At 36.1% G+C, this 103,626-nt stretch overlaps 2 protein-coding genes and 1 pseudogene across 4 annotated transcripts; 1 reads left to right on the top strand and 2 right to left on the bottom strand.

Moving 5' to 3' along the window:
* Nucleotides 1-6,112: 6,112 nt before the first annotated feature.
* Nucleotides 6,113-87,911, bottom strand: BDP1 (B double prime 1, subunit of RNA polymerase III transcription initiation factor IIIB). Of its 3 annotated transcripts, none has more exons than XM_063085919.1 (37): nucleotides 87,620-87,911; nucleotides 85,128-85,404; nucleotides 83,126-83,235; nucleotides 82,083-82,142; nucleotides 78,750-78,875; nucleotides 74,796-74,929; nucleotides 73,491-73,585; nucleotides 65,366-65,420; nucleotides 62,814-62,957; nucleotides 60,088-60,369; nucleotides 58,395-58,542; nucleotides 53,786-53,941; nucleotides 51,048-51,207; nucleotides 49,005-49,096; nucleotides 48,069-48,264; nucleotides 47,165-47,298; nucleotides 41,117-42,485; nucleotides 40,236-40,420; nucleotides 39,567-39,792; nucleotides 38,251-38,429; nucleotides 34,685-34,886; nucleotides 34,220-34,413; nucleotides 32,787-33,174; nucleotides 29,242-29,367; nucleotides 27,708-27,744; nucleotides 27,130-27,222; nucleotides 25,849-26,074; nucleotides 25,221-25,378; nucleotides 22,580-22,730; nucleotides 22,190-22,370; nucleotides 20,480-20,543; nucleotides 19,938-20,127; nucleotides 18,949-19,153; nucleotides 15,323-15,362; nucleotides 11,814-12,081; nucleotides 10,716-10,962; nucleotides 6,113-6,956 (listed from the first exon to the last, which is right to left on the bottom strand). In XM_063085919.1, exons 1-37 carry the CDS (start codon nucleotides 87,829-87,831, stop codon nucleotides 6,825-6,827), a joined length of 7,242 nt encoding a protein of 2,413 aa, XP_062941989.1. In that variant the 5' UTR covers nucleotides 87,832-87,911; the 3' UTR covers nucleotides 6,113-6,824. The 3 variants fall into 3 exon arrangements, with proteins under 3 accessions (XP_062941989.1, XP_062941990.1, XP_062941991.1); XM_063085920.1 differs by having other exon boundaries at nucleotides 39,567-39,789; XM_063085921.1 differs by lacking the exon at nucleotides 29,242-29,367.
* Nucleotides 87,912-92,487: 4,576 nt separating this feature from the next.
* On the top strand, nucleotides 92,488-96,281 carry SERF1A (small EDRK-rich factor 1A). Its single transcript, XM_063087674.1, has 3 exons — nucleotides 92,488-92,661; nucleotides 93,429-93,537; nucleotides 95,984-96,281. Exons 1-3 carry the CDS (start codon nucleotides 92,655-92,657, stop codon nucleotides 96,054-96,056), a joined length of 189 nt encoding a protein of 62 aa, XP_062943744.1. The 5' UTR covers nucleotides 92,488-92,654; the 3' UTR covers nucleotides 96,057-96,281.
* Nucleotides 96,282-99,518: 3,237 nt separating this feature from the next.
* Nucleotides 99,519-100,527, bottom strand: LOC134370506 (lactosylceramide 4-alpha-galactosyltransferase-like; annotated as a pseudogene).
* Between the last annotated feature and the right edge of the window lie 3,099 nt (nucleotides 100,528-103,626).

Raw genomic sequence — 103,626 nt, 5'->3', positions numbered from 1 at the left:
AGAGAGCGAACTTCTCACATACTCTTAAAGCCCTCAGAACCATGTCCATGACAACCATTATTAATCCATTCGCTATGGCATGGTCCTATAATCTAATCGCCTCTTCAAGGCTCTATGTTTCAATTACCATAATAAGATTTCCCACCCTCAACAGGGATGATGTTTTGCGGGGGAGAGTCAACCCGAGGCAGGTGATTTGTTATGCAAACATCACAGAGTGTGCTTCCACAAACCTAGGTGGAATAGCCTACTCCATGCATAGGCTATGTGGTACGGTCATTAAAATCTTACAGGACCACAGTCATATATGCGGGCCATTGTTGACTGAAGTGTTACGTGGCCCATGACTGTACTTAAGATCTTTGTATTTTACTGAATGTTAAATTATGCCTTAAAAACATTAACAGAAATGTTGACTAAAAATTATAAACTAAGTCAAAGCATGGTGGTTTTACCCACCAATTTTGTGATTACTCACATTCTGTACTTGATTCTGTAATTTTGTTAGTCAGAAGCATCAAGCCTCTCTTGGCCTCTCTACTGATTTTATGACTAACAAATTCACTTCTAAAAAGCAATGAGGAGCTGAATTTTTTTCCAATGGATGTCAAAATTGAAAAAATAACCCCCCCCCAAAAAAAGTAAAATAAAACAACAAAAAAGAAGAGGAGGGAGGAAGACAGAGAGAAAGAAAGGAAGAAAGAAATGGAACACAGCAGAAAAAACCTAGAGAACCAGTAAAGGAGGTTCAAAATCTAGTTAACAGGAATTCCAGATATGAAAACAGTGAAAATGGAAGGGAGGAAATCTCAGAGCAATAATACAAGAACATTTCCCAGAAGGGAAGGAAATGAGTTTCCATATTGAAAAAACCCATGAAGCTCCCAAAAGTATGAATGTGGGGATGGGAAAGAGGGGAAGGCTTACACCAAGGCTCATTATAGTACAAAATACCAGGGTCAAAAAATACGCAAATAGCAGGTGACATACAAAGGATAGAAATCAGAATGGCTCCAAACTTCTAAACACTGAAAACTGGAAGTCAATGGAGCATGCCTTCAAACTAAGTGAAAATTATTTTCAAATTATTCAAGAATCCTATTCATAGCCCAAGTGAGAAAGTAGAATAAACCTTCAGACGTATGCAGTCTTGAGTAATTTTATCACCTATGCACCTTCTTGTAGTAAATGAGTGGAAGATGTGCTTCTCCAAAACAAGATAAATAAAAAAGACAATGGCATGGACTCTAGACAGGGACTCTACACCAGGAAAAGGGGTAAAAGTTTCACAGGACAATGGCAAGTGCCAGGCTGACAGCTGTACAGCACATAAAGACGTATGAAGCCACTAGTCTAGATTAAAGCAGGAAGCATGAGCTCCAGGAAGTTTTCCAAGAAAAAAAGAATGGAACATTTCATCTGTGACCTTAACAAAAATTATAAGCAGAGGTATTTTACAGGCTTGCTGGAGATGTGAAAAGTTAAGTCACAGGTTAAAAAACAAATCCTAAAGCAAATGAAAAAGTGAGGCAATTACTAACTCCAAGAAAAATAAAAAGTTGTACCAGGAAGGAAATGTCAGCATGGTACATTATATGGTGCAGGAGTGAATAATCACAATTAACACAATGAAAATACTGAATATAGATTAACCCCAAATTGTGACTAACATATTGGAAGAACACAGGAGGGAAGCAAGGACAGGGAGAGTTGTAAGAAAGCTAAAATTCTTATGAACCATAATAAAAAAATTAATAATGTCTAATATTTACGAGATAACAGAATACTCATATTTAGAAATATGGAATATGAGAAGAAACAGGTTTTTGTTTGAAATGTTTTAGAACTGCTTGACTTTTAAAGCCATGTAAAATACTTTATTTTTAAAAACATGACACAATGCACAAAGGTAAGCACAGTGCCCAGCGTAATATTTGGTAGCTTGTTATTTTGAAAAATGACAGATTTTTAAAAATCTAGGCAGAGGGAAATAAGGGTGTATAAAGTCACAGTGAGTTTAATACAAACAAAGTGTGATATGAAATATTCTACCTTGCTACAAGTTGGCCCCAAATTTGGTTTTGCATTGTAAAAGAAAAGAACACAAGGATTCACACAGCCCATACAATAAAAAAACAGACCACCTGAACAGAAGCACAATTGTTCCAGCACTGAGGCAAAAGAAACATCTTATAGGTTCTCATAAGTAGAATATTGGATTAATACAGCAAATAAAATCTGATTCATTATAGTAAAACTAACAATTTCTTTATTTCTGTACTATTTCACAATGAACCTAAACATGAACAAATAAAACAGTGTAGCCCATATATGCAGGTCTTTGATGGTTTGATGAAATCCAAGACAAAAATTTTGTCTATCTGGAGAAATGGCTAGAATATCTATCCTTTAGGAAAGTTTCCACAGGTATTTCTCTCAGCTAAATTTTTTGGCCAACTGAGATTTTGCCAATCCACTTCAGAAGTCCAGGTCTATATTATATCCAGGACTGGGCTGGCTGGTTAGCTCAGTTGGTTAGAGTGTGGTGCTGATAAGACCAAGGTCCAGGGTTCAGTCCTCATACAGACCAGCCACTATTAAAAAAAAAAAAAAAAAAAAGTGCTAAGAAAAAAAAGAGATTGGGTTCTTATGTCTAAAAACTCTTTATAATAAGGGATAAATAAGTTAAAAAGTAAGCAACTCTTCACATGTCTCAACTATGGGGAAAAAAAATTTTTTTTAAATAGTTGTAGGGTTTATTTTTTTTTGCGGCTGGCTAGTATTGGAATCCAAACCTTTTACGTTTGTGTCTTAACACCATGCTCTAACCAACTGAGCTAACCAGCCAGCCCGAGAAAGTCTATTTCTCGGGCTGGCAAGATCAAAAAAATCCTTCATAAGCAAGCATATAAGAATAAAGATTAAGGATTTGGTTTCCTGTGATATCTTGGATCGAGATCTGAAGCAATGAAGATCTTTGTTGCATTAGAAGGGATCCTCATGCTTTTTGTGATGATTCATCATCTTGATGATTTGTCTGTAACCTGTACTGAATTCTTGCTCCAGGTCCAATTTGGAAGCGCACCTTATGTGGATGACCTGATACCCCAGATTTATCAGTTGTATTTAGGAACTGGCTATCCTATAAACAGTGCTGCCTAGTTTCTTTGAGTTCATTTATACTCTTACTTCGTGTGGCATCAGGAAATATGAGCACTCATGGCGCATTCTCATTGAAAGTTCGATTACATATGAACCAGTGTTTTTAAATATCAGAGGTTATACCCCAGCAGCATGCACTATTTAAAGAAAGTTTCCATTCAACTTTGAGCCGAGAGAGAGAGAGAGAGAGAGAATCAGAATAGTGCATCTAAGGAAACATCCCAAGGGCCAGTGGAAAAGAAAAACTCAACATCATCTCAAGTGGAAAATTTGGGGCCCCATAAAGAAGTGTAATTTGGGAACAGAGTAATTTGTCCCTTGTTGGATCATAACATCTTTAACCTTGGTCTTAAATGAAGAAATTTAGCTATAAACTCGTGGTTAAGGCAATCTTACTAACCTTGGTACTCTGACTACCTGAGGATTGCACTACCTCTTAGAAGTTGGATTAATGTGTATGTATGCTATCTTTTGCCTTTCTAATAATGCCTTTTTAAAATGAATTAGCTAGCTCTGCTGTACATGTTCATGAACTCTTTGGGTGAGGAAACAGAAGTTTCTCCAGACTTTTAAATTTGTAATAAAGGCAATTTTTAAAACTAAAGTTTTGAACATCTGGGAAGAAAAAAAGAATAAAGATTAATTCTTCCAGTTATGCTATATTTTTATGGAAGGAAGAAAGTATACAGTTGAGAAACAGTAACTAATTCTGGCTAAATGAACATAAATATCTTTAGTTGTTTGAAAAGGACACAACAGAAGTAGTATAAAATAACTTTTATTTACATAATTTATATCTATAGAACATAACTGTTTTCTTTAGAACAAGAAAATTTACAAATGACAAATATTGCTTTTTTTTGTCAAAGACTTCTTCAAGCAAGATTGCATACATGGTCACTCCTATTTCAAACAATATGGTGGTAAACAGTAGATATCAATACTTTTATCTGTGCCTCAATCATTTACCAACAATTAGGCTTTTAAACCATAATATTGATCACTTGCTAAGACGTAAGTGTTCAGGAGGAAAAGTCAGGAAATGAATAATCATATCTCCTTTAAGATTTATAAAATAAATTATTTGCAACACCTTTACATGAATCAGACAACAAAGGTCTTTCCACTTTGTAAGGTAAACACACTGATTGTTTCTCTTTTTCCAAGACTAATTTTAAGAATATAATATTAGGATAACTTAGCTGACTTGATTCTTTAATACAATGAATGCCCCTGTGTTCTCTATACAGTAAGAAATTACATCTTTCATAAAACTTATTTATTGTAGATGAACAAGAGATAGATGTTAACAAAGTTAAAAAATAAATATTACACAGGGATAAATAATACTTCAGTCATGGCAATCTAACACCCAAACTGATTACACTGAGAAAGAAACCTTTTCAGAATATGAGATTTTAAAACTTTTACAAAAGCAGTATTAAAATAGCAATGTCATTTACTACCATGATTATGCCTTATCATATTAAATCAATAAATGCATACTTAACAGATTTCCATTCAGATTTATACATCCTCTCCTGTGACAAAATTAAAACTGTAAATTTCTCTATAAGGCAATGAATAAGAAGTGCTCTAATAGCAACCATTTCAATAAATTAGCATTACTGTTATAATTGCTGAGCCATACCTTCTTTTACTAAGGAACTTGAAAATTGGCCACCACTGTTTCAATATACAAACACAATTGTCTAGAATTAAAATATCTTCCCAATTGAAATACTGATCATTTCATAATGGAATCATCAATTTTAACTTTTAGGCATAACTCATAACTTCAATGACAAATAACTCATACACACACACACAGCCACAGCACCTTCAGATAAGAAAATTACTCTCTAATGTAGGGGTCAAACTAAAAGGCCAATCTAGCCACAGCTCTTCATTCAAGTACTGTCTGTGGTTGCTTCTGCAATGAAATGGCAGAGTTGAGTAGCTGCCACAGAGACCATCTGGCCTGCAAGCCCAAAAACATTTTGCAGAAAAAGCTTCCAACTCCTGAACTAATGTATTATTACCCCAAGAGGTTTTTCAAATAAAATCAGAATAAATCTGCTCTTTGAAAAGTTTAATTTGAACCACTAAAGATTTGATTGGAGGGCTGGCCGGTTAGGTCCGTTGGTGAAGGCATTGTGTTATAACACCAAGGTCAAGGGTTCTGATCCCCTTTCTGGCCAGCTGGAAAAAAAAAAAAAAAAAAAAAAATTTCTTGGGTAGATAATAGAATTACATATATCATCAAATCTCAAAATTAAAAACAACTCTTAAATTCATACTGCTGATAATCAGGCTTTATAAAGTTTTATTATCTTAGTTTCTGTTTTTAACATCAAAATTATGTTCTGTGCTTAAAGGTCTAAGTATGCCTTGAGCAGAATTTAATGGGAATAAACTATCAAGAAATTGGTTAGGCCAGAAATGATGGTAGGAAAAAAAGGAAAAAAAATTGTTTTTTTAAAAACAAAATATGTGTGTTTGCGTGCGTATGTGTAAAGGAGATTGAGATTTTTATGAAAATTTGCCTCATAAATGAAGTTAAAGAGTTTTTTTTTCCCCTCCATGACAATCCTGAGATTACCCAAGAAATAAGAACACCAGGGGCCGGCCCATGGCTCATTTGAGAGAGTGTGGTGCTGATAACACCAAGGCCAAGGGTTTGGATCTCTATATAGGGATGGTCAGTTAGCTCACTTGGGAGAGCGTGGTGCTGACAATGCCAAGTCAAGGGTTAAGATCCCCTTACCAGTCATCTTTAAAAAAAAAAAAAAACACCAAAAAATTCACATTACAAAGTCAATATCCTAAACTATAAGGAAAAAAATGTATTCAAAACATATACACTATCCAAACATCTTTAGTTATATCATTTAAAATATCTTTAAAATTAAAGAGGAAAAGGAGACAAACACAGATTTGTTAATGCCTTCTTTACCCACAATATGAGGGGTGAAATTAATTAAAACTGAACACCCTTTTAAATAAAAAATTTAAAAATAAATAAGCTCTTTGATGTGTCATCTTTATAAATATTAAGTTTAAATACTAGCTCTTCAATTGGGACTAATGTTACATCACCATGAATTAGAAAACTATATTATTTTTTGGTCAGCCAAACAGCTGATAATAGAAAAATTTTCAACATTTACCATACTAAAGTGGAGTTTGTCAATTCACTTTCATATTCTTAGAGGCAACTGAAAAGGCCTTCATCATCCCCCCCCAAAAAAACAAACACAAAAACCTCCATAAAAGAAGTTTGCTAAATGTTAAATACAATCAATCTGCGAATATGTCGGCACTGTGATTTATACAGAGACATTTATCCACAACAGTTCCAAATGTCCATGTGTGCTCAGCACAGGAACAATCAAAAAAGTAAACAAGAGTTGCCATTTCTGTCTGAGAAAGCAGTCTTAATTGCTCAGTATTTCCAAAATGCTGCATCAATCAGAATGAAAGGAACCTCAGTAATGTTTTCCACTGATTATAAAAGCTTCAAATCAAGCTCATTAAATATTTAAAATCAACCTAAAGAAAAATAGACAGTGATGTTTTTTCCTAAATACTGCTTTGTTCATATAACTGACTCTGGAAATCCCAGGCTTAAAAAAAAAAGAGGGAAAAAACAAAAGAATGTTTTATTCTGTTTCATCCACTTCTATGAAGATGTCACTGAAGAAATATTCAGAGACTGTGGCTGGCTCCTCTTCAGGTGCCCGGTTTTGGCCACTTTTACATCTTTCTTTCAGTAAGGGCCGATCACAAGAAACCTAAAAAAGGTAATAAAATAAAAATGCAATACAACATTTATATATTGCTGGTGGTAGTCTAAATTGATATAATCTGTTTGAAAAGTAATATGGCAATAAATATTGAGTTTTAAATATGTTTATACTCACTGACCCAATAGTTTCATTTCTATGCTGTTATATTAAGGAAATAATCCTAAACATTATAGTAAGAGTTTTATGTATAAGATAACCTCTGTAGCATTAGTTATAATAAAATTGGAAGCAACTAAATATACAACACTAAACATGAATAGGTAAATTATAGTGTACCCATGAGCCATGACTTTACCCTAATTTCCATGAAAAAAAAATTAATAATACAGAAAAATATACCATTGTTAAATTTGTAACAAAATCTTTGAATTACTGGCATAAGAATAGACACACAGGACTGGAAGATTAGCTCAGCTGGTTAGAGCATGGTGCTGATAATACCAAGGTCCAGGGTTCTATCCTTGTACCAACCAGTCACAAAAAAAAAAAAAAAGCAAAAAAACATAAGAATAGACAGAGCCATGAAACAAAACAGCACCCAAAGGAAACATCACAAATCAGACACCTTATCAAAAAATAAGATAGCATGGTATTGGCACAGGAACAGACATACATATCAATGAAACAGACAACTATTAATAATCCCAAAATATATGGAAATTTAGTACCTAATATAGATATTATTTTTTAAAAAATGAGAAAAGTTGGATTATTCAGTAAATAATACTGGACAACTATATATGAGCATCTCAGGAGAAAAAAAGTCAGACCTATATATATCACCAAAGTAAATTCCAGATGGATCAAAAGATTTAAATGTAAAAGCGTTAAAAAAACAAACAAAAAAATCTACTATAAAATTCCACAGGAGGGCCGGCCCATGGCTCACTTGGGAGAGTGTGGTGCTGACAACACCAAGTCAACGGTTAAGATCCCCTTACCGGTCATCTTTCAAAAAAAAAAAACCCATGGGAAACACTTTTATAATCCTGGATTGGTGAGGGAAGGAGGTTACCTGTTTTAATGACTTGAAAGCTAGAAGCCATTATAGAAAAGATTGATAAATTCATCTGTACAAAAATAAAAAATGTCTGCATGGCAAAAAACTACCATACGTAAAACCAAATCAAAGGAAAAATGATATACAAAGGGAAAAAAAATTTGCAACATATCAAAAAGGGCTTTTTTCCTTAATATAATAAGAACTTCTACAAATAGTATGAAAAAGACCAGCAACCTAATTTTTTAAAGAAGTCCAATGATATGAACAGATTTTTCACAGAAATAAAACACAAATGACTAAAACACACAAAGAGATGCTCAACCTCACTCAATAAGAATATGCGCTCATTAAATCTAGAAAGAATGTCAAAAGTGAAAAGAACTGATAACAGACTAGTGTGAGAAAAAAGGACCTCCCATACACTGCTGCTAAGAGTAGAAACTAATATAGTCTAATATAATACCTATTGAGGGTAATCAGGCAGTACCTATCAAAAGAATAATGATTCATTTTTATTTCTTTCTTTTATTTTGGCAGCTGATTAGTAAGGAGATCCAAGCCCATGACCTTGGTGTTACCAGCACCATGCTCTAACCAAGTGAGTTAACCATCCACTCCATTGACCAGCAATTCTTTTTCTACGAATTAAACCCATGGATAAACATGAAAAATGACCCATTTACAAATTAACTATTACCACATTGCTTAAAATAAGCAAATAATCAGGAACAACCTAAATGCCTACCAGTGTGAGACCAGCTTCACTCTATGGTACAACCAAATAATGGAATACTATGTGGTCATTAAAAACAATAAGGATACTATTGGGTACTTATCCCTGAAAAATGAAAACTTACATTGACACAAAGACCTGTATATAAATGTTCACAGCAGCTTTACTCATAATAGCCAAAACCTGAAAACTACATAAAATTATCTGGATGAATCTCCAGAAAACTATGTTAAGTGAAAAAAGCCAATCCCAAATGCATGATTCTGTTCACATAACTATATATAAAATTCCTTTTATATAACATTCTATTATTATTATTTAAAGCTTATTATTATAAAAATGTTTAAACAGACATTAGAACAGATACAACAATGTAACTCCACATGCACCCACCACCCAGCTTTCACAATACATAACATTCTCAAAATGACAAATGTCATGATGAACAGGTTGACAGAAGTTAATAAGGAAGTCCAGATAGGAGAGAAGTGTGTGTGTCTACAAAAGAGCAACACAAAGGATCCTTGTAGTGACAGAACTTTTCAGCATCTTGACTAAAGCAATGTTAATATCCTGGGTTGTGACACTGTAACATGGTTTTGCAAGATGTTACCATTGAGGGGGAAGTGATTAAAGGGTAGATGGGATTTCTTACAACTGCATGTGAATCTACAATTATCTCAAAATAAAAAGTTAAGTAGCTGGCTGGTTAGTTCAATTGGTTAGAGCATGGTGCTGATAACACCAAGGCTCAGGGTTTGATCTTTGTGCTGGCCGGCCACCAAACAAACAAAAAAAGTTAAATCAAGAGAGAGAAAGAACGAGGAAGCTCTTTAATATCATATACCTGTGGGAAGGGGAAACTGGGAGGCTAAAGGACAGATGTGGGAAACTTTTCACTGTAAATCTTTTTTTTTTTGTAGATTATGAATTGTGAAACACAAAATATCATTCAAAAAAACAAAGCAGCAATTTGAGAATAAAATTTAATTTAGACTCTTGCGCCTTATACTATACATCAAAGTCAATAACCATGAATAGACTTAAAATTTAAAAACTGATTACTGAAAATTTTATACCTCTGGAGAAAAACTTCCTAATAAGAAGCTATAAATCAGCTAAAGATAGAAACAAAAAAAGAAAAAACCACAAATGAGATGAGAATTCTAGCAAATATGTGGAAAAAACCCAAGTCACGAGTAACTAAAGAAATGCAAATTAAACCAATGAAATGACAATTTCACCCTCTTCCATTATATTAAACAGAAAAAAAAGAATTTATTTTGAAGTGTTAATATCTAATGCTGGCAAGGATGTGATTAAACTGGCACTCCTACACTGCTGGTATTTAAAACAACCATTCTACAAAATAACCTGGCAATGATAATCAAAACAAAATTTTACTCTCAGACAATAATTCTAGGAAATAATATGAAAATTTAAAAAAAAGCTAAAGATGTTTAATAAAAGTACCCCTTTCAAAGCTTCATGCCATCCAATAGATGGTCACTGGTCTTCTTTTGAGATCTTAAATCACCCCAATATCCTTCCAAAGTCTTTAATACAAGTTCTCAGATTTTTTTCCAACCCAGTACTTGCCATTGAACAGCTTCAGGATAGAAATGAAACATGCAAACAAATTCTAGTTTTACAATTTCTTGAATTCTTGAGGGTACCAGGACATTTCTCCTAAGACAAATAAAATAGAAGCACTGCTTCGTTTTGCTTTCACAAGTCAGAAGGGTCTTCAGGTTAAAGGAATGGCAATTAAGTGTCCATGTATTACTAGTACAAGGGCTGTGTACTAAACTAGCTGTAACTTCCTAATTCAACACCTTATCTTCTTCCAGTATGGAGGGAGGGGTATGAGGGGGAAGAGATGGATGGGAGTTGCTCTGAAATAATTTCTGACATCCAAATGAAAATAACAATTACCATATTTTCTCTAGTTGAGTCTGATATCCAACCCATTTTATACAAACAAAAGAATACAGTAGTTATCACGTACCTGAGTTGCTGAACTGCCAATATTCTCAGACTGAGTATTAGTAACACCACTTGGAGAAGGAACATCAGAGGACTCTTGACTTTTTTTCTGGCTTTTACTGAGTCTATTAGATCTTTTCAAATTTTGTCTAGATACAGGTATAAGAGGTTTTAGGCGCTTCTTACTATGGACCTGAGTAGGTTCATCAGACTCCAAACTATTCTTTGAACATATTAAAGACAAAAATCCCAGGGGTCTTCTGCCAGGCCTAGAAATGCAAACGTAAAGATATTCAAGAATATCCAGGAAGACACATTCTTAATATACTAACTTTTCTGTTAATGCTAAAATGGCCCCCTCTGTAAGTATTGATACTACTATGCCATGACACATATTTGCGACAAAGGTTTAAGGCTTACTCTAGAGCAGTGCTTCTCAAACTTAAAAGTGCATACAAGAAATAATAAATGCATGTGGTGATGGGTACACTAAATACCCTGACTGGATCATTATACAACATATATGTATTGAAGCATCAAATTTTAGCCCATAAATATGTACAATTACAAGGTGTCTATTAACATTCTTTTTTTTAAAGAGCATATAAATCACCTGGGGATCTTATTAAAATATTTTAGGCTGGCCAGTTAGCTCAGCTGGTTAGAGCGCAATTTTATAACACCAAAGCTCAAGGGTTTGGATGATTATTCAAGATTTCAATACAACAACTTCCAGAGGTACCTCTGATGTCAGCCCTATGTCTCCTACAATCTGTATGTGCATTAGTAACTACTGTATGGTAGAATATGAAATGATCAAAACAATAGCCATTGACAATCTGAAAAAATAAGTATGCAATAATATATTCTTAAGATTTTCTATCTAAAATGTGAAAGTTTCAGCATTTGAAGTTAAACTCTCGTATGCATTTATCTGGAACATTACTTTATATACTTTGCTGAAACTTCCTCCCTTTACATAAATGATGAAGGGATGTGTTTATTATACACCATTCTTAGTACTGGATTTAATCTTTATATATATCTGTTCTATAGAGGTTACATTTATCACAGAGAGAGAAAGAGACAGAGACATTTATTAAAGATTTTCTCATGATACCTGGATAGTGGGGTTTTTGAAGATGATGTTCTGCTATCCATTTGTTCAGATTTAGAAGCAGCATCACTTCTTTCTTCCTTATCAGACACAACCATCTCATCCTGAGGTAACTGAGGCATATTCTTTTCTATACATGTATTTATTACTTTATCAAGAGATCTAGATCCTATACTCTGAAAACCTGGTTCAAGTTGTTGTTTTTGAGGTTCTGGAGTTGTATGTGTGCTTCCTGAGGTAGGGAAAATACTTTGTTCCTTGTAAGACTCCCCTTCAAAAAAAGAGAGCAAATGGTAAGCACAGATACTGAAATTAACACACTGAATTAAGTCACAATATTTGAAGGAAAAAAACCATGGTATTCTATAATAAACCTATCCTAATAAGAGTAAGCTAAATTATAGTTAGTGGAGTTACTTGGACTATTAAATATTAAGAACATTATAACTGGTTGAAAGCTATGGTAACAGCTTCTGCACTCAGACATAAAATAGTCATATCAATATATTTTCTAGAAAATCTTTTTCTATAAATATTTCTTGAACTATCAGAATAAAAGGGTGGTCATTTTCTAAAAATCTAAGGCTTGTTAAAATGTAGAAGCTGGGCCAACCCAAAATATAGGTGTTAACTCCTGGATATGTGTGGTCTCATGGCAGAGCAAAACCCACAAACTCTCAAACACTAAAGTTTAGCTAAAGAGTACTCTTTCCCTAACTAAATAGTAGAAAAAGCCAAAGTAGCAATTAATTAGGACAAAAAGTAGCATTAGGACAAAATAATAAGACATTTATTGTTAAATAAAAAACATTTTCCCTGAGGATAGCTGGTTTTAAGGCCGTGTTCCCAATGAGAGCATTTAGCTTCCATGAAGGCTGAATAAAGTTGGTAGTATACCTACTAGAAAAAAACCCATTAAAGATGGTATATAACATATTCACTAATACTTCAATGTGCTGTGATTTGTTTAATGCTTTTTTTGGAGAGGAGATGGATGGGAGAAATCTTAGGATATTTCTAGAGACTGGAGACTGTAACCATATACAGTTTCACAGCGTTGGGACAACTGAGATTAAGTCTATGCCCTGTTATTAACATTATAAGTGTTTTAAAAAACCAGAACCATCATAGGTTATCAAATCCTTCCATCCTGTATTTCTAATTCTGTAAGATGCTATCAACAACTTTTTTTAAGTTTTTTTTTAAAATTTTATTTTGTCAATATACAATGTGGTTGATTATCGTGCCCCATTACTGAAACCTCCCTCCATCCCCCCTATCCCCCCTCCCTCCCAACAACCTATCTGTTCGCTTGTCATATCAACTTCAAGGAATTGTAATTGTTGTGTCTTCTTCCCTCACCCCCCCCCCAGTTTATTTGTGTATATATTTATTTTAGCTCCCACAAATAAATGAGAACATGTGATATTTTTCTTTCTGTGCCTGACTCGTTTCACTTAATATAATTCTCTCAAGGTCCATCCGTGTTGTTGCAAATGGCAGTATTTCATTCTTTTTTATATCTGAGTGTATTCCATTGTGTAGATGTACCACATTTTCCGTATCCACTCATCTGATGATGGACATTTGGGCTGGTTCCAACTCTTAGCTATTGTAAAGAGTGCTGCGATGAACAATGGGGAACAGGTATACCTTCGACTTGATGATTTCCATTCCTCTGGGTATATTCCCAGCAGTGGGATAGCTGGGTCATATGGAAGATCTATCTGCAATTGTTTGAGGAACCTCCATACCATTTTCCATAGAAGCTGCACCATTTTGCAGTCCCACCAACAATGTATGAGAGTTCCTTTTTCTCCGAAACCTCGCCAGCATTTGTCATTCACAGTCTTTTGGATATTAGCCATCCTAACTGGGGTGAGATGGTATCTCAGTGTGGTTTTGATTTGCATTTCCCGGATACTGAGTGATGTTGAGCATTTTTTCATGTGTCTGTTGGCCATTCGTATATCTTCCTTTGAGAAATGCCATTTAGCTCTTTTGCCCATTTTTTAATTGGGTTACTTGTTTTTTTGTTGTTAAGTTGTTTGAGTTCCTTGTATATTCTGGATATTAATCCTTTGTCAGATGTATATCTTGCAAATATTTTCTCCCACTCTGTTGGTGGTCTTTTAATTCTGTTAATTGTTTCTTTTGCTCGGCCGAAGCTTTTTAGTTTGATATAATCCCATTTATTTATTTTTCCTTTGGTTGCCCATGCTTTTGGGGTCGTATTCATGAAGTCTGTGCCCAGTCCTACTTCCTGAAGTGTTTCTCCTATGTTTTCTTTAAGAAGTTTTATTGTTTCAGGGTGTATATTTAATTCTTTAATCCACTTTGAGTTGATTTATGGTGAGAGGTATGGGTCTAGTTTCATTCTCCTGCATATGGATATCTAGTTATCCCAGCACCATTTGCTGAAGAGGCAGTCTCTTCCCCCGTGTATAGGCTTGATGCCTTTGTCAAAGATCAGATGGCTGTAGGTGTGTGGGGTGATTTCTGGATTCTCTATTCTATTCCATTGATTGGTGTGTCTGTTTTTATGCCAGTACCATGCTGTTTTGGTTATTATAGCTGTGTAGAATAATTTAAAGTCAGGTAATGTTATGCCTCCAGCTTTATTTTTTTTGCTCAGAATTGCTTTGGCTATGCATGGTCTTTTGTTATTCCATATAAATGTCCGGATAGTTTTTTCCACTTCTGAAAAAAATGTCATTGGAATTTTGATGGGGATTGCATTGAATCTGTATATCTTTTTTAAGTTCTTGAGCAGCATTATCATAGTTAAGCAACGGCTGTAGATGTGACTGACAAGCCTATATCACAGCAAAGTTTACAAGAAAAACAGAATAATATAAAAGAAATGAAAACAAAGAGGTGTGCAAAATACAGAATAAATGTGACTGGCTGCCTTAGTTCTTTCTTTTTTTTTTTTTTTTTCTTTTGGGCTGCTGGCTGGTACAGGGATTTGAACCTTTGACCTTGGTGTTGTTAACACTGCACTTTAACCAACTGAGCTAACCAGCCACCCCTGGCTGCCTTAGTTCTGAGGAAAATAGACCCTAAATGGTTTAATAGCCCACAGAAATTTGAAATTCCTATATAAATATAAGACTCCAAGATCTCTGGAGCCTCTATAGGTGGCTTAAGCCTGAAAAGATCTCTAGTACTAAACTAATTCTCAGGGTAAAGTTAAGGACCTATTTTTTTTTTTTTTTAAACTGCCTTTATACTCAGCTTTCTAAATCCTGAACTGTAGCCGTTGAGCTTTTACAGAAAATCCTTGTAGCTGTATGATTCCCTATTGATTACAGAATGAAGGCGCTTATTTTGGCTTAGCAAAGTGCCAATACCAAGGCCTTACAAGGGAAGACAAACACTAATAATGTAAGTATTACTCTTACAGAAAACTGAGAAAGACTCTGCTTCACTCTCATATTTGAAGAAGACACATCAAAAATAATAAAGTGTACTTAGCAAAATGCAATCATATTAAAATTTATTTCACTCACCTGTTTCCTCAAAAACATCTGTTAATTCCTCTGAACACACCTGTTGAAAAAAAAAAATTTAGAAATCTGTTTATCAAGTAAAATGAAAATTAATTATATTTTCTTCCTTTCTTTTTTCTTTAAGAAACCACGTATCTCCCAGAAAGCTCTAGAGTCAGACAGGAAAGGTATCCAATAATATTCATTTTTCTTAACATCATAAAACATAACTATCACAATCCAAAAGCCAGCATCCCACATAATAAACACTAGAAGTATTCCCATTAAAATAAGGAATCAGAAAAAGAGCCGGCCAGTTAGCTCATTTGGTTAGAGGGTGCTACTGATAACACCAAGATCTAGGATTTGATCCCTGTGCCGGCCAGCAAAAAACAAAAAAAGATATGTACTATTGGGACTACTTTCTAACCTTGTTCTTGAGTTATATTAGCCAATATAATTAAAAAGAAAAATCAGAACTATAAACAGAAGAGAAAAATTAGAATTACATTTGCATATATGATATTGTGTTTATCTACAAAATCCAAGAGAATCAACTGAAAAATTACTGCACACAATGAGGGAATTCAGTAAGCTCTCTAAGTAGAAAGCAACTCAATAAAATTTTATCATCAAAAAGATATAATTCTTAGGGATAACCTAGTAAGAAATATATAAAATCTATATGAAGAAGAGCTTAAAATAAACTTGAAAGACACAAAATAAGACTTAAACAAATGAAAGGGTATACCATATTTTGGGGCAGGAAGATTCAATATCATAATCATGGTTTCAATTTTCCCTAAGTTAATCCATCAAGTTAATATGATTCTCCACCACTGCCTCGTGGAGCCAGGGACTGGACCCCCTCTCCCCAACAACCAGGCACACCACCAGTGTCTCAGGGCCTGCCCAGGGATCTGAGGCATGAAGCCGGACACCGGACACCCCCCCCCCCACCCAACCAGGCACAACGCCAGTGCCTCAGGGCCTGCCCAGGGACCTGAGGCATGGAGCTGGGTACCAGACCCCCCCACACAACCAGGCACACCACCAGCACCAAGGAGCATGCCAAAAACATCACCTCCATGTGGGTGGCCCACAACAGCCACCACAATAACCACAGCTGCCATGAAAATGGCTACACACCACAGCCACCTCACAGATGATCTACCAGCCACTGGAGTGCACTGACACAAGGAGAGTCACCAGAGGAGACCAAAGAAAAGAAGAAAATGTCTCTCTCCACAAAGCCCATTCCAGAGTGACAGAAGAAGCATCTGCTCTGCGATAGTATTGGGGGACCTGAACACACCTTTCAACATTGGACAGACCATCTAGGCAACAAACCAATAGAGTAACCATGACTGTTTCAGAGGGAGAGAAGAAATCTAGGGTTATCAGAGTGGGAAGGAGGGAGGGAGAGGGGAATAGGGAGATTGAACAAGGGGCATAAAGAATAAGAATAATATTTGATTTGTAACAATATGTATACTAGTAATATTGATTTGATCAACATATGTCAACACTGAACCCCCAAAATATGTATAACTGATTATGATTCAATAAAAATTAAAATATATATATGATTCTAATATGAATACAATAAAATTCTTTTTTAAAAATCTAAACTAGTTAATTCTAAAATCCATATAAATTTGAGAACATATAAGCGATGAAGAAAAACCTGAAAAAAGAAAAAATTATATGGGGTTAGAGGAGATAATATCCCTAATAAGATACTAAAGCACACTATAAAGCTAAATTAAAACAGTGTCACACTGGCCACAGAACAAATAGGTGAATCAACATAAAAGAAAAGAAAGTTCAGGAATACATCCAAACACATATGGAGATGTAATATCTGACAAAAGTAGAATTTCGCATCAGTGGAAAAAAGATGAATTTTCAATAAATGGTGAAAGATATCTGGGGAAAATTAAGTTGGCCCTATTCCTTATACCAAAGTAAATTCTAGACAAATCAATAATATTAAACTAGAAAATTTATTTTAAATCTCAAGGAAGGACTTTCAATGTATAACATAATCCTGAGAAGCCATATACAAAAAGACTGATACATCTGGATTACAGAAAACTAAAAACTGTCTGTATGCCTATCTGAATGCAGTGTGTGCACTCTAGAATTTTGTACAAGCAATTTTATTAAGATGCTAAAAATGTTTAGAAAACAAAAATACAAGTAAACCTAAAAGACATCACACTTTTCTTACATATTCACACCACTGTACATCTATCATTTTTTAAATGGCATATTTTAATTTGTTGACCTAGTTCTGTATTCAGTAATGTACATATCTTTTTTCCATGTCATTAAACATACTTCAAAATAAAGCAATGCCTGCATGGAATGCTGATAAATTATTGAAACTGGGTGACTGGTAAGTGGGGGTACATTATACTAATCTGCCTATCTTTTTATATGTTTGAAAATTTTCATATTAAAAAGTTAATTTAAAAAAATCTGCATAAGAAAACCACAAAAAGCACAGTCAAAAGACAACAAACTGGGAAAAAATATTTGCAGCTTATTATCACAGATATATGTATAACAGGGAGTTCTCTAGCTCTATAAGAAAAAGATCAACAGCCCAACTGAAAAATGGGTGAAGAAAAAAAGGAGTCATTTCACAGAAAAGGAAATAAAAAAAAAATTTTTTTTTTTTTTTTGGTCATGGCTGACTGGTACAGTGATCAAACCCTGGACCGTGGTGTTACCAGCACTGTGCTCTGAGCTAACCAGCCAGCCCCAAAAGGCTCTTAAGCATATGAAAAGATATCCAATCTCACCCATAATAAGAGAAATTAAAACTATTCTGGGATACCATTTTTTTACCTACCAAATATATGAGAGTACACTGCCTCTGAGTCTGCTATCTGCAAGTTGGTCCTCAACTTTCCCTTTGAGAATACAGATTCTAAATTGGCTTTTCCACAGTATAGTTACACAAGCAAGAGGGTAATAGGAAAACTACAACACAGTGGCTAGTAATTGAATCTGCATAATCTGGTCAGACTTCTCTGAGGCAGTGATGACTAAGCTAAAGAAGTTTTTATGCTTTGCAAAGGAATGTTTCATACAGAAGGGACAGCAAATAAAATGCCCTGGGATATGACGGATCTGAAAGATGGCCAATGTGATTAGAAAACAATGCAGAGACTAGCACAAAATGAGAAATGAGACAGAAATGGGACAGACCATATAGGGCCTTAGAGGCTCTGGTTTTATTCCTAAGAGCAATAGGAAGCTATAAGCATTATGATGATGATATCACTACTGGTATTTTACCCAGCAGGAAACTCATTCAGAAAGATGAAAGATCTTGCCCAAGGTCACACAGCTATCAGGTGGTACAGGCAAGATTCAGACCTGTATGATGCTTTTAGCCTTATTTTTAGCCACTGTCATAGAGCTGGCTGTGACAGAGCTGACTAACATCCATCAGTTTTCAGCAAGAACTAGTTGAGAGTGATAATACAAAACTGGTTTTACCTGGATTATTTATGATGAAAAGTATCAGAACTATCTTTATATACATATCTAAAAGTTGAAGGAGTCTAAAAGAAAAAATAGAAACAGATTTGCTGCAATATGGCCATCTTACTTGTTTAATAATTCTATCTTACCTTGGAGGTATACTCTTGACAATCATCTCTTGAATTGAGTGAACTTTTTTTGGCAGGAGGAACATGGTCACGTTCATCAAGCCTACAATGAAATCTCTTCCTAGATATAATATCCAAATCAGCAGGAGGCTTTTCAGAATCATCTCTTCCAGAATTAGATAAACACATGGCATCCTGGCCAACTGAAGCTACTGGTAAACTCATACTGCACAGAAAATGAATACATATTAAATCAGTGAATTAGAAGTTACTTAATGAAATTGAAGCTGAGCTATTCCAATGAAAATTCTAGTGAAATAAAAAAAACTCCAAATTCATATACATGGCCACAGTCATAAAAATGCTAGTTTTGAGCTCCATTCATACTTAAAGGCTCACTACTTAAATTACATAATAGTGAGTTAAATCTGAGGTATTTTCCTTGTCTGTAAAGCTAAACTTTCAATCTAAAATGTCCGTTCCTAACATAAAAGGCTTCAATTTCTAATGCTACTTGACAAACAATTAAGTGTCTAACCAATGGCAGTTAAAATACAACTTAATATTTCTACAATAAAGAATTAAAATATGAGTATCAAGAATATATAAAAATGTTAGCTTTCTGTACTATTTTTTGCAACTTTCTTTGAATGTATATTTCAGAGTTGTGTGTGTGTGTGTGTGTGTGTGTGTGTGTGTGTGTGTGTGATATAACAAAGTAACTACACTTTTAACAGGTGTCACTTTATGATCCAGACTGCTAAATTTTTTGGCTTTCAAAATAACTTAAAACAAGTTTCATACAAAAGAATTATATTACACATTTAGATGGCATCTTTACCAGATATAAAAATCAACCACATTACATTTCTTCTCTAAGTTACCACATAATTACTAAATAAGATCTCCACAACAATTACAAATTATGTTGGTAAATAGCTTGTTGAATCAACTGTATTCAATTCATAAAGCACCTTTCCTCCTAGCAAAAAGTATAGCTCATTCATTACCTCATGTCATCCTCCCTTTCTTCAGTATTCACTGATTTGATCAATATGGGTGCTGGCAGTAAAGCGTTTGGCATTAACTGTGTGGCAGCATCAGTAAATCCTTCTACCGCACAGGTTGGGATTTCCACCAGAGTTAAAATGAATGCTTGTTCATCCTCTCCATCTTGATGTACATTAGCAACTAGATTCACTACCAAAGTTCAAAAGTTAGTAACGAAAAGCTGAACCATGAAATAATAGAAAATCATTAATTTATTTCATTTCTAAAAAGACAGTCTCATGACAACTCATCACCAAGACAAAGAAACTAAACTAAACCAAAAAAAAAAAGTAATTTCATAAGGGTAAAGATAATATATTATGAAGATTTTAATTCTGAATAACAAAACTAATAAACAAAATATTATTTTACTTATTTATTTTTTTAATTCAAGGTCACCATAGACTAAAAAAAACTTGTGCTGTGTTTTTCCATAGTTAAATGAGGGGTTAACATCATACCAACAGGTTCTACGACACTTCACTGAAGCAGATTATCATACCTGTTAGGTCTTGAGTATTGATTACATTCTCTTGTTGGACTTCTGAAATACTAGTTGGTGTACACTGCCATAAAAAATTAAAATGAAAGAATAAGGTTGGCCAGATCTTAGTTTTAAAAAAAATTTCTTTACAATTTGATATAGCGAAGAGACATTTCAAAACTCAATGACTTATGTAACCATATGCAATTTTTCAAGTGTTTTGAAACTTTTAGCTGTGCCAATAAACTTTTGATTCATTCAAATAAACATAAATACAAAGAATCCTGACTAAATTTTTACATATGTGTATTCTATGAAATGATTTTTGAAGTGACAGGATGAGACTCAAACCCCTCACCCTTCTCTCTATTCCCATCTCACCAGCCACTGTACTTTTAGTAGGTGACACATGAATGGAAGCAAGCTACTCTCCTTGCCTCTAGCACAGTTCCCTCCAACCTGTTTTTCACAAAACTGCAAACATCGCTTTTTTCTCCAATGCAATCCTGATAATTCTCTACTGCTTAAAATCTTAAAACTTTCATTTTGCCATGCTCTAACCAACTGAGCTAACCTGCCAGCCTTAAAACTTTCATTTTGCAACCAACAATATCAATAATTAATTCGGGTAAGAATCATCAATGGATACTAAAACTATTGGGTGATAGGTTGCTGGGTCTCACTTGACAAATTACTTACTAAAACAAAGGGGAAAAGATGCCATTATAATGGAGAATTCTGGCAGGCACCATTCTAGCCAAGTGCAGTTAGCATCACCAATAATGGGACAAATTGACATTGTATGTCCCTGCTATGATGTAAAATAGTATGGTAATACTGAGTTTAGCAATAAGATAATTTTCTGTAAGAGAATGTCCTTTTTCTTATTAAATACAAGATGGGGTACTTAGGGGTGAAGGTTCATATCTGCAACTTACTTTCAGATGGCTCTGTTTTTAAACGTATCCATCTACAGAGATGGACAGCAAGACAGAGAGAGAGAAAATAAATGAAGCAACATGTTAACAATTCAATGAATCCAAGTAAAAGAACAATTAAATGAATCCAAGTAAAGGATATGAGAGAGTTCTTTGTAAGACTTGTAAGTTTTCTCTAAGTTTGAAATTACTTCAAAATTAAGAATAAGGCTTAAAAAGTTGGGGGGCTGGGCTGACTGGTTAGCTCACTTGGTTAGAGCACAGTGTTACAACACCAAGGTCAAGGGTTCAGATCCCTGTACAGGCCAGCCGCAAAATAAATAAATAAATACATACATAAATAAAAAGATGGGGGGGGGGGATCTCATAACTTTAGATGTGGCCAAACTCCTTAGCAAATCTTAAAAATTGTTTTATTATATGTCTGCAGGCTATCTTTATATAACTTCATCTCTAACCACTTTCTTCAGTTATATTCCACTCACAATGTACTTATAGTCCCTGAACATGTCATGAACAGTCTTGCAAAAGTAAAACTATAGGGAAAGAAAATGAATCAGTGGTTTTCAGAGGCTGGGGGTAGGGTCAGAGAAGGTGACTACAAAAGGGCACCAGGGAATTTTGGGGTGATATAACCATTCATGTATTGGTTACATGACTATATATAGTGGTAAAAACTTACATAATACTAAAAAGGATCAAGTTTATTGTAAGTAATTTATATTTTACTTTTTTTTTTAATGGGGAACAAACACCTTGTTATCCCTTGTTATATTTTACATTCTGTTACCTCTGGCACACGAAGTGTAAGCACACTGTCTCTTTTAGAGTCCGCTGTTAGGGGCTCTTCAACAGAACTCTCACTGAGACCCCTACCCAAACCAAATGAGGGGGATCCTGTTTCAGAGGGAACAATTGGAGCAACTGACAATATCTGAACTTCTTGAGATCCCTCTTCTTGATTTTCATTTCTGAAAGACAGTTTTAGTATGTTATTTGAAATCAGGCAAGTAGCCATAGAATTATTTTTGAGTTAGGTGCATCAAAGATCATCTAATTCAGTGGTTTTCAAACTATTAAAATACATTTAACACAAAATAACTTTTTCCAATCAAATTCTTACAGCTACAGCTTATGGTTACTGCTGAAACAGAATCCCAGAATCTCTTCCCACTTTTACCTTTCAGTTAGGTTTGCTTCTTGCGAAATACTGGTCCCTTTGATATCATGTACACATGCCAATTTGTTCTGATCCTTACTGTCTGCTGTTGTAACTGGTCCAAGGTTTTTATCTTCTAATTCTGTTGCTTTGGAAGCAATTTTTTCAATTTCTTAAATAAAAAACACATTTAAGATACAGTTCAAAATAGTACAGCTAAAAACTTCATATTAGAAACATTCCTTCCCTCTTAAAAGACAGATGACTACATAGTGACTCTTCCAAATTTCTCTTAAAAACCAAAAATCAAGTTTATTCACACGGCACAAGGGTGGTCCTGGCCAGTGAGATTTCTGAACAGTTAAACAGATGATTAAGGAATCCTATACAGCATATATTTCACTCCTAGCTGCAAAAGCAATTTTATCTCCAATCTATGGTAAACAGCACTATAATTAGAAATCCATATACAAAAGAGGTTTTGGGTGGGTATACATGATGTCTGGCTGGAGCTACAAAGAATAACGTCACAAAGGGAAAGAAAAAGACTTCTATAGAAAAGAGGTAATTTGAGCCTACACACTGAGAAAGCTTCTGGATACTGTTCAAGCCAGCATTAATAATGAATTAACTAACTGCATATGCACAGTGTACCACAGGCTTTGCTGGCTGAAAAGAAATCCCAGAAATCAGGAACCCCACAACAGGGATAAGAAGATCTGGATAGTTAGCATTATCTAAGTTCAATATAATCTAATCTAAAAGCTGCTTGCACTGTTTTTCCTACACTTACTATCACCCTATGGGATTGAGCCTTTTGGCAAGGAAGGGAAGTAGAAAAAAGGTGAGACTAAGGAGTCAACATAAACATCACAACATAGTAGGCCTATTTAAAAAATTAAAAAGAGTGCCATGTGATCATATGGAAAATTTTTTTTTTACTATATCAAGCTTTAAAAACATATGGTACTACTATATAAAGAACTCTTAAAACGTAATAATAAAAAGACAAATAAACCAATTTTAAAAATAAGCACAGATCTGAACAGATATTTCTCTAAAGAAGATACACAAAATAGCACATGAAAAGATACTGAACATCATTAACCATCAGGGAAATGCAAATCAAAACCACAATGAAATACCACTTCACATTAAGACAGCTATAATCGAAAAGAAAAATAACAAAAAGTGTCCGGGAGGATGTTAAGAAACTGACATGTAAACTCACAGATTGCTGGTAAAAATATAGAAATGATGCTACCCACTCTTGAAAACAGTTTGGCAGATCCTCAAAAAGTTAAGCACAGAATTACCATATGACCCAGCAATTCTACTTGTAGGTATAAGTCCAAGAGAAATGAAAACTATGTCCACACAAAAAGATATACATGAATGATCTTAGCAGCATTACAGCCAAAGGTAAAACACTCCAAGTGCCCACCAACAGACGAATGGATAAGCAAATGGAGTATATCCTATACAGTGGAATACTATTTAGCAATAAAAATAAATGAAGTATTTGATACATGCTACAATACAGATGAACCTTGAGAACATTATGTAAAGTGAAAGAAATCAGACTCAAAAGACTATGTATTATGTGATTCCATTTATATGAAATATCCAGAATAGGCAGATCTTATAGAGACAAAAAGTAGAATAGTGGTTGCCTAGAGTTGGGGGAAATGGAGAGTGACTGCGAATGGTGGTGGTTATACATTTTTGGGGATATATTAAATACCGCTGAATTGTACACTTTAAATGGGTGAATTGTATGGTGTGCAGGTTATATCTTAATAAAGCTGTTATTTTGAAAAGTGCTGAACAGTATATATGACATAATAGGCATATATTTTTGTTCTTTCTGAAAGGAATACACATGTATATTCATACACACATGTATAGGTAGTGTGTGCATATATGTATGCATTTTTATATATGAATATATGTGGGCGTGTCCACACATCTACACCCTCATTTAGATGCTTATACTGTATGTGTATAAAACATTTCTGGAAGTCTACAATAAAAAACTGCTAACGGCAGTTTACCATGAGAAGTGGGACTAGGGAGCTGGGAACAAAGGAAGAAGGGAGTTTTGATTTCTTTTTAATTTTATGCATTTCACGGCTGGCCTGTTAGCTCAATTGGTTACAGCATGGTGCCGATAACATGGAGGTCGAAGGTTCGGTCCCTGTACTGGCCAGCCGCAAAAAAATAAAATAAAAAAAGAATAATTTCATGCCTTTTGGGCACTTATTTTTTGCCACATGCACTGCATGAATGTATACCTTTCTAAGATACAGTTCCTTGAGTATACACACATGCACTACATATATTCACACACACATACACAAGGGTACTTCAAAAAGTTCATGGAAAAACAGAAGTAAAAGATAATACAAATCTTACCATGAACTTTTGAAGATCCCTCATATATAAAGAAAAAGACTGATGAAGTAAATAGAGCAATATGATACTAATTACTAAAATCAGTTGGTGGATTTAGGATACTTTATAGCTCATTTAACTTTTGGTATGTTTGAAACTTTTTTACAGTAAGTTAAAAAAAATCTAATGACAATATTCCTTTGAAATGCTAACACCATTTCTTGTGTCAAAGTAACTTTGTAACTTGTAAGAGAACCATAAAATTTACCTCCTTTACTTTCTACTTCTTCTTCGGGTACACACAAAATGGGAACTTCTTGATGAACACCAAATCTGTTGGTCCCTAAAGTCTTCTCAAGATTTGGTTTAGGCTTGGCAAATCTACTTCTCATGTTCAAATTATTGGTCACTTTAGAAGTTGCATCCCTAGAAACAGAGAAATGGGAAGAGAAATTTATCAACATATAAGAATTCTGTCTTGCTCTCTCACATTGATACAGTCTAGCACTAACACAGTTAATGTGCCACCTGTCAGGTGCCACATTATCTCCAAGTGTTCATTTCTTAATGCTAAAATTACAATGTAGTGACTTTACTATAGATCTTGAGAAGAGAAGAGAAACTGGACCATATTTGTAAAACAGAGACTATATTTATATAAATCTATTTTATTAAAGCTTCAAAGACATGCAACACATACAGCTACAATTTTGATATGCAAGCCTTTAAACTATAATCAAAATCAGCCAATTCTTATTTTAAAGGGTGAGAAATTAGCACTGCTTACTTTACATTTATACAAGCATTACTCAAAGTTATTAACTAAATTGATGGTAGGCATTAACTAAATTGATGGTAGGCTTAATTATATTTATTAATTGAATACTAAAATAAACCTGGTTGGTGTAGAGTTCTCCTTTACTTTCTCCATTAAACCAATTTCTTCTCTAGTACTTTGTTCCTCCAATACAACCTTGTTTACTTCAACTGATGCAGTCAATGTACTAGTGGCAGGTGAAGAAAGCTCCTGACATTCATGAACAATTTTGTGATTTACGTTATCTGGGCTAAAAGGAACATGGCTTTTATCCTCTGAATGAACATGAGGAAGTACACATATTCCTACCACAGGAAAAAAACAGAAAATTAAAATCGACCCAATATAAATAAATGTCCAAATAAAATAAATACTTCAACATTCAGTAATTGTAAAATTCTGTATTATTATTAAAGTTCTCTTTTTGGCTTCAAATTAAAATTTATAATTTCATATTTCATGCCAGGAATTTCACCTGTTGTTGTGAGCTTAAAAATCCTTACAGACTGAAACACTGAAACATGGTACTATTATAAGTAAAAAAAAAAAAAAAAAAGTCCTCTTGTTACTTTCAGTAATTAGATAACCTCAGACAGATTTCAAGATAGAAATGCCTTCATTTATAATATTTTTAAAACTGAATTTTATGTTCTAGATATTTGTGCCAAGCTCTACTGCAACACTCTGCCATTGAGAAAGGAGCCCTATATGGAACACCAATCAGAGACCTTCCTGATAAATATACAGTTATAAAAAAATCTAACACCTAAAATGAATAGCAGGCCACTCATCACCAGTCAAAAGAACTACCAGGAATACAAGTAGCACAATTATCCATTTAATGAAGTTAAAGATACTGAGATAGTAAAGACCATAGTTTCTCTCTATAAAAATCTGGGTAGACACATCTTTTGGCTCTGTCCAAACTATCAGAACAGTTTAAACTAAATTATCTCAATGACTGCTACTTCCCCTTCATACTGTATTTGTCACCTATTTGTGAAGACCATCCCAAGCGGTAATTCATTTGCTAAAGAAAAAGTGATCAGTGATCAGTGAGCTTAGTTCACCAATGATGTTTATGATGATAAAGGCAGAAGATTCACTAGGTCAACTATTCCATGAATAAAAATCATTCTTGATAAAACAAGTTTACTAATCTCAAAATGGTTGCCACTACACCTAAAGGGGCTACATAAAACAGTGGATGGATCAATACATGCACATTACTTTCTGAAAAAATAACAAAGTGATGACAACTTCAAATGTAAAAGGCTTATTACTCAAACATAGGTATAATTTCTTAAAGGTTAGATTTTAAAAGTTTCTTTTTTTGGTAGGACTTATTGTTCATTCTTACCATCACCCTGTTCAGTACTGATCTCTGACTGCAATACTAGATCTCCCATTGCAAGTAAAGTTATGGCAGCTTCAGTGCTTCCATCATTGGTACCTTATGAGGAAATATACCAACATTAAAACAAAAGAATATGTCTGGATATTTGTTTATTTTAAAAGGATTTTTAATTCAGGTGTTTATCTTCTAGTAATAGGTTTAAATAGCCTCTGTACCACTATTCCCTTATTGGGGTAGTGTTTTGCTCAGGTTATATACTACGAATAAAAAAAAATAAATTGTTGGCTTTTACTCACTGAAAATACCACCCATCCGTTAAATAATACCTTCAAAGAAAATGCTCACAACTGTGTAAACCCAGAAGAAATGTTCAACAAATACTTCTTTACTAAACATTTAACTCTTAACTCACCTTCTAAAGTAGCATTCCAAGATTCCAACTTTCTCACAGATATAACATATTCAGCACCTGAATTTTTTGTTCAACTCTCCAGCAAACTAACTCATTTACTATCACCAATATTAAATCACCATGCTAGTGTTAACCAAAAAGTTTCAGAAGTTTCCTTGTTAACAGTTACCTGGTTCATCTTGGGTATGTTCACCTGTGGTTATTTCCTAAAAGAGGAAAATGTAACATCTTCAGTATTTCCCCAAACACATGTTCTCTTTCTCAAAAAGCGCTACATTTTACAGGACTTTCCATACTTTTAGTTACAATAATGGAAACTGTTCCCCCCCCTTAGTTTAACCCAATTTTTTTAAATGGGCAAAAAGATGTAAATAGACATTTCACCAAAGAAGGTATACAAACGGCCAATGGGCAGATGAAAGATGCTTGACATCATTAGTCATCAGAGAAAAGCAAATTATAATGAGATACCACTTCACACTCACTAGGATAGCTAGATCCAAAAAGTCAAATAACAAGAGCTGACAAGGATGTGGAAAAACAGGGACCCTCATACAGTGCTGGTGGGTAAAATGGTGTAGCTGCTTTGAAAAACAGTTTGGCCATTCCTCAAATGATTAAACACACAGAGTTACCATATGACCCAGCAATTACACTCCCAGGAATGTACCCAAGAGAAATGAAAATATATGTCCACATAAACAACTTGTACATGAACATTTATAGCAGCGTTATTTATAAGAGACAAAAGATGAAAACAACCCATATGTCCAATGAACAAATGAATGAATAAATAAAACGTAGTTTATCTGTATAGAATATTATTTGGCTACGAAAAGTAATGAAGTACTGATACATGCTATAACATGGATGAACACTGAAAACATTATGCTAAATGAAAGAAGCCAGACACAAAAGGCCATATTTTATGATTCCATCCCTATGAAACATCCAGAATAGGCAAATGCGGGCTGGCCGGTTAGTTCAGTTGGTTAAAGCATGGTGTTGAGAACACCAAGGCCAAGGATTCAGATCCCCATACCAGCCAGCCACCAAAAAAAAAAAAAAAAAACCACACTAAAAACCCGCAAAAATCAGAGTAGGCAAATGTACAGAGACAGAAAGTAGATTACTAGGGCTGGGAGGAAATGAGGAGTGACTGATAATGAGTGTGGGGATTCCTTTTTGAGGTGATGAAAATGCTCTAAAATTGACTGTGGTGATATTTGCACAACTCTGCAAATACACTAACAATCACTGAATTGTATACTTTAAATGGGTGAAGTGTATGGTAGGTGAACTGTATTTCAATAAAACTTTTTTAAAAAGTTACAATTCCAAGTCTTCATTGACAAGAACAAGATCAATACCAAATATGGAAGAGCACCAAACAAAATGCAATTAAATATATTTTAAGTAATTTACATTTAGTATGGATTTAATGCAATAGAATTTTAATGTAAAAGTCTGTAAGGATATTATACGCTCTACCCACAAACACACAAAAAAAAATCAATGCTTTCCAAGTCAAATATAAAATCTCTAGAACATTCACTAGTTTTTACTATTTATACTAATAGCTTCCCACATGAGAGAAATTAGCTAAGAACTGTCTGTAAATCTAAAGCTATCAAAATAAACCTCCAGTCTTCTGACAGTAAACAAAGACTAAAAGGCAAAAACATATTAAAGTGGATGCTTACAAATGATGATGCATTCAAATTTTCTTCTTTTCTCATTTCCTGAGTAGTCGTCACATCTGTGTTTGAGAACTGCTGTTCAACAACAGCTATGCATCCTACATCTGGAACATTCACAGTTATTTCAAGCTGTCAAAATAAAGTCTTATTTCATTTTGGCATACTATAAACAGTAAAACAAATCTCATTTTCCACATGAATAAGTAAAACAAAATGCTAAAATTAAGAAATAATCCACATTTATTCACGATTAAATAAGCGAAATGTAGTAATGTAATTTTTAAATGGATTAATAACAACTTGGCAAAAGTAAAATAGTTAAGGTTTTTAAGAGGTTTGTATCTATTGTAACCAATAAGCAAAATTTCTTTCTTTTTTTTTTTTTTGTCGTTTTTTTTGTGACCGGCACACCGGTCAGTCCTATATAGGATCCGAACCCGCGGCAGGAGCGTCGCCGTGCTGCCAGCGCAGCACTCTACCAAGTGCGCCACGGGCTCAGCCCAATAAGCAAAATTTCTAAGGCTAATCTTAGTGCCTGGCTTTTCATTTTACATTCTCCCCACTTTGCCTCTATTTTCCCTAAATGTCTGTCTTTAGTTTGTTAACATTTATGGAGTGCTTCCTAAAAAGTACAGGGCTATGGGTACAGGGATACAAAGTCAAATAAGACAGGTGTGATCCCTTCCCTCAATGACTTCACAATCTGAGAGAAACAGACATGAATCAACTAACTTTACACTGTCATAAATGCTATAATAGAGATGATTTATCATCCTCTACCCCTCACTGCAACTACCCTCTCGCACAACCTCAAAGCCTGCTTGATTCTTAATACCCTAAAATAATGGGTTCACTCATATTTACTCTTCATTTGGCAGTCCAATTAGTCAAAGTGCCCTATAATCTGGAGGCTAAAAAGATATTGATTTATCTCCCAGAATACACACAGTCTGGCTCCTATTCCCTTATTAACAGAAAGATGAGTGTAAAGAGTCCTCTGAGAATCTGTCTTCAAGACATATTTATTATAGTTAATACTGTGTGTTCTGTGTCTGTTTCCTCAGAGGCAAAAATTAGCGAAAAACCTTTGCTAATATACAATAGGCCTGGGATGAATTAAAAAGTTCAAGTGACTTGAAAAGATAAAATACTTTCTAAAAAATTAAGATTGGGTGGGAAAAGGGAATTTTCTAGATCATCGAAAGCTGGTTCTTTAAGCTCCCTACAGTTGATACTTTCTTTTTTAACAGCTTTATTGAGATATAATTCACATATCATACAATTCAGCCATTTAATGGATACAATTCAATATATTTTGGAATATTTACAGATATGTGCAACCATCATCACATTCAATTTTAGAACATTTTCATCACTTCAGAAAGAAACCTCATACCCATTAGCTATCACTCCTTTCACCCCTAATCCTATCTCCCAACCCCAAAGCTTTGGGTAAAGGCAAACTGCTAATGAAAACTATTATCAGAAATTAATTTCTGAAAATCAGGTTCCAGGATGTATGCCATCACTTAGCATAATGTTTTAAAGATTCATCCATGTTGTACCATGTATCAATACTTTATATTCCTTTATGGCTGAATAATATTGTATTTCAATACTTTTTAAAGAAAATTTTTCTAACACATATGTGAATTTACCTCTTTTATAAGCTATAAGGAATAAGACTTAAGATTTTTTCTGTTCAATTATTATGATTAATGGTACTGATATTCTGTATTAATTCAGGGCTACATCTTGGACCTTGATTTTCAAAAATTAATTTCTGTATTAGTTTTCATTAGCTATTTGCCTTTACCCAAAGAAAGAAAAATACAAAATATATAGCTAAAAAAATTCATGTAGTATTAACCAGCTGTCCTTCCACAAAATTAACTTTCCTTTTGCATTTTCTTGGTTTCAACTAAAACACAGATCCACTATTTTTATTTTGAACTTTTAAACAACCTCATTTTGCATCATTTTCAGATAGCTTCACCCACTCTACTAACTCATTTACTTTAAAACACTTAGCATATTATTAACACTGAATAAAATAAAGGTAGACTTTGACTTCCATACATAAATGTGACTTTACAAATTCACACAATCCATTAATTCTTAATGGAGTTACCTTAACATTTAAGGTTTACGTTAACATTACTTGAATTTTGTTTCCTACTGCTTCTTTTATTATCACCACTACTAGCTTAGTTAACTCCTGATTCTGTTTCAAATGACTCAGAAACTACCATGAATGCTTATACAAAACTGATTGAAATATGCTGCTCTATAAGCCTAATGAGTGACTGAAAATTGGGGCAGAACAGAAAACTTTGAAGTTACAAAGTTGGAATGCTAGACAAAGAGGTAAAAGAGTAAGGAAGTTAAATATGTTTCTCCACTTCACATCCATTAGGGTGGATACTTTGAAAACAAAAATAGAAAATAACTATTGGTGAGGATGTAGAGAAATTGGAACCCTTGTATACTGTTGGTGGGAATCTGAAATGATGCAGTCACTATGGAAAACTATATGGTAGTTGCTTAAAAAAATTAAATACAGGATTACTGTAAGATCCAGCAATTCCACTTATGGGTATTTCCCCAAAAGAACTGAAAGCAGGAATTCAAAGAGGTATTTGTATGACCACGTTCACAGCAGCATTATTTGCAATAGCCAAGAGGTGGAAGCAACCCATGTCCACTGATGAATGAATAGATAAACAAAATGTATGTATGTATACATCGTACACAATGAAACATTATTCATCCTGAAAAAGGCAGGACATTCTGATATATGCTACAACAGATGAACCTTGAAAATACTATGCTAAGTGAAATAAGCCGGTCACAAAAAGGACAAATACCATATGATTCCACTTATATGAAGTTCCTAGAGTAGTGAAATTCACAGAGACAAAAAGTAGAATGGTGAGTGCCAAAGTCTGGGGGGCAGGGAGAACAGGGAATTACTGTTTAACAGATACAGAATTTCAGTTTTGTAAGATGAAAAGAGTTCCGTGAATGGATGGTGGTGACGGTAGCACAACAATGTGATGTACTTAATGTTACTGAGCTGTACACATAAAAATGGTTAAGATGGTAAAGTCTATGTTTTGTGTAATTTACAATTTTTTTAAAAAGAAAAAAAAAAAATACGTCCTTTCTATCTTCTCTACCATCCAGAACTCAGCCTGAGACTATGACAAAGAGTAAACAGAAAATACTTTCAAAAATGTTTTAAAAATTAATCAGAAACTAGATTAAGCAGCCTCCAGATACATTTGTAAGCAGATTTCTATTATTATTGCTATACTGATTTCCTTGCTGGGCCCGGGCAATAGGGGCTGAGTCATCACAGGAGGTCACATAAGCCTACTTCTACTGATTCCTTAAGTTATTCGCTAGGCACCAAATTATATTTGGTAGAGGTTATTTAGATAGTAAATTCTTTAAATCCACTATGAAAACAAATAATGATCCACTAAAAGAAAAAGCAGGGGGGAAAAAGTAAGATAAACTGCTAAGGATTCCAAAAAACAAACTACCTCTTCCATTGTTTCCTCAATCTGAGTAGAAACAGGTTCAGGAGATCTGAGACCAATAGGCACAAACACTGGAGCTTTGTTTAGTTCTTCTGGGGGAAGATGATAGCTTTCTTCGTCATAGTCAGGCTCAAAATCTTCAGCATCATCTTCATCTTCTTCCTGGGAAGCCCGAAGAGTCACCAGTATGGCCTTGGAAGCCCTAGGTTCCTTCTTAGAGGTCTTACCCCGAATTCGTTTTGATCCACGCCCTTTGGTGACACTTGGTTTGATCCTTCTATGTATTCTCCTTTCACTATGATCTACCTCACACTCAGAGGCAGAAAAGACAGTTGTTCTTCGATCCAAAACACTTTTAGAGTAATGTGATTCTTTTAACAGTTGTGGACAGCTGGATGTTTAATCAAAATAAAAATATGGTCATACATGCACAAGAATAATTTTAATGTAAACCAAACTTTTAGAGTAAAATCCCAGTTCCAGCCATTACAATGAAAACTCTCACCACCCATTCTTTCAAAATCTTATGCTGTGAAAATAAGAAAGGAATTTACTATTCAGTTTCTCATTCAGAGTTAATTCTTATTATCCACTAATAATTTTTTCATAGTAAATTTTTAATTTTGGGTTGCTTTTTTGGCCATGATATGGAAGTAGAGATGCAAAAACTACAAAACTGAAAATTATTACAAGAAAAAGGGATAAAAGACACAGATCCAATTAATAGAAAATATGGGATCAAAAAATGGTATTAGGATACTTCAAAAAGTTCATGGAAAGATTATCTTTCAAATCTACTTTTCCACCAACTTTTTGAAGTACCCTTGTACTGGTTTATTCTACTGGGTAAACAGATTAGGTTTTTAAAAAGGGAGTGGGGAAGAGAGGCAGGAAATCAATCAGAGAAATTCTGTTTTTCAGAACTTAGGCTCCTTTCCACTTTTTTTTCAAAAACTATGGAGGAAGGGTACCCTTCATTTGTGTTTGTGACCCCATTCAAAACAGTACCCTAATCACTTAGGTAATACACACTACTGTTTGGTCAGGCTTCTGCTCACGTCTAGACTCAACACTCAGAAATTTTAAACGTGGGAAAGAAAAATCTTCCTAAGATGATAAAAAAAAAAAAAAGTTTTAGTAAATAAAAATCAAAAGTGAGAAAGAAACAGATCTGTCAATAAAAAACAACTCCCATTTTTGTTAACAAGCCATCTTTTTGCTCTATCAGTAAGGTAAGGAATGACACCCATAAAGAATAAGTGGGGCTGGCCAGTTGGCTCAGTTGGTTAGAGCCTTGTAACACCAAGGTCAAGGGTTCAGATCCCTGTAACAGCCAGCTGCCAAAAAAAAAAAAAAAAAAAAAAAGAAAGAAAGAAAGAAAAGAATAGGTGACTTATTTCCTATTCTGAAATTATTGTGTTAAATGAATACATTACCTTGTTAGTTTATTGACATATTGCTCTTCAACAACTGAAGACACAGGATTATCTCCTACTGTTTCCTCTCCAACACTTCCCAATGGTCCAGCTTCTTCTAATTGGGCATGTTTTTTGGCAAAACCAGACTCTTGGGAACCTACACAGTCTTTTCTTGATGTAACTTCCAGAGATGTCAGAAGCTCAGCCTTTTCCTTAAATTTAAGGAGAAATAACTAATATCACCATGGACACAATCTCTGTGTTAATTTGGATTGGTAGTTTGGCCTAAACCTCCAAGCTTAAACATACAAACAAGCGACTAGTTTCTAATTTTTATAATACTGGAAAGTCACTCACTTTTCATGAAAATAGTTACAATACCAAAGTCAAAACTGTATTTTACTAATATCTTCCTTCATGATCCTAACAAAATAAAGCTCACTGACACACACAAAAAACCATCCCCCACACTCCCAAACTTACTTTTAGAAGAGACTGGGTGACAGAATCTCCTTGCTGCAGCAAGTTATCTTCTGGCTTGCTTGCTTTGCTCTGAGCTGTTGTGCCTTTTTCTATACCTGGTTCCTTTTTCTCACCATGTGCTCTTCCCAAATTTGGCTCAGTCTTTTGGAATTTCCTTCTTGTCAACTGTGCTGGGCTATGAACATTCGGTTTTTTTTCATGTCTAGATAAAGTACAAATCACGTTGAAGAACAAAAATCAGAATTCCTTGCTGATGTAACAGCTGTTAAATCAAACAATTTTGGATACAAACCAGTTATGTATTCAAAGGATTATATATAAGTTGGCTATAAAACTACACATGTAAAATGAAACCATGCATTACTGATATGAAAGGAAGAACATAAAAGCTTTTATAACTTCCATTTTCTGTATAACCTAGAGAAAAGTCTTAAAGTAATATTAATCTTTTTTTACTTTCATTCATTGATTCTGGTGTGTGTTTTCATGATACTTTAAATAATTTTAAGGGCTGGCCAATTAGCTTAGTTGGTTAGAGCATGGTGTTATAACACCAAGGTCAAGGGTTCGAATCCCTGGGCCAGACAGCCACCAAAAAGAAAAAAAAGAAAATAAAATTACCAAAAAAAGTAATTTTCAGAGAAATAACTAGATATCCAAAAAATATCAGTAGCTGAAGATGGAGTTCGCAATGGCACTTTAAATAAATACCTTCAACTGGCCTCCAAAGTATGAAGAAATATACAATGGTCATAACCACTTCGTCCTTCTAGATCAAGAGCAGGCTTGAGTGCTAGGGACTTTTCTCTCACTACATGCCTGAAAACTCATACAAAAGAGTTTATTGACAGCTAGTGTCATAGGGTTCTCAACATAACCCATTTGTATCTTCCAAATCAGATAAAGACAAGGTTTTAACATTCAATAGAGTAGCCATAGCTCCCAAGGCAGCCCCAATAGCTATGCAAGGATTCCTGGAAAATATTTTAATAACTGGCAAAGATCTGAAGAATTGTGATTCTGCAAAAGTATTTAAGAATAAAATGCATACATAAGCCCAATGTGCTACTGAGGTCAAAAGGGACAACAAAATGTTGGACATTAAGAATAAGTTAATTAAAAAACTATACAGAGATGAAATAGAACTAGAAAAAGTTAGGGAAAAAAGGGAGGGTGAACTATGGATTTCCATGAAGGAAGTATAAAAGTTAGATCTCATTACAAAATACAAAGGCTATACTGGCCAGCTGCCAAAAAGAAAAAAAAAAAGAAAAAGAAAAAAAAAGGCTGAGCATAAAACAATTTGAAACATGAAAAGTTTCAGAAAACACTTTAAGGAAAAACTGTAGGAATCTGTTAGTATGAAAGTCACAAATCCTAATAGCTTAAGTATAAAAACTAAACTGTTAATGTTACTTTGAGTTAAGTCACTTAATCTTTTAGGTCTAGTCAATTACTCATTTGTAATTACACAATTACAAATTACAAATGAGTAATTGACTAAATAGACCTAAAAGATTTAAATGACTTAACTAATCTTAACTAAGATTACTTAAGTAATCTTCACCCTCAGTCTTTACCTCTCATTCATCTACTACTCTTCCTCTTTCACTCTGTTCCACATTGGACTCTCTTTGCTACTCAAGCATGCCAGGCTTGCCTCATCCCCTTGACTTGCTCCTTGACTTCTTTCAGGTCTTCTCTCCAGTGGTATCCCTTCAATGAAGCATTCTCTGGTCACTGCTAATTAAAAACTGAATCTCCAATTATAATATTCCCTACCCCCCACCTGCTTTATTTTTCTCTACTTACTTATTAATTATTTATTCAACTTATTTCTCGTTTATAATCTGTTCCCTCAATTAGTTTCTTTTGGTAGGGGGGTCAGTATCGGGATCCGAAACCATGACCTTGGTGTTAAAAGGCTGTGCTCTAATCAACTGAGCTAACCAGTCAGCCCTGTTCCCCCAATTAGAATACAACTTTCACAATGACAGAATTTTTTTGTTTGTTCATTCTTATATTATCAGCACCTAGAACAATGCCTGGCACACAGAATATACTAAAATGTTTGCAGAATGAATAAATGTATAAAGGTCTTTTCAGTGGCAAGACTCCATAATCTGTAAGACCAAAAAGAGATTAAATTACACATGGAAAATAAATCCATAATTCGTAATGAAGAGAAGCCAAAGATGTAAATAGGTTTATATTTAATGTTTGGGGAAAGTGTTCCCAAGAATCATTGTCAGAGATGAATTACTCCATGGGATCAATCATCAACCTATCCAATACAGCATTTATAATACAAGTGTGCAAACATTTCTAAGCACCAACCACTTCACTTAAAATAAAGAAACAGCTTAGTAAGGAACTTGAAATTAATGTAAAGTAAAAATTTGCCTTAATCTTAAAATGAAAACAATCTGAAAAGGCTTTTGAAGACAAAAAAGAAATCTAAACAATAAAAGCTTCACATTAGAAAGCTGTCTAAATGAAAGCAAACTGTTTAAAGCCATCAAAAATCAACAGCACCACATGTTCAGACAGACAACATAACATGCCTAAATTCTATTTCTCTGGTTTCGCCTAAATAGAGAGGGCAAAAAAAGAATACAATAACATCTCTTCTGCATTCCTCCCCCCCCAAAATCAAGGTCATGCTATATAATTAAAGGGAGCTGGAATATTCAAAGTAAATTTGTAAGCGCTGAAGACATTCTGGAGGAAAATTAACAAATACCTCATTAAAACATGTCCAAGTGACAAAGATATTACAGTAAATTAGATGGACCATGAACTATATCCAAAAAGGAAATGTGCTTATATTAAAGAAACTAAAAAAATCCTTCTTTAATATCAATAATAATAAGCAGATTGCAAGTCATAAAAGTGATAATGCCAACATTTCTTCACCCTACTACCACATTTCATTTAGAAGATATCATTCCTACCATTTGACTCAGATGTAGTTACCTCTAAATATAGCATATATAAGTACTTCATAGCACTTCCTGTTTATAAATTTTAGTCAGTAGTTATAAATTTCTAAGAAGCATGCTCTAAGCCAGGGCGGTATGGGGCCGAGGGCCTCAGCCACGCCCGACAATCACAACCAGCCCAATGACACCACCGATGGATGGTGGTATGGCTGCAGAACAATGCGAATGGACTTAATGCTACTGGACTGTACACTCAAAAATGGTTAAAACGGGGCTGGCCGGTTAGAGCGCAGTGTTATAACACCAAGGTCAAGAGTTATCCAGCCAGCCACCCCCCAAAAAAGGGTTCAAATGGTAAATTTTATTTTATATATATACACACACACACATTTTTTTCAACCGATTTTTTAAAAGGGAGTGAATATATAGCTTATATACACAGAGTTTTAATGCATTGCTTTGTATAGGATGTTAAGCAGCTAACAATGAAGGTAAGCAAGCAAGCATTAAAAGGTGCTGAATTCAATCTGACTTCCTATTTCAGGCAGTCTGCTATATCAATAAAAATATACCAAGTATTCTTATATTCACTTTTAAAATACATTAATTCATATCACTGTTTACCCCAAAGGATCAACTAGGCCATTTTCCTGGGCTTGTGTTGATTGAGACTCCTCTTTAGGTTTACAAGAATGTGAAGGTGAACGGTCCTTTTCAGTCTGAGTACATGGTAATATCACAGCTTCCTCCTCCTTGTGCCCTGATTTGCCTTTTTCTCTTGATGTCATTAGGGAAGCCACATCCTAGAAGGTGGAAAAAAAAATTCATCCAGGGTTGGTACAAGTATAGCGAAATAAGAACTTTCACATACTATTAGTAGAAGATTAAAAATTTAAATTCCCAGCAATTCCACTTCTACGAATTTATCTTATAAAAATACTCAAAGAAGCATCTAGAAATGTATATATAAGGATATTTATTGTAAAAACTTAAGAGCACCCCCACAAGAAGAAAAGCAAACAAAAAATTGGAAATAAGACAAATCTATCAGTAAGAGACTGAATAAATGAATTTTAATTTCTTTATGACGTAATAGTATATAGTATATAGCCATTTAAAAGAAGGTAAATTTCTTTCTACTGATCCAAAAAAGATATTCACAATATTGTGTTACATAGAAAAATCAGAATGCATGTAACGATGCTATTTTTGGAAAACAATAAAAATATCTGTACATTTAATTTTATAAATAATTATCTACACAGAAAAGTCTAGGTGGATATATTCAAAATTGCTCCATGATTCACTTGAGAGAGAAGGATCAGACACTATAAAGGACTCTCACTTTTTAGAATGTGTGTGTACATATACATATTTTCAAATTGAAATGTTTATGATCAAAAAAATAAATTTTAAAAAACCTTTACATGTGTAAAATTCAATTTATGCGTATTCGCATTTCATTTCAAAGTTTTTAATGCTGTATCACACAATTTTAATCTGTTAAGAGACCAATTTAATAAAGTAAATAAAATATCTATCTTCTTTAATTCATATCAAGCTTTTAACTTTTCATTTCACTTTCACAACAGAGTGATATAAAGGACTGTTATTCCTATTTTTCCTATAAAGAAACTGAAATCACTTGGCTGAGGTCACACAGCCAGAACTTGAACCAGAGCCTAGGCCTCCTAAATGCCTTCCTATGATTCACTGGTCCATCATCAGACATCCAGGAATCTTATACAAACTACATGGAACAATGAAGCACATTAAGTAAAGAACAATATCACACACAGCAAAAATAATAATTAAAATTATAAAAATTTATAATTATAAAATAATTAAAATATTTGTGAAATTTTAATTCCATGTGTTTTATTTTAGTAACCATAGTAATTAAAAATAAAAATCACAACTCCATCTTAAGTATTACTCACATGTTGAGAAGGGAGAGTATTATTAGCTTGTTCACTGTTCTGTTGTATCACAATAGTCTCCATTTTATCAGTCTGCAATTTCTCCCCAGGTACATATTTTTCTGCTTCTGTAGTCTCTCTCCTTAGAGTTGCTCTTGTTAAGTTTGGTTTTGGTCTTTTGAATCGACTTCTCACAAAAGGTGCTGATTTAACTTCAAGTGGCTTCTGTTCTTGAAGAGATCTGCTTCTGGAACAAGGATGATCAAGCTTTAGAATGAATTGAAGGGGCAGTGGAACAGAGTCTTGGGACAACCTTACAGATTGACAGTAAACATTTGATTCTGACTCTAACAAGAAAGCAAATCAGATTATCTGGTAGATCCTAAAAAACACTAGTGGTACAATCCAAATATGAGCCTAAGAATTACATCTTTGCACAATGAAAATATAGGTCTGTCAAACTCGTATTGACTTAGGAGTATGTGTTACATACAATTTTGTATGTAATTCTCACAATCAATAGTCAGAATGATCTCAATCCTCTTTCTGTCTTCCCAAAACTATCTTAAAATCTCTAACACTGCCTACACTGTATTTGTTATGCCTCAAAACCTCACTTAGTTTAACATAACCTGCAAATATAATTTTAAATGCTTTTTCTTTAAAAGCACACAGACCTATACTTTATACCTTAAAATAGTAGTTGAGAACTGCTCTGGAACATCTGGAAGTTGCATCCCTTGATCTTCTGTTCTACCAAGTTCAGAAGTCTGTGAAAAAGTCTTCAAATGACTTAAGTGACTTGACACTTCCTTTTCAGAATTTTTTTCTTCTACAGATGTATGCATCACCAACAGTACTTCACTGCTAATATTCTGGAGGAATAGTCACAATAAATCAGCACATACAGAAGATGCCTTAAGCATCTCATACCTTTCAAACAAAAGCCTACTATATTCTAAACAATTTCCTTTTAAAATTTAGAAGTTTGTTAATAAAATAAAATTTAACTTATGAATGTTAAAATCTAAAAATCAGAAAACTCTTCCTTTTATATTGCATATTATGATTTTTCCAAAAACACAAATGCCATTACCTATACAAAAAAAAGTCAGATGTCCTTGAAAATGTTAGAAGAGCATGAACTTCAAGTCACTAGAAACTTTTAACAAAAGGAACTTTTGTAAGTTGAATAAGGTCAAGTGGGACAGAGAATAAAGAGAAAAACAGATACAGATACGTCCAAAAGAAATAATTCTGATGTACGTTCATACTAGCGTTGGTACAAATTTAGTCCAACTTCCTATTCTCTTTTCATTTAAAAGAGTAACTTCAAACTGACATTAGCAATAGTAACGTTTTCCACAATTAGAAAATGTTTAAAGTTATTTTTTAAAAAAGAATATGTAGTTTCTTCAAGGTCCTGAAATAGAAATCGAGGGCTGAAAGACTTTAGACTTTCAGATTTTAAGTGTTGTTGGACTTAAGGGCAAATAATCATAAAATTATTCTGGTAACTTCTCTATGAAAAAAGTATTCAAGAATTTTTTAAAGGACAGGAGTATACGTACTTGTACGTCTAGCGAAGGCGTAGCACTGCAGTCACCGCTACTGCTCCGCATTACATTTGTCTCAGCTTGTCTTAAGGTACCAGTTTCCTCTGGTTCATTTTCCCTTGGAGAAATGTCTGTTTTTCCAGTTTTTTTCAAATCTACCACCATTTCCTCAGTAACAATGATCTCTTCAGATCCTCTCTCCCTCAAGGAAATTTCTTTTTCAGTTTCTTTCAATTCTGCTTCCATTTCCTCAATGGCAGTTATCCTTCCTGAGACCTTCTCCATCAGGGAAACATCTCTTTCACCAGTTTCTTTCAAATCAATCTCCCTTTCCCATATGGCATTGACCTCCACAAGTACCTTTTCCCTTTGGGAAATATCTCCTCCAGTTTCTTCTAAACCTGTCTCCATTTCACTTATAGACTTGGCCTCCTCTGGGCCACTGTCCTGTGGGAATATTTCTCTTCTAGTTTCTACCAAATCTGTGTCTATTTCCTCAATAGTATCAATCACCTCTAGTATCCTCTCCCTTGGGGAAATCTCTCTTCCAGTTCCTTTCAAACCTGTCTCCATTTCACCTATAGACTTGGCCTCCTCTGGGCCACTGTCCTGTGGGGATATTTTTCTTCCAGTTTCTTCCAAATCTGTGTCTATTTCCTCAGTGGCATCAATCACCTCCGGTATCTTCTCCCTTGGGGAAATTTCTCTTCCAGTTGCTTTCAAATCTGTCTCCACTTCACCTATAGACTTGACCTCCTCTGGGGCATTTTCCTGTGGGGATAATTCTCTTCTAGTTTCTTCTAAATTGATGTCTATTTCCTCAGTGGTATCAATCACCTCTGGTATATTCACCCTTGGGGAAATTTCTCTTCCAGTTGCTTTCAAACCTGTCTCCATTTCACCGATAGACTTCACCTCCTTTGGGGCACTTTCCTGTGGGGATATTTCTCTTTTTTCCATTTCTTCCAAATCTGTGTCTATTTCCTCAGTAACATCAATCACTTTAGATACCTTCTCCTCTGGAGAAATCTCTCTTTCAGTTACTTTCAAACCTGTTTCCATTTCCACAGTGATGTCAATCATTTCTGGCATCTTCTCCCAGGGAAAGATGTCTCTTTTTCCCATTTCTTTTAAATCTGACTCTATTTCCTTAATAGTATTAGTCTCCGTGGATACCTTCTCCCTTGGTGAAGGGTCTAGTCTTAAAACTTCTCTCGAACCTGCTTCCATTTCACCAGAGACAAGGATCTCCTCTGGAATCTTTTCCTTTGAGGAAATTTCTCTTCTTCCACTTCCTCTTCCTATATTTGGCTTTAGTTTCTGAAATCGAGTCCTTAGAATTGGGACTTGTTTGAGGATATTTGCTTTACTATTCTCTTGAATGCTATAAAGAAAGACACACAATCAAGCTTTAAACCAGATTGCCATTTGAAGAGATGATGGTTGAAAAATCACTATGAAAACACCAGAAACTCTCAAATTAAAAAAGAAAGAACAAAAGAAAGCCCCAAGAATCTCTGTGTAAAATTTTTAAATTAAGGGAGAGAGGAAAATTCCATTTTTTGAAGTTATGGTGAAATTTTAAAATAAACCTATTTATGTATAGACTTATGTAGAAATATCTGTTAATAAGGTCAATCACATTAGCAGCTAATTGGCCCTGAATAGTCCCTTTTCAATTATCATTCACACCACCGTACACATAAACTGGCTGGGAAAGACTCTCCAGTCCTCTGCATTGGTGCTAAACCAACGTGTTTATGCTATTTCTACCTCTTTGCCCCTACTATGTTTTACCCAGACATACACTGTGCCATACAACAAACAACCATCTCAAATAGCTAGACGGAAGTACAACTTGAATAAGATAAAGCCTTATGACTAAGAACTAGGTCTGTGCTCCTCACTTTTAAAAAGCAATTTAAAATGAGATTTCCTATACAGATATCTCCCTAAGAGCTTGTGATTTCATAATACAAAATGGGAATAAAAGGACAGATTAAATACACAATAATATTTTGCTTAATGTTCTTGGGCATGCAATCACCATTCAAAACAAGCACCTTGTTCTACAGAAAAGCAGCAGCACTCTGCTTTGTGTTTTATCATAATAGATGGCAAAACCAATAACAATGTATAAATGGATGAAGGAGCTCTTACTGACTAGTTAAGAAAGGTCATTAATCTTGGGCAAAAGCTAGATCAAATGAAACACTAGATTTATTCAGCCGTGTCAGGCTGAACGAATGTATAACTACACACTTAGCCTCAAAAAAGATTATTAAAAAGTACGCTATTGCTTCTTTGAACTTCCCTAAGGCCTTAACCTATCTTTCTTCACTGAAACAACTACTTTTTATAATGTAATTTTTGATAACACAAAGCAATTTCTTGGGCAATGAGAACCTTGTTTATATAACTGACATGTTTATACCTATCATTAACTTTAGTAATTGAAAACATCAAATGCAAAATTAATAGCAATTGGTAAAGAAAATTTGATTTGATTAGTCCTGGGTGGATTTCATCCCATTCTTTGATTTATGATACTTTTTGTCTCCATCCAGAAACATCTAGCTTTTACTGAGGTTACTGTGCTAGCAATTTTGGCTTGGGTATTACGGGAAAAGATAAACTATCTTTATAAAGTCACATTTTGAACACTGGCATATTCTTTAAACATATAAATGCTTTAGGCAAAACTTTATTAATAATTTCATTACTTCAATATCAGTTCAGATAATAAGATACAAATACACAATGTTATAATTATATTCTAAGTGCTTAGATTGTTTCTAAGTAATAAAAGGACTTCAATAAGCTTATTTTTAATGGATAAAAATAAACAAATATCATACCTCTTAGAGTTCATGAACAAATAAGTCAACAAATATTTCTAAGCACCTATTACATGCCAGGAAGGCATGTGCTAGGAACTGGAAATACAATGGTGAACCAGACAGACCTTCTCTCAGAGCTCATATCAGGTGCATAATTAACTGAAGGGCAGTCAGTATCTAAGGCTGGAAGTCAGATATATAATTGAACAAGATTATTTCTCAACCTAAAACATACAACGGATCCACAAATTCTCTCCTCGGATCACACAATTCAAGGAGAAAAGCAAAGAAAAAAAGGGGATTACAATTGGAGAAGATAGAAGAACAGACACAAAACCATAAATCTGCTTCCAGGTTCACAATGTGTTTTTCTAAAATAAAGAGTATACGAATCTACAAAATATTTATAAACCTCCATAAGATAAACCACCAATCATGACACAAACCTCAAATTATGTATACAAACTAGAAAGGATGCAAAATTAGTCTAGAAGATTAAGTTTCAAAGAAATACTCACTAATTTATCTAATGAAGTAGAATTTTTAATGCATTCATTGTTTCAGAGACTCTATCTCTTTCTCTTATATAGCATCTTGAACAGGCCAAAGTGTTTGGAGTAGGGGAAGGGGGAAACTGCCTATTAGATACAGACAGGCACCATCCTGGGGCCCCACTAGGGCTCTGAGGCATGGAACTGGGAGAAGTCAAAGCCAACTGCAACCAGGTAAAGAGCACACCAAAAACACCATTTTCTTTTTTATTATTTATTTGTTTGTTTGTTTGTTTATTTATTTCATTGAATCATAATTGATTATACATATTTTGGGGATTCAATGTTAACACATGTTGATCAAATCAATATTGCTAGTATGTATATTGTTACAAATTGTACTTCTTCTTCTTTTTTTTTTTAAAGATGACCGGTAAGGGGATCTTAACCCTTGACTTGGTGTTGTCAGCACCACACTCTCCCAAGTGAGCTAACCGGCCATCCCTATACAGGGATCTGAACCCTTGGCCGTGGTGTTATCAGCACACACTCTCCCAAGTGAGCCACAGGCTGACCCAACAAATTGTACTTATTCTTTATGCCCCTTGTCTAATCTCTCTCTATCCCCTTCTCCCTCCCCCCTCCCACCACTGATAACCCTAGATTTTTTCTCTCCCTCTGAAACAGTAATGGTTACACTGTTGATTTGCTGCCTAGATGATCTGTCCAATGCTGAGAGGTGTGTTGAGGTCCCCCAATATTCTCACAGAGCAGCTGCTTCTTCTGTCACTCTGGAATAGGCTTTGTGGAGAGAGACATCATCTTCTTTTCTTTGGTCTCTGCTGGTGACTCTCGTTGTGTCAATGTACTCCAGTGCCTGGTGGACCATATGTGTGGTGGTTGTGATGTCTAGCCACTTTTGTGGCAGCTGTGGTTACTGTGGTGGCTGTGGTGGGCCACCCCCATGGAGGTGATGTTTTTGGCATGTTCCTTGGTGCTGGCAGTGTGCCTGGATGTGGGTGGGGGGTTCGGTCCCCCTCTCCATGCCCCTGAGGCGTGGAGCTGGGAGAAGTCGTACCCAGCCGCAAGTAGGTAAAGAGCACACCAAAAACACCATTTTCACACAGGTAGCCCTCCATAGCCACCACAATTGCCTTGGCTGCTGCAAAAGCAGCTAGTCTCTATAGCAGCAGTCACAGCCACCATGAACATGGCACACCAGACTCTCAACTTCATTGACACAAGGAGAGGCACCAGCAGAGACCAAAGAGAAAAAAAAAAAAAAAGAAGAGGCCCTCTCTCTCTACAAAGCACACTCCAGACTAATAGAAGCAGCATCTGATTTATGATAATAGGGGAGGACTTGATCACACCTCTCTCAGTACTGGACAGATCATCTAAGCAACAAACCAGCAGAGGAACAGTTAATCTAACAGATGAAGAGACCAAATCTATGGTTATTAGAGGGGGGATGGGGGCATAAAGAATAAGTATGATTTGTAACAATGAATATGCTAATAAAAAAGAAAAGAGAAAATAATAAATAAATAAATAAATATAGACAGGCATATGACTTGATAAAATACATAACCTTTGACTTGCTTTTAAGGACCTTGGAGATTCAAAGGCTGGAAAGGTCAAATGATAAAACAGAAAAGACCAATACCCATGGAGAGAAAAGTTGTTGAGATGAGGTTGGATATTAGTTATAAACAATATCCATCAAGGTTCTAAAACCCAGAAGCCACACAGGGAAAAATTAATTTTCTACTGAGTCACATTCATTATTAAATGGAGTCTGGCTTAAACTGAAAAAATGAAAAGAAAAAAAACAATCTATCAGACATCTATAATTAAAATCTGTATCATAGATATGTAACAAGTAATGTAGTTGTACCAGCTTCTACCCAAAGATTTTGGCACAGTAAAATAGTTGGGAAAGGGGAGGCGGAGGGGTGCAGGTAAGCAAAGGAATAGTAGAGGAAGCAAGGAATAAAAAAATGTTTCTGTCTTCTAATAAAGATCTGTAAAATAGTTCAGGAAACCTAGGTTTCACTTTCAGGTTAAGTACTACTTAAATAGGATAATATAGCATTAAGAAAGTATAGCATAGGCCAGCTTTTAAATGTAAAAATGTAAAATGTTAAATGTAAAATGTTAATTCCTGAACTGGATAATAGGTACATGGAAATCCATTATTGTTCTCTCTACTTTCTGGCACATTAAATATTCTCAAAGTGAAATTTTAAAAAGTATATAATTCCATCAATCTGGTTTGGTGCCCTTCAGAGGGAAAATAACAAATATAAGGAGCTTTGGCTATGAGAAGTATGGGTTTTAATATACAGATTTTACATAAAATTTATGTAAATCTTAAATAAAGAAAATATGTGATCAATTTAATTCTAAAGAAACAAATATTTAGAAAATAAGTAGCATTTTCACATTTGGACATAGACATCTAATTTAATACGCATGTCAAGTGATAAGGTTATTCATGTTAACTCAAGTTCTAATTTATAATGAGTAGCTCTTTTCAAACCACCCATAATTGAAAAATCAATATGAAGGCTATGACATAAACTTCCTTCAAAGGTAAAGTTATATTTTTAAACATTATATAACTTGATACACAAATAACTAATCCATCTAATTTGCTATTGTTTAAAAAACTGAGTTCTAAAACCTTATACAAAAATTTAAAATTATATAGTCAATAAAACGATCTTTACCTTAGATATTCCTTAAGAGACTTGGACTCATCTGGCTGCGTATTTTGAAAAGAAGTATCTTTTTCCTCAGGCTGTGATATGACATCTTCATATTCAAAATTTTTACATGACCAATCTTCCATTTGTTGAGGAGTCTTAAATAAATTTTTAAAAATGCTTTAGGTTTCACAATAAACATAATTTTAAAAGATTTCATTGAAAATTTTGTTCAATTTGAGTATAAGGAAAATGGCAGACATTTCAAAATTATAAAATGATATTCAAAGGATGCTTTATGTTTTTTTTCTTTAGATAGCTTAGAAAATTTCATAAGCCACACCTTTTACCATATCTGAAAGCCCCCATTCTTTTCTTCCCAATCAGAAAACAAATAACTGCTTTATTTTCATCTGCTAGAATTACCCAACAGGGTCTATATTTCTGAATCCTTTTGATTGCTGTAAGTGCATTATAGACTATGGGAATTATGACAGAAGAAATTCAAATCTCAAATCATGCCAACTTTTACCTTAATCACAGACTATGTAAATAATCCAAAATTTGTGATCTTTGTTATTGGAATTGTATTTTAGGAGGGAACTTAACATTTTATTCTGTTTACACCAATGTTTAAATTTACATATGAGTATTTTCAAAAGGAAAGGATAATCCACTGCTGAGTGACTGGGAAAAGCAAGTCCAAATATAAGGTAAGATAGAAAGCAGACTATGTATCACGGAATGCTGAAAATCTAAAATGTGTTCTCAATTAGCAAAACTACTGGCTGTGAGATTTTGACCATAAATTTAATATGATGCACACAAATTATGTGGCATTATTGTTTTTAAAAGGCGTGAAGGGAAGCTTCTATTAAGGCTTATGTACTTGTTTAACAAAAATGTAGGGAGAAACCAAAGTACTTACTTCTCTGTCAACACAGGATACATTTTCATTCTTTTCTACATTGGCCCCAATTTTTTCTTGTGAAGTGAGAATTTCTTTCCTTTCAGTGGCTTTACCTACATTTGGCTTTGGTCTTTGCAGCTGGCCCCTTATTAGTCGTGCAGTTCTGAAAGTCTTTCGTTGATTACTTTCCTGAAGACAAATTTTTTCACTCAAACTAGAAAAACCACAAAGGAGTAAAATCAATGTTTATTCTGCAGTCACAAACTTGCTTGTTTTTCAGTATTTCCTTCTCTCTGGTATGAATATAAACCATTTGGAAGACAAAATAATTCACAAGTATCCTCAAGAACATCTTTAAAGACATTCATAACTTTACACCTTATTCTCTGGAACAGATATAATCTTGGAAGCATGACCATAAAAAGCATTTTTAAGTCAAATTTTCATTGAAAATTGGAAAAATCTACATTTGACAAGGATATGACACTATTCCTCATTCAGGATACTACTGCATAATGTACAACTCCAGGGAATTAGTCCAAAGTTATGGTATAAACAATGCCCCTGGAATGGCCCAGAATCCATTGGTCAGATTCACCTTGAGTGAAGCCTGTTCTAGAGCTCCATTTCAAGTTAAAACCCTTTTGAAATCCCCTGCTACAAATAAAATTATCCAGAAACATTCACCATAACCATTCATTTATTTAGTAAGAGTTTGTTAAAATCTTAGGAGTAAGTTGAGGGAGAAATGTAATTGCTATAAATGGGCTCACACAATTTATATCTACAATAACAAGCACAGAGAGTATTAAAATGTTTCAACACCACCTATAGTTCAAAACGGACTTAAAGTACACTAGCTGAAAATAAAATTCAGATTTTATCAAGTAGAAAACAAGTTATTACAATCATTCCCAAGAGTTACTATTTTTCTACTACTTCCTAAATACTTACTTAGATACAGTTTCAGCTTTTGAGTTCTCTCTCTCCATATTCTCCATTCCAAAAATGTCAAATGTACTCATTTTATCCTTTTCCAAGTGATTCTGTGAATTTAATTTTTTACAGTTAATCTACTTACCATAAAAAGTTCATACTTTGTAATAAATGAATATTAAAACAATAAAATTTCATTTTTTGTACTTCTAACTAGAGATTTTTCAAAAGTCCTAAATGCAGGTGAGAATAGTATAAAACAGATAATCTCATGGGCCGGCCCCGTGGCTCACTCAAGAGAGTGTGGTGCTGGTAGCGCCGAGGCCGTGGGTTTGGATTCTATATAGGAATGGCCGGTGCACTCACTGGCTGAGCATGGTGCAGACCACACCATGCCAAGGGTTGCAATCCCCTTACCGGTCCAAAATTTAAAAAAAACAGATAATCTCATACATTATTAGAAGGCCTTTTACCAATATGAATCAAGAGTCTTAAAAATGTTCATATTCTTTGACCCAGTAATATCCTTTTGAAGACTATCTTAAGAAAATAATTGAAATAAGTTTTAAGTATTAGAATGGTCATTGGAACATTATATAAAATAGCAGATGTTGTAAAAAGACAAACTATCCAATAATTAATAAATGGTTACGGGCTGACCAGTTAGCTCAGTTGGTTAGAGCATGCTGTTATAACACCAAGGTCAAGGGTTTAGATCCCTAAACTGGCCAGCTGCCAAAAAGTAAAAATAAAAAATAAAAAATAAAAAATAAATGGTTAAGTAAATTCAGTGACATGCCACTGAGAGAATATTAAGATGTCGCTAAAAACCATGTTTCCCAAAGATGTTTAATGACACGGAAAAGTACTTACGAAATGTTAAGTACCAAAGAATACAAAACCAAGCTGATATCACTACTCAATTTTATAAAAAAAAAACAAAACCTGGAAGAATATGTGAAAAGATTGATTACATCTAAATAAGGAAATTACAAGTAATTTTTGCTTCAATTTTTACATGAATCTGTGTGTTCCAAATTTTCTAGAATTCAGTAAATATCTTACAAGGTTATAATAATATTAACTATACTATAAAAGTATCATAAAAAAAGAAATTTCACATGAGGGAAAAAAACAGACCAGCAATTTAATTTTAAAGTGTTTTAGCATTAATAAAAAAATTTCAACATAACTCTGGCAGAGATATTAAGGAAACAGGACCATTCATTTAATGCTTATTACAATGTAAATAGGTTCTTTGTTTTTAGCTGTCAGTTTGACAATGCATAAAAGAGTCATAAAAATATTTAAAATAATCTTGGACCCAATAATCCCATCACCTCTGGAAATTTATCCTTTGTTTCCTTAGGAAAGTCCTATTTACAAAATTGTTTTTATTTAGAAGAGTTAAAAAATAATGGAAACATGACTAGTTAGCTCAGTTGGTTAGAGCCCAGCCTTATAACCCCAAGGTATTGACCATCCACAAAAGATAGAATAAAATAATGGAAACAACCTAAATGTTCGCCATTAAAGGAATGGTTAGGTAAGTAAATCAATAATATGTTAACCTGATGCAGCTATTAAAAAGATCAATTAGATTCAAGAAAATGTAAATGAATAGTTCCAGAGGAAAAAAGTTTTAAATGTTATATACGTTATGGTTAAAAACTACAGAAATGTTTGCATATTTAGAGAGAAAGAGATAAAGTTCATAAAGGACAAACAGGAATGTGACTGCCTGTGTTTAGATGAATGATGGGTATAACTCGAAGTATACCTGATTTAAGAAATAATTTTGAATAAAAATTTTATGTAAGTAAACAAAAGACAGATTTATCACCACTGAGGATGTTTGAAATGATATGTTCCAGGTTCTAAAGAAAATGCATAAAAGGGAGACTAATAAGGGAGGAACAAATCTAACATTAATGGTAAATTTTTGTACCTGTTTTAATATTAATAACAGTACATTGTGGTTACAAACTAAAAATTTTTATTCCTGACTATTTAGGAAAAATTTTTGTAATTTTAATTTCTATAAATTCTCTTATGCCATACCTTTTCAACTGAAGTTTCTAAATGTGAATTCTTGCTCTCTGCATCTGTTGTGTCTTGTGAAAGAACCGATTTCTTCCCAACTGCCCTTGTTAAATTGGGTTTAGGTCTTTGGAGTCTCCTTCTCAAGATCAGTTTAACATTTTCTGTTTGATCAGTTTCCCTAAAAAATTAACGTTATTTAAATTGCATCCAACATGCAGTCATGTCCAAATGAAATTCTAATAAATTCTAAACTCTTTCAGAACCAGAAAGAACTCTTTTAAAAAAGTTTATTCACAATAATAACAGCAAAGAAAACTGAAAAGAGACTAACTTATTCTATCAGAATATTACATTAGTTAAACTTATTATATTATATATAATTGATATAACATATATATATAATTATATATAACTGACATAACATATATAATAACATATAAGTAATTGACATACTTACATCAGTTATAACTTATTCTATCAGAATATTCTGTCAGTTAAAAATATACTACTGTTCACCATCAATAGCTAAAATAGTGTGGAACTAATACATAAGCAAATAGATAAATGTAACAAAATAGAAAATCAGGAAAATGACTCCAAAACACACATAATTTTAGCATATGATAAAGGTAGCAGCTCAAAACAGTGAGGGTAAAATGGAATACAAAATAAAATATTTTTAAAGTAAATATTAAATAAAATTAAATAAATGGTGATGGGAAAACTGGATAACTCTAAGAAAAAAATAAAATTAGCTATATTCCAAGTAGACCAAAGATTTAAATAAAACCATAGAGAAAACATGCTTAAGTTATTTTATAACCTTGAGGTAGTGACAAACCTTTCTAAAATACAATAAAAAGCCATAAAAGAAAAAAAATTGAGAAATTTGAAAACATAAAAATCAAAACTTTTACAGAGCCAAAACATCAAAAGCTAAATCAGAAGACAAACTGTAAATCAGGAAACTCATACCGCAAATTCGGAAACTCATACCACAAATTAGGAAACTCATACCGCAAGGCTAACCAACATAAAGAGCTCCCAGAAAACAGTAACATCAATAACTAAAAACTGGTCAAAGGATATCGACAACTCACAAAAAGTAAAATAAAATAAAAAATAAAAATGGGTTTTAAATATGAAGAGATACTCAATTTCACTGTAATAAGTACAAAGTAGGGGCTGGCCGGTAAGTTCAGTTGGTTATAGGGCAGTATTATAACACCAATGTCAAGGGTTCAGGTCACCACACTACAAGCGGCCAAAAAAAAAAAAAAAAAGTACAAATTAAAACTAGACTACAAGAGAGAAAGACAGTGAGCACACAAATGTGACAACATATTAAGAAACAGAAAATATAAGAGGAATTATTTACAGATGCTCATTGTTCTATTCTTTCAACTTTTCTTTGGGACAAAAATTTTTAAATAAAAAACTGAGAGAAAAAAATAAAAGAATCAATTACCCCTACCCAGCCAAAAAAGGGGTTGGGGTCACTATACTTGGACAGCATTTTTTTAATTATCAAGACTAGCAAAAATCCAAAAGTTTGATAACATCATTTGTTGGTTAAGGGGACAAGTACTCTCTTACATTGTTGATGGGACTGTGTAAACCACACTTCCTATGGAGAGCATTTTGGTAGTATCTACCAAAATCATAAATGTATAAATGTGTGTGGGTACATACATACATATACATGCACACACACCCCCTTTGAGCAAGCAATTCCATTTTTAGGAACTTATTCTAAAAATGTACTGCATATAGGCAAAAGAATGAGGTACAAGATTTTAAGCATTGTTTATAAAAACAACCTATATAGCCATCAAGAGGGCACAGATAATACAAACTATGATGCACCCATACAACAGAACACTATTAAGCTATAAAAAGAATAAGAAAGGTCTTTACGTAAAAATGTGAAGACAGAAGAAAAATTGCAAAATACTATGTACGGTATGCTACCATTAGAGGTTTTTTTAAAAAATCAAAAAATATAAATTTGTATAAGCTTGAATGTACCTTTTTAAAAATCTCTAAAAAACTATAATAAATAACACTGGTTACCTGTTAGAGTGAAAAGGGACAGGGTGGGAGACTTCACACCTTTTACACTTTTTGATGTTTGAACTATATGAATGTATTGCTTTTTCTAAAGACTAATTTAAATTTTAATTTAAAAAAAGTTTGGTTCACCATGTGACTGTGCTTTACTGAAAAATAAGAATTAGTTAACTGAACAGCTTTTAAACCCATATGAGGTGAGAAGTTGTGAGAATTAAAAAAAAGAAGGCTGAAATCTTGAGGTATCTCTTCAAAGGGAGATTCCTATGGTACTTTTGTTCCAAATGAAGATATTAATTTAGCCAGTACTCCATACTGAAAGATATGCTCACCTTCATAAAGTCATCAGTATCAAAATCTACTACTTTAACACCAGGCATGAAAAATAACTCAAAACAAGTATAAGTGAAACCTCATAGCAAATATTTAGGCTTTCAAATTTTTTTAGAATTTCATAAGTTACCACCTTGCTAAAACTCGTATCACTATTATACATCAGATATGAAAGAGAATCTTTCTGTAATGAAATATCAAGTGAAAAACCTTGATATCACAGTCTTAATAGACCACAGTATAACTACATATTAAATGGTCTTCATATTAACGATCTCTGCTAGTCCCTAAATAAAGCAACATTATTATCATAATATTGGAAATAAATAAATTCTGCCATGTAAAATACTCACGGTGATTTATTCTTTAGGTCAATATTTCCTTCTTCTGCACCACTCCTCTCAGCATTATTCACCTCACACAATGCTCTAATTCCAACTTCTGATGAAGGAGAATCTGAAGTGCTTGATTCTGAAGACTCAGTTGATACTGACCTGGTATCTTGATTACTAAGGAAATGAAAATATATCACGAGGACAAGAATTCCTAGTTATGATATTTTTATACTAATTATTTAAAAGATTTTTAAAATATACAAAACCAACACTTTGGAAGATGACCCTTCATATTATGGAATGATAAAAACCATTATGTTGGCTTTTCTATGATCCTTTCTGCATCATGTCATAAAGAACTGTACCTTCAAAGAAAGTAGCAGCCACAAATTAACAGGCTTGGGAAAGTTTTTAAGAAGTCCCAAAATGAAAAAGCGTTAATTAAATGGGGTTCACAAATCAAACTATATGTAAAATCATAGTAATACTTACAAATTAGCTTTCATTAAAATTTTACATAGTCAGTCCTTGTACTGCATGGTACTGTGTTAACCAAAAGTTGTGTAAAGAGAGGACACAGTTCCGATAATCACAAGTTGCAGTTAACACTGTACTCTGCAAAGCAAGGACTACTGCATTATGAAATATTTCAACCAACAAAAATATAAGTGAGGGCCATGTACTAACTAGCACTGTTTCAACACATATTCACATTTAGCCATACTTTTTTTCCTCCACTGAGTATTAATCTTTTCCTGACTTATCAGTAAGACTTCTCTCTATATTTTTATTGGCTAGATGTTACACATAAAACCTCAGTATATTGCCTTTCATTTTCTCTATGGAGCCTTTGTTAACAAAAGTATTTAATTTTACTGCAAATTTATCAATCTTATCTTTTAAAGTCTGTGCTTTTTATGTCTTAAGAAATCCTTCACATCACAGAGATAATTCCCTACATTTCTTCCAAAAATTTTAAAAATCTGTTCTATACATGTAGTCTTTAACCCATCAGGAAGTTAGTGGATAGGGTAACATAGGAATCTAAAATTATCTTTTTCATATCTCAGCACCATCTAATGAATAGTTACTTTGATCTTTGCCCCCTGATTTCTGAATGGAGTTTTGGGGGTTTTTTTGGGGGGCGGATGCCCCCTGATTTCTAAAGCTATCTACCATATAACAGATTCTTAAATGCCTCTTCCTAGACTCTACATTCAGTTCCACTAAGTCCTTTTGTCTAATTCTGTAGTAGTACCACACTGCTTTAATTACTCTAGCTTTAGAAAAATTCTTAATACATTCCCTCTTCAGTTGTTTTTCAAAATCGTCTTGACCATTCATGACCTTTTGCTCTTGCGTACATGACAATTTTAAAATCAACTAGCTGTTTTCCAAAACCAATTAGGATCTTAACAGTCATTACAGGATTGTTTCCCCACTATATAAGAAAAAGTTATGCATAACTTTTTATGTGTAGTTTAGAAAATTAGTTGTATCCTTGAAGTCATACTTAAGATATCTTTCAACTGACAACAAACAACTACAAGAAACAGTGAGTGTATATGATTCCACTTATACAACATATCAAGAGTAGGCAGATTCACAGAGACAGAAAGTAAATTAGAAGTTACCAGGGGTTGAGGGGAGGAGAGAATGAGGAATTACTGCATAATGGGTATGGAGTTTCTGTCTGGGGTGATGAGAAAGTTTCATTACAGATGAAAAAGTTTCATCAGAAATGAAATGAAACTTTTTCATTAGAAATGGCAGCGATGGTTGCACAACAACGTAAATGTAATTAATGCCTCTGAATTATATGCATTAAGCACACATGGCTAATATATCAAACTTTATGTTATATATATTTTACCACAATCAAAAAATAAAACGATAAGGCTAAGAATTTCCCAAACAGAAGCTCAGAGAACCTCAAGCAGGATAAATTTAAAACTAAACGGCTGGCTGGTTAGCTCACTTGGTTACAGCATAGTATTATAACACCAAGGTAAAGGGTTCAGATCTCCATACCAGCCAGCCACAAAAATAAACCAAAAAACACCCACAACCAGACCAGGGACAACCACTGAGCTGCTGCAGGAAGTGCTCCATGCTCCTAAGCTAGAGTGGTAGGGAGCCAAGGGCCTCAGCCACACCCCCTCAACATCCGCAACCAGCTTAGCAACAACCACCAAACCACTACTGGAAGCCCCCTTGTCTCCCCTGTAGAAATGAGGGGGGTACCATAGGCTTCAATCACACACCCCCACCTTCTTCTGCCTTCTCCCACCCTATTTCCTTCCCCTTTCCTTTTCCCCCCTCCCCTCCAACTGCTCTGCAACATCTCAGAATGTAAAAAAATGATAATAGTAATAAATGAATAACTTCAAAAAATTAAATAAATAAATAAATAAAACAAAATCTTGAGGAAAAAGAACAAAACTGGAGACCTCACACTTCCTCACTTCAACTCATATTACAAAGCTACAGAAATCAAAAGAGTATGGCACAGGCATAAAGACAGACGTATATCAATGGAACCAAACAGAGAATCCAGAAATGAATCCACATATACACAGTCAAATGATCTTTGAGAAGGGTGCCAAGACTACACAATGGAAAAAGGAAACTCTTCAACAAATGACACTAGGAAAACTGGATATCCACAAGCAAACAAATGAACCTTCAGGCTGGCCAGATAGCTATTTGGTTAGAGCATGGTCTCATAACACCAAGGTCATGGGTTCAGATCCCCTTACTGGCCAACCACCAAAAACCAAAAATCGAAAAAACAAAAAAAATGAAATTGGACCTTTATCTTATACCATACACAAAAATCAACTCAAAATGGATTACAGACTTAAATGTAAGACTTGAAGCTGTAAAACTCCTATAAGAAATCATAGGGAAAAAGCTTCATATCATTGGTTTTCTCAGTGATTTCTTGGATATGACACCAAAAGCACAGGTAACAAAAGCAAAATTATACAACTGGGACTACATAAAACTAAAATGTTTCTGCACAGCAAAGGAAACAATTGATAAAGGAAAAAGGCAACATATGGGATGGGAGAAAATATTCGCAAAACATATATCTGATAAGGGATTTATATCCAAAATATATGAATAACTCCTATAACTAAATAGCAAAAAAGCAAAAAAAACCAAAAAGTAAAAGGCTGACAGTTGTAACACTAAGGTCATGGGTTCGGAACCCCTTGCCGGACAACCACCAAGAAAAAAATAGTAATAATAAAAAATAAATAGCAAAAAAGCAAATAAACAAATTAAAGAATTGTCAAAGGATCTGAATAGACCTTTCTCCAAAGAAGATAAACTAATGGCTAACAGGTATATGAAAAGATGCTCAATATCACTAATCATCAGGGAAATGCAAATCAAAACAACAGTGAGGTATCACTTAAAAGATTTTTTTTAAAAGCAAAAAAAAAAAAAAAAAAAAAGGGCCGACCCCGTGGCTCACTCGGGAGAGTGCGGTGCTGGGAGCGCCAAGGCCACAGGTTCGGATCCTATATGGGGATGGCCGGTGCACTCACTGGCTGAGTGCGGTGCGGACGACACCAAGCCAAGGGTTACAATCCCCTTACCAGTCACAAAAAAAAAGTATTGGTGGGGATGTGAAAAAATTGAAATCCTGTACACTGCTGGTGGGAATGTAAAATGGTGCACCTGCTATTGAAAATGGCATGGAGGTTCCTCAAAATAATTAAATATAGAATTACCATACGATCTATCAATTCCACTTCTGGGTATTTATTCAAAAGAATTGAAATGAGGATCTTGAAGAGATATTTGTGCTCCCATGTTTCTTGCAGCATTATTCACAAGAGCCAAGAGATGAAACATAGATAAAGAAAATGTGGTATATAAATGCAATGAAATGCTATTCAGCCATAAAAAAGGAAATCTTGTCATGTGCTACAATGTGGATGAACCTTGAGGATGTTACACTAAGTGAAATAAGCCAGTCACAGAAAAACAAATACACATGATTCTACTTATATGAGGTATTTAAAGTAGTCAATCTCACAGAAACAGAAAGTAGAATGGTGGCTGCCAGGAGTCAAAGGGAGGAAAAAATGGGGAGCTGCTATTCACTGGTTCAGTCATGCAAGATGAAAAAATTCAAGAGATTTAACTGTACAACACTGTGCTTAGAGTTAACAATATTGTACACTTAAAAATTTGTTAAGAGAGTAGATCTCGTGTTTTTTACCACAACAAATAATAAATTAAAAAATGTTTAAAGTACACACATAGCAGCACACATCATATTCAAACTGACAAAAACCAAAGAGAAAATCTTTATAGAAAATGATAAACCCATGCAAACATTAACCAAAAGAAAGTTGTAGTTGAAAAGTAAACATCAAAAAAAAGAGCAATACCAGAAGGCTAGCACACAAGGATAAAAGGGGATTTCACCAAGACAACAATCCTAGATATGTACACATCTAACAACGGAGCTTCAAAATACATAAAGCAAAAACAAATAGAACCAAAAAGAGAAATAGGCAAAAACCACAATACAGTGGGAGACTTCAACATTCCTCTCTCAGTAATCAATAGAAGATGTAGATAAAGCCATTAAAGTCATAGAAAATACCTTGATGAAAGGATGGAGTCAGTTCTTTTCTCAACTTTTTCACTGGAGGCTAATCCCACAATGTCATCTATGTTCTGTATGCAGGAAAGTTTCTGTTCCTTACTGCTTTCAGTTTCATTTACCTCAGGCCTTAAAGACTGACATTTGTCTATGAATATAAAATGTATGTTATTCCAAAATACATCTCTTTTTTTAAAGCACAAAGGAATGGACATATAACATTGTTTTTTCCTACAAAACACTACCCCATTCAACATTCAAGTTCCTATTTGCAAGGCATACATTTTATTTTTAAAGCATCGTGAAAATTTAATAAACTTACAACTGTCTGTATTTTGAGGATCAGCCCATATTTCCTGCATAATTTGTAGCATCTTCCTTTCATTTTGCTTAAGTTTTAAGTGGTTACACTGACTTGTTTTATATGTCTAGTGAGGACACTAAAAGTGGACATGGCTATTCTTTTGCTCCTTAGAAGTATAATAATTAATAACATGGTAACAGATACCATTTATTTAGTACTAAGTGGCAGGACCCTCTATCAGATGCATTACTTCATTCAATACTCAAAACAATCCTGTTAAAAGGTATTAAGATTAACCCCTTCATAGACAAGAACTACCTAAATTTAGAGATCTTAAGTGACTTGTCCAACGACATACTTAGCAAATAAAAGAGCTGGAATTTAAAGAAAGGTCTGTTTGATTTCTAAAATCTGATTTCTGAATCATTAAGCTATTCTGCTTTATGTGTAATGTCTCTAATAGTAAACACAAAAGAGCATAATATTGTATGCCTATATCACACTATGTTAATCACCAGCACTCATTTATTAAAATCATATTGGTGAAGCTGACCTACGTAAAATTTAAATTCTATAGAAAAGTTGTTCTGATTTGCTACTACCTTTTCCTCCTCTCTTTACTTGATTATCTGCTTTAAGTAATGTATATATGAAGGGTCTTCAAAAAGTTCATGGAAAGATTTGCATTATCTTTCAGTTCTGCTTTTCCATGAGCTTTGTGAAGTGTCTTCATATGAACTCTTAAGGAAAAGGACCAAGACACCCCTAAACTCTTAGTGTCAATATGTTTGCATTCTCAGAGTAAAAAAGAAAAATGGGAGAAATACGTATTCCACTAGCTTTTTCATGCAAGTTAAACAACCCATTGTGAGTTTATGTAGGTATTCCACAGAGGTAGAACATGGAAACCTGTGATTTACTGACAGACAAAAGCAACATTTAACCATATATATGTGATTTCTAATCACTGTTAAAGGGAAGTTATCTTAGAAACAAACTTTGGAGAAAAATCTCCCTGCTTTACTTTAATGTGGTTTTAAAAAATTTTTTTTTTTCCACAGTAAACTTGTCTCTTTTAATTAAAAATAAAAGGATTTGGGCCGAGCCCGTGGCGCACTCGGGAGAGTGCAGCGCTGGGAGCGCAGCGACGCTCCCGCCGCGGGTTCGGATCCTATATAGGAATGGCCGGTGCACTCACTGGCTGAGTGCCAGTCACGAAAAAGACAAAAAAAAAAAAAGGATTTAACGCAGTACTGTGAGCACAGAACACATTAATAAGGAAGACTAATTGCTACTATCTAGAAGGAAAGTTTTTAGGTTATATAACATATTAATGTACATGGTCTTCTCAAGCAATACACATGCTATTAAAATATGTAAGAAATTTACTCTTGTGTTTTTCTCCTTTAGAACGGCCTGACTGAGCAGTGGCATTTCCTAAAAGATTTTTTACTTCCTGTTCATTAACTTCATCTTGATTCTTCCTTCTCATTTTCTTCTGGTTTAGGTCTTCTTCTAATGCAACCTGGTCCGAATCCTGTCCCAATAAAGTCAAAGACTCTTCTTCTTCAACTGTCTGAGCATCCTTTTGAGATCTTTCTGTGTCTGATATTGTAGTACTCATAGACTCAACTGGATCATCATTCACTCCCTCACTGGTGACTTTTTTCACTGAAAACAAAAGAAACGATTATAAATATACTAACAACCTAAAGAAAAATTCTTAAAGGTGGAGAAAATAAACACTCGAGGATGTCCTCCGTAAAATTATTTGTATGAGCAAAAAAATGAAGACAACCTAAAATGTCCAACAGGGAATAACTAAATAAATTATAACACATTCATGCTATAAAAATCCATGCAGCCAATAACAACAATGAGGCAGGTTTATACGTAGCAATGTGAAAGATTTCAAAACATATTACACTGCATAAAAAAAATCAAGTGGCAGAACAATATATATATGATCTCATTTTCATTAAATGAAAACAATTACATACACTCTAAAACACACACACACATATATATGCATAGAAAAGGGTTTAGCAATAGTTTTCCCTGGGAGATCTGAAGAATTTTATTTGAGGGATAGGTAGGAGAGAGTCCAAGAATTTTATCCTCTGTATCACTTCTTTTTCAATGAAAAATCTTTTTAACAAATATTTTTAAATAATTTCTTCTTACTAAGAAGAAATTAAGAAGTGCCCTTCTTATTAAGTCATGATAATAGTCAGTGTATCAAAAGATGAAAACATTAATTAAATAAAAAACCAAAAAAATAGAGACCACCATGGAAACAGCAACTGCTATGATTTGAATGTTTGTCGTCCCCCCCCCCCAACCTCATTTGAAATTTAATTACCATTGTAACAGTATTAAGAGGTGGGATTTTTAAGAGGTGATTAGGCCACGAGGGCCCTCATGGTAGAATTAACGCCATTATGAAATGACAAGTTTGACACCCTCTGGCTCTCTCACTTTGCTCTTCTGCCATGTGATGACACAGCCAGAGGACCTCATCAGATAATGGTGCCATCACCAAAACTTGGGACTTCCCAACCTCCAGAACTGTGAGAAATAAATTTCTGTTCTCTATAAATTACCTAGTCTCAGGTATTCTATTATAGCAGCACTAAACAAAGTCAGCACCCAAACCAAAAGCAAGGTTAACTTTAAAACCATGGTTGATCAGACATCTTCTCTAAAAATATCCAATCTTAAAAGATAATAAAATTTAATGTCATTTACTTTTCTTTATAATAAAGTCAAAATAAGATTTTAAAATTGAGAAAATAACACTTGATTTATTCTATCAAAATAATCAGAAAATTTTAAATCTTATAATAATATATCTGAAAAGTTCTTACATTAAATAAGATACAGTGAGCTTCTCATGCTATTTATTACCTGTATCATAATCATAAAAGGAATTAATATATCTATTTTAATCTCCTAGGGCTATGTATAGGAAGTAAAAAAATTTAAATAAAGAATGAAATAACTTTGCAGTTATCAATACTACTTTTTAAAAGATACAGGCCCCATACTACAGAAAAAGAAATTCTAGACTGGCTTTGTGCAGAAAAGCATTAATACAGCAGGTCTGATTGCTCTCCTTTGAAAGGTCTGCTTGTAAAGCTAGCCCTTGGACTGTGTCTGAGAACTTGGTTTGGGGGAGGGTTCCCACCACCCTAACTGATAAGAGCTACTCACCAGCAGCTCATTGTGCCTAAATTGTCTGTATAAACAGCATGGTTTATGCTGAACTGCTTTCCTTCTGGGAGTCTAGAATTTTGGTATGTGCCAGGCAGAGGGTACTAATCATCCTGTGAGTCCTTCTAGAGAATAGTCAAACCTGGTGGTGGTTTTGGGGACCCCCAACAAAGGCTCTCACAGTCCTAGGGTTGAGTGCTGCCTTTGCCACTACCAACCACTATGAGACCTTAGGAAAAAGTGACCTAGAATCTCTGGGGCTATTTCTTGCTGACTGAAAACGAATGCAAAAGGGTCTGCAATATAAACTAGCTAACGTATAAAGTTCCCTGTAGTTCCAAGATTCTTTAAATTATGTGATTAAAGCTGAACATTGCCCTCACAGACCAGAGGTCAAATAGTTAAGAAAATATAATCCTAAAAATAGAAACATCTAATAAAAACAATTTTCTGCCTGGTATAAGTCAACATTAACCTTCAGAAATAAGTTGTGCCCTAACAATACAATTTAGTCACAACCCCAAAATATTAAGAGGTCCGTTTTTACAAATATTAGAATTTTATACCAGATTTGTTTTACAGAGGAAAATGATAACAAATAACCAAACACAAAACATGACACTCCCAAATTCTGACACTCTTTGATTAGCTACAACTATGCTCTAGATGCCAGAAAGATTTCAAATAAACCACCCACACCAATTATAACATTTAAAAGGAAGCTACTATTTTCGTCCAAATAACAACTGGTAGATTGAAGAAAAATCAGTTCCCTCAAATTGGATGCCTTGATGATCTTAACTACCTGAGCCACACATTAACCCTCAAAGACCTGAGGGATAAAAGTGCAAGTCTATTATTACTACTTAGTAAAATAGCACACTTCCTTTTAAAATCATTACCTTTCACATTTTTCCGTGGTTTGGAGGATTTCTTTTCCTTTAAACTGTGATTTTTAATGGATTTTTGTTTTCTCTTCTCTTCTTCAGCAAGAACTTTCTGAAGCAAATGAGCAAAAAAATCGAAGTCAAAAGGGCGCTTTTCCTCTGTTTAAAAAAAAAAAGGAAAAAATCTTTCAAGTTTTTATTTTTTTAAAGTATCATAACATCAAAAGCAAATGGGTTTGTTTATCAGCACAAGAATGGATAAACAAGTACACAATAGAACACTACTCAGCAATAAAAGGAACAAACAAGAATTTTTTTAAAAGTAACAAACTATGGATACAAACAATAATATGGGATGAGTGAAAGAAACCAGGTACAAAAGAGTACATACTGTATGACTGCATGAATAAGACGTTCTAGAACAAACTAATCTAATCTATGATGATTCAAATAAAAATAGTGATTGCCTTAGGCCAGAAGGACAGCATTTGACTGACTGGGAAGGAAAAGTAAGGATCTTCTGAAGTGGTGAAAATGTTCCATGTACCGTAAGGGATGGTGGTTACACAGGTATACTCTTTGTCAAAACTCAAACGACACTTTGAACTGTGTGTAAATATAAACTCATTTTTTAAAATGGCAAAAATGGCTAAGATATCCTCAAAATGCCTATGCACCACCACATGCCCTCTCTTTATCACACCATTCCACTATTTATTCTTCCAAGTATCAGCAAAGTGAGAAATAAATGAACGCTGATCAGGAACACTCCCAAATACCCATCAACAGTACTATGTCAGAAAGAGCAAATTGTAAGCAAATCAATAATGAATCCACAACAGGAGTCAAATCCTTGTGTAAGCTTTACATCTAAACTTATGGTGAACATAGAGAAAACGGCGCTGTATATACATAAGCCCAAGATTGGTTTGATTATAAGGACTCAGAAAAAGACATACATACTAAAATAAAAACAGTCTCAGGAAACCAAACCCAAATCTGGGATCCCTGAAGGCCCTGTTTCACTGTGGACCCAGCCTTAATCTATTCTGACTCTCCACAACTATGATTCTGAAAAACACAGTTAGCACTCAAAGAATCCATATAGGATCTCTACATGGTTCTCAGAGGAATTCAAAATATAAGTTCCCCCCAAAAACCATATGAGTTTTAATTTTTTTTAATTTTTGACTATAACCCACCAAAATAATTGAATTTTTTTGTTTTGTTTTTGTGGGGGGTTTTTTTGGTGGCTGGCCAGTAAAAGGGATCAAACCCTGGACCTTAGTGTTATCAGCAGCATGCTGTAACCAATATAACCAGCCAGCCTGAGTTTTACAGGTAGCTATTATAGTGTTTTTTTAAAAAGGCTCCACACTCCAAACAGACTATTTATAGATTTATGGATTATTTTCTGATTATAATGTGTTAAACGTATAATGAAAGTTTTCGGGACTATTTCTCTAAAATGGAGAGTGTTGAGGACCACAATATTACATTTCTGGAATAGCCATTACTGGAAGTGGTTTCTCTGAGGACAAAATAAAATATTTAGGTGTAGGATCCACTCATCTACCTTAGAGTATTTTCAAACAATAAACGTACATGCTATACAATTTAAGTTCTTTCTATACTTGGATTTTTTTCTAAAATTAGCAGTATGGCTAATTTTAACTAATTTTATTAATTAATTTTACTCATTTTATTTAATGTTAATTATAATTAGCATTACAGCTAAATGGAAATTGAATACATTTACTAAACATGAAATGGTGATAACTATAGGTCCGTGAAAAATATATATCTTATGATTAAAGAAAATAAAAACTACTTTAAGCAGTAAATTTGTTTTTCTTTACAGATCCCTTGTATCTTTCTCTAGACTTACAAAAAGAAAAAAAATATTAATTTTAATGAGAATATTAGTTAGAAGCTGAAAGATGTCAATCTTTCCTTCAAATCAGGTCTAAATACAAACACTACCTCTTCAGACAGAACTTTCCAGATGACCCAATCTAAACATTTAAATTTGTAAGTCCCTCTTTTTTCTTCTTTTTAGAAATTAATGACTATTTGAAATTATCATGTTTATCAACCGTATCCCTTCCCTCATCCAATCAGACTTAAGGCTCTAAAACAGGATTCTATTTGACCTGTTCACCATTATAGCCTCAATACCTAGAACAGTGACAAGCATGCAGCAGGTGGTCAGTACTGTTGATTGAATGAATGATTAACTACTGGAAGGAACCATCTACGGTACTCTATCTTACAGAAACAATTAACCCCTTGAATATAGTTCCTTCAGAATAAAGAGCATGTAGAAGTGGAATCATCAGTCTCTCTGTAACCTCCTAGATTTAGAACTCTGCTTACCTGCTTCTGGATATTTTAGATTATCCCTTGCATATAGATTTGTAGCTGTCAGACCCATACTGCTAAATAGAAAAATTTTCCCATGCCAATATGGGGACAAAACAAATCTAAAACACACTAGAGCTAAAGTCAAAAGACAGGTCATTTCTAATGCTCTCCAAGTGGAATGTAAAAGAGGTCTTAATACTTACGGAATGCTTTGTCTATTCTCCATCCATTTGTTTTCTCTTCACGTTTAAATTTATTCTGTTAACAACAACAACAAAAAACCTATAGTAATTTTCTATCATTAGAGAAGTTAAGATTTTTTTTTAATAAAACAGTAAACATTAAAATGAAACTCTTATGAATAACATAACTGTTCTCACCTATAGATCAGTCACCTTTTTAAAAATAAAGATAAAAGATTTATACCAAGCTTCCTGATCCTCCTTTTTATCAATAGCATGAATCAGCAATGGAAGCTGGATTTACAGAGGACAGAAATAAATTCAGCTAGCACGGAAACAGATCAAACATATAATCAATTAAGCTGACTGGTACAGGCTGAGTATCCCTTACCTGAAATGCTTGGGAACAGAAGTGTTTCAGATTTCTGCAGATTTTAGAATATATGCAGATACTTAACCAGCTCAGCATCCGTCATCTGAGAATCTGAAATCTGAAATGCTCCACTGAACACTTCTTTTGAGCATTATGATGATGCTCAAAGGAAGTATTTTGAAAGTTTTGCATTTTGGAGCATTTTGGATTTTGGAATAAAAGAGGCTCAATTTATATTAACTTTTTTTTTAAATTGAAACATAATTGATGTATTAACTTTTTAAAATAAAATGTTCACATCCAGTTAAACCTACATTTTTGTTCTAATATGTCTGAAGTGGCATGGAAGAGTGACTGTAGAGAAAAAAAATAAAATTTTGAAGCAGGCCAAATTTACATTTGGAATCATTTATGTATTAAAGCACATTTCCTTATAAAAGATTCCCATCCTCAGTTCCATTCCAGATTACCTCCAGTAAGATGAAGATGCTTAAGGTTTAAGGCTCAATGCATCCTAAGGTCATTAGGAAGTCTGAGGGCATAGGTTTGTGTCTGAGAATGTCTAATCAGGCATACAATTCCTGGGAGAGGGAACAAACAGCCAATCTCTCTATTCTACAAATCAGTGGTTTACAAGCTTTTACTAAAAACACAAAAATAAAACTTTTCATTGCAAAAAAATACACAGAGAAAAATCACAAAAAAAACGAAGAAACTGCTTCATGGCTCATTTCTTCCTTTCAAAAGAAACTAACCACTAGCCTGACTTTCAAAGAAATCACCTTCTTGTATTTCCTGTTTGTCTACAAGTTACCCCTCTTTCCATTCTTTTATTTTTCTTCATAAAACTTATTACCACGTAACACAGAAATTTTCAAGGATGACCATATTTCTACCTTAAAAGATCCTATTATTCTTTAAACATTTCCTCAAAAGTTAACAAAAGTTACCTACACAAAAAATGACAGGGTATAATTAAACATCCTGAGAGAAATGCCCATAGGTTTCAGGCATTATTCAATTCTAAAACACTGCTATATCATATTTTACCTAATTGGTAACATAGCTCAAAACAATTTAAATCTTTTTTGAAGAATATATTAGTCATTGATTTCATAGGTGAAATCATTTTAATTCTGATAGTAAAATAAATTCCGTAATTTCCACTCCTGGCCATGACAAGGCGATAGGTTATGGACTTGTTCCACACATCCAACTCCACCATAAATAAACTATAATACTAAACAAAACATATGCATCAACTATTTTCAAGCAGTGGACAATAGTCAGAATAAGATTAAAAGCCTATGATCTGAGAAAGAAGGGAACTACACAAGATGTACTCATGTCCACCCTGGCTCTCTGCCTGGGCTCAATTTTCCAACTAAGGAAAGGAAAGATAAAGGCGAAACAGAGCACAGCAATCCAACTGAGCTGAAGAGGCAGAGAATCTTTAGGAGCATAGTTCTAGAGAAAAAGCCTACTGGAGGTACCCCCTGGGTCCCTGGCCTAAGAATGGGTCGCATATGCTCAGAGAACAAGGCCTAGCAGAGAGCAGCTGCTACAGGGGTGAAATCAGAAGGAAATACTAGACATCATATAACATAGCGAGATGATAGAGTTCTAGCCCACCTTAATGGAAAGATCTCATTTACACTCAGACATTCACCTAAGACACCAAAAAAGCCTCCATTAGATATAGGGACCATACCCTAGAGCAGCCTTCTCAGCCAAGGTTCTAGCATGAGAATTAAGCCCTAATGCCCTAAGGCATCCACTATATGCAATGAATTATCCATCTAGAATGGTACTAGTATGACCATCCTTAGAGAACTTAGAAAACAGTAACTCAAATTATTTTCTGCAGTTAGATGAGAAATCCCATTTGAGAAAGAATGCCCTAGATCAAGCACCAGTCTAGATCTGCCTTACCAAAGCCTTAAACTAAGTCTTGACAGGAACAAGGAGAGTTGGCAGTAAATTAAATGCCTTTCAGAACAAAACTCAACCCTCTTTAAAAAAAAAGAAAAACAAAATCCAGATACACATCATCCACAAGGTCTGGCATGCAATCTATAAAAACAAAATCAACCACAAGACATGAGAAGACAGAAAAATGTGACGCACAGTTAAAGGAGAAAAGTAAAAAACACTCAACAGAAACAGATCCCAATATGACCTAGATATTGGAATTAGCAGACAAGAAAGTTAAAGTGCCCGTTATAAACATGTTCAAGGATTCAAAGAAAAATATGCACTGAAGAGATGGGGAGATCTCAGCAGAGGAATGGAAAGAGTAAAAAAAATAGCCAGGTGGAAATTACAGAAATGAAAAATATAGTAACAGAAATGAAGCATTCACTGAATGGGCTTAACAGCAGATTGAAGACAGAAGATAGGGTCAGAGAACTTGAAGACACAGTAATACAATCTATCCAAACCGAAATAGAGAAAAAAGATCAGAAAAAAGTAGACAGAACTTTAGCAATCTGTAGTAGTGTTATACAGGATAAACCATAAGATAAACCATAAGTCAAGTCCCAGAAGGAGAGAATAAAGATGAAAAATATTAAAAGAAATAATAGTTAAAAATTTCCCAAATATAGTGAAAAATAACAACCCAAAGATCCAAAAAGCTCAATAAACCTAAAACACTATAAACACAAAGAAAACTAAAACTAGGTATATCATAGTTATACTGCTGAACATCAAAGTTATAGAAAAAAATCATAAAAACAGCCAGAGAAAAATAATTCATCACAGACAGGGGAAGAACGATATGAGTGATGGCTGACTTTTCACCAGAAACACTGGAGGCCAGAGTACAATAGAATGGTATCTTTAAAAGCCCAAAAGGAAAATAAACTGTCAAACCCGAGTTCTACATTCAGCAAAAATTATTCTTCAAAAACAAGGCTGAAATAAAGACCTTCAGACAAATGAAAGCTGAGAAAATTTTTCAACAGCAGACCTGTTGTTGAGACATATAGGAAGGAATGAAAAGCACCAGAAAAAGGGCTGGCTAGTTATCTCAGTTGGTTAGAGCCCAGTGCTGATAACACCAAGATTCAGGGTTTGATCTCTGTACCAGCCAGCTGCCAAAAATAAAAGGAGCACCAGAAATGGTAAACATGTAGTGTAATGTTAAAGACTAGCTTATTTAAGGTCAAGTATTCAGATCCCCATACCAGCCAGCCACCAAAATAAAATAAGGTATGATTTATAAGGTATGTAGAAATAAAATGTATAATAGCACAAGAGATGAAAGATAAATAAAATTACACTTATAAGAGGTTATTATTTGTAAAGTTAAGTGTAAAGAGTAAAATGGTCAGGCAGAAAATAAAATATATTTTAAAATATTCGATTAATCCAAAGGAAGGCAAGAAAAGAGGAATAAAAATAGATAAGATAAATGGAAAATAATGGAATGATAAGACTTAAACCCAGCCATATCAGTTACTACATTAAGTGTAAAAGAACTAAAATATCACAGTGAAATGTGAAATGGACATTCTGTTTTCTTTTTATCAAGGGTCAAAATAAGAATACGAACATAAGGAATACATTAAACATTTCCCCATCTCTTGCAGAAATGTAATACATAGTTAAATACAATTAAAAAGCAGAGATTTCAGACTAGATAGAAAAGCATGACCCAACTATATGTAGTCAATAAAAGACATACTTAAAATATAAAGACACAGATAGGTTAAAGTAAAAGGATTAAAAAAAACCCATAGAAACTGTAAGCAGGGTAAACCTCGTACTGATAAATCAATATCTGAAAAAGTAGGCTTCAAGGAAGACAAGGAGTTATCAGCAGACATAAAAAGAAAGATTTCTTAATGATAAAAGGATCAATTCAACATCATGTTAAATGTGAATGCATCCAACAAAAGAGCTCCATTACACATAAAGCAAAAAATGATAGATCTAAAGAGAAATAAATCCATAATCTTAGCTGGAGATTTTTATTCCTCTAAGTAGCTGACAAAACTAGACAAATACAGAATATATCTTCATTTCAAATACACCAGGAACATTCACCAAGATGAGAGTATGCTAAATTTTAAAATAAATCTCAATAGATTTCAAAATATTGAAATCTTACAGATTATACTGATATTCATAAAGGAATTAAGTTAGAAAACATTAATAATAAGATAAAGACATAGCCCAAATATTTGGAAATTTTTCACTTCTAAACACACTTCTAAATAACTGATGAGAAAAAAAGGGGGTGCTGGCTATTTAGCTCAGTTGGTTAATAACACCAAGGTCCAGGGTCTGATCCCTGTTACTTGACAGCTGCCAAAAAAACAAACAACAAAAAAAAATGATTAGTCACAAAAGAAATCAAAAGGGAAACTAAAAATATTTTTAACTGAATGATAATGGAACAACATATCAAAATCTGTGGAATGCAGGGGCCGGCCCATGGCTCACTCAGGAGAGTGCGGTGCTGATAACACCAAGGCCATGGGTTCAGATCCTATATAGGGATGGCCAGTTGGCTCACTGGCTGAGCGTGGTGCTGACAACACCAAGCCAAGGGTTGAGATCCCCTTACCGGTCATCTTAAAAAAAAAAAAAAAATTTGTGGAATGCAATTAAAGCAATGCATGGAAGCAAATGTATAGCTTTAAATATTTATTTTAGAAAAGAAAGCCTTAAAATCAATGCCCTAAGTTTTATCTTGAGCTACAAAAAGTAGAGAAGATTAAATACAAGGTAAGTTGAAGGGAGGAAGTGCTGGAGTACTGTAGATTGAATGACCCCCCAAACTCATTGAGGCCTGGTCCCCACTGTGACAGTGTTAAGAAGGTAAGAAATCCTATTATGATAATTGAAAGGTGGGGCCTTGAAGAGGTGATTATATTCTGAGGAACATGCCATAGTAAATGGATTAATAAATTGATGGTTTAATGGTGGTCATGGGCATGGTTCCGAGGGCTTTAAAAGGAAAAGGAGTAAGGAGTTAGCTCTCTCTGCTTCTGTTATCCACCAAATGACACCCTGCTTTACTGTGAAGAGTCACTACCCACCAACAAGGCTGTCACCAGATGTATTCCTTGGACTTTGGACTTCCCAGCCTTTGAAACTGTAAGCAATAAATATTGTTTCTTTACAAATTACCCAGTTTAAAAAAAAAAAAAAAACCAATGAAAACAAACAATTGAAAACTTAACATTGACATTAACAGGGGGGCTGGCCAGCTAGCTCAGCTAATTAGAGCAAGGTGTTGTAACACCAAGGTCAAGGGTTTGGATCCCAATACCAACCAGCCCCCCCACCCCCAAAATTAAAATTAATAAATAATATTGACATTAACAAATGTTGGTTCATTAAAAAGATTTTTAAAAGTTAATTAAACCTTAGCAAGACAGATAAGAAAAAGAGAAAAAAAAAATACAAATTATCAATCAAAGAGTATATCACTATGGATCTTAGAAATATTAAAATGATAATGGAATAGTAGGAAAATCTTATGCCTATAAATATGACAACTTAGCAACAACACAAGAAAAAACTGAAAATCTTGGGGCTGGCCAATTAGCTCAGTTGGGTAGAGCACGGTGTTAAAACACCAACATGAAGGGTTTGGATCCCCATACTGGCCAGCTGCCAAAAAAAGAGAGAGAGAGAGAAAATCTGAATGCTCCTATATGCATTAAGGAAAGTGACTATATAATCTAAACACTTTCTCCAAAGAAAACTGTAGGACCAGATGGTTTCACTGGTGAATTTTATCAAACATTAAAGGAGAAATAGTACTAATCTTAAATTCTTACAGAAAATAGAAGAGGGAACACTTATCAACTCGTTTTCTGTGACCAGCATAATCCTCATACCAAAAACGGAACAAGGACATTAAAAGAAAATTACAAACCAATATCCCTCATGAACAAAAGTGCAAAAACATCAAGAAAATGTAACAAAATTCAACAATACATAAAAAGAATACAGAATGACCAAATGGAGTTTATCGCAGGAATAACAGGTTAGTTCAACATTTGAAAATCAGTGTAATTTAATTCACTAGGCTTAAAGTCCATTTTAACCTTTCTTTACTTTGCCCAAAAACCTGCTGAAACCACACTAAAATTTTAGGGGAAGAGTCTTAATGATTTTTGAGGGAAAAAGTCTAGTGACAAAATTATCAATTACTCAGATCATCAGAGAGCTCCAACCTAGACAAGCAATTTCTAACCTTCACAGAACTTTAACATTTTATTCTCCTTTTATCGAAGATCAACATTAAAAAATTAACATAAAGAATATAAACAGCTCCTCATCTCTTGAAGGAATATGATGGGTAAAACTATTCCTTTATACTGTAATATGGCCCTGACATAATGTCCCCAGGCAATCCATGCCCAATCTAGTTCTAGGAGGAAAAAAAATCTATCTTTCCTAATGTTTCCTTTTACTGATGTAATGAACATGATGGGGGTGGAAAATGAAGGGAAAAGTCCATGGTTGGGTAAAGATCTCACTATGAACTGGGAATGCATTACAGCAACACAGTGTTGTAGCACTCAAACGCACTCCAACCCAGGAAACATACAGTTTCTCAGCAAAGAAACTATAAAACAAAGTAAAAGCTCGTTCCTTCAGACATACTAACAGCTGTAACTGACATCACTTCTGTTGTTAATCGTGCCACTGACTGTCCCCAGGGTTAAGGTGGCCTAGGAAGCAGTTAGTTCAATGACAACTATGTAATTCAGCATTCTTCTTTATGCCTTCCTAGAAAATTCAGAAACAAATTGTATTCAAAAAGCTACCCTTAATCTAAGTATTCTGGTACATTTATCTTGTCTTCCTTACCTAACTCTTCTTTTATCTTAGTTTCAGTGTCTTTATTCGTACTCCCTCAAATCCATTTTAGAAGTGGGCAAAATATATTCTCACCCCACTTTGACTGGCCTCTATTAAAAAAACTGAGAATAACAAATGCTGGAGAGGATGTGGAGAAAGGGGAACTCTTCTACACTGTTGGTGGGACTGTAAAAATAGTACAGCCATCATGGAAAACAATATGGAGGCTTCTCAAACAACCACAGTTAGAACTACCATACAATCCAGCAATCTGAGTTCTAGGTATATACCCAAAGAAATGAAAATTATGATGTCAAAGGGATGCGTGCATTCCCATGTTCATCACAGCTCTATTTACAACAGCCAGGTATGGAACCAACTAAATGTCCATCAATGGATAACTGGATAAGGAAAATGTGGTATATATTCACAATGGAAACTACTCAACCATAAAAAAGAATGAAATTCTGCCATTCGAAGCAACATGGATGAGCTTGGAGGAAGGAAGGAAGGACCGATCAACCACAATAATATGTTGAACTTTCAGGAGAGAAAGGACCTATGGTTAGTAGAGGTGGGAAAGAGGGAGGGAAAGTGGAGGTTAGGGAGAAACTGGGTAAAGGACACAAAGATTACAATTTGTGATAATGAATACGCTAATAATATTGATCTGATCATCACATATCGTACACAAATAATGATAGTCAACACTATACTCCCAAAATATGTATTACCAATTACGCTTCAATTTAAAAAAAAAAAAAAAGTGGGCAAGATATAAATAATAAAATATGATACTGAAGTTAAGGAGCAATAAAGAGGATAAAATGTAACAACAAAAAAAAAAAAACAGTGAAAAAAGACAGATTTAAACCAAAGGTATAAATATGATAATAATAGTAATTTTTGGACACTCTGCAATCAACAGACATGACAGGTTTACTTTACCTTAATTTCTATCCTTGCTCTGTGAGGAAAAAGTTGTCCAATCATTGAAAAGTCAGTTCCTACCATGCTGATGGCTAAAAAAAACATATCTGTTTCTGTAAAAATAAAAGACAAAATGACTGAAAATAAATTTTCTCAATATTTCAGAAGAAAGAAATCTTAAATAAGTATATATTCTGAGTTAAAAATAAATGCAACAGTACTTAATTTTATTGGAAAGAACCACATGGAATATCTAAATACATAAACTTTTTAAAAAATACATAGTAAAAGAAATTTGCATGTTCATAACCAAATCAACTAAAATTTTTTTTTCTTTTTTTTGGTGGCTAGCCAGTATGGGAATCTGAACCCATGACATCGGTGTTATAAGGCTGCACTCTAATCAACTGAGCAAACCAGCCAGCTGCTACAATTTTTAAAAAAGACATTCTACCTGGTCTCAATCAAAGTGCTCTGAAAAAAACTGCCAGTCATAGCTAGTATAAGGTTACACTACGTAAGTAACTAAGATGTGCTAAATTGTTATAACACCAAGGTCCAGGGTTTGGATCCCCTCACCAGCCAGTTGCAAAAAAAAAAAAAAAATGCTATATAAAGAGAGTAGCTAGAAAAATACACAAGAAGACTGGCTGGTTAGCTCAGTTCATTAGAGTGCAATTTTATAACACCAAGGTCAAGGGTTCATATTCCCCCACCAGCTAGCTGCCAAAAGAAAAAGAAATTACCTCAGGAGAACAGGATTAAGGAAGGTGGAGAAGGGAAGTACTGAATCGTTTTTTTCACTCTATATTCTTCTGTCATGTTTGAATTTTTCCCCAAAACAAACTGTACTGTTTTTATAACAAAAAGTAAATAATAAGCACCAGCATGTAATAGGCATTGTGGATGTTTTTTAACAGTATAATCTTTACCTACAGAAACTTTATTATAAAATATTATCAAAGGTAGAATATTACGAGCCTTAGAAATATTGTTTAATTTTCATTTAAATGTTATTTGTTGCATAGGGATTTGACAGAAAGGAAGATTCCAGCCAAAATGACATAAAATTCTTAAAAAGATTCTTAAGATCATATCCCCATACTGACCAGCAACCAAAAAAAAATTTTTTTTTTAAAAATGAAATCAGTGATACAGTTCCACAGTGGGGCCAGTAGGGAAGTGCCAATAAAATTAGCTGGAAAGAAAACAACATGATAGTGTGCATTTTATTTACTTATGAAAAATCTGATTTAATTCAGAAACATGAAATGGCTCATTTCAAATAAATAACTTACACAATTTTAAATGAAAATTAGTTACCTTTATTTGACCATGGTTTAGAGTAATAGTTTTTCCTAAAGCTGGAATATGTTGTTGTAGAACCACGCTCAAATATGGGGTCATTTTCCTCAACAACACAGGGGCCTCTTGTCCTTAACACTTCTACAGTCAAACTGAAAGAAACACATTTTCAAATAAATCCACATTAAAAATGAGTAAGGAAACAAACAGTAAATGAGATTTAAGTAGTTACACTTTGAAATTTACCATGGCAGTCATATCAAAAGTATCAAAATATATATGAAACGTGTATTTTCCAAGTATCTGCTAATTTCCACTTAAAATGTGATTCTCAGGGGTTGGAAATAAATGACAACTTATTTTCAAAATCCATAAAATTTACAAAATATTTTTGGGCCACCTAAAAACATATTTGTTTTATTGCTTCTGCATAACCTCTATATTCAATAAATATCATTGTGCTAGACCCAAGAGGGATATTAAGAAATAAACATTTTATATTTTACATTCCTGCAGTCAAAGCAGTTATAAATATGCTTTTAGCTATTTAATGACTAGTAAAATAATCATCCCAAACTAATGGAAAACAGCATGCAAAACTATTGTTAGCAGTATTACATTAATATTTAATTATCATAGAATTTAAATGCTATAAAATTATTTTTTACTAATTAAGCTGTCAAAAGACTTTCTATTCCTTTTGCATTTACTTACTAATTTATCTTTATTAAAAAATACATTTTAGAAAGACAAATTCCACAATGCCAAATGTGAGAAATTTAATGTTATAACTGAGAAATTAAACCAGAAAGTGAATTAAACCACACCATAACAAAAATCATAAAATACATTAAACATGTTTCATTACATATCCATAAGTTATCACCACACAACAGAATATGGTGTTAGTTGATAATATGAAAACCTGAATACTGACTTCAAGACTGAGTCAACCTTAGAAATTTATCCTCAATAGAGGACAGCATGTGGTTAGTTTGGTAGCTTGACTCCATCACCAGTAAAGTTAGTAAAACAACGACATTAGTTTAATGTATGATAGGAAAGCAGTACCATCTTCTCATACAAAACACAGCATTATAAAAATTGCTAAAAACTATCAAATGATCTAAGCCACTTTTCTCCAGGCATACCTCATTTTATTGTGCTTCACTTTATCGCACAAATATCACATATTTTACAAATTGAAGGTGTGTGACAACCCTGCATCAAGCAAGTCTATCTGTGCCATTTTTCTAGCAGCATGTGCTCACTTTGTGTCTCTATGTCACATTTTGGTTAATTCTTGCAATATTTCAGACTTTTTCATTATTATATTGTTATGGTAATCTGTGATCAGTGACCTTTGACACTACTATTGTAACTGTTTTGGGGTACCACGAACCATACCCATAATAAGATGGTGAACTTAATCAACAAATGTGTGTGTTCTTCCTGCTCCACCATCCAGCCGCTCCCAATCTCTTCCTCTCCTCAGGCTTCCCAATGCCGAGACACAACAACATTGAAACTGGGCCAATTAATAACCCTACAGTGGCCTCTAAGTGTTGAAATGAAAGGAAGAGTCGCAAATCTCTCACTTTAAAGCAAAGCTAGAAATGATTAAGCTTAGTGAGGAAGGCATTTTGAAACCTGAGACAGGCCAAAAGCCAGAACTCTTGTGTCAAAGAGCTAGCTAAGTTGCAAAAGCAATGGAAAAGTTCTTGAAGGCAATTAAAAATGCTACTCCAAAGAACGCATGAATGATAAGAAAGCAAAACAGCTTTACTGCTGACGGGGAGAAAGTTTCAGTGGTCTGGAAAAAAGATCAAACCAGCCACAACATTCCCTTAAGCCTAATCCAGACCAAGGCCCTAACTCTCTTCAATTCTATGAAGGTCGAGAGGTGAGGAAGCTGCAGAAGAAAAGTTTGAAGCTAGCAAAGGTTGGTTCATGAGGTTTAAAAAAAAAAGTCACCTCCATAACATAAAAGTGCAAGGTGAAGCAGCTACTTCTGATGTAGAAGCTGTAGCAAGTTATCCAGAAGATCTAGCTAAGATCACTGATGAAGGTGGCTAAACTAAACAACAGATTTTTTCAATGTAGATGAAACAGCCATCTACTGGAAGAAGATGCCATCTAGGACTTTCATAGCAGAGAGAAGTCAACACCTCTCAAAGCTTCAAAGGACAGGCTGACTCTCTTGTTAGGGGCTAATGCAGCTTTAAGTTGAACTTTAAGTTGAAGCCAATGCTCATTTATCATTATGAAAATCCTAGGACCCTTAAGAATTAGGCTAAATCTATTCTTCCTGTGTTCTACAAATGCCTGTGCTCAGAGGTCAAAGGGTGGAATGACAACACATCTGCTTATTGCATGGTTTTCTGAATATTTCAAGCCCGTTGTTGAGAGCTACAGTTCAGAAAAAAAAAAAGATTCCTTTCAAAATATTACTGCTCACGGCAATTGTGCATGGTCTCCCAAGAGCTCTGTTAGAGATATACAAGGAGATGAATGTTGTTTTCATGCCTGCTAACACCACATCCATTCTGCAGGCATGGATCAAGGAGTAACATCGACTTTCAAGACTTATTATTTAGGAAATACATTTTGTAAGGCTATAGCTACCAAAGACAGTGATTCCTCTGATGGACCTGGACAAAGTCAACTGAAAACCTTCTGGAAAGGATTCACCATTCTAGAGCCATTAAGAACTTTCATGATTCTCAATGCTCTGCTCCCCCCAACCCCCCAAAAAAGAACAATCATGATTCATAGAAGGCCAAAATACCAACATTAAGAGGAGTTTGGAAGAAGTTGATTCCAGTACCCATGGAAGACTTTGATGGGTTCAAGACTTCAGTGGAGGCAGTAATTGCAGATATAATGGGAACAGCAAGGGAACTAGAATTAGAAGTGGAGCTTGGGGCTGACCGGTTAGCTCAGCTGGTTAGAACACGGTGTTGTAATGCCAAGGTCAAGGGTTCAGATCCCCATACTGGCCAGTTACCAAAAAAAAATAAAAAGAAAAACAAAATGGAGCCTGAAGATATGACTGAACTGCTGCAATCTCATGATAAAACTTGAACGGGTGAGGAGTTGCTTCTTATGGATGAGCAAAGAAAGTGGTTTCTTGAGATGGAATCTACTCCTGGTGAAACTACTGTGAACACTGTTGAAATGACAACAAATGATCTAGAACATTACATAAACTTAGTTGATAAAGCAACAGCAGGGTTTGAGAGAATCGACTCCAATTTTCAAAGGAGTTCTACTCTGGGTAACATGCTATCAAACAGCAGCACAAGCTACAGAGAAATCTTTCATGACAGGAAAAGTCAATCAATGCAGCAAACTTCATTGTTGTCTCATTTTAAGAAATTCCCACAGTCACCCTAATCTTCACAACCATCATCACCCTGATCATTCAGCAGCCACCAACAGCAAGTCAAAACCTTCCACCAAGGCTGGCCAGTTAGCTCAGTTGGTTAGAGGGTGATATTATAACACCAAGGTCAAGGGGGGTTCAGATCCCCATACCAGCCAGTCACAAAAAAACAAAACAAAACAAAACAAAAAACCCTCCACCAATAAAGAGATTACAACATAGTGAAGGTTCAGATTATCAGCATTTTTTTGTAATAAAGTATTTTTTAATTAAGGTATGTACATTGTTTTTTTAGACATACTGCTACTGCACACTTAATAGACTACAGAATAGTATAAACATAACTTTTATATGCACTGGGAAACCAAAAAAACTAATGTGACTCACTTTATTGCCACAGTCACTTTGTTTTGGTGGTCTGGAACCAAACCTGCAATATCTCCAAAGTATGCCTGTATTTACAACATTTGTTATGCAAATATAAGCATCAGGGTCTACCTGACAAATAGATACAGGAAAAGGATCTCTCTTATTAGACAAAGCACATTTGATCTCATGAAACCACAGTCTCTCTCTGTTTTATTTACCTTTCTTCATCCAAAATAATAGAACCATCTTCTGCCACTTTTACTCGAGGAACTAGCAATGGCCCATCATCTGTCTCTTCCATTTCCTCATTATCTTCAGCATCAGGAGTACTCTTACCTTCTTGCCTATCAAATATAAAGATAGTTTAATTCACATAGCCATGAGAAGTGTTTCCTGAATAGCATAAACTTTAAAATAAATTATTACAAATTCAACCTTCTAGTTATTTCCAACTTTCCCTGCACCTTTATTGAAAATATTATGTGTTGTTAAAGACATGGTTTTAGGACTAGTGAGACGCTTTTACTCCCTTTTTCTCCCTTTTAAAATAAATAATATGCATAAACTAACTAGCTGGTTAGCTCAGCCAGTTAGAGCACAGCCTTGTAACACCAAGGTCAAGGGTTCAGATCCGTATACCAGCCCAGCCGCCAAAAAATAAATATATAAATAAAATAAGGAGAAATAAATGCTCATCTATTTTATCTCAACATATTATCAAAGTAAACAATCCAGTTACCACATAATCAACAATAATCTTTAAACTACATAGCATTAGTTTCCAGATCATTTTTATTAACTCTTCAGAACAACCCTTCAGGGTTACTACTTTTATACCCACTTGAGCCTTAGAGAAGACATAACTTTTGCTCTAGATTACACAACAGTAAGGGTACAGCAAGAAGTCAAACACAGTTTCTTCAAATAACAACTGCAAATCCTATACACTTTCTATTTTATTGAAGCAAACATAACCTGTAAAACATAACCTATTTTTAAAGCTTCAGAGTTCTGCTTTAAAACAATGTGGACCTTAGGCAAAACAGTAATTATTACTATTTTGACACTATTTTGAAGCAACAATTAGAAAACTCCCAATGTTTCTGCTAATTTTCCACAATCCCCCACTTTGAAGTAAAAGGCTGTAACAACTTCCTAAAAGGTCTCTTGGTGGGACTTCTTGTGAGTAAGCTAACATATGACAGTTATGAATGTGGAAAGCAAAAGGGAGCCTGCACAAAAACTATATCCAACACACACACACACACACACACACACGAACAGAAAAAAAAAAAAAGACTATATCTAATTGGCATCAAAACTAGATGGCCTGGACTTCTGGTCAAGATGGAGGAATAGATGGTCCCCCAGCATCACTCTCTCTGACAAATCAACCAATTTACAACTATAAAAAAGCAACAACAGCCAAACTAGAGCCGTTAGAGCTCAGGGGAAGACAAGGAGAGACCTACAGAGTGCATGAAGGTGGGAGAAGCCACAATGAGAGAAAGAAAAAACTGCTCTGACCATTTCAAGCCCCAGCCACTTCCAGGTTGGAGCTGCTGAGCACACAGAGCTGGAGCTGGTAAAGGCCACAGCTGTGCCCTTCAGATAGAGATGCTTGCATGCAGCAGGGGAGCAGAGGGCTTTGGTGGCCCCCACGCCAGCAAGACCACTAATAGGGTTCCTGTGGACCCATACAGGAGCGAAGAGGCTGGTGAGTCATTGCAAGGGACCAGAGCATGGCCTGTACCATGGGAAGTGTTTGCAACACCAGCAGTGCAGGAGACCGGCCCACCAGGGGAACACGGGGGGCACAGTAAGGACAGCTGATCTGCCCCCCAATCAGTGCAGGACCACTCAGAGAAGACTGGTCAGGAATACAGAATTGCATGGGGTGCAGTTTGTTGAAAAGACTCAGGCCCAGACAAGAGTTTCTACACAACCCAGATACACCAGATCTCTCTAGACCTGGAAGTACCTACAAAGTCAACCATTAAAACCTGAGCTGCACAAAAAGCCTTCCCCAAAGAATCAGCAGCAAAGCAACAATTTAGCTCAACTACAGAGCTCAAGTACTGGTCCCCACAGGCAGTTCCCCCGTTTTAGAAGTAAGCAAAGGACAAGAAATTAGTTCCAGCACAGAATTTAAGTGGTAGGAACAGTGAATAACCCAACACAGAACTGAAAGAAAAAACAAAGAACCCACAACCAGAGACAAAGTTTGATATTAACTAGTAAAGGTCTCATTTCACCAAAGAACACCTATAACACCTAGAAAGACCAGAAGTCCCCTGGGCTACCAAGCCAGAAAGCCTCAACCATGCCCCCCAATACATGCAACCAGCCCAGAGACAACCACCGAGCTGCAGCAAGAAGGGCCCCAGGTTCCCACACTGGGGTGGTGAGGGACGAGGGTTTTTGCCACACCCCCATGACATCTGCACCCATCCCGGCAATGAGCAAGCCACCACTGGAAGCCCCCTGGTCTCCCCTATGGGAATGAGGGGGGTGCCACAGGCCTCTATCCTGCCCCTCCTTCATCCTTCTTCCATCTCATTTCCTTCTCCTTTCCTCTCTCCCCCTCCCTCCCAACTGCTCTGCAACATCATAAAATGTAAAAAAAAAATTAATAAAAAAATTTTTTAATTAAAAAAAAAAAAACAGATGGCCTGGCCAGTTAGCTCAGTTGGTTAGAGCACAGTATTGTAACACCAAGGTCAAGGGTTTTGATCCCTGTACCAGCCAGCTACCAAAAAATAAATAAATAAATAAATAAATAATAATGGATCTGTTGCAGAACAGTATACACAATGTGTTCATTTGGGGGGGGGGGGGGCAGGCAGCTGGCCAGTATAAGGATCCAACCCTTGGGCCGAGCCCGTGGCGCACTCGGGAGAGTGCGGCGCTGGGAGCGCAGCGACGCTCCCGCCGCGGGTTCGGATCCTATATAGGAATGGCCAGTGCACTCACTGGCTGAGTGCCGGTCACAAAAAAAAAAAAAAAAAAGACAAGGATCCAACCCTTGACCCTGGTGTTATCAGTACCATGCTCTAACCATGGCATATAAACATTTATGTAAAAAAAAAAAAAGAAAGAAAAGGAAAAAGAAAAAAATATATACACTTGCTTGGATATGCATAAACTAAAACTGGAATGATACATTAAAACTTGATAACACTTGTTGCTTCCAGGGAGGGGAAAAGATGGCAGAAAAACAGAGTTGGAAGACTTTTCTCAGTATTCACTTTTGTTCCTTCTGAATTTCATACCATGTAAATATATTATTATTCTAAAACATAACAAATAAAAACCGTTTAATTCTAAAAGCTTTAATTTAAAATCATAATACTGATCACATATATGTAACAGTGTGAGGCTTTCATGATTGATTTAAATAGGGCGGTAACTTTTATTCTTTTTAAATGAATCTATTTTTAAAATGCTATGAAATATAATTTGATTATAATAGGAAGGATCACGTGATTTCATTTTTTAAAAATGTAACCAAAATAGAATATATTAAAAAAAGAATAAGATGAGGTGCTTACTCTCTTGTCTGGACTGGAGTTAATGATTTTTCAGTTTTCTTTTCTTGCTCCATAGAAGAACTATTAAACACAAATAACAGAACACTTTTTAATAAATTACTAATTTACATCTTGTGATTCTATCTGTAGGCGAGAAAGAAATTAATTTCCATGTTTTTAAAAATAATATACCATAGCACTTCATTAATGATGGTGCACTCCAACAATCAATTTTTCAGTCAAAAACTTGTCATTAAGTACAAAAAGTTTGTTGGGCCCTAAGTAGCGAATGCTCTTACCCTTCTAATTCCTCAATGAAGGGAGGTTCCCAGTCCTGAGGCAGGAAGCAACCTACATGGCTTGTCTCCAACTCCTAAATGTCAAACTACTTGAAACCTAGTTTTCTGGCCCTTTCTTCATCAGGGCCAAATACCTCATGAAACTGAAAAAGGCCTATACTGAAGAATGTTCCACTACTCCTACCTCCACCTGCTAAACCATCAACAACACAAAAATGAGATTTATTTTAAACCCTCTGCCCCTCCCCAACCCCTGGCTAACTGTGATTAAAGAAGCTTTGTTCTTGGAGGATTTGTTAATCAAACTCCCACTATATTTAATTAAGAGGTAGGGCACAAAAATTAGATCACTCCTTCAGATTGGGTTATAGTGTGAGGGCTCTTCAAAATGCTCATGGAAAGACTCGTATTCTCTTTTAATGCCATATTTCCATGAACTTTTTGAAGTACCCTCAAATATAAGAAATAAAAATTGCAATCATAATTACAGAAAAGTTGCTTAGTTGGTTTTATTACACCCTGGTAATTAATATAACAAAGAAAAAATTTTTAATCTCAGATATAAAGGGCATCATTTACCATCCCCAGAAAGCAGTTACTTGAAATACCACTAATTTTTGTTATAAGATTCTATCTAAAAGGACATCATATGTGCTACAAATTTTGTCAACATGCTTCTGGAAAACATGAAACTGTACTCTAAATACAGTAATACTAAAATCACTATATACCCAAAGAAGTAAGACAAAAATAAGTTTTACTTACGTCATTGGATTGTTATCTGGCAGGTAATATATGAAGTCTCTCATAGTCATTTTTGAACGATCTGGTGGCCTCTGACTTTCATTTATGGTATATTTGTTTTTCCATTGTTTCTAGATAATAAACACACAAACATCTACTTTTATTTTATAAATATAGAAGAATTTCAGATGTACTATATTCAAATATACAATATATTGTTGTATTCACTGCAAGTGCTTTAATATTATTCCTACCCCAATTATGCCGAATTTTAGAAAAAATTTTATAAACTAAATGTTAAAAAGTTGTAGTACATTACCCTTAATAGTTCTTAGTTTTTAAAAATTAAAGGGCTGGCCCCGTGGCTCACTCGGGGAGAGTGCGGCGCTAGTAGCACCAAAGCTGTGGGTTCGGATCCTACATAGGGATGGCCGGTGCACTCACTGGCTGAGCATGGTGCGGACCACACCACGCCTAGGGTTGCAATCCCCTTACCAGTCAGAAAAACAAAAACAACAACAACAAATAATAATAATAAATAATAAATAAAATAAATAAAAAATTAAAGTGGGGCTGGCCGGTTAGTTCAGTTGGCTAGAGTGTTGTGCTGATAACAAGAAAGTCCAGGGTTCAATTCAATCTAATGGCCAGCCAACAAAAAACAAACAAACAAACAAAAAAACTAAAGTGACTGCGACTGTATAAAAGCTTAATGTATAAAATCATGCTTATGGTACTTTCTAACTATATTAGCTTACTGAGAATTTATAATTACATAGCTTTTGCTTGTCCTGTAGTGAATTGGAATTTTGGGTATTTCATAAAATTCTTTATAAAATTCTTGAAGCAAGTGTTTAATTCCCAAAAATAAATCTAATTAAGCACATTCTATAAAACACAGAACATCTTTAGAGGCTTAGTTTTTAGAGGATATGGATTCAAATCCCATATCCTCAGCTTATGTTTGACACAAAGCAAATTATCTGAGCTTGTTTCCTCCTGTGTAAAACAGTGATATCTACTTCACATAGCTGAATTAAATGAGAACAGATATAAGGCACCAAGCAAAACACCTTCCTCTTAATTAAAATAAAAAATAAATAAATAAGAGGCATTCTATTATTAATAAGACCTAACATTTATGGGCACTTACTAGTCGCTAGTTTAATGTGTTTTACATGTATTAACTCATTGAATCTTTGCAACCATCCAATGAGGTAGACACTATTACTGGTCTTATCTACAGATGAGGAAACAGACTTAGAAAGATTAATTAAATTGCCCAAGATCACATAACTACTAAGGGATGAAGCTAAGATTCAAACCTTAAATATCTAACTCCAGAACTGGCATGCTTCACTACTGTTACACTACCCTTGTAGAAAAAAAATCAATCTTCAAGATTAAAAAGAACACAGACTCTACTTTATGGATACCATAAACTTTTCGCATTTGTAATTTTCCATATTGCCAATTTAGAAAACATTACCAATTGACTTTGCTCAACTACTCTTGTTTTAATTCAAATAAATATACCACATGTCACCTGGACATTTTTATATAAAAAAATCTGGGGGATAGCTGGTTCGCTCAGTTGGTTAGAGCGTGGTGCTGATAACACCAAGGTCCAGGGTTCATCTCTGTACCGACCAGCCACCAAAAAAGGAAAAAAAACCACACACACACACACAAAAATATGACTAAAGGTTTACTTTATAAATACGCTTGTGTATATCTATGTTTACATGTATAATACTTTTATTTGTGGCCCTTACCAAAAACAATGAAAAATATAAACGAATAAAATGTGTAAAAATTACTATCAGTCGAAAAAATAATTTAAGCCATAGTGCTTCTCAATCATTCTAATAACAAAAGAGGATATTCTATTACCATAAGAGATGTGATTTGATTTTGTTCCCCCATCAAAATGCTAAAGAGGCTTATTTTTCTTTCAAATAATGACTAACATAAAAACAGAAATTTGGCAGGCAACATCTAAATTCTGATTTTCCTCGCTTACCTTCTCTTTTCTCAATTCTTTTTTTAACATTTCCCTCAGTTTCTGGGCCTTATATATTCGGTATCTGTCTGAGCATGGCTGTTTCTCTTTTGTTGGAATGGGGTTTGGCTGTGGAGCTTCTTGATTCACTGCTGATAAAGGACAAGATTCTGAAGCGACACCGACACTAGGTTTAACCAGACTAGAATTACTTGATATTCGCTTTCTTCTCTGTGAAACAGTAGCAGATGATTTACTGGATTCTTCAACATCGTTCTCACCACCAGTCTTTTCATCACTTTTGAAATTAAGGGGGAAAAAAGGTACCATGAATCTCCTTTTAACATGCTACTTTTCAAACCTAGTCTAGTGAAAATCCAAAACACTAAAGGCTCATTTTAAAAAATTAACGACTTGAGATTTATGTTAATTATGAGAGAAATTGCAATAAAAATTTTGATTAGTTAAAAAATGTCAGCTCTTTTTTTTTTTTTTTTTGGCAGCTGGCTGGTACAGGGAACAGAACCCTTGACTTTGGTGTTACAAGGCTGTGCTCTAACCACCTGAGCTAATCAGCCAGCCCAAAATATGTAAATTCTAATTAAAACCTTTAATCTTTTAAAACTTCAAGTCCCTGGCACATTAGAGCACATAATTACACGTTTAGCTCTCTTAAAACAAACAAAAAACAACTAAGTTACCAAAAAAGGCTTAATTAGCCTAATTTGAATTACTGGATTGCCAAGAGTTGTGCTTGTGTTTTTAAATTAAGTTTATAATTCCTAAATTACTGGCATTTTACTGTACTTAACCTGAAATCAGTCAAATCAAATATGCAAAACTTCAAACCTCTAAAATATTTGTTCTGTAGTATTTAAGATATACATTTAGCTACATTAGCCAAACCAAATTCTGTTTGAGGAAGAAATCGCTCATCTTTTGTCAGGTATAACTCTACTTATACAGCTATCAGAACAAACTCTTCGCTCAAAAAAAGTACTATATTCAGTAACTCCAAATTATATTTTAGTTATGGTACAGATTAGGTATAAATATTTCAAGAATGGCCTAAAAGCCAAGAAAAGAGGGGGTATAGGTCAAGATTTAAAAAGTCTACTTTTTTCATATTTTACAATTAGTTTTATGTAAAAATGGAAAATATCTTGACCTATAGGATAACCTTTCCAGGAAGTCTCCAATTTAAATTCTCATTTCAGCCCTTTAACAATGTGATACGTGCACTATATGCATTTCACTCAATTATTTTGAACACATATGAACAGATACATACCCTGCAGATTTTTACAGTAGCAAATACCCACACACACACAAAGAAAACACATGACTCAAAAAGTATACTCACTAAACATCAACTCTAAGAAAACAAATATCCTCGAACTTAAATATCTCAGACTAGTCTCTGAGTAATTTATTAAATTATCAATCATGGTGTCCTTCTACATATTTAACATAATCTCTTAAAACTTCATTAAGTTAACAATGAGTGGTATTGGTGTCTACATTTGAGGGAGAAATTTTGAAACAGATTCATGTAAGACATTGGAAATTACTAATCATCTCTGAACTATCAAAATAACACCCTATCTCAAGCACCAGTTATGCCAAAAAGAACAGATTTTTCACCTTTCTGTCACGGTATAAACAGAATTTGTACCATTTCACTGCCACTTAATGGGGTTGGTTGTCTGCTGGTTTCGTCATATACACAATATAAAAACAGAGACCATCTTAGCCTGACATGTCTTTAATTACTTTGCTCCGTCACCTTTTTTTTTTTAAAACTTCTTGTGGGCAACTATTCTACCATGTCCCGTGCAAGTTTATACGAATTATCTCTAATCTCCACAACAGCGCTACAAAGCAGGTAATACTATCCCCATTTCACAGATGAATAAATTCTACCTGGGAAAACTGTACTTAAATTGTAAAATTAAGTAGAAGAGTCCTGAACCCAAACGTGGTACATGACGCTAAAGACATGCTTCTCCGTTCGGGAAACATGATCACCATAGTTAAAGGGCACACCCTCAAACCGAAGCAAGTAATCAGACCTTCCTATTAACATAAATCGGCAGAACCAAAGCAATACTCGTCTTCTCCTTTTAAAAATAAATATTTTAAACATTAAAAAACTAAACTACTTTCCCCGCAAAGCACTCCAGAAGAATAAAAACTACAGTAATCCATATTCTCAAACGAATCGTGTGGATATTCTTCACTTCAGAACTGTTAACACCTACATTCCCACCACCACCACATGAAGACACGATCTCCTCCACGAGAATCTATAAACCGTGACAAAATCCGCACTGATCACACACTGCGGGTCAAAGAGACAAACAGCAGTTTGGAGTGGTTTCATCGGACCTCAACTGAAAGGATTATTGCAAACGAGGGAATACTCGTACAGTAAAGTTCATTTGCCCAGCTACCAGGTGACAGGTAGGGAGAGGAGGGGCAGATGAAAACACTCCCCCTCTGCAAGCGCTTACCCGCTCCGAGTAGCCTTTTCTTGAGGCTCCGCTCCCCTGAAATCCACCGCGGGCACATCCGTGGGCTCCTCTGGCTTTGGAGCTGAGTCCACCGCAGGCTCCGGCGGCCTGGGAGACTCTTGTCCACGCTGGGGATTGGGGGCGGAGGAGCCCCTGGCGCCTAAACCAGGCCTGACATTCGGCTTCACGCTAAGGCGTGCCCTGCGGAACATGGCGGAGCCAGGGGGCCCGGGGAAGCGGCTCCACGGCCGCTGTCAGCCCCGAGCCCCAGCGGTGCCTGCAGAGGGGGTTACGAACTACGCCCTCCCCACAAAGCCACACCACCAGCCCAGAGGAAAGCTACGGCAGTTTCACGCCCCCGCCGCCGCCCCCTCCTCCTCTCTCCCGCCGCCGCCTCTTCCTCATGTCCCTGCCACACTGAGATAAATTTCTCCCTTCTCCCTGCGTCCCCGCCCTCAAACGGCGCTGGGACTGATTGCGTCATCAGCTAGCGCCGCGGGGTGACGTCAGACGCACGGCGCCAGGAGCCGTGACAACTACCAAACTACGGAAACTGGATTACCTGTGAACCGTCAATTGAGATGCAAAAATATGTGCTCTTTTTCTGTCCAGACATCCTTAGAAGTTGCTGGAAAGAAGGAAAGGTGGCAGTCGACTCCTTAGCTCAAACTTTTACAGGAACTATTAAAATCGCTGGCCTATTTTGCTTTTAAAGGGTCCTGAAGAGCAGTTAAAAAGTATGAGAGCAGTGTCTGCTCACCAGAGTATCCCCAGGGGTTAGAAATTCTAAATTGAGTAGAACATAGATTAGAAATTCTGGTATGAAGAAACTGGTAATTGTTACCTCCTAGGAAGGGAACTGGGCTTCTGGCAAACACGTCGGAAGGAAGACTATTCACTGTATGCTCTCGTGTCCTTTTAATGTGAATGTATTAACAGTCCAAAAATTATTACAGTTGAAACTGTAAATTAATGTGACTGTTCTTAATCTGCTTCAAGAGGTAGCAATAGAACAATAAACAAGATGTTCTGGGTTGGGGAGGAGAAAATACAACAAATGAACACGATAATTTTAGAATGTATTAAATGTCATGAAAGAAAGTTAAAGGGTGATATGATGGCATTATATATGATAGCAGGCTGGCATTAAAGTAGTTAGGGAAAGCCTCTATGATGAGAGAAAAATAGAGACCTTGATATAACCTACCTCATCCTCTAGCAAATTCTTGACTCCACCACAGGAAACAATTCAAGGATAGAGTCACAGTACAAAGTGAAAATAGGTTTACTGTAATGGTTAAGAAGTATAGGCTTCACAGAGAAAGTGCGGCCTAGCTGCACAGACTGAGAAGGGTCTGCACCAAGTTTAGTACAAAAGTAAGAAATGCACACTTAACGTTTATTACAAAGAGTAGGCTGGCTCAAGAGAGTGAGCAACAGCCCCTTAGAGATAAGCTTAACACAAGAGTAAAGTATACCCACCTCTCCCAGCAAGATGCAGGTGGGCTCCAGGAAAGCAAGCAACTCACTGCAGCAAGTTTAATACAAAAGTAAGAAATACACATTTACAAAGGTTAGACTGGCCCCAGAGTGAACAGCAGTCTGCTAAAGGCACGTTTGATACACAGGGGAAGTGCAAAACGAGGGGTGGGGGGAAAGGGGACGGAGGGGAACGGAGAGGGAGAGGGGGAGGGGAGAAGGAGGGGAGGGAGGGAGAGGGGGAGGCCCCACCTCACTAGGACCTGTCTTTTATAGTTTTGCTAATACATATTTGTGTTATCTAATGAATATTTAACTAAGGAGGTGGTTCCCAGTTATGTAACATAGTCTTGCACATGCTCAGTTAGTCTCTTTTTCCGAGCCCACTCATTGGTTGAATTCCAACATACCCACTGTAAAACACCTAGAGTATTCAGCGCTCTCCTACACCTCTAGTGGAAGGTCATACAAAGGATAAACTCCCATGTACTAAGCATGCTCAGATGTAATGGTTATTAAACCCCTCCCTACTGAGCATGCTCAGCCACTTGATTTGCATAAATCAACCCCCTGAAGTCTCAATTTTCACATGTTGGTGCCCAAAATAGGTCCAATAAGCAATAGTAACTGTTCTCTAGGGGAGGGCCTAAATGAGGGGACACACACTTCAGGGAGTGACTTGAAACCCAAAGGTGTGTCCTGAAACCCAAACCCGTGGACACTGAGCCCCTCCTATCTCAGCCTGACTTCCTTCTTGGAAAGAAAAGAAAATCCTGCAAGAACGTTCTGCTACATTAGTAACAAAATGTCAAAGGAATACAATCCTGAACTGTTTGAAGAAATAGGTCATCCAGAAGGGGGAAGAAGATGGGCCAGTGCTTTAGAGAGTAAGAAGGCAAGGCTAAACCAGAGAAGAGAAAAGAGATTCTTTTAAGACTGAGAAGAAAATGGAGGTCTGTGAGTTCCATGTGCTCCCTCCCTTCTTGTGGAAGGAACAGGATCTCAGTTGTATATGAAGAAGCTCAAGAACTCAAAAAAGAAAGCCCCGCTGAAGATATCTCAGGAATCTTGGAGCCACTGCCAGGACCATACAGCTTTGGATAGCATATTCTGATACAAACTGAAGACACAAGGCCTTTCTCCAAATGTTCTGTTCTCCACTTAAGAGTCTAAGGCATTCCCACAACTTTGTAGGTAAAGTCAATAATGACTAAGATTTAATTTCCCGCTAGTACAGAGATGGGATCAGAGTCATATTTAATTTTATTATTAAACATAAAGTCATAACACCAAGGTCAAGAGTTCAAATCCTCATACTGGCCAGCCGCCAAAAATAAAATAAAAATTTTAAAAGTTATAGAACATTTATTACACACCCAAGTTTGCAGAGTAAACTCTTAGTGGCATCACAGTGATTTTTTACATCTCCAGTTTTCTCTGGCAGAATACCCAACATATCTTGTGTACGTGGTGTACATCACGTGTACCCCTACAACTCAAAACCTTTATTTTCAGCTGTAAAGAAAAAGCTCAATCAGATTATAAATTGAGAGCACATACGGAAACAACTTTACCACTTACCTTCCAATCCCAAATTCCTTCTCTTCCCTTCCTCTTTAGATGATCCCTTTATTTCTGTAAAGAGCTGGACCAGAAAGTCTATTTTTTTCCCCCTGCTCAAGTTACTCAAGGAGAGATTCACTAAGTGGAAGCAGACCCCTGACCTGTAAGCAGTACTGAGGAGGGTTGGGCATGGAGAGAGTGATAAGTGTGCAAGGCTCTCCAAAGTACAAAGAATAATGACAATAATAGCTAACATATTGAGGGCCACTCTATGTTGGGCACTTAGTACTTCACATATATTAATTCAATTAATGAAAGAGGTGCAATTACCTCCCCATTTTACAGGTAAGGAAGCTTTAACACAACCAAATAATGTGCCCAGACTGATACAGATACTAATTGATAAAGCTGAGCTTCCAACCCAGACATTCCATCTACAGAGCCCTCAGTCTTCACCACTTTCTCCTACCTTCTCTAAAATAGGCGATTTTATGTGGCAAAACTTGTTGACGTTTGGTCATATGTACTTGGGGGTCTATTATAGTATTTTCCATATATGTTTTCTCTTGCATATATTTGAAATCTTCCAAAATAAAAGCTATATATATATATAGGCACTGGCCAGTGCAAGGATGGAACTTTGGATCTTGGTGTTATCAGCGCCATGCTCCAACCAACTGAGCTAACTGGCCGGCACCAAAATAAAAGCTTTTAAATACATAAGGGAATTTTAGGACCTCCAGACCATCTCAGTTTGTAACACTTAATGGAATAGGTGAAGAAAAGTATGAACCATACGAGCATGTTTACACGTCTGTTTCTGGCAATGGCAGATGGTCCACAGTTTTTACATAGGTGTCCAGATTACTCCGGGCTATTCTGAATTTGTGGTACGACTGCACTCCCTGCCATCCTCTCCCCACTAATAGATCTGCAACATAACCAGCGCCACTTTAGACAAGTCCAAGTACAAAACAGCACCGCCCACCTCCTCCCCTCCCCCCCCTACCCTTTAGGAGAAGCCCCCTGACTTAAACAGAAACCCCTTTTGCTTCTGCAGGGACACAGTTCTCCACCCAGATCCACATTAGCATAATGACCCTCGTTGATGATATCAGCCAGCCCTTGGTGCAGTATATAAGCTCTACCACCCCCACACCTGGTGCTGTCCCCATTTTCAGGGCAGCCCTGGGCTGCCTACCACTCTGAGCACAGCCCAAAAGATTTCTTTCTTTAATAAAGCTTGAACCATACCCGGCATCTCTGCTCACTTTCTTTCACCCACCACACAACTCAAGCATGAACCCAGTAAACGAAAACTCATTAAACACTGTTGACAGTGACAAGGGCACTGGGATAAAGTGGAAAATGAACAGGCTTTAGAGTCCATCTTAAATTTGATTCTCACTTCTGCCAGTTCCTGTTAGGTTTGTCTCTTCCGCAAAATGAGGACAACGAAGCCTACTTTACAGGATTGCTGCTAGAACAAGGAAAGAAAATATGTAAAGGACCCGCACTGCCTTTCGTGGGGTTAACCCTCAGTCTGTTCAGTCTCCTGCCTCCCTTCCAGCCTCTGCAAGATGAATGAAAGCTAACGTTCTTTGTCGAAAGTCAGATAATTGTAGTTATTTATTGTCGTTTGTTATCAAAAGGGGGATGGGCTGGTCAAGCTCCAGTGCCAGTCCCTCTCTCAGAGCTTCCTGAGCTCCACCAGACTTGCTTGAAAGCAGGCCTAGGACCTGGCCAATTACCCGGGAGCTGCGGCGGCCGGGATCTGCCGCCCGGCCGCGCACGCGCAGTGGCTCACGGGCCACGCTGGCGGCTGTTGTCGGCTCTCCGTGGGCGGGGCCACCGGCGGAGGTGAGGCGACGCCCCGCAAACGGCCCTCTCGGGCTCAGACGTGCAGACCGACGGGTGGTAAGGGCGGCTGAGCGTGCGAGGGCGCCGTTGCCTTTCCGAGTTGCTCTCTTCCAGGCTCTGTCCGGTGGTCAGCATGGCCCGTGAGTGTGCGGACGGGTGGGGGAAACGGCGGGGAGCGTCAGGCGAGTGAGCCTAGCACCGCGGCGCGGCTGGCGGGGGGAGGCGGGGTCTCACCGGTAAATCCCTTGGGCCGGCGGGGCTGGGGCCCCAGCTTCCATCAGCAGAGGGAGAAGGACGGTGGTTCCGTTCCGGCCTCTCAGGCCGGACAGGTGCCTGCCTCCGAGGCCCGAGTTTGCATGGTAATGAACACACGAACGCACCCGTGGGAGGTGTGGGGAGACGGCCACCCCAGGGTGGTGGTCCTTGTTTGGAGGCGGATTACAGCAGATATCTAAAGTCTTAAGCCCTAATGAGGACCCGGAGCTCCGACTGAGTCTCCTCCTGGTTCTTTTGTTTGACCTTACATGTAGGGTTTTACAGGCATCTGTATTTGCTAGCTTGAACAGTCGAATTGCTGAACTTGTGCGAGGTGTGATCTGTATCGTTCTCTTTCCACCCACACCCATCAAAAACCAGAACTTATTTTGGAATACTGGCCCATAGAGACAAGTGATCGGAATGCCTGTTTTAAAAGATCTGATATTTATAGCTAGTGAACACCTAGATTGGTATGATAATACTCTTAAGTACCTTTAAGCTTCCTCCTTGTCAGATCTGGGAACACCATCAATGCAGTACTTTCCTGGCTTATCTATTAAAAGTCAAACTTCAGATGCTTAAGAGCCCTTTAATGGAATTACTAATAATTCTGGAGATGGGGAAAGAACATGACAGTTTGTCTTTGTAGGTGGAAATCAGCGAGAACTTGCCCGCCAGAAAAACATGAAGAAAACCCAGGAAATTAGTAAAGGAAAAAGAAAAGAGGATAGCTTGACTACCTCTCAGAGAAAGCAGAGGTAAGTGGTACAAATAGAGTTTTCAAATCACTAAAGTTTTGATTGAAGCTACACTTTGGAGAATGAAAAGCATTTTTAAAACATTGGTAGAGTGGACCTAACCTGTGGAAGGGATTGACAGTAATGAGTATCTGTTTTGTGCCAGGCACAGTAAAACCATATGGGGTAGTCATTACCCTTACCTGTGGATGAAGAATTTAAAGCTCTGGAGCTTGTTTTGCAGAAAATCTCATGCAGCTTCTCCACAACAAGAACTTTATTCAGAAAAATAAGGCATTGTTAGGTGCTAGGGACACAACAGTTTCAAAGCAGACAGTCTACCCAAACTAGTCTGGAGACAAGTGGCTCAATTATAGTGATAACTGTTCTGAAAGAGAAACAAAAAAGGTATTTGTAGCTGTATTGACTTCTGAAGATCCACTAGGTTGGAGAGAATGATGTACATAGTCTTGATAAGAAACTTACGTGTGACAGATAGTACAATGCTTTAATGAGACTGCAGCTTAAGTTAAGAAAAAAGTGTGTTCATGTTTCTAGAAAAGCCAACCAAGGTTTAATCTTATTCTGAAGTCAAATTTTCCATATGGAACTGGAGGTTAGGTGAATAACTGCATGTGCTTCCATTTGGCTTATCTGTGGTTCTCAATCCTGGCTGCAAATCACCTGGGAAACCTTGATGGCTACTCAAGCCTGTGCCCTACACCCAGTTCTGATTTAATTGGTCTGGAGTTGGGCATTAAAAAGCACGCTGGGTAATTTTTATTATACCTTGGTTATATCTTAAACCTGACTAAAAACAGCTCCCCAGGTGATTCCGATGTACAGCCACAGTTAAGAATTATTGGTTAATGAGGTTGAATCCCTTAACTATCACTTCACGTTTTCTTTTGATAATATTTATTATAAAAGCGTTTAGCTTCACCTTAAATTTCTGTTTACTGGGCTGGCCAGTTAGCTCACTTGTTTAGAGCATGGTGCTCATTAACACTAAAGGGTTCGGATCCCTGTACCAGCCAGCTGCCAAAATAAATAGTTTCTGTTTACTTACATTGGAGTAAAAGTGAATTTACTGGGTGAACACAGGGAACACCCTTTATTTATTTTTTGACAGTGCTCTAACCAGCTGAGCTAACCGGCTAGTCCAGTAAAAGTGAATATGGTATGGATCAGTGACTCTGAAATAATTTTTATTGGAGAACTGTATCTAGCTTGGTTCAGAAATAGCCATTGTTTACTGAATATCTACTCCTTATAAAGGCTCTGTTCTAGATGCTATGTATGTGTTATCTCTATTCATCACAGCCCTGAAAAGTGGTATTAACACCAATGTGTAGAATAGGAAACTGAGGCTCTGAACTTCAGTAACATTACTAAGGTCATACAACAAGCACAGCAGAGTTTGGTTTCAAACAGAAAAATAATGATCACTATTCTTTTCCACTGTATCTCATTTCTTTGTAGCTGTCTTATTTTTCCTTCCTTCTATTCCTTGTTTTTGCTTCTGGCTTTGCAGAAATGTCTTAATGTCATGGATAGATCTATTCGATCCTGAATTAAAATCTAATTCTAAATCACCGTGATAACAAGGGAAATAGCCAAGACTTTGAAATTGGACAGACCTTGGTAATTATGTGATTAGGGCAAAATTTAGTACTGAGCCTTTTTTTTTTTTTTATCTGAAACATGGGGATAATAACTCAGTTGTGGGACTTAAGCCATAGCCGGTAATGCTTGGCACAAAGTAGGTGCTGATTACATAGCCATTTAATATATTTTTAAAATATGGGACCCATGGACTCATGGATCACTTAGCCCAGGTAGTCTGGTTATAGTTCAGAGTTAATGTGGTATGTGGAGTTTCAGTTAAGCGACTCAAAGGGCAACATAAGTGTCCTGAATATCCTGATTTTCTTTAGTGTAATCCTGTTCTCATCACTAGCTATTGAGCTTTTTGTCTTATAAGAAACTGAATTGCTTCATAACATCATGTCCTAATCCTAGGTACCAGTTAGGAAATCTAGGAGACTTTTTAAATTCCTCTTCTTTCAGGAAAAAAAAAAATTAGAGTGAATTAACTTTGTTAACAACCAAGAGTAATTGCCATTATTTCTGCATATGGCTGCCTAATGTCAGATTCTCTTATATACATTAATAGCTATTCTCAGAACAATTTTGATATATATTGCTCTGATTTTGAAAGGGCTTTGAGACTATTTGCCCAAGGTCATGATAATAGTAGAGATGGTATTTAAAATAATCTGACTTCAAAGCCTTTGCAGTCTTTGCCTTTCCATTTTGTCTCCATCCGTGAAAACAGAAAGACATGAATGTTTATACTTTCTTTTAAATTGTCTTCTAATGTACTTAATGAGTTATGTGTAGAAAGCAACTGAGAACATAAAATCAGTTTTTCTGTAACAACTTACAGCCTTTTCATCCATTATAGGGACTCTGAGATCATGCAACAAAAGCAGAAGGCAGCTAATGAGAAGAAGTCTATGCAGACAAGAGAAAAATGATGACTGGCTGTTTGGAAAACCTGGGTGCTACTGCCAACTGGGTGTATCATAAGCTCTCAGATCTCAAGATTTGGTAGAGTGAACAGTCATTACATATGATATAATCTATCCTTAAAAAACTGTTTATTTTAAACTTTACCTTTCAGCCTGACTTTGTGTGATATTTTAGAACCATTCTTCAAAGAATAAAACACCATGCATATGATGTATTGGTGAATGTTATTTTTTATCAGCTTTGAACATTTATATAATTTGATAGGTAATGTGATCAAATAGGATCTCTTATATTAATCTAGAATCTTTGTCATAAATTTTGTTAAAGTAGATCTTTAAAGCAAGTTTTAGGCCTGGCCAGTTAGCTCAGTTGGTTAGAGTGCGGTGTGTGGTGTTGTAACACCAAGGTCAAGGGTTCAGATTCCCTTAGCCAGCCAGCTGCCAAAAAAGTTAAAAATAAAAAAGGTCAATTTTATTGTATAATAGAACTAAGATCCGTTTGAATAATTTTGCTTTGTAATCAACTGGTTTGCATGAATAATTTGCAATAGATAATACAAACCACCTGGAATAGCTACTAAATGGATGTAAATTAAATGAGGTGTCAGTAAGAGTTCTGCTTATACAAGGTCAAGGGTTTGGATCCCCTTACCAATTGGCTGCCAAAAAAGAAAAAGGCCTACTTATAGCATTAAAAATTTTTGGAATGAGGCGAAAAAAAGAAAACTAAAAAATGTTTAAGAAATATTTTGGAATGAGTGCTATATTTCAGTCTGTTCTGAGCCTCTTCAAAAACTTCTGAACTTGATGGTAGTTATAAATTAGGAAATGCATTAACCTAGAGAAATTAAGGTTTGAGACCTTGTTCTATTCTGAAGTAAATATGCATAACTACATCAAAGATAATGAAAAATGCCATTGAAGTAGTAAAAAATAGCTTTATAGTAAGTTCTTCTGGGCTGGCCGGTTAGCTCAGTTGGTTAGAGTGTAGCCTTGTAACACCAAGGTCACAGGTTCTGATTACCATACTGGTCAGCCACCGAAAACAAAAGGTAAGTGTTCTTCACGTACTTGATTTTTCTCACATAGTGCAATCCAGCAAACTTACTGATCATCTTATTGTCAACCACTATCTGAATGGACAGACCTTCTAGTTCACCTGATATCTTAATATCTCATAATAGGTCACTTACAATGGTACCACCCATAAATAAGATGAACCCTAAGTGTCTGTCTAATATTGAATGAGGCAACATTGAAGTTTTTTGGTTTCTTTTTTTTCAATTTTAATTTTTAACCATGAAGTTTTTAGTCTGAATTTTAATCTTCATATTAGCACAGATTTTTAATTAAAGCATTGTTTCTTGGGTTAACTTTAATCTTCAGAATTTGCTCTTGTGACTAGCATCACAGAAAAGATTACAACAGCTTAGGTTACATTCTAATAAAAGGGATAATGACATCTAATTGTACCACAAAGATTCTTTATGGGTCTAATTTCTGTAATTCTATCTCCAGAATTTCTACACAGAATAAGTCATGAGTACAAAGAAAGTTTTATGCTTTAAACTATATCTTTTATTTGCTTTTTTTTAAGTGGACAGTTTCTGTAGTTTAAAATATCTTGTGGCATTTAGGGCCGCCCGTGGCTCACTTGGGAGTGTGTGGTGCTGACAACATCAAGGCCATAGGTTCAGATCCCTACATAGGAATGGCTGGTTAGCTCACTTGGGAGAGCGTGGTGCTGACAACACCAAGTCAAGGGTTAAGATACCCTTACCGGTCATCTTTAAAAAAATAATAATAATAAAATACAAATAAAATATCTTGTGGCATGGAAGAAAACTTTAGGCTTTTAAAAATTTAATATAAATCTAGGGAAATCTACAGTTTCCAAAATAACAGGGATATTAGGATAAGGAAAGGAAGATTCTAAGCTGTAATTAGTCATTAAGAATTAAATTCAAAACTGATTGTTCTTGATTAATTTTTACAGTATTTAATTAAATAAATTGTTAAGATAAGGGTTTGATTTTTAACTTCAACATGACCAGATGTTTCTTCAAGTGAGGCAGAAAAGCTATCTGAGAGGAAGAAAATTAGGTCTAACTGTTGTAATATATTGACACCTGTCACAGTATATTTAAGCAAGGTAACTAAAATAGTTAAACTTCTTAAGAGGTAAACTGGTCAAGTACAAAATATTAAGGGAAAATATTGGTGAATAATTTTAGAAAAGTTCATTTATGTACTAACTTTAGTTTGTATATTTATTTTATTATTATTTTTTGGAGAAGTGGGGTGGGTGGCTGGTTGGTACAGGGATCCAACCCTGTACTTGGTGTTACCAGCACCAAGTGCTAACTAAGTGAGCTAACCAGCCAGCCCACAGGATATTTCTTTTAGCTTGTTGCCAAAGCAAAATAAAATTATCTAGGTGATGTAGTACCAGCTTAGAATGTAATTTGGAAAATACCAAACCCCATGGAATACTTGACATTAAAATGCTATCTTGCATCATCCTCAAGAGGAGGTAGTGCATTATCATAAGAAATTTTCATAAGTCCTAATGAAAATAAGTAGCAGCATCTACTTCTGCCCAAGATATAATGAGATCAGTTCCATAGTTACTTGATTCTTTTTGAATGCCTTTTCTATTTGTGGTATGTGTGAGAAATTGTGACCCACTTATCAAACTCTAACCTACTTTCGAAAAATAGGGAAAAGGGAATATTGATTACTGACATTTTCCTAACGTAAAAAAAAATTATACCTTCTAACTTTAAAAAAAGTTTTTTCACTTTTATTGTATTTATTTTTCTCCTGTTTATTATGAGCAGGGGAAGTTTTCTTTAAAATTCCTCTCCTGGGCCAAAAGAACCTCCCTGACCCCATGCCCGTGGAAGTGGGCAGCTGGTCCACGCCCCCCTTGCAACGTTTCTGGAGACAGGAAAGGATGGGCAGGCAGGCAGGGCCTGCTCAGTCCCTCCGAAAAAATGGCCAGAACCAGAAAAAAGCCGCCACCCCATCCCTGGGCTCATGGGGCTGGGTGTGCACCCCGCTCTCCCACTAGCTACCTCCTCTCCTGTCTGGGAACTCTTCCCTCCTTCCTCCTCTGAGATCCCCTCCCGGCATCTCAGCCCCAGCCCACCTGGCTTCCCCACCAGCCTTGAAGGTGCTTGAGCTCTTCGCCCGCCCGCTGTGCAGAAGACCCAGACTCGCTCCAGCCGACTCTGGCCCCACTTGTCAGCCCCTCCACCCATCCCCAGATGGGGCACTGGCCTCACCCTGGCGTGGAGGGAGGCGATCCTAGGGCCTGCGGCACGTGCTCCCACAACGCCTCCTCAGCAGCCTTCCCTAAACCAGGCTGCAGCGGCTCCCGCCTCCCTCTCCCGGGCCCACCCCGGGAAGGGCGGCTGAGCATCCTTTTCCACCAGGACGCGGCGAGGGAGCGGCCTGGCCGGCCTGTCACAAATACGTCTTCATGGCCTCTTGCCTCGTGGGGCAGTGGCGGGTGTGGAGCTGGGCCAAAAGCGCCCTGGACTTGGCCTTGAAGGGCATGTCCTGACTCTTGTTCCACACGTGGATGGCGCAGGTGGCGTTGAGCAGCCAGGGCAGCTCCTCAGGGCTGAAGTCCTTGAAGTACTTCCAGTTCTGACAGCGGATGGGGTAGAAGGCCTCTTGGGGCAGTGTTGTGACGTTGTGGCAGGCGCAGCTCTCTCCCAGGCTGCAGATGGAGCATCACTTCTTGAAGCCCCGCATGAGCAGCTGCGCACCCTAGTGGCCCCAGATCCAGCCTTTGCAGTTGGCCACAAAGTCGTGCATGCACAGCGCCATGAACTCATGCCTGTGCTTGAAAACTAGGAAGGCGCCAATGCAGACATAGTGGGACGGGGTGCTCAGCACGTTGATTGGGTACCTCAGGTTCTTGAGGACGATGAAGTCCATGTCCGGGTAGATACCCTTGAACTTCCACATGAATGCGATCCTGGAGGTGTCAGAAAGCATGGGCAGCAGGTAGGATTCCCACTGCCACCACACAGCCACATACCAGGCTGCCAGGGGTGTGTCCCGGAACAGCCCCTCCAGGTCCAGTGGAGCATCTGGACGTTGGGAAAGCAGCCCAGAAGCGATGCCCAGGTGCCAGGGCTGGGAGGCGTTGCCGCCTCCACCGGGCAAGCCCTTCATCAGGACCACCACCAGGGACAGTCCTGGCAGCCAACTCCACCTAGCACATGAACAGGAAGTTGGGGTTGGTTCAGTCTGAAGTCTCCAAGAAGAAGACGTTGCCAGGTCAGGGGTTGCTGGAGGGCAGGGTGGAGGCAACAAAGGGAGGCCAGGGGGTGTCTGCAGGCAGGTTATAAAGTTGCCTCTGGTCCTTGGGCTCTCCAACAATGTGCGAGTAGATCGTGTGGAAGAGGGAAAATGTGAACTTGAAGCCGATGATGAATAGGGTGCAGACCTGCTGCCTCAGCATTCAACAGGCATTCGGGGATTTGGACATGGTCTCCCCGTATCACCAGGGGCCTCCAGCAGGAATTGGCTGGTCTGTAAAGTAGGAGTAGTGGGCTACAGACTGCAGTCTAGCAGGGTCCCCTTCACTCTCTGTAATACACCTTTGAGCTTTCCAGGGACCGGGCCAGTGCCACCTACAGTGTGTAGCCTACATGGGCCAGGCCAGAGTCTGGTCTATGCAAGGACCATCAGAAGTGATGGCTTTGGGCCGAGCCCGTGGCGCACTTGGTAGAGTGCTGCGCTGGCAGTGCGGCGACGCTCCCGCCGCGGGTTCGGATCCTATATAGGACTGACCGGTGCACTCATTGGCTGAGTGCTGGTCACGAAAAAACGACAAAAAAAAAAGAAGTGATGGCTTTGCCATGTGGTACACAGGCTTCTCTGCCTAGGGAGGCCCGTCCCCCTGGACCTGCTGAGGCTGGCAGCCTGTGGAGGCCGAGCTCATGCACTCATGCTCTCATGCACCCCTCAGCTGAATTAACCAAGCCTGAGGCTCATCTGAGGCAGACCACTAAGCAGCCTTGAGGACTTTTAGCATGAAGATGGGCTCTGCAAGCCTAAGCGCTGGCTGGCCAATGGGTGGCATGACTAGCTCGCTCACAAGCAGGATTCTTGGCTCCCGGCACAAGGGGTTGCCTGCCAGGTCCCAAAGCCCTTTGCCCCAGACTTGATGGGGTCTCCTGGCACCTAGCTGCCCAGACCCAGCCCAGGGCTGTGCTTCTCACAGACACAGGTCTGGAGTGAAAGGGACAGGGAATTTGCACCATAGTCCATGACCTTGACTAGTACTATTGCCCTTGGACCCTCACTCTCCTGGTGATGCCCAGTTGGCCAGTAGCCAGGAACAATCTTGGGTGCTCTGGAGGTGGCTGGGGAAACAAGACAGGCTTGAGCCCTGTCCCCAGGGACAGGGCTGTGTGAACGACTGGGAGGATGGGATCCCAATTCTGCCTGAACCAGCCATGAGACCTGGGGCAAGTCACTGAGTTCTCTAGCTTCAACCTTCTCACCTGCAGGACAGAAGCACTGGAACCTACTTGAAGGGTTATATTCATTCATACATTCATTCATTCAATAAATATTGACTGTTCATCTGTACATGCCAGGTGACTTTCTCAGCATTGCACTCATTAATTCATTTAACCCTTATAACCACCCCTTGGGGTGGCAATCATCACCCCCATATTACAGATGGGGAAACAGAGGCACAGAGAAGTTGGTACCTTGTGTGGTCCCATAGCCAGTATGTGACAGGGCAGAGGTTAGAACCCAGGCCACCTGGCTGGAATCTGTGCTCCCACCACTGCTTGGGAAAGGTGGCACAAATGAAGCTTTTGCACTGTAGGAGCTTAAGGACTTGACCTGCACTGTATTTCCTACAAACAGCAATCCCAGCCACCAGCTACTCAGTGCCTTCTAAGTGCTGCGTGCCGATGCACCCCCTGCTGGCCCTCAGCAACCTCAGGGGGCAGTTGCATCATTTCTACTTCAGGAGCCAGGAAGCTTGGGCACAAAAGGGTGGAGGGACTGGGCGCAGCCTGGGTGCCAAGGGGAGATGGGAGACAATCCTTCCCCAGGACAGGTGGAAACTTTGAGTGGCGTCTCATAGCCTAAGGGAGGCGCTGGAAGCCCGGGGCTTGAGCAATTGGGCCGGGAACCGCGATTATGTCACTGGCTAGTCATTGACCAATCTGGGCAGCCCACTGCGGAGAGGCGGGGACCGGGCAGCCTGCAGGCCTCCTGGAGACACGCCCTGGCTCAGCAGCCGCCCGTCTCCGCCAACAGGGAGGCGTCCTTCCACGTGCCCTGTGTGCTCGTAAGTCCGCCTGCGGTTCCCGCGGCAGCGGGTAGCGGACCACGGGGCAAGGGCGGGCGGCACGGCGGCCAGAGGGAAGTGCCCAGAAGTCCGGCGGGCGGGAACACCGGCCCGAGGTGTGGTCAGTGCCGCCCGGCACCTTTTAACTTTGTGTGTGTGTGTGTGTGTGACCCGGTAAGGGGATCGTAACCCTTGGTTTGGTGTCTGGTGTCGCCCGCACCGCGCTCAGCCAGTGAGCGCACCGGCCATCCCTATATAGGATCCGAACCTGCGGCCTCGGCGCTCCCAGCGTCGCACTCTCCCGAGTGAGCCACGGGTTCGGCCCCCTTTTAACTTTTAAAAAGTAGGGGCTGGCTGGTTAGCTCAGTTGCTTAGAGTCTGGTGCTGATCCAAGATCCTCATACCAGTCAGCCGCCAAAATATATATATATATGTATACACACACACACACACACACACACATAACGATTATATACAATATATGTAAACATATATAATTATATGTAAATATTATATATTTTAATGATATTTTATATAATTGTAAAATATAATATTTATACATAATTATAAATATATAGTTATAATATTTATATGTAATTATATATTTATATATGTAATTTTGATGTATATTATAATATATATAATTTTATGTTTATATATTTCCCCCCATGTTTTTATAGATAGGAAGAGTTTCCTACTTCCAGAAAGTGACTTAGTCTTTTTTGTATAAGATTAAAGTGCCACCTTGTAAAGACAGCCTTTCCATTCAAGGTAGGTGTCATATTACTACATTTAGATTTTAGTCTATAATCTGTTTCAAAACTATTGAACTTTAAAAAACATACTCCTAAGGTGAAAAATCTAATATGAAACTGACTTTGACAGATTATGAAATTTGTATGTTTTACGATCTGTGTCAGGGTTTTTTAGCAGTGACTAAGCAGAGAGCACGTTAACTTCTTTAGGTAACTTCCTAATTGCCTTTGGTGATGAGGACCTCTTAAAAAAAAACCAAACTAAAATTTAATTTTAAAATATGCAGTTTAGTACTTTTATGAAATTGTCAATCACATTTATCCATTAGATCAAAACTGAGTAAGAACATTTATTACACTGCCTCCTACAACTTTATCTGCTAACGTACTTGCTATATAGTAATTACATATTAGAATATATTGTCTTTAGAGATGGCCAAGTCATAAAAATGTCACTGAGAAACGGAGAATAACATTAATATGCTCAAAT

The sequence above is a fragment of the Cynocephalus volans genome, chromosome 2 (assembly GCF_027409185.1).
Source record: "Cynocephalus volans isolate mCynVol1 chromosome 2, mCynVol1.pri, whole genome shotgun sequence".
NCBI classification, from domain to species: domain Eukaryota; kingdom Metazoa; phylum Chordata; class Mammalia; order Dermoptera; family Cynocephalidae; genus Cynocephalus; species Cynocephalus volans.
This window is presented reverse-complemented; position numbering and strand designations above follow the sequence as displayed.

Excerpts from the sequence above, each read along its gene's own strand:
- BDP1 (XM_063085919.1), bottom strand. The coding sequence starts at position 87,831 with ATGTTCCGCAGGGCACGCCTTAGCGTGAAGCCGAATGTCAGGCCTGGT. Across the intron at positions 78,876-82,082 it reads ACTCCAGTCCAGACAAGAGA|GCAAGAAGGTAAGAGTACTC; the intron begins GTAAGCACCTCA and ends TATATTTGATAG. Across the intron at positions 27,745-29,241 it reads ATTTGAATGCATCATCATTT|GAAATAACCACAGGTGAACA; the intron begins GTAAGCATCCAC and ends TTCCTCTTTTAG.
- SERF1A (XM_063087674.1), top strand. Across the intron at positions 93,538-95,983 it reads ACCTCTCAGAGAAAGCAGAG|GGACTCTGAGATCATGCAAC; the intron begins GTAAGTGGTACA and ends CATCCATTATAG.